At 41.8% G+C, this 129,240-nt stretch overlaps 3 protein-coding genes and 1 long non-coding RNA gene across 9 annotated transcripts; 3 read left to right on the forward strand and 1 right to left on the reverse strand.

The window, feature by feature from the left end:
• The first annotated feature begins 23,624 nt into the window (after positions 1 to 23,624).
• Positions 23,625 to 32,936, forward strand: wdr53 (WD repeat domain 53). 4 transcript variants are annotated; one of them, XM_052017418.1, is made up of 3 exons: positions 23,625 to 23,787; positions 24,720 to 25,198; positions 31,111 to 32,935. In XM_052017418.1, the coding sequence occupies exons 1-3, from the start codon at positions 23,745 to 23,747 to the stop codon at positions 31,729 to 31,731; spliced, it is 1,143 nt and encodes a 380-aa protein (XP_051873378.1). In that variant the 5' UTR covers positions 23,625 to 23,744; the 3' UTR covers positions 31,732 to 32,935. The 4 variants fall into 4 exon arrangements, with proteins under 4 accessions (XP_051873378.1, XP_051873379.1, XP_051873377.1 ...); XM_052017419.1 differs by having other exon boundaries at positions 23,626 to 23,649; positions 31,111 to 32,936; XM_052017417.1 differs by lacking the exon at positions 23,625 to 23,787 and adding an exon at positions 24,078 to 24,339 and having other exon boundaries at positions 31,111 to 32,936.
• On the reverse strand, positions 28,614 to 87,238 carry LOC127571230 (presenilins-associated rhomboid-like protein, mitochondrial). 3 transcript variants are annotated; one of them, XM_052017423.1, is made up of 10 exons: positions 87,109 to 87,238; positions 74,052 to 74,274; positions 71,499 to 71,639; positions 64,978 to 65,026; positions 58,897 to 58,992; positions 56,820 to 56,969; positions 55,766 to 55,836; positions 53,556 to 53,657; positions 52,695 to 52,792; positions 28,614 to 31,167 (listed from the first exon to the last, which is right to left on the reverse strand). In XM_052017423.1, the coding sequence occupies exons 1-10, from the start codon at positions 87,174 to 87,176 to the stop codon at positions 31,161 to 31,163; spliced, it is 1,005 nt and encodes a 334-aa protein (XP_051873383.1). In that variant the 5' UTR covers positions 87,177 to 87,238; the 3' UTR covers positions 28,614 to 31,160. The 3 variants fall into 3 exon arrangements, with proteins under 3 accessions (XP_051873383.1, XP_051873382.1, XP_051873381.1); XM_052017421.1 differs by lacking the exon at positions 28,614 to 31,167 and adding an exon at positions 48,741 to 50,520; XM_052017422.1 differs by lacking the exons at positions 52,695 to 52,792; positions 53,556 to 53,657; positions 55,766 to 55,836; ... (4 more) ...; positions 74,052 to 74,274; positions 87,109 to 87,238 and adding an exon at positions 43,027 to 43,078.
• On the forward strand, positions 45,081 to 48,600 carry LOC127571231 (uncharacterized). Its single transcript, XR_007956460.1, has 2 exons — positions 45,081 to 45,945; positions 48,292 to 48,600. It is a non-coding gene; the product is annotated as an uncharacterized LOC127571231 (long non-coding RNA).
• Positions 87,239 to 87,329: 91 nt separating the features above from the next.
• LOC127571841 (probable G-protein coupled receptor 148) lies at positions 87,330 to 91,082 on the forward strand. The gene is made up of 3 exons (XM_052018587.1): positions 87,330 to 87,353; positions 89,247 to 89,300; positions 90,186 to 91,082. Exons 1-3 carry the CDS (start codon positions 87,330 to 87,332, stop codon positions 91,080 to 91,082), a joined length of 975 nt encoding a protein of 324 aa, XP_051874547.1.
• The last annotated feature ends 38,158 nt before the right edge of the window (positions 91,083 to 129,240 follow it).

The following is a 129,240-nucleotide window of genomic DNA, read 5'->3' on the forward strand; positions in this document are numbered from 1 at the left end:
CTCTGATATTTTGTATTGTGATAGGAGAATGTTCTTGAAATATCCCACATAAAGAAGGTCTTTCTGTTCCTTATTGTTGGGATTAGATTCTTTCTATTATTCCATCCTCTTCAGTTGGTCTCGTGTAGCTCAAATTTACCTTTTTAGCATTTTTCTTTTAATCATCATCTTTTTCTTTCTCAGTTATTCTTTGACAGTCTGATTGATTCTGGTTATCTGTTTTTTTTATTATTTGTTGAAAAAGAATTCCATCACAGATATAATATCTTGATTTTCCTCACTCTCTTTAATTTGGTTCCTTCCTCATTTCCTTTTGTTGCCATCTCTTTGTTTCTCTGTTCTGTGCCAAACTCCTTGGCTTTCTCCTTTCTAAATGGTGGGGACACCTGGTCAGATTCAGGCATTATTCTACAGATGCTCATTAAGGATGAGGCTGGTCAGAGGGTGTTGCCATTTGATCACTGAGTATACTAAGGAACCTGATACTGCTTCTCCTCATACCTCTACAAACATACTCTTTCAACTGGGGGCACCAAAAATATTTAGAGTGTGTGAAAAATGTTATTCATTTTCCAAGATTGCAGGTTTAAAGGCCAACTGTGGGCCTTACTCTCCTACTTTTTCCCCTGACAATGAAGGGCTCAGGACTCAAGGTAATCCAACAGATATTTTAAGAAATTGACTGAATAGTGGAAAAAGTTTTTTGCTAGTCATGTCAGAATAGTGGAATGATGTACTGAGTGGAATAAGCCAACAATCACCACACGAACTCCAACCCACTGAAGAATCAAAGTTGTGTTCCTCTGAGCAAAATAACTTTCTTGGGAGGTTAAATAGTATGTTAGCTCCCCAGAGGCAGCTCTGCTTGATTCTTCTCCACCTTCTCCCTCATTAGGATTCCTAAAGAACGTCCTGATCATGAATCTGAATTTATGGAGCCTAATAGTTAATAAGTATGAATCAGAAGTGTTATTAGTCAAGGGATACAACAATAAAGTTTTGGTGTATTTATAATGGCACAGTTTTCATTTACTCATGAATCTTTAACCAACTACAGCCAGAAAGTTTATGCATCAGAAAGTAGAGTTTATATAAATAGCATTAACTAAGTAGAAAAATATAAATCTTTGTGTCCATCTCCAAGGAATTACGAAATTCCCATCTCTCACATGAAATCAGGCCAGTTTGATCTGGAAGCTTACTGCAGAACTTAAAAAAAAGAAAAAAAGAACTATTCCTTTGATTCACCTTTCACCATCATCAGAAACTAAAATAATGAAAATATGCCTTGTGAAAGAAAATTCTAAAGCTTTAATCAATGTACAGACAGGGTGAATCATGGTTTATGCTGATTATCAAATATTTACTGATGCATTGCAGCTTCCATGCTTTCTGGTTTTGCAATATTTGTTGAGAATATATTGACCTTGTGACAGCTGGAAAGTTGCAACAACCTGTGATAAAAGTTTCTGGATTCTCTTTCTGATTTTTGTAATTCTTTTGCAAGACTTGTCACAGTCATATTAACTATTTGTTTCCTCATTGTAGCAAGAACCTTTTAAATATTATTAATATTTTAAGATGTGTAACTGGAAGTATTAAATTTTAGATCTGAGGATTAACATCAGGTACTCACAGTTCACATACGTATGAACTAAACTCTGAACAAGCTCTATGCTGCTCTACAATAAGTACATTTATGTTAGTCATGCTACTGGTTAGATGCAGTCTAAATTGTCTCTCAAGTGCCACTAATTCAGGCAATCAGTTCTAGATCAGATACAGCAATATATGAAGTTCTTTTCAAACTCTGCCAAGAAGTACATGAAAATCAAAAAACTACAGATGCTGGAAATCTGAAATTTAAAAAGAAAATGCTAGAAACATTCAGCAGGCCAGGCAGCATCTGTGGAAAGAGAAACAGAGTTAATGTTTCAGGTTGAAGACCCTCCATCAGAACTGGGAAAGAGAGAAAACAAATTAGAAGAAAAACTGCTTTCTTTTTTTGGTTGTAATGAAGAGGCTTGACTTGAAATATTAACTTTGTTTCTCTTTCCACAAACGCTGCCTGGAAGTTAATTCCATTAATCATTCTTTTTACAAAGGACTTCCTGCCAGCTAACCCTAAAATTGCTTTTGACCATTCTGAACTTTTTTCTCCAATATTCTGATATCGTAATTTAATTTGTAGTTGTATTTCATATTAATTGTTTAATTCAATTACTATGCAGATTGAGCATTACTTCTTCTGTTGACATGGTTCCATACTAAACTTTTCTGTCCCTTCTCATGATTTAATAATACCTATAAATGCATGGGAATGAGATTTTCAAAAGACACAAGAGCTCTCCAATTTTATTGAATCATTGGCTGAATTCATTCATCTTATATTTTAGTTAGCAACACAACTGCTTCATAAATCACAAGGTTATCACTTTACTTAGCCCTTTGATTGAATTGTGGTAGATTTCTGATATGTTGAGAGCTTAAGAGGTGGCAGGCGAATAGCTGTTCAACTGATCTCTGGTACTCAATATATTACATATCTGTTTTCCTAGCACCTGCCACACTATTTTATGTTGTATTGGTCATGTAATTCAATAATCCTCATCACTGTATTAAAGACAGTTGCTTATGCCATGGGATCATCCACTGAGCACCTCATTAGTGACAACTTTTAAGATTCAGAGACAAGCAAAAGAATACTATTGCAATCAGTTTCGAAAAAGACAACTAAAATCCTCATTAAGCAGACCATTGAAATCCCAAAGAATGATTCAGGTAGCTGTCAAAAAGCAAAAAAAAACTACAAATGGTGCAAAGTCTAAAATAAAAACATAAATTGGTGGAAGTACTCAACCAGTCAGGCAGCATCTGAGAAGAGAGAAATAGAGTCAATCTTTCAGATTAATGACCTTTCATCAGAACTGAGAAGATTTAGAAAATCTCATTTGCAGAGAAATGGGTGGAAGGATAGTAAAGGGAATGTCTCTGATGGAGAAACAAAGGACTGCAGATGCTGGAATCTAAATGAAAAACACTATGATGCTGGAGGAACTCAGCAGGTCAGGTAGCATCTGTGGAGAGAAGCAGGCGGTCAATGTTTCGGGTCAGGACCCTTCTTCAGGACTGAAGATAGGGAAAGGGGAAGTCCAATATATAGGAAGGAAAAGCAGAGCAGTGAGAGGTGGACAAAAGAGGGGAGGTGGGGTGGGCACAAGGTGGTGATAGGTAGATGCAGGTAAGAGATAGTGATAGGCTGGTGCAGGAGAGGAGGGCAGAGCAGATCCACCAGGAAGGGTCAAAGGTAAGGAAAGAAAGGAAAAAAGAGAGAGGCTAGGAAAGGGAAGAAGAGAAGCATGGGGGAGGGGGTTGTGGGGAAGGGGGGGTGAGGATTAGTTAAGGTGGGAGAATTCAATGTCTCTGATGGGATGGAGACCAAAAGAAAATTAATGACAAGAGCAACAAACAATCTGCTGGAGGAACTCAGCAGGTCGAGCAGCATCTGTTTGGGCAGAGAAACTGTTAACATTTCGGGTCAAAACCCTGCATCAGCAACAACTCATCAATATTGTTCTGTACCCTCAATCACCACGGTCTCCCTCTTATGTAGGGTTTTGACCTGAAATGTCAGCAATTCCCTTTCCCCTCACAGCAGATTGGTTGTTGCTCCAGATTCCAGCATCTGCAATCTCTTGTCTCTCAATGAATGACAGAGATTGGCAATGGCTGAGAGAGAGTAATGGGGGTTTGTCAAAAGCAGAGAACATCTCTGGAGGAGGTATATGAGAGGGAGAAATAAAAAAAAAGAAATAAATAATCTTGAAATTGTGAAATATAGAATACAGCTGTTCCTGGAGATCTAAAGAAGAATGTTGGGAAAGCCGAGCAGATGAAACAACAGCATAGAGAGAGAACAAGCTGGGTATTAAAAAGTAAAAGATTGCAGATGTTGGAATTCTGAAACAAAAACAGAAAATACTGGAAGCATTCAGGATACTAGACAGCATCTGTAGAGAGAGAAACACACAAGGTTGAGAACCCCTCCCTCAGTGTGAAACACCATCCTCTCCTCCTCCCCATAGACACTGCCTAATCCGCTGAGTACCTCCAGTATTCTCAACCTGTACATGAGAGCTGGCTAGTTATGACATGAGCAGAGGATGCTGGGGTTGCTCAACAAGTTTCACAACATTTTATGAGAGACACTATTCTGTATAATTGATACGTGGTGTCTACCTTTTCTCTGCAATGAGGAGTACATATGATGGTCTTATAGAATCACAGGACAAAGGGATTCAGCAAGATGAAGAAGAGGACACATGACACAGAAGGTGGGAGGGGTCCATCAGTTACCTGCAGTCACAGATGTTTGGCTCCATAATTAGATGATTAACATGCATTAACAGGCATGTTCATCACTATCCCAATCCTTCAACCCTACAACAGCATCTGTAATTATTCCAACATGGATATCCATTAGCTAATTTTGTAAGGTCATCAACTGTCACAGAAAACATGCAGCATACTGATTTCAAATGGGATTGTAGTTGTAATAACATATAGAAAGGCATGTGCACTATTTACCACTCCAGTGCTCTTTTTATCCATTCTGTTCCTTCTAAAAGACCTTGTAACTGCAAAATATGATGCAGAAATTCCTGTAGCTCATCTAAAAACTCACAAGATGTTCATTGTCAGTGACCTTGACGTGCTCAGGCTCAAGAGGAGCCAGGTGCAGATCCTGACATCTGGTGAAGCAGTCAGTCACCAGAGCAGATACTGATTTAGATAGCATAAGTATACAAAAATACTGATAAAATAAAAATTAACATGACTTTCCATTCCTGTTGCATAACATTTTCTAGGTGTTGGGTGCAGAACAACATATTTACTGATACTCATACTTGGGAAAATAGACCATTGGAGCAAAAAAAAGTAGGTACCCTAAGTATTTCCTATAGCATACTTTGTTCCGTTAACTTCCAAGAATTTTAATAATCACCCGCAGCTGATGATCAGTTAATCCCTTCCTTCAAGTTAAACATAGACTGAAAATCTGCTTTCAGTCCACTGTCTTTTTTTATTGCTATTATTTGTCCTTCTTAAGCCTTAATATAATATCTGTGATTGAAGGACAACTTGCTTATTTATTTTGTATGTGAAACATTTCTTATTGATGATGCCATGTCTGACCGAATATCGAGTTAGCTATTGCACTTTGCTTGCTTTTCTTTTTCTAAAATTATCAATGCGCAATAATATCGATTCATTATTTGTTGGGTTAACAGTTATCTCTATGATTCTAACTGGTTTCAAGAACTTTGCTCCACCAAACACACACAATGTGCCACTGTGTTCAGACTATAAAATCACACATTCATTTTGTAATCAGAAAATAAATTCTATTACTTTATATGTTCATTTGTTCATCAATATTGATTGAATTTATTTGAAATGATTATTCCTTTAATTAAATCTATAACTTGAGCTTTCCATACAATAATAATGGCACTGAGGTGATTTTGACTTTGAACCAACACCAGCATATGTTTGACATTCGCAATGAAAACTCATTTCCAGCTCAGCATAGAAACAAATCAACACATTGACTGAAGATCCTTGGATAAAAATCTTGGTTCTTTTGAAAAGGTAACATCCTGAGTGATGAAAAACACCATGATGCTGGAGGAACTCAGCAGGCCGAGCAGCATCCATGGAGAAAAGCAGGTGGTCAACGTTTCGGGTCAAAACCCTTTTTCAGGACTGAAGATAGGAAAAGGGGAAGCCCAATATATAGGAGGGAAAAGTAGAGCAGTGATAGGTGGACAAAAGAGGGGAGGCGGGGTACGCACAAGGTGGTGATAGGTAGATGCATGTAAGAGATAGTAATAGGCAGGTGTGGGGGAGGAGGGGGAGAGCAGATCCACCGGGGAATGTGTCAAAGGTAAGGAGAGAAAGAAAGAAAGGGTAGAAACAAAGAAGCTAGGAGAGGGAAGAAGAGAAGAAGCATGGTGGGGGAGGGCAGGGGGAGGGGTTTGGATGAAATATGGACCCGACTTTGGGTTTTATCAACATTCCATTTACTCGAGGAAAGTTACAAAAGTGGTTGGTCGGCATAATGCAATTTGTTCTTTTCAAGGCTACTCAATTTTCTTGAGTGGCCACCCAAGGCTAGAGCCTCATGAAGGGGTTGCAAACACTGTTCACATCCATTTCAAATTTCCTGCCCACCCTGAATCTATAATATTGCTTCTTGGAACAATCTACAAGTAATGCATGGTTAAAAAAAGGTTCCAGCTTTTCCAAAATGTATTTAAATATTTCTCTAATTGTAGTAATTCTATCATTTCTGGATTGTGAAGCACCCTTTACTGTCTAAATTCACATTTAAGAACTTTACATCATAAGCATTTATGTAATGGGTGTCATTATACTTCAAATGGCTTTTAAAGAGAGGATAAGAAGAAGGTAACATGGCTTTAACGGAAAGACCAATAGATGAAAGTGGACCTGCTTACAGAGATTCTTCACAGCCAATCAAGTGTCAACTTAATAGAATATACCTGGAATTGCCTGATGAACGATCTACAAGAATGTTTTGCATTTTCAGAGATAGTAAATCAAGTCATGCCACATTCTGAAAGAATACATACAACTTCATCCAAAACAGCTCACCTGTGAAAGTTAAGCTCACTATGTCTTTCAACTTGTTTGAATTCAATTCCTTCCAAAGTGCCATAGAGATATTGGTTATGACAGCCAAGATGCTGTTTACACTGATAATAAACAAATGATCTATGCCTTGTTTGCTAGAGGTAATCATGATTTTCCCTTGGATATCCAGGAGCAAGAGTTTATGTCTCTGGAGTTCACTGAAATTATAAGATTTCCATTCAGTCAAGCAAGTTATTTTATATAATGCTGCTATAATACTGCCATCTCAAGGCATTAACAACAATCACAAAATGGTGTTAAGGCTCTTGTTTTAGGAAGTGAGTCACATGTCCATAGGATGCCCAGCTTCTGATCTGCTCTTGCAGTCACAGTATTTATTCAGCTGGTCCACTTGAACATCAGGTCAATGGTAAGCCCCAGGATGTTAATACTGGGTGTCTCAGCAATGTTAATTCCATTGAATGTTAAGGATAGGTGGTTAGACTTTGTTTTGCTGAAGATGGTCATTGCCTAGTACTCTTGTGGCAGGTATATTACATGCCACTTATCAGCCCATGCCAGAATATTGTTTTGGTCTTGCTGAATGCAGATATCAACTGCTTCATTTCCTAAGGAGCTGCAGATGGAACTGAACATTGTGCAATTATGAGCAAACATTTGTATTGACCTTATGATGGCAGGTTATTGATGAAGCAGCTAAAAATGGTTCAACCTAGGTCTCAATCCCAAGAAACTTTTAATAATTTTTAAACATCTCTGACAATCAGAAAGTTAAAATTTCAAGTTCAGAGACAAAAGCACAAAAATTTGGATTGATGCTCTAGTCCAATACTGAAAAAGTGATTTGCTACTGGAGGCAACTTCTTTTGAAAGTGATGTTAAATGGAAGCTGCAGCTGTTCTCTAAGATGGGCTTAGTCCCAGTATCATGGCCATGATATTATTATTTCCAATGTCTTGCAGAATGTCAAGTTGCTGAACTGATGTTCAACATTGTAAGGGCAAGAGAAGTACAAATAGTCTAATATTTACCTCCAAAATTTTCATCTGCACTCTGCCTGGCATAATAACCAACTTCTCTGACGGATGTACAAAAATGGAAGAGGGGGATGGCAGGTCGGTCCCAGACAATAACTCCACCACCACCACCACCACCACCACCACCCCCCCCCCCCCCCCCCCCCCCCGTAAGAAGAGGCCTAATTACCATTGGCAACATCCAATGACACCACCAAATACATAACCAGCAGCCAAATTATTCATACATTAGCCATATCAACACCATGGGTACAAAAGCAGGGCAGAGGCTGGGTACCCTGCAATGAAAGGCTCATCTCATGACTTTATCCACCATGTCCAAGAATCAAATCAGTATTTCCATATGTCTGGAATGTATGTATTAGTGTAGCCACTAATGGAGCTCAACATGTTCAGGGCCCAAATATTTTACTTGATTAACATCCTGGTCATTGATATCAATATCCTCCCCTTTCATCACCTGCATATTGTAGCTAGAGTACAGACTAACAAATAGGTACCACAAGTTCCTAGATAACATCTCCCAGCCCCACAATAACTAATCAAAAGGAGGAGCGGCATCATCAGTACTCCGTCTTCTGGCAAGTTCCCTGTAAATTACATACTACCTTGACATGTATCTCTGCTTCTTGATTGTTAATGAATCAAAATTTTGATGTATTTCAGGAAAAAGGCCCACCACAACATCCCTGCATAGATCAGGCTTGGATGTAAAATAAGACTTTCCCAGCATCACCTAAACATCAGGAACAAACAAAACTGCTGGTTTAAGTATCATTGAGTTATAGAGGAAAAATCAACATTTTCACTCCTGATCATAATTGCTAATTTCTCTGAGCAGCACAGAAAGAGGCTCTGCAAAATATCCACGGTAATTCTGCACTTACTTTACATGTTCCCCTACTACTACAAATGCTGAATGATTTCTGATTTGTTTCAGCTGCAGTTCAGTTGATCTGAAAGCTTTGAGAATTCCATTTATATGAATAGCAACAAAGAAAATTGATGACAACTGGTGTTGCTTTCTGCATTTTTCTTGGATTTGTCAAGCAGTTAAGATCATGCCGATTATTCCTCAATGGTCGCAATCCGCATTGTGACTCTGGGAGGTGATAGGTAATCTCCAATCACTGAGAGGATGCAGTTGAGAAGGATCCTTGCAATGACTTACCAAGGAGAACCCTTTGTAATTATTGCAAAGACCTTAGCCACGGGTGAGGTGCAGGAGGACTGGAGGATAGATAATGTTGTTCTGTTGTTCAAGAAAGGCTCTGAGAATAAGCGAGGAAATGATAGGCCAGTGAGCCCAATGTCAGTTGTGGGTAAATTATTGGAAGGTATTCTAAGGGACAGGATATATAGGCCCACCACAATATCCATATATTAGTATTTGCATAGATAGGACCTGATTAGGATAGTCAATGTGGCTTTTTATAGAGTTTTTCGAGGAGGTTACCAAGAAAGTCGAAGGAAAGGCAGTGAACGTTGTCTACATGGACTTTAGCAAGGCCTTTGACAAAGTCCCACATGGGAGGCTGGTCTGGAAGGTTAAGTCGCTTGGCATTCAGGATGAAGTAATCAATTGGACTCAACATTGGCTTAGCGGGAGAAGCCAGAGAATGGTAATAGATGATTGTCTCTCTGAATGCAGGCCTGTGTCTAGTGGTGCGCTGCAGGGATTGGTGCTGGATCCAATGTTATTTATCATCCATATTAATGATTTAGATGATAATGTGGTAAACTGGATCAGCAAATTTGCAGATGACACCAAGATTAGGGGCATAGTGGACAGCGAGGAAGGCTATCAAAGCTTGCAGTGTGATCTTGACCAGTTAAGTAAATGGGCTGAAAAATGGCAGATGGAATTTAATGCAGACAAGTGTGAGGTTTTGCACTTTGGGAGGACAAAGCAGGGTAAGACTTGCACAGTGAATGGTAGGGCTCTGAGGTGTGCGGTAGAACATAGGGACCTGGGAATACAGATCCATAGTTCCTTAAAAGTGGCGTCACAGGTAGATAGGGTCATAAAGAAAGCTTTGGGCACTTCGGTCATCATAAATCAGAGCATTGAGTACAGATGTTATGTTGAAATTGTACAAGACATTGGTGAGGCCAAACTTAAGAGTATTGTGTGCAGTTCTGGTCACCTACCTACAGGAAAGATATCAATAAGCTTGAATGAGTGCAGAGAAAATTTACAAGGATGTTGCCAGGACTTGAGGCCCTGAGTTATAGGGAAAGGTTGGATAGGTGAGGACTTTATTTCCTGGAGTGCAGGAGAATGAGGGGAGAAATTATGAGGGGTTTAGATAGGGTGAATGCATGTTGGCTTTTTCTCCTAAGGTTGGGTGAGACTAGAACTAGAGGACATAGATTTAGGGTGAAAGGTGAAATATTTAAGGGGAATCTGAGGGCAAACTTCTTCACTCAGAGGGTGGTGCCAGTGTGGAACAAGCTGCCAGAAGAAGTGGTAGATGCCGGTTCAATTGTAACATTTAAAAGAAGTTTGGATAGGTACACGGATGGGAGGGGTTTGGAGGGATGTGGTCCAGATGCAGGTAGATGGGACTAGGCAGAAGATCAGGTGGCATGGACTAGATGGGCTGAAGGGCCTGTTTCTGTACTGTACTACTCTATGACTCTATGACATCTCCTGTCTTGAAGATAGTCATCTTTATAGATTCTCTGAGGTCTCTGGCATGTACTCCTCTTCCCAGATGAAGTTATTAATTCACAATAGAGACATTGTTTACTGCTTCAGCTGGGATTTTGTCTGGTCCAGAGGCCTTGTTGACTTTTAGCTGCTATATAGAGTTTTCAATCTTTTGATGACTGGAGTAGTGCTGAGAATGTGGTGAATAACGTGTAGTGGAGGAGATTTTGAAGTGCTCTTTCCAGAGGGTGCTGATTGACTCTCTGTACCTAAGCTCTCTCCATTCTTAGCTCTTAGTGGATTATTTTGATATTTTTGAAAAAATTACAAATGGCATGGTTACCAGCTACCTTTTGGATATTCAAGCCCTTTCTTCCCACCATTTATTCTTTAGTTCACAGGTTACTGCTGGACAGCCTTCAGAGGCATGCTGATATGTCCTCTTTCCACTTGAGACATAGTCATGTTTCCAGTCCAAAAAAGCCAATGGGGTGTTTTTTTGTTTATTAGAAGAATTATGAGGATAGGGCAGAAGAATTGTCCTTGAGATTGAAGATCAGCCACGATCTTACTGAATGGCAGAGGAGACCTGAGGAGGCGAATAGCCTACTCCTCGTCCAATAACATAAAATTATAGAGTGAGGTTTGAAAAGATGAAAAAAAGATTATGTTTCCATCCAGGGAACCCAAACAGGTAATATGGTGCACATCACCAGCTTAAAAGTAGTGGGCATGAATGGACTTGGTTGTATTCAAACTTACAGTTAGGTAGCTGAATCCAATCAGGTACAGAGGAATATGTGCCTTGACGTGAGAGATGGCTGATAAATAAAAATTGAAATACAAAAGGGAGTAACAGAGACTATACTCTTATTTGACTAGAAATTAGATTCAACAATTTTTTTTAGTAACTCTTTCTAGATCATTTTATGTCAATTGTGAAATTTGACTCTGCACTTTAGGTCAGGATCCAAGCCAGCACATCTTACATGTTCGCAGAATTACACACTTAACAATGTAATTCATCATGCAACATCATTTTTCTGTACTGCTAAAATAAATTGAAGCTCCCAATTTTAGCAAGTGATTGTCATTTTGACAGCCACAGAAAATGCAGGTATCTGTGCTGCTCTGGCATGACGATTAAACTTTAATGGAATCCAAAGCAGCATGGATACCTGCATTAATAACAGTAAACTTAGGTCACCTTCAAACCTGCCCTCACGGCTCTGTCCTATTTTCTGTAAAGTCCTCAAAGTCATTTCCTAATATTACTTAGCTTTCTGTTTAAACTATAAAACAATTAATATTCACCAACGGTGCCTCAGAGGTCATACTACTGCAACATCTCTTGAGTGACAATCTAAAGCTAGTTGTTGCATAAAAGGTCAGGGATCCAGGTAGAACAGGCAAACAAACTCTCAAAGCTGACGACCATATCCCTCTATAGCAACAAAGACATGTGATCTTATCTTGATTTGTCAGAGGAACAATGGAGCATACCTGCTGGCACTCTCAAGATTTCCCTATCCATAGAGCTCAATGTCCCAGAAGAACGTTTTGGTCCTTAAGTGGATAGACTTCACTAACAGTATTCCAAGCAGCATTGTTTTGAGTTAGCACATCTGGACTAGTAGAATGATGGAATCCAGATCCAGAAACAAATTCAAATGTAGGCAAAACAGTGCATTACCTAATCTAGAAAATATTTTTTTCCTCTTCCCATCTAATTCTTAGATTAAACTTCCCTTCATAATCACACTTGCATTCTAATGTACCTCTGCAATAGCTGTTCTTTCACTTGGTCTTTCACCTGCAAGATCCCAACAAATAGATACAAACAAATTTTGCTCTAATTTGGTACAGAACCAACACAGCCCTTATCAAATATCCAGATCTGTACCAGTGACTTGCAAGCATGTGCAAAGTAGATGAGTATACCATATCCTTGGATATTACTGTTACGGACTCAGTGAAAGTCCCTTTAAGATAGAGTGTGTGTGTGTATGTGTGTGTGGGGTGTGCTTACGTCAATAGAAGATAAAGGACGTAATGACGTTGTTGAAGAGGTTAGAAGGAGAGAGAGAGAGAAAGGAGAGAGACACCAGCCTGCTTGTTTTCTCTATCGATGGATGAGAAACAATAACTGTGTTTGCCACTGAAATCCATGTATGGAAGTTGGAAGTAATCCGGTGGAGTTCACTTTGTTGCTGACCTGTAGAAGGAAACAGGTATTTGTGTGTGGACGACCACGGTTCGGATGCTTTTCGGGGTGAGGAAGTCACTACCGAGTAAACACTGGAGTGTCGTTTGGGTTCCATCGTGGAACATTTGGATTTCGTATGTACTCTCTCTATGTTTTTCTACATCTACATCTTATCTTCAGACAACAGTGGTTGTTGAAGAAGCCCTTGCTCATGTTTCACCTTATGGCTTGCGGAACTGAACTTTAAGAACCATTCCGGAACTGGGAGTTTTGGACTTTGTCACACACACACACGACGAGTTTAGTTTTGGGGTTAACATTCAAGGTTTAACATTTTTGAATTCTAACATACTAACATTTTTACTTTTATTTTATGTATTATCATAAGTAGTGATTAATAAAATAGTTTTTAACACTGAATCATGCTCAGTGTGTTTCTTTTGTTGCTGGTTTGTGACATTACTGACATAATCCTTATTTTGAGACGACCTAAACCTACATGGATGGTATGTTCATGAAAATGAAACAATACGGTAAGATTACCCCATTTAGCAAAATTAAACAATACCAATTTAACTATCGTGAAAACCAACTGGATTCTGAGAAGGTGTCCACAGTGAAAAGCACTAGTAACTTGGGCATTGACTAAATTTAGCCTTTTATCTTTAGAATATCCAACATTTATAGTAATATTTCAGCAAGTACCTTATTATTCTTTGAAGACTAGCTTTTTATAACTTGTGCACATTCCAGTTAACAGTCATTATTTACCATCTGTTTGACTGTACAGGCAGAAATGGAGCACGGATTCTGCACACACATGATGTATTTCCATTGCAGGTGAGTGAATAGTGACTTTTGATTTTCCCTCATCACTTGCTTGCCTGGAATCTGGATATTAATTGTAACTTACATTTGGTGCTTCTTCAGCAGAGATTAACACACACTGTACAAATATCTCAGGTCTTGATATACTTCAGCCCCAGATTGGACACCACAATGTAGTTTACGTCAGGTTCCCTAAACCTGTGATCATTGAGATGTGTGATATTCTATATGCAGACCCCCAGTGTGGAGATGAAGATCACACTCATTTTCCTGGCCTCAAGATCATTCCAAGTGCTGTTGCTGATTTGTGTCACAGTTCACAGCTCAATGTTCACCGTATCATCACAGGTTACAGATGCACTTTACGTGGGGAAGTGACTTTGTAGACTTTGACTTTAGTGTAGCGGATGTGGCATTGTATGCAAGTGGATTTGCCAGCATTGCAAGCTTCCTCAAATTGCAGGTTGCTACTGCCTTGCATTCATGTGGGCCTCCAGAAGCATCTGGAGCTCTACATGCATACAAAGGGCTTCCATTCACTTACCACCTAAGTGGTTGTTGATCACAAGAATTTTCTCATGGCCAATGCAATGTAATCCCGATGCTCATGACGGTTCAGGTGTCCACATTGGAAGACTTCTTTCATGGATGATGCTGCCCTGACAAGTGGATTTTAGGAACCGATAAACAGGCAATAATTCTATGGCTTCCAATACCCATAAGTACCCTTTATACTTCTGCTGAGGGTTATATAATGAAAGCCATGACACAACCAGAACACTACTGGAGAATATCATAGCCAAGAGGGCCTCACTCAAGTACCTAGTTAACAGAAGAGCACAGCTCATGCCTGATAATGCACAACCAGAAGATGAGGCACCACTACCAGATAAATATCAGCAGAAGCAAGAGGAGAATAAGACCAATGAAGAAAGCATTACAGCAGAAGAGAGTGGCACTATAAGGCAAGAACATGACCACATGGCTTTCCCCAGAAGGGAGACAATGTCTGGATATGTTATCAGGAACAACTTACGGGCTAGGTTTTCAGGAAGACTGTGCATCACTATTAGCGTAGCATCCTTAAAAGCTCTATCTATGACTATACTACACATGCAATTATTTATCAATGTCTACACAACAAAGGGATACAGGAGATGATAACTAATAAGTCATTCCTCATGTGATGATATGAATCAGGGAATGGCCAAGGAAATCTAATTACTCCACTGGTTCTGTACATGGAACATTACAGCACTGGACAGGCCATTCAGCCCACAATGTTGTGCTGATCTTGATGCCAATTTATACTAAATATCCTCCTCCTGTGTATTATCCATATCCATCCATTTCCTTCATATTCATGGGTGTATCTAAAAGCCTCTTAAGCTCCACCAAACTGCCTGCTTCCACTACTACCCCTGGTAACCCATTCCAGGCACCTACCACTGGTGTTTGACATTTCTACCCTGGGGAAAACATTATGACTATCTACCTTATCTATACCTTTCATAATTTTAAAAACCTCCATCAGGTCTCCCCTCAGTCTCCAACGCTCTAGGGAGAAAAACCCAAGTTTGTATAACCTTTCCCAATAGTTCATATCCTCTGATCCAGGCAGCATCCTGGTAAACCTCTTCTGCACCCTTTCCACAGCCTCCATATCCTTCCTATAATAGGGGTGACCAGAACTGCACACAATATTCCAAGTGTGCTCTGACTAAAGTTTTATACAGCTGCAGCATGACTTCCTTACTCTTACACTCAACACCTGTACCAATGAAGGCAAGCATGCCATAGGCCTTCTTGACCACCTCATCTACTTACATAGCCACTTTCAGTGAACTATGGACATGGACCCCAAGATCCCTCTTTACCTCAATGCTTTTAAGGGGCCTACCATTAATTGTATACTTTTTCCTTTCATTTGACCTCCCAAAGTGCAATACTTCACACTTGCTTGGATTAAACTTCATCTGCCACTTCTCTGCCCATTTCTGTAACTGATCTATGTCCCATATCCTTTGATAGTTCTTTACACTGTCCACAACTCCACCAATCTTGGTGTCATCTGCAAACTTGCTAATCCACCCATTTACATTTTCATCCATATCAGTGATAAATATCACAAACAACAGAGGTCCCAGCACCAATCCTTGTGGAACACCACTGGTCACGGACCTCCAGCCAGAATAACAGCCTTCCACTCCCACTCTCTGTCTTCTATGGGCAAGCCAGATCCAAATCCAAACTTACAATTTACCCTGGACCCCATGCATCTTTATCTTCTGAATCAACCTACCATGAGGGACCTCATCAAATGTCTTACTAAAGTTCATGTAAATAGCGTCCACTGCCTTACCCCATCAAGCACCTTTGTCCCCTCCTCAAAAAACTGAATAAAGTTTATAAGGCATGACCTGCTCCTCACAAAGCCATGCTGACTGTCCCTAAGCAGGCCATACCATCCAAATGTGCATAAATCCTATCCCTCAGTATCCTCTCCAATAGCTTCCCTACCACTGACATGAGGCTCACTGGCCTATAATTACCTGGATTATCCCTATTTCCCTTCTTGAACAAATACACAGCATTTGCTACTCTCCAGTCCTCCAGGACCTCGCCTGTTGCTAGTGAGAATGCAAAGATCTTTGTCAAAGCCCCAGCAATCTCCTCATTTGCTTCTTCTGATATTCTGGGATACTGCCCTGGGGACTTAATGCTTTCCAGAAGACCCAGCACTACCTTCTCCTTAATCTCAAAATGTCCCACCACATTAGCATGCCCCTTTCTGCCTTCATTATGCTCCAAATCCATCTCCTTGGTAAATACTGAGGCAAAGTACTCATTTAATACCTCAGCCACTTGCTCTGACTCCAAACACAAATTTGCACCTTTACCCTTGAGTGGACCTATCCTCTCCTTAGTTATTCTCTTTTTCTTTATGTAGGTACAAAATGCCTTGGGATTCTCCTTAATTCTGCTCACCAAGGGCATTTCATGATCCCTTTCGGCCTTTCTAATCATCTGCTTGAGCACTTTCCTGCATTAAGGACAACTATATACCACTCATTCAATGAGCAGGGCAGTGCACCAAAAGCCCTCTCAAAAATGCTCTCCCATGGTGAAATGGAATCTTTTAGGTCTATAAACATGACTCACCAGTTGAATGCCTTGACGAAAGATTGCCTAACAAGATCCATTATTGTTGACTTTCAGCAACTGTGACTAATGGGCATTTAAGCTATTGAGGCATAGACTCAAAAGGGTGTGCTGCTGTCAGTGGTAACTATTCATTACCATTAACAGACCTGCTCATTCATCAACGAGAGTTACCTCAGAGCACTATGACCAAGTTCACTTGTAATTATTGATACCAGCAAGAAACATAATGTTCGCTGAATGAGCCAGGTTCCATTCCTGTCTCAATTCTTATTTTCTTAACACCAATAAAATGGCTCTCCATGTACTGAGACATGGATCCTCTCAAAACATTGAAAACACATAAAGTTGATGGTTGTCATCTCCAAAAAGCACAATGACAGATTTCAAAAACTCCTTATGAAGCCTTGTAAACACCATTGTTTTTCAGAGAAAGGATTCATGGAGAAATAAGCATATCTGTGTTTTGAGAAATGATTAATTCAGCAAAAGAGATTTCAGTAGAATGACAAAATATTGATAAGGATTCACCTGCATGGATATGTTATCATTTATGTGCCTCATCTGTAAAGTATTACTTTCTTTATCAGGGGATATATTAACCTTTTAGTGATCAGTGAGCAACAGACCACAATCAGTAAAAATAGGCAGCAACACTCCGCCACATTCATTCTCAACACTGGTGTCCCACAAGGCTGAGTCCTCTGCCCCCTACTCTACTCCCTATACACTCATGACTGTGTGGCCAGATTCTGCTCTAACTCCATCTACAAGTTTGCAGGCAATACTACCGTAGTGGGTCGTATCTTGAATAGCAATGAGTCGGCGTACAGGAAGAAGAGAGGGAGCCTAGTGAGATGGTGTCATGACAACAACCTTTCCGTCAATGTCAGCGAAACAGAAGAGCTGGTCATTGACTTCAGGAAGTGGGGGCAGTGCACCTGCTCCTGTTTACAACAACGGTGCTGAAGTCAAGAGTTTTGAGAGATTCAAGTTCCTAGGAGTGAATATCACCAATAGCCTGTCCTGGTCCAAACGTGTTGATGCCAGGGCCAGGAAAGCTCACCAGTGCCTCTACTTCCTCAGGAGGCTAAAGAAATTTGGCATGTCCCCTTTGACCCTCACCAATTTTTATCAATGCATCATAGAAAGTATCCTTATCTGGTTGCATCATGGCTTGGTATGGCAACTGCTCTGCCCATCACTGCAAGAAACTGCAGAGGGTTGTGGATACAGCTCAGCACATCACGGAAACCAGCCTCCCCTCCTTGGACTCTGTTTACACTTCTCACTGTCTCAGTAAAGCAGCCAACAGAATCAAAGACCCCACCTACCCCTGACATTCTGTCTTCTCCCCCCCTCACTGGGCAGAAGACACAAAAGCCTGAAAGCACATACCACCAGGCTCAAGGACAGCTTCTATCCCGCTGTTATAAGACTATCGAACAGTTCCCTTGTACAATAAGATGGACTCTTGACCTCACAATCTACCTTGTTATGGCCTTGCACCTTATTGTCTGCCTGCACTGCACTTTCTCTGTAACACTTCATTCTGCATTCTGTTATTGTTTTTACCTTGTACTACCTCAATGCACTGTTGTAATGAATTGATCTGTATGGATGGTATGCAAGACAAGTTTTTCACCATACCTCAGTACATGTGACAATAATAAACCAATAGCAATTCAATTTCTGCACGGTAGTGTAGCAGTTAGCATAACGCTCTACAGCGCCAGTGACCTGGGTTCAAATCCAGCCACTGTCTGTAAGGAGTTTGTACATTCTCCCCGTGTCTGCGTGGGTTTCCTCCGCGTGCTCCAGTTTCCTCCCACATTCCAAAGACGTACAAGTTAGGAAGTTGTGGGCATGCTATGTTGACGCCAGAAGCGTGGTGACACTTGCGGGCTGCCCCCAGAACACTCTACGCAAAAAGATGTATTTCACTGTGTGTTTCGATGTACATGTGACTAATAAAGATATCTTATCACCCTTGCAGCTGCAGTCAAGCTGCCCATAGGCTGCTCCTTTTCACGGAGGATCTACAGATATCCGAGCAGGATCACGATGAGAAGCTTTTCCCATGATGGATCAGCTTTAGACTCATGCTCTTTGTTATGTGAAGCCTCAGTCTGGGATAGCTAGTGGTGTAGTAAATGTTAGCATGTTGCCTGACAGTCCCAGAGTTACAGTATAATAGCACAAAGGGATACCATACAGCCTATTGAGTTCCTTCTGGCTCTACCTTGGTTTAGTTCCCCTACTTTTCCTTCTTGTGGAATGTTACCTGGCCTGTGCCTGAAACATCTCCTTAAAGTTCTCCCACTGTTCTTTTAGTTTTTCCTCTCAATCTTAGTTCCATTTTATCCTGACTTAATCCCCTCTCATCACAATGAAGTTAACCTTCTGTTAGTTTATTGGTTCTAGATTGTTACTTGCTCTTCTCTATCACTAACCTAAACCTTTAATGATATAATGATCACTCATACCCAAGTATTCTCCAACAGACACCTCATCTTCCAGCACCAGATCCAGCAATGCATCCTTCCTAGCTGGACCGAGAACATACTAGTCAGGGAACTTCTAAACAAAGTTCGGAAATTCCTCCCCCTTCATTCCCTTTAACGTTGTTCCAATTGATATTTTAAGAAATTAAAATCCCCCATGATCACCAAAGAGGTAGTGGTGGGAAGAGAAGTGCTGACCTTCTGTAAAGAGTCTCAATGTGAGACTCCACCCAGCCAGTGGGCCTCTCTTATACTGAATAGACAATGGTGTTCCAATTTCTTATAACCCAAAGTGCACTCATATTATTTCATCCTTCAGATTAACACTATTCCTGTTTTATTCAGCTTTCCATGAAATTAGCTCTCAGCAATACTCTGCTCCTGATATGAAGTATCTGACCTTGTGGGGCACTCTCTATTTTTGGATAAAATACAATTTCATGAATGGATAATCCCTGTTCCTGCATAATCTGCTCAAGGTTGACAGCTCCCTGTAAATTGAAAACAACCCTTTCTCCAACCCTCCCACTGTATCCCTCCCCAACCCCATGGTCCAACCACCTGCCTGCCAAATCCCCTTCCTCTCTACACAATCCATGATCTGCACCTTCCTCCTGCCTTCTCAGCCTCCTCTTCTTCTCCATTCCTAATCCTCTCCCCCTCCTCTCTTCCCCAGCTGTCCTCTCTCTTTATTGCTCTCTTCCCCCACCCCTTCCCGTCCCCTTTCTTTTCCCTCTCTTCTACTATTTCCCCTCCTCTCCCACCATCCCCTCCTTCTGTCTCCCCTCCAATTCCCAATATCTCCCTCACCTCTATCCCCTCTTCTCTTCCTAGCCCTTCCCCCTAATCCTTTCACCCTCACCCCTCCCATCCTCTATCCCTCTTCCGCTTTCCCTCCAGCCTCCCTGACAGCCAGGGTGCATGTTACTGCTGCTAGTTGCTACAGAAGTAGATCTTAGGGATTGATGCCCTTCTATTACACTCAAATGCTGCCAACTTACTAAAATTCATAGTTATTGCAATTCTTACTGTATTTGGAAGTATTTGCTGAGTACAATGCACTGGTGCTGTGGCATACTCATTCCAATCTAAGATTGTGATTTCTCATGACAAAAGCTTGGACATAACAGTTAGTGTCAAGGAAAACATTGTAAAGATTGAACATACAATGTATTTGTTAAAGATAGTCAAACTAGTTGCTAAGATTTTTCTAAGCTGCAAAAATTGTACAGTACTGCTTAAGTATATAATAAGAAAATTTTTACTTTTGAAGAAATTTAGTTGAAACAATGCAAAAATACAATCATTACTATGTACAATCCTGAAAAGGATACACCAAATAAGAACCTGATCATTTCTACTCAATCTAACACATTAGCATTTAGTCAAAATGATCAAAGGTCATTTGAACTTGAAGTTACTTATTGTCACAAAATGATTCAAGTTCATGTTTAACTAGAGAAAGCAAATAAGTGATGAAAGTCTTTCTCTGTTTGTGACAGAACTAGTGAAATTGTCCAAAGAGTGTGGCTTTAATGGATTTCTCAACAACAGTAAAAGAGACTACTTTGTGTATGATTTGAGAAAGATATTAAAGCAGAGGAAAAACTTAACTCTGCTCTCCCAAAATTACTTTTGGGATGGAATTACAAGTCACCAACACCAACACCACTGAAGGAAATAAGAGGTATACAACCATGCTGAAGGTGTGGTAACAATAGTGATCTAAACCAATGTTTCTTTAAGCTTAAGTTCAGTAAACCCACACATTCAAACTAAAGGTTGAGCTGGAAATAGCTACTTGAAAGTAAATCAGTGTCAGAGTGATGGGAGGTATGTATAATAAAGGGGAAGATTCAGAACAAATACATTCCTATTAAGAAAGTAAGCACCCAGTTTTATTCACCCAAAAATGTTAGGGAATATACAGGGGGAGAATAAAGCAAAAAAAAAGATTGTTGTGTTAATCAGTCGGTGCTGCTGGATTGGAGCAAGGAGAAGAAAATGAATCCCCCAAGCCATATGGAGTAATTCTTTAATTCAGCAAGCAACCAGAGGAATTATCTATACCATAAAGTGATATGGAAGAAGACAGGATACAGGCAATAGAAAATATATGATGGTGTTGGCTGAAGGAGGTATATAAAACACAGCAACAAGAGATCTCCTGCTCTTACAAACACATGACAGTAAAGATCAGGAAAAAACAAGATGAGCCATCAAGCCAACCCCACCCCACACTCAACATGTCTGTTGTACCATGACCAATGTTTACAACCCACCAGCAGCAATCTGAAAGCAAAAATTAGGATAGGAGTATAATGTTAGTTAGGACCAAAAAAGTAGACATGAAATGGAGAAAACTCTCCAGATCCAGTGATATAAAGTCAATTTAACTCTAAATAATTTTCATTGTCATTGGCAACTATTTTCTAGGTCAACTCATGCCAGTCAGGAAATTCAATAAGCCATGTCTACATCCTTGCAACCCTAATGCAATCTTCAAGTTAGGGACAGACCAGATGTCACCATTATCAGGCTGTGACCTGTAAGGTACTGAAAGGATTGGTGATTTGGCCCCAATTATTTGCAATCCACATCAAAAAAGTGCCTGAGAGGACTAAATGTTGTCTTTCCAAGTTTGCTTATGATACAACACTTGGTGAGATTGTGAGCATAGAGGAAGATGTAAAGAAGCTTCAGGAGGATATAGACAAGCGAAATAAATGGGCCAGAACATGGCAGATGGAGTTTAATATGGAAAAATATGATATGCATAAGCAGTATTATTTTAAATAGTGACAACTTGAGGAATGTTGATGATTAAAGGGACCTAGGTACACATTTCAATGTAGGTTAAGATGCAGGAGCAACAAGCAATTAAAAAGGCAAAAAGTACGCTGGCCTTATCATGTGATGATTTGAGTATGGGATAAACAATCTTACTGCAATTATATAGGGCCTTGGTGATACCATGCCTGGAATACTGTGTACAGTTTTAGTATCCTTATCTAAAAATGGATATATTTGCCATAGAAGAGGTGAGATAAAGATTCATCAGACTGGTTCCTGGAATGGTGAGTTTCCTGTATAGGGAGAAATTGAGTCAACTTGGCCTATATTCTCCAGGTAAGTGAACATCAAAAGAACTGCAATGCTGGAAACCTGAAATAAAAACAGAAAATGCATTAAATACTCAGCAAGTCAGACTGCATCTGTGGGAAGAGGAACAGATCTAATGTTTTAGGTCGAGGACCCTTCCCACAGATGAAGCCTGACCTGCTGAGTATTTCCAACATTCTCTATTATTTTGGCATTCTCCAGAGTTTACACTAATCAGTAGGATCTCTGAAACCCATAAAATTCTTGATAATTTGATGCAGAGGGTCTTGTTTCCTTGTTGAGGAGCCAAGAACCAGGGATCACTGTCCTAGAAGAAGGTCATTAAGGCCTGAGATGCAGAGAAATTTCTTCATAGCATGGAGAATTTTTGGAGTTTTCTGCCCAGAGAACTGTGAAGGCTCAGTTATTGGGTTCACTCAAACATAGATCAATATATATCTGGATATTAAGGGAAGGATTACAGGGATAGTGCAGGAAATTGGAGCAGATTTAGAAAGCCAGCCAGACTTTTTATGAATGACAGAGCAGGTTCAAAGGGCCAGATAGCCTACTCCTGTTCCCAATTCTTTTGTTACCCATTTAGCCCTCCTTTTGAATCACATTATCCCTGGGTATACTTCACAGAGCGCACTCAGGAGAAAATGGTAACTTCACAGTACTGATGCGGAAGACCTTATTGGGTAAAATACTTAACTGAATTATCAGTCCCCCTCAGCAGTGAAAGAACTAATACAACATCCCCAATCTCCTGGAGACACAGAGACTGCAGATGCTGGAATCTGGAGCAACAAAGATGTCGTAAGAACTTAGCTGGTCAGGCAGCATCTGTGGAGGGAAATGGACAATCAACCTTTCAAGGTTGAGAGCCTTTATCTGGACCCTTCAACCCAAACCTCCCTGCACCACCAATACCATTTTACCCCACGCCCCCAACCTCATCCCATATATCCAATCCCATCCTGAAACTAAAATTCCCAAACCCCATTCTCCACCTTTTCCATTGCTCCAAGATATTAACAGGACCTAATAAAACCAATGTTATAATGCAAAGCCATGTTCTTTCCCCATATCCCTTTGTAATGTTTTCTTCAACGAATACTTATGCAGTTCCCAGTACTTTAAGACTGATCACTGATTCCAATACCAGGAAAGTGGAGGGTTCAACTGAAAACTTTGCACCTGGCCCAACATTCCTGACGGGAAATATTGATTAATGGTCAGTGACTTTCTGCATAATTCTCTTTTTTTTAAAGGTATAATTTCATAACGTTTACCACCGTCAACGAGAACAGCAGCGAGCCGAACTCCTACCACTGCGACCTAACAGCCCGGCCGTTGGTGAGGGGTCAGGCGGGCGCGTGCGCGAAGCCATCGGGACCGTGCACGCCGGCTGGCCGCGTGACGTATGCCGGGGGGCGGGGCCAGGGTAGGATGCGCTGGGGATGGAGATAGGCCGAGGTGAGGGAGGAGGCATTGCCCGGAGTAGGCCGTAGATCCCCACACCCGGCCTGGTCCAGCTGGCGTGGGCGCAGGGGGAACGTGGGACTGAATTGATGGGGAGAAGGAGTCAGGAACAATCGGAGCGGGTGGCTGCTGGTAGGCGGCTTGGGGCGGAAGAGGAGAGAGGGACAAGCCTGAGAGTGTGTAGGAGTGAAGGAGGTGGCAGCTGGAGGGGGAGGGAAGGAAGGAGGCGGCAGCTGGAGGGGGAGGGAAGGAAGGAGGCGGCAGCTGGAGGGGGAGGGAAGGAAGGAGGCGGCAGCTGGAGGGGGAGGGAAGGAAGGAGGCGGCAGCTGGAGGGTGGAGGAGGGAGGGAGGCGGCAGCTGGAGGGAAGGAAGGAGGTACTGGCTTGAGTGAAGGTTTGCAGGCAGCAATTTGGGAGTGATGTAAGGGTCGAAGCTGTGATTGAAGAGGGTGGTATTGATAGGAAGAAAAGGATCATGGAGGGAGGGGCAGCTGGAGGATATGGCTCTAGTGGAAGGTGAAGCAATTGTGAACGATGGGTTTGCGAGGCTGGGTGGAGGGTGAACAGTGGTGGGGGGCTTTGTTTTGGGGAGATGGAACTTTCAAAAGAGAATTGGTTGTGACTGGAGGGTGTCGAGTAGTGAGTGGATGCATTGAAGGGTGGCAAGAAGAGAAGGGCTGTGGAAGTAAGTTTTGACATTGGATTAGGAGAAGAAGGGCTGGGTTTGGTAGAGATGGAGGAATAGAAGGATTGAGTCAGGAAGGTAAAAACAAAGGAATGAGGAGGGACATTGGAGGAGGGAATGGGAATTGAGATAGAGAAAGAATGAAGAGGGGCTGTGAGTTGTAGGGATTTTGAAGAGGTGGTTGGAATGAAGGAATTGGGATTTGGTGTGAGCAGAGAAGACAGGGTGCTGGTCCTAATGAGCAAGAGGCATTGAGTGTCTTATTGTGAATTGACCGTGGCAGGTTGGCCTTTTCCTGCTATCACCCATTATCCTTGCTTTTATTGAACAGCTAGTGAGGGGAAACTTTGGTACTATGTTATTTTTCCCTTTTTTTTTAGATAATATGGCCACCAAGTGGACTGCAGGGGATTCTCCAGTCCTGTGCCTAGATGTCAGCCGTGGAGGTCTTGTGGCATCAGGAGCTGAGGAGGGAGCCCTTGCGGTCTGGAACATCCAGGGTTCCACCATTGGTCGTCTGAATCTAGAGGGTGATGATGTCACTTGTGTATCATTCTCACACAAGTGTGAAAGTATAGTCTATGCATCTCATGGTGAAGCAATAAGTGCACTAGATATTCGATCTCTTAAGGAGCCCATTGAGTGCTTCCATGTGAATGAAGATGAAATAAATTGCATCTCTATCAATGAAACAGACAGTCATCTTGCAGCTGCAGATGATTCTGGATCCATAAAGATCATAGACTTGGCTAGCAAGCAGGTCACCCGCTGTCTACAAAAACACTCAAATATTTGCTCCTGTGTAACTTTTCGACCTCAATGGCCACAGAGTCTGCTTTCCTGTGGATTAGATATGCAGGTATGTGTGGTATTGTTTTGTGTGTGGTAACAATCGGGTATCAAAGGGAATCGGGAAGGCATTGAAAATGGCTCTAATAGGTGGTGCTGCCATAATGAGAAGAAATCATTTGCTACAGGTTTTTTGCTGGCCCAACAAAGTTGAGAAAAATGGGTCCTGCATCCAAGGGCAATTTTACACAATTCCAGCTGATAATCAGACAATGTTTTTTTTATCAGTTTGGAAACACCATAGTTAACATTATACAGAGTCATGGTTTGTTCTGAAGGGAAAAATGTGGATTTATTTAAGGAGAGAGATTTTTCAGCTGAAATATTTAATACTTCCACTGCATCATTTATTGTTTATTGTATGGAGGAAAGAAAATTCCTATGAGTATCAGTCCCTTTGTTCATTGGTCCTCAGCTCAGGGGGCAGAACACACCATCAATGGATCAGACCTCTTCGTCCTGGTTTGATCCAGATTCAACGAATCAAATGAGAGGTTCTTGTTCATTTCTATTCAAGCAGGTTTCCAAAACTAAAATCTACCACAGACCCTTTACAAGATTCCAACTAAGTTTAACACTACTAATCTTATGAATTGCATTCCTCTAGAACTAGACCTCAGTTCTTATATATGTTATGGATCCCTTTATGGCTGTATTCCATTTAGACTTTCTTTTACAAGAAAAGCAGACATAGGAGGTGATCTTTGGAGGTTAGTCATCTCAGTTGGGAAACATCACCTCAAGAGGTCCTTGAGACTATGTCATGGAACCAACCAGCTTTTTTCTGCTTCTCCCAGGCCTTTTCGTCATTTGGTCAAAAATAGAGATGTTCCCTGATGATTGGAGAGTGTTCAATTCTATACCCAGCTCCTCATAATAAATGCTTGGCAATGGTTTTTGCAACACGAATATCTCCAACCATCTCCCCCATGACATTCATTAGCATTGATTTTGCTGAGACTCACATTTTCCAATATCCTGAGGGTCTCCATTAGTTAGAACTATAATTGGACCAACCCCGCAAATTGGCTGCAAGAGTAGGTTATAAGCTATGTGTTCTGCAGTGAATGAGTTGACTCTTGACTCCCCAAACTGCCTTTCCATCGTGTGCAAGTCACAAGCCAGATATGAAATACTGTACACATATAAATGATTGCAGTTCTTATAACATTCATTCAACACCAAGACAAAGCAACCTCTTTCTTGACACATTCACTACCATAAGCATATTTCCATCTACTAGTAGCATACATTGGTTGCAGTATGCATCAATATCCAAAATGCTCTGTAACATCTCCAAAGTTTCTGCAGCATCTCTCAAACCTGTAATCTCTGCCACCAAAAAAATACATGGGAACACCCCATTTTCAAGTCATCCTGACTTGCTGGGGAATATATTGTTCCTTCATCACCATTGTGTCTGGAACTCCCTGATTAATATCACTTAATATGGTACTTTGACCATGGGACAACTGGTTCAAAGAGGTGACTCATCACCATGATCGCAGGGGCAAATCAGTGCAGTTAATAATTGCAGATCTCGCAGGGACAGCCATAATTCAGAAAGCATTTTCTTCAAAAAAAACTAAAACAATCTGATAAATAGAACTTTTTCAAAAAGACCTATCTTAGTGCTAATTCTCCTGCTGTTGAGTCCATTCTTTATAGGCTAAAATCCTAATCTAGGACCTTGAGGATCTGGTCTGACTGGCCCTTAAATGTTATACTGACAGAATGCTTCATTTGACTTTGGTTCAGATTCTAAACTTAATTATAATGTAAAAAGTCTCGTAGTATAATGTGAAGAATGAGAAGTTAGGTTCAGTATACTGGTCAATATTTCAGCCCACATCACCCATTCATCCCTTTTTCCTCTTTCCAGTGATCCAGGACATGTATCACCTTTAAATAGAAGCTTTTGCCTTTGTTACTGAATGTCTGAATATTGATGAGCTATGTATGAAATTTAAGCCATGCATATACCTTGGTGTTAGGATGCATTTGTTCATCAATAAGACAACTTTTCCAATCATACCAAACATTGTTAAGGGGAGGTATAAAATTATTTCCTTAGCCTTTTTTTCTGTTGTATATCGGAAGGTAGTAGTGCTGGAAATCTCAAGGAAATTGATTTCTTTGCATTTCGAAGCCATGATTTGAACAAAACTTCAATATACATACCAAGTTTTAATAGTCATTGTGTATTGCATTGAAAATTCTTTCATCACCATAAGGGTTTCTTAAAGCTAATCTCAATTTTAAAAAAAATGAAATGAACCCTGGTTTGAACTTTTCCTGCACTTTTGTGTACACATTTCTTTAGTAAATAAACTTAGTTTTACCATTGCCAAAGTTGAAACTAGGAGCTTGGGTCAACAGCGTACATGTAAGATGGTGATATTTTTCATGCACTGCACATAAGGGGGCACTTCAGTGTTTAATACTGTAATAAAACTTGTGTAAAGGAGTATTTCAATCTGCGCTTTTTAAAATATTGTTACTTGTAAAATTTCCTTTTTAAAATTGTCATAAAATCAATAATGTTTTTGGTTATTAAGTATTGGGTGAAAGTAATCTTACTACACTGGCATGCACAATGTGCAACATTGTTCTCCTTATAAATTGTGGCCAGCCACATCAAGTAGAACTTTTGAAAATATTTAGCTTCAGACTCATATTTAATCTCTCCCATTGATGTTTCATGTCACCTGAATGTTCATTGTATTATTGTGCTGTGTTTCTAGTGTTGGCAAAGAAATAGAAGTAGATAGGGGAGATAATTTCAGTATTAAGATGTTCGTGGAGTTAGAAGTAAAGGAATGCTTGAAGGTTTTGGTAAATCAGAATGACATTTGGATACAAAACTATGATTGTCATTCAAAATAGGATGGCTATTACAGAAAGGGGAAAGGTGTTGGTGTTTTATTTCTACCATGTAGTGAATTTTTATCATATTACAATGGAACACAAATGGAGGCTATCCAGCCCATTGTTTTGCTCTGGAAATTTGAAAGATCTATCTAACTAGTCCCATGCCCTTGCCTTTTCCCATTAGCCCAACTAAAAACATATATCTAATCCCATTTTTGAAAGTTCTCATTGAATCTGGTTCCACTACCCTTGCAAGCAGTGCATTAAACACTCTCATGTAGTTTCTGATTCTTTTGTCAATTATCTTAAATATGTACGCTCTGGTTGCTATTTTTGTTACATTATAAACTGTTACTTCTGATTTACAATAATAAATATTGAGTGAAAAACATGATCAATAATCATAACTATTGGAAGTTTTATTAGAATTTCTTTCTGAACTAGAAGTGCATACCATGTACAAGATTTTTAAAAAATAATCACATGTAGTAAATATACTTAAGAGCAAACTTTCAACACCTATTCCATGTTGTTAGAATTTTAGTAAAGCTTAACTGAGAAATCTGTAATTTCAGGATGCCAATTTCATTACAGCATCCAGGTCAACTATTATCAACTATGTTACCGTAGTTGATATTTCAAAATTTGGGCAAACTTGAGCTCAGGTACATTAGAATTTTTTTTTATTATTCATTCAAAGGATGTGGACTTTGCTGGCTGAGCCAGCATTTAATTGCCCATCCCTAACTGCCCTTGAGAAGGTGGTGGTGAGCTGCTTTCTTGAACCACCGCAGTCCTTGATGTGGGCATACCCACAATGCTGTAAGGGAGAGAGTTCCAGGATTTTGACCCAGTGATAGTAAAGGAATGGTGATGTATTTCCAAATCAGGATGTTGTGCAGCTTGGAGAGCAACTTCCAGTTGGTGATGTTCCTGTACTTTTGCTTCCTTTGCCTTCTTAGCTGGTAAAGGTTGTGGAGTTGGAAGGTACTAAGGAATCTTGGTAAGTTGCTATAGTGGATCTCACAAGATCACAAGATAAGGGAGCAGAAGCAGGCCATTCGGCCCATCGAGTCTGCTCCAAGGAAAAGGGAAAAAGAAATGGGGTGGGAAAAAAGAGAGAGAGAAAAAAAAACTATTCTAATCCCATTTGCCAGCCTTATCCCCATATCCCTTGATACCCTGACTATTTAGATATCTGTCTATCTCCTCCTTGAATACCCCCACTGATCTGGCCTCCACTGCTGTGCGTGGCAAGGAGTTCCACAATTTCACCACCCTCTGGGTAAAGAAACTTCTCCTCATCTCTGTCTTGAAACTGTACCCTCTAATTCTAAGATTGTGCCCTCTGGTCCTGGACACGCCCACCAAGGGAAACAGCCTAGCCACATCTACTCTATCCTTACCTGTCAACATTTTAAATGTCGCTACGAGGTCCCCTCTCATCCTTCTGTACTCCAGCGAGTACAGTCCAAGAGCCGACAAACGCTCATCATACTTAAGCCCTTTCATTCCTGGAATCATTCTCGTAAATCTCCTCTGAACCCTCTCCAACGTCAGCACATCCTTCCTAAGATGCGGGGCCCAAAACTGCACACAGTATTCCAAATGAGGCCTCACTAGCGCCGCGTAGAGCCTCATCAACACGTCCTTACTTTTATACACTATACCTCTCGAGATGAATGCCAACATAGCATTCGCTTTCTTAACCACCGATCCAACCTGGTGGTTAACTTTTAAGGTATCTTGTACGAGTACCCCCAAGTCCCTTTGTACTACCGCACTATCAATCTTCTCTCCTTCTAGATAATAATCTACCCGCTTATTTCTACTTCCAAAGTGTACAACTGCACATTTCTCAACATTGAATCTCATCTGCCATTTCCTTGCCCATTCTCCTAAACTGTCTAGGTCCCTCTGCATTCTTTCTATTTCCTCTATGCTCCCTACTCCTCCACTTATCTTGGTGTCATCCGCAAACTTAGCCACACAACCATTTATTCCATCATCCAAATCATTGATGTACAAAGTAAAAAGGAGAGGCCCCAACACCGACCCTTGCGGCACACCACTAGTAACCGGTAACCAACCAGAACGAGATCCTTTTATTTCCACCCTTTGCTTCCTGCCAACCAGCCAATTCTCCACCCATTTTGCTACCCTGCCCATAATCTTGTAGATGGTACAAACTGCTGCTACTTTTGTGTCAGTGGTGGACTAAATGAATATTGGATGGGATGCCTATCAAATGGGCTGCAATGTTGTTGAAGCTGCGCTCATCCAGGCAAGGAGAGAGTATTCCATCACACTCCTGACTTGAGCCTTGCACATGAAGTAATATTGATGGTGTAAGCAGTTTAAATTAATCAGACAGGATGTATATTTCACAATCTTAAATTCTATTGGTTAACTACAATATTTCTTTACAGTAATGAACCTTAAACCTAGGAGACAGCACTCTAAGATTCCTTCACTTTATTACTAAACTGGTTTTGGACTCCTGTGCATTGGACATTGGAATCTTTTTAAATCCTGTTCTCTGCATTGAATTCCAGAGACACAAATACTCCCTTGGAACTGCTGTAAATGGCTGTGTGTGAGCCAAATGCTGCGAATGGAGCATTGAATCTAAGCAAATTTGGTTCTCACTTCACATATGAGCCTGTATTTATCAGGGGTTCCTAGATAAGGCAAAGATCTGGGAATCATGTCTGGCTTTTCCTACATCTCCTTATGGGGTCTTAGACAATTACAACATCCTAACTGCACCCAAGACTGGGAAAATCCAAATTGCAACAGAAAAAGCATTCACCCTGTAATCTATTAACTGTACTACTTTGATAACATCTGAAAAAAAATCCAGACATAAAAATTATTCCTAATACACGTACATCAGCCAACTAGAAGAGGAAAAAATGATCAATTTTCAGTATATGAGAGTAACGGGTAAATGTTAACCAAAGGATTGTGTTCAAAGTCCTTTCTGGGTTTATTTTTGCTTGCTAAGTTATGAAAATCATTTCTGAGTCGATTTTTGTTTTCTCTGGGAAGGTCATGCTGTGGAACTTGCAGAAAACTCGACCAGTTTGGACTGTGAACCTTCAGGATCTGGCAGAAGAGGAAGAAGACAATCAGCAGATAGCAGGGTGCCAACTTTTTAATCCACCATTGGCTCATTTCACATCAGTTGCCAGTTGTGGTAATGTATTTGCCTGTGGGGCTGAAGATGGCAAAATACGTTTATTCAGAGTAACAGGAGCAAGGTTTGAGTTGGAACGTGGATTCTGCGGTCACAGTTTGGGTGTTTCTCAAGTCCATTTTCTGAACTCTATATCCCATCCTTATTGGTTGATTTCTGGAGGGAATGATGCTAAAGTCCTGTTGTGGGACCTTGGTGAACAAATCTTAACAGGTGACAAACGACCCTCAAAATCATCTAGGCAAAAATCAAAAGTTGGCTGCACTACTAAGAAAGCAGTTAGGTCCAAAGGAGTTGCCCATGGTGCAAAAGGCAACAGAAAAAATCAAAGTTATCATGTTTTGCCAAAGCTCAGTATTGATCATGGAGAAAAGGTGAACTGGATTTCTGCTGTGGAGGTAAAGGGTTCTGAAAGAATATTCATTGCTGACCAGAGTTGTCAGATATCACTATACCCTCTCAGAGACCTATAGGTATGCAGTACATGAAACTATTTAGATGAAAGTGGCAATGGCTTAGTAAAGGAGAAGGGAAAAAGCAAATACGTAGAATTTCAACAAATTCTGAAATAAATGTGAGGGCTACCTGCATGTTTTGTATTTTGATAGGAGCACATAAAATTGTTAGAATAATTAGAATTGTTAGAATAAGATTGTTAGAATAATTAAATAACCAACAGCCTGCTTAACCATAAAACCCTTAAAATTTTGTAAAATTCTATACATGGAAAAATTGTACTTTGCACAGAGAATTTCACTGAGAATTCCTAAGAACTGGGAACACTTATAAAGAGGTTGACGCATTTTTAAGTGGTTGCTTTGAGTGCACTGGAAGGACGCTGCTTTGATTTGGGAATTCTGAAGAGGATTGATGTGAGATAATTAGTGTGGTTCTCTGGAGTAAAAGAATTGATGGCAGTCCTGAGAAAAATAAGCCTACTGGAAATGTGTACAGAATATTTACAACACTGAGAAATGCAACAAGTAAATTTGGAAGGGTGCTGGATTCCAGCAGGATTCATTAGGAAATTTATTTTGAACATTGCTGGTATTTGACAATATTTGTGTTTTCAAGATATTTTTTGTATCATTGATCCTGAAAAATGGTTTAGAAGATTTTTTTTTCCTAACTGCATTTACAACAGCTGCGTGACTGAAAAGTCATTTCTTGATGTAACTACACTTTTAAAATCCCTCAAAGAATGCATTTGATTATCAATGCTTTCAGTCTAAACAGGTTTATTAATAAAGGCTGATGTGGAAATAAAACACAGAGAATTCATAGTCTCTTTTTCTTTCAAAGGAGAAAAACTGTCATATGCCCAGAAGGAGATACACTGGCTTGGATTTATGGGGAAATACTAGCAAATCTGTCACGAGTTTGATGAAAATCCCCACATGAATGATAACAACTTATACTTTTCTGTATATACTAATGTGGAAATATTGGTAGCTAGTGTCAGTGGTTGACTGCCAGGCAACTGACTCTGCTCCAATACTGAACTCCTTATGGGGTTAAGGGTGACAGTGGGAACTTGAGCGGAGTGCTCTTTACGTGCAGGATTTTCTAAACAATTCTGCACGAGGTAAGAGGATGTATAGCTGAATTTTCCCCCTTGATGTTAAGTGAAAATTTTGTCATTAATGTAGAAAGACCTGTTGCAACTTCTTGGTGTAAAAGTTTTCCCTATTATTAACACTTTTTAAATATCTTTTATAGATTGTAAATGTAGAATGTTAAAAAGGCTTAAATTTATTTAAAGCATTTGTTTTCTGTTCTATTTAAGTCCTTTGTATTTGAATGTTCCTGTCTTAGAAATATCAAGTCTTCTGAGGATTTGTCCAGCTAAATCAGACTGCGATAGGTAGCCAGCTGTAACTTTTTTTTAGTGGCCAGAGGTTGTTTTGGCTGCCCCATATGATCAGCCCATTTGAAAAGTCCTAAAGTATGCTGTACTGAATATAATGAATAGAAAGACTTCCATTCTGTTCATTGTAATAAGTATAGCATATTCAGGACTTTATCAGAAAGTACAGTAATTTTAAAAAAATAGCCACTTACCCACCAGATCCATGTGGCCCTGTATGGCCACTTCCTTACTTCAAGCTCCCTATTGGCATTATCCTTCCAGTTCTTTTCAATAATGTGCATCTATGCTATTTGCTTCAACTACTTCAGAGAGTTTCACATTCTAACTGCCTGGATAAAGAAATTTTTCTTGAATTGTCTGTTGAAGTTATTAGCAGTCTTACACTTCATGGCTTTTTATTTTCATTAACACTGGATAAACTTTCTGTCTATCTGATCAATTTCCTTTCAAAATCTTAAACTTTTTAATCAGGGTTACCCCAAATCATCTACAGAAAAGTGTCCAGTCTATTTGCTTCCATCTGGGTATAACCCCAGTTCCAATATCATCCTTAAATCTTTTTGAACTGGTGGATTTTTGCAGCGCATCAATCTCACTGACACATAATTGCAGCTATCAAAGACCTGCACACTGCTTAAACTGAACATTCTTTTGGATCATTAATGATGTGGATTTGAAGGAAGAGAAGTTCATTCAGAGCAAATAACATCAACTCTTCTGGTGTTTACACCCTTTCTGTTCTAAATTCTGCAACCACAGGCCCAGCTAATTCACTTAGGCTATGATAATTATACCATCCTTTGGATAATTACAGCAGTCAAGATGTATCACATAATCTGAGCCTTTCTGTAAAAATATACTACTGGGACAGCTTTGATATCTCATCCTTTTCATACACCATTGGTAGCACTATTCAAATATTTCAGACTTAATGTATCAAAAATGTGACAGAAACCTTACTTTCTAATCAAACAATTTGAGTGGGCAGAGCATATCTTCCCAAGGTCAGGCATCACTGGGATACAATTATACTGCTGTATATCCTGGAAGACTTTAATTTTCAGTATTCATGAGCAGGGATTTGAAGTCCCTGGCTATTAGTACTACTTTCAAAGAGCAAATACTACTATAAAACTAGGCAAAATTTTATGGTTAATACCTCCACCCATATTCTAATGGGGATGTGGCACTGGCATCCTGAAACGTATTTAGCTTTCTGGACTTGTCAGCCCTGATGGCCTGAACAAAATAATCAACAATTGCTGTATTCTGTGTAGTTCATCCATTTAAAAACCAACCCATTCACCTGGAGTAGCAAGGAAATGACTCTAACCTTGGCAGAAGCACAGTAACTAATTTGAAATTCATAAAGACTGATGTATCGAACAGTGATTGTTAGCACATTTGAAAGACTCCTAGCCCCATAATAAGTCTTGGCCTGATTTCTCACTGTACAAGTTTATCAAATCAACCATAATTCTCCCTTTCATCAAGAGTCCAAAGAAGATGCAACCAGATCGTTATCACCATCAAGAATTGTCTCTAATTCACCCCCACCCCCAGGCATTGGCCTTTATGAATTCTGTACAATATGTGTTCTCTAATTTCCCTTATGTTCCTCTGAAGTGCTGTCTTTGGTTTTAATGAATAGGCTGTCATGCTGCTGATTTTTAATGGGTTAGGGTACCAGGCTAATATATTCTCCCACACTCGCTCAATCACCTCCGCCCTTGTAAGTATGGGGAGCTGCTGTTTTAACAGGTGAGCTATCACAGATTGGCAACAGCAATTTATATACTATTAATTACGTGCAGCTTTCGTTCAACAAGCACAGCCATTGTGTGTATTAGGAACATATACTTTGTGGGGGGGGGGGGGGGGGGGGGGAGAGGGGGAATCAGTTTCTACCCCTCAAGGCTCTAATTAATACCAATAAAATAAGCTAAGAACAACATAAAACTGGAAGAAAAAGCATTCAAAAATGCAGATTCTTGATCCTGGCAAAAGAAAGATAAAGAAAAAAAGATGCAAAATGTTATAAAAGGGGTTTATGAAATTAAACTTAATTAAAAATAAGGAAATAATAAATGTCAAAAAATTATTTTGTGACAGTATCTACCATAGAAGATGTGCCGAGGAAACTAATACTGAATCATTGAAAATAAGAACTGCAGATGCTGAAAATCTGAAACAAAAACAAAAACTGCTGGAAACAATCAGCAGGTCAGGCATCATCTGCAGAAAGAGAGAATGTTTTTAAGTCCAGGAGCCTTCATCCTGAATCATTGTTGGGTTCGTCATAATTTAACATGTAAACCTGTGTCATTTTGTCGAGTGTTGACTACAATAGCAAACAAAAATATCTTTGGAAGATACTGGTGTGTACTTCCAGAGTGTATTGAGCAAAGTTCCTCAGGGGATTTTTGTATGAAATTAAATCTGTTGAAATGAAAGAAAATAATTGATTTGAACAGGGAATTGGCTGAGATCCAAAAGGCAGGAAGGAGAATGGGCAGTTTCATAATTTTTGCAGGTTATGACTAGGGATATCCTACAATGACAAAGCTTGGGGCAGCAACTTTTAATGCTATTTATAAACAACTTGGACAAGTAGTTTTCAATCCCAACAGAAGAGTTTCCAAATGAGAGGAAGTTGGGTGGCATTGTAACCTGTGCAATGGAAGCAATAATAATTAAATAAATGGGCAGAACTGGAAAACGTGGGGTCATCCATTTTTACCTAGAAAGGATGGAGTACTTCACGACTGGCGAAAAGCCAAAAAATCAATGAGAGAATGTGACCCAATGGGATTTCAGAATAATGGATGCATTGTTCATCATTTTCCACAAATCTGAAAATGGTTCCTTAAGATTGGGGGGTGGGGGTGGTGGAAGGGGAAGGTGGCGTTAGCAAATGTCATTTAGGAAAGAAAGGGGACAAACAATGGAACTGCTGACCCATTGGCCTAACTTCAGTACTAGGGAAGATGCTGGAATTTATGATGAAGGATATAATTTTTTAAAAAATCTTAAAAATGTGATTGAGCAGAGTTGGAATGGATTAATGAAAGGGAAATAATGTTTGACTAATCTGCTGGAGTTATTTGAGGATGTGATGAGTAGAATAGATAAGGGGAAACGTGGATGTGATGTATTTAAATTTTCAGAGGCTTTTGCTAAGTTCCCACCAAGCAGACAAAAGAGACTACAGATGTTGGAATCTGGAACAACAAACAACGCAAGAAGAACGCAGCGTCTGTGGAGGTAAAAGGTACATTGATATTTTGGATTGAGACCCTGCATCAGGATTGAGAGGGAACAGAAAAGATTGCCATTGTAAGAGGGGTGGGATAGAGGCTGGTACAGGGCTCAACTGAAGAGCCTAGAATGAGGTGTCATAGTTTCAGAATAAGGGGTAGGTCATTTAGGACTGAGATGAGGAGAAATTATTTCATTCAGAGGATGGTGAATCTTTGGAATTCTCAACCTGAGAGAGCTGTGTCACTGAGTTCATTGAAAACAGAGATCGGTAGATTTCTGGATATTGAAGGAAAGGAATTGAGGGATATGGGATAATGAAGGTAAATGGCATCAAGGATGAGCTAAGAATGTGGTATCAAAGTTAGTATCAGGCTTTTCATGGGGTGAAGTTGCATCTGAATTAATTAGAAGCTTGACTTCTTCTGCAAATAGCAATTAATTAAGCCTTAATTTTAAATTTGAAATCGTCACATTTTTGTTAATCAAAGAGATGAATGGATATGGACAGAGGCAAGTCTCACTGAATGAAAGAACAGGCAAGGAGCCAAATTGCCTGCTGCTACCCCTATGAGAGAAACAAGTACTTCATATAGTATTACAAGTTTGGATTACAACATTAACAAACTGAATATCTCAGTTTTCTTATGAGCTTTTCCCCTTGAATACTTCCTTATATTGTTCCTTTTCCAAAAATGAACACCTTCACATTTCTGTACATTAATCTGCATCCATCATCACTGACATGCCAATATCATTCTATAGCCTATTGTGCTTTTGCTTACAGTTTCACCTGACTATAAATGGACTAGGAACAAACTAGAGATCAAGGGTTGTGATAAAATGCACTGTTCTGTTTGATTTGTAGAACTAGATAATAAACTACAAGTTAATTATTGTCTGTTTATATTTACATAGTCTGGCGATCACATAAATTGTTCACGAGATTTCTAGGCTCCAGGTTGGAAATTAACATTACTTGACATTTTAAGGTTTGTCAATAAATCAAAAGAACTTGTATGTATACTGGGTCTTTTCCAACCCTTTGATATTTCAAAGTACTCACACTAATGAAGTACATGAGGCAATGATGTAATTGCAATACATTGAAAAGAATAAAGAGGTAAACTTGATTTACGAAAGGAAAAATCAAGTCTGACTAATCTACTGGAGTTCTTTGATCTTGTAACTAGTAGAATAGGTGGAGTGAGGGGAACCAGTAGATATGGTGTATCAGAGTTTGGGAAAAAAAAATTTATTCGTACAGGAGGTTGGTGAACAAAGTTAGAGCGCGTAATATATTGGCATGGATTGAGAGTTGGTTACTGGACAAAAAGTAAAGAGTGGGAATGAACAGACCATTCTCAGGTTGGCAAGCCATGACTAGTGGGGTCACAATCTATATTAACAGTTTGACTGAGGGGACCTAGTGTCATATTTGCAGTTGCTGATGATACTAAACTGAGTACAGAGGAGGATGCACAGAGACTTCAACAGGATATGGACAAGCTGATGTGAACATGACTGATGGAATATAATGTGAAAAAAGTGGGGATTATCCACTTTGGTGTACAAAACAGAAAAGTGGAGTATTGTTAAATGGAGAGAGACTGAGTAGTGTTGGTACTCAAAGGGACCAAGGTGTGCCTGTATACAAGTCACCGAAGGCCCAATATGTAGGTTCAGCAAGTTATTAAGGAAGGCAAATGGTATTCTTACAATTATTACAACAGGATTTTAAGACAGTAGTAAGGAAGGCTTAATGAGATTATATAGGGTCTTGGTGAGACCATACCTGGAGTACTGTGTACAGTTTTGGTCTCCTTATCTGAGAAAAAATGTACTTGCCAGAGAGGTAATGCAGTGAAGATTTACTAAACTGGTTCCAGGGATATCATGCTGCTGTATGAGGAGAGATTGAGCAGACTGTATTCTCAGGAATTTAGAAAAATGAGAGGGAATCTCATCAAAATTCTTAAATAGCTGGACAGGGAAGAGTTTCCCCTAGCTCGGGAAACTAGGATCTGACGGCAGAGTTTTAGAATGGGCAGGCTATTTAGAACTAAGGAGAATTTCTTCACCCCGAAGTTGGAGAACATTTAGAATTCTCCAACCCATAAGACTATGGAGGCGGAGAAATTGTGCTGTTCAAAACAGAAATCAATTGATTTCTGAACATTAAGGAAATCAAGGGATATGGTGACAGTGCTTGTAAAAATTATGATCTTTATAAATGGCAGGACAGGCCTGAAAGGCCAGATCGCCTAGTCCTTACTTCTTATATTTTAGGGAGAAGCACTGTTGTAGAGAGATAAAACAGCCAATTTACATATGAAAGTATCACTAATGGTAATGATATAAACCACCAGAGATTTTGGACTTGGTGGTGCCCGGTCATGACTTATTTTGTGGTTGAAAGACAACTCCTTTGCTCTTCTTCAAAAAGTCCTATAGCATCTCCTACCTAAAAGCTATTGTCAGCAACTCAACATCAACAAGACCAAGGGATTGATTGTGGACTTCAGGAAGGGGAAGTTGGGTGAACACACACCAGTCCTCATTGAAGGGTCAGCAGTGGAAAGGGTGAGCAGCTTCAGGTTCCTGGGTGTCAACATCTCAGAGGGTCCACCCTGGGCCCAGCACGTTGATGCAATCGCAAAGGCCCGCCAGTGGCTCTACCTCGTTAGGAGTTTGAGGAGATTTGGTATCTCACCAAAGACTCCTGAAAATTTCTACATATGTATGGTGGAGAGCATTCTGACCAGTTGCATCACAGCCTGGTATGGAGGCTCCAATGCACAGGATCGCAAGAAGCTGCAGAGGGTTGTAGACTCAGCCAGCTCCATCACAGGCACAACCCTCCCCACCATCAAGGTCAAGAGACAGTGCCTCAAAAAGGCGGCATCCATCACTAAGGATCCTCACCATTGGCGACAAGCCCTCTTCTCGTTACTGCCATCAGGGAGGAGGTACAGGAGCCTGAAGACCCACACTCAGTAATTTAGGAACAGCTTCTTCCCCTCCACGATCATATTTCTGAACGGTCTGTGAACCCATGAACACTATCTCCCTATTCCTTTTTCTTTTGCACTATTCATTTACTTTATTTTGTAATTTATAGTAATGCTATGTCTTTACACTGTACCGCTGCCACAAAACAACAAATTTCACAACGTATAAGTCAGCGACAATAAACCTGATTCTGGTTGCAAACTGAATCACTCCCCCAGGAAATCTTCCCAAGACATTACAGCAGAGTTTGAACCTTGAATAACTAATCAAGGTAAGAGATCTAATACTAAGCCAAAGCCATTTGACACTAAAGTAAGATTTTTAGTCAAAAAAGGTTACATAATTACAATCATCAGATATCAAGGTTCAGACTTCGTCTGCCTTTTCAGACAGACATCAAAGATCTCTTCACACCGTTGAATGGAGGGTGGGAGTTTTCCAAGTGGCTTGACTGACGTTTCTTCAATTACAACATCAATGATGGGTTAAAAGAACTTTGTAGAATCTAGTGGAGTGCAAAATAGCTGCTACAATTTCTCAGATTATACCATAGATGCACAAGTTAGATGGTGTTGTGAAATTTTTTTTTACATTTAAAAATTTAAAACAAACAAATGAAACTTTTTTCAATTGAAACTTTGAAACTAATAAAACAAAATGGGCTGGCTGTGAACAATCAAACTGCAAAATAGTAATGTTAAATATGCACAGGAAGGAAAGGCTAACCTGTTGCTATGCTAACCAAAACAAAATTAAAGCCATTTATTCACTACTTTCAATAGTCTTTAAAAAAATTAGCCAAAACCAGTTTTCTTTTCATACTTGAACAGTAAACCCAAGTTGATTTAGTGCTTTAAATTTTTGCCTGAAGTAGCAGGAACGAAAATATAGTATCCACAAGTAGTTCAGGTGTAGATTAGCTGACTTGAAGCTGTCAGTTCTAGATATTTAGGCAGGAAATTATGGATATTTGTTAACAAATTCATTTATTGGCTAATCAAGGCAATAATAAAATTTGTCTGAAATTATTGAATACTGAAAAGGAGCAATTGCAATGTTTGCCAAAGTTATGGGAACAAGCCACCAGAAACTTGTTTGAAGTCTATTCGTGGCCAAACAATCCTTCTCAGACAATACATCTTGAATAGTGAAAAAGGGAATGATAATTTCCTGGTACTGATCATAATTCACTGTAAGTGAATTAAAGTAAAACTCATAAGTGCAAGTACTGCTTCTGAACATACTATAGTTGAGTTGAGGTCTACATGTACATGTCATGGTTTAACTGAAGAGCTTGTTTTCAATAATAGCCCTTGGTATCAATCTGTTCACAAACTTTATGAAACATGATGGTATCAAACATATGCTTCTTCCTACATATCACACTGCTTCAAATGGAGTAGCTGAGAGGTCAGTCTGAATAGATAAGGAAACTCTCAGGAATGAGTCATTCAGCCCTTAGAGCCATTTCCACCAATCAATACAATCGTGGCTGATCCTCTCTCTCTCCCTATTGCCTTGATGCCTTTTATGTTCAAATATCTATCCCCCTTAAATATATTCAGCAACTTGGCCTCCACCATCTTCTGCAGTAGGGAATCTCACAAGTTGTACACCCTCTGTGAAATTTCTTCACTCTCAGTCCTAAGTGTTTTACCCCATTTCCTGAGACCATGACCCTTGGTCCTAGATTCCTCCCTGCATCAACCTGATAAACCCCATTAGAATTTTTATATGTTTCAATGAGATCCTCACATTTTTCTAAACTACAATGAATACAGGCCTAGTTGACCTAACTTCTCCTTGGTGGTCCTATCACCCCAGTTGCACTTAAAAAGATGAAAACTGAAAAAGGTATGCCAGCTGTGGTCTCACCAACTTCTTCTAGAAAGACATGTTCGCTTCTGTACTCCAAACCCCCTTGCAAAGGCGGCCATATACTATTTCTTTACTGCCTGCTTTCATTTTCTGGTGTACACGATATACTCCCTTTGTATATCAATATTTCCCAATCTATTATTTAAATAACACCCTACTTTCTATTTTTCTTACCGAAGTGGATAACCTCTCATTTATCGGTGCTATATTGCATCCCCATGTATTTGTCCATTCTCTCAACTTGTATAAGTTGCCTTGAAGCCTCTTTGCATCTTCCTCACAACCATTTTGTATTATCAAATCATTTTCCCAACCCAGCTTCCACTTTCAATGAACTATGCAGATTTCTCTATTCTTGTATCCCTTTTAGAATTATTCCCTCCAGTTTATATTTGCTTCTTCTCATTCTTTATACCAAAATGTAAGACTTTGCATTTCTCAGCAATGTTTTGCACTACATGGGCCACTAGCAAAGGCAAAGAGAATAAAACCACTAGAAAGGAACGAAGGGACAAGGAGGGAAAAAATGGACAATAAAGCTGCAGTGATTGGACATGAAAGAGATTCTGAATGAGGTTGATGAGGAACAAGCATAGAATGGATGACAAAGAAAGAAAACAAGAAGGGCAAGTAGACAATGTGTGTCAGAGATTGCACACAAGAATGGATGGTAATAAAGGAGAAAGTGAAAGAGACAAAAGCTGGTAGTGGTGCTATGGAGAGGAAGAGAGGCAACACTGGAAGCAGACTTAAAGGGAAAAGGAGATTGGATGATATCATCAAGCTGGAATTAGTGGACAGGTTGAGTACCAACATCTGATCATTTGGGGTTTGAACTGTAGGAGAGTGGCAGTTTACAATGAAGGTAGAGATGAAAAGAGTACCAGTTAAAACTAGGAGAATGACTTGGGAAGGGTGAGGAGCTGGGTGGATTTCAGTGCTCTGTAATTGGGTATGGAAAGTGTTGAATGTCTGTGAACTGAGAGAGCAATGGAGGGTTCTGAGACAGAAACTACTTCAGTTTACACTGGACTATGTGATGATCCCATTGGTCTGCTGGAAATAAAAGCATACACTTGTATCCTGACCCATCCAGTGATGTTATAATTACCCACTACCCCTCCAATCCCTACATAGAAACCTCCCTTACCTTATTTTAGTGTTTTAAAAAGAATATCAATTGTAAAGTGTTTAAGTACTTAATCACTAAACATAATATATAATGTAAAGTAAAATGCAGTGATGCATCCCCTTGGATTTCTATGGAAATGCATTTCTAATTTTGTTCCCTTCAATGTTAAGATTTACTCTTCAAGCTTTTGTTTCCTTTTAGTCCCATAAAAATGACTGATTGTTCATTATACCTGCAGATTAAGTTTCAAAGCCCATATTGTTAGTTTCCTGTCTAACATTTAAAAAAATTCCATTCTTGAGTTGTCAGCTTTGTGGCAAAATGTCAGCTTTTCAAAGCTTCTGGTGAGCTGATTCGTAGCTTTAAGGGTAGTGTGACTGATGGCTGTTTGGTTCTTTCTCAATACCATAGCCCACTGTAAAGAAAGTCTTTAAAATTATTTAGTTACCTGATCTGACGTTCTGCAATTGTTAATTTTTCAGTGGCACCTTATTCTTGAGCAGCCTACTGGAAAGGCTCAGCTGGTTCAGTCATTTGTTATTTGTTCCAAGTACAGGATATTAAAATTGACCTCATATCTAAGTACAGGAAAGTCTCACCTTGGTATTCATTACTCACCTGAATGAATAGCTTCAGTCAGTGAGTTTTGGCTTTTAAGTAGAAGGGGCTTGCAGTTTACCTTAAAATGAGGAAATTAAACAATTCTACATTGCAGTTGAATTAAATCAGCATTACTCATAGCCATAGAAGAGATTCTTTACTAACACTGCACATTCAATATGTCATCTCATTAAACCACCTAGAGGAAGATTTGCTGTGTTTTTGTGTGCTGCGCAATCCAATTCAAAAGAAAAAGAAAATGGAATTAGACATTAGGACCTTCATGTAAGTTTAAGATCTAGCATCCCTGACATGCTAACGAATGAATGATCTTCACATGTGGCCCACATAACTTAAAGTGGAATTTTAAAAAATCTATTCATTCTTGGGATATGGAGTCACTTAGTTGAGATGCAGTTCCCTACCACTCCCCACTGGTCGCTAATCACAATCCCCTAGGACCACTCAACACCAGCCTCCAATGACCAAGGATACTGCAACGACCTCCAAACTAAATCTCCGAATGCCGATCTCATCCCCCAACTAATAACCTCAACCCAACTACTCCAAACCCACCTCCCGACCTCTGATCCTAAACCCTGATTAGTGATGTCATGCACCCCCAGACTACTAGTCCTAACCCATACAATCCCCTCCATTAAGTCTCACCCTGAATCCTCTACCCAACAGAGCAGACACTCCTCATGATACATGTGCCTCTTGCTCACACCCATGACCTCTGCTCTCCAATCAGTCATGAACAAGACTCCACACTCTAGTGACCTCCCTCATGAACTCAGTAATGGCGCAGTGTTATACGAAAGATATTGGGCCTTGAGCATGACTGAATTTAAAGTGACAGATTCATGTTCAAAATAATCATTTGCACAGTGGGAACTGTCAAGCAAATGACCATTTACTGAAAATCTCTAGCAAATAGGCATTCAGATGTTATTCAGTTCATTCCACCGTATGTGGGAACACCAGATATTCTCATGCCCATCACCTCATGAGAGGAACATTGTTCATCCGGACATGCATCAGCACACCTAACCTCCCGGATTGGGTGGGGGGGTGTGGAACACTAGCCACTCTAATATGCATCATTCCACCTAACTTTCTGAGAACACACCATGCTCTCTAATATCCATTATTCCACCTACACCTAACCTTCTGGAGAGACACTGTGCTCTCTAATAACCATCATTGTACCTCCTCAAGATATCGTGGTCTCTAATATCCATCATCCATCCCATCTTAACAACAAAAAGAACACACAATTACAGAAGCCTGAAAACTGATTAGATTTTGTTTCACTTGAAGTTGAGAGTCCTGGGGGAACACTGCCCTATGACACTATTTACCACTACACCAAAATGAAATGCACATTTGATGACACTTTCTGTTACAATTTAGGAGTAGAGATTCAGCAGTACAGGCTCCCTGAAAATGATTGCCTAATGACTCCATTTCCCTATAGTTTGGTCTTCTTTAGAATAATTAGAGCAGTCTTTTTTGATTTGTCCATAAATGTTACTGACAAGATCAGTATTTTTGATCCATTCCTTGAACCATGGCTTTCAAGCCCATTAGAAGTTAACCATATCCTGGATCTGAAGTCACTTCTCAGCTAGGTAAAGATTCCCTGAATTATATCAGTTTACCTACTGTATCTCTCTGCTTCATTCATGATCACTTTTACTGAAATCAAGTTTTAACCACTTTGCTACCATACCCATGGTTGTTTGCCCAGTGGCTATTTAATGACAGATGACTTTCAACAATTTCTCTGGTACCATTGTAGTTACTAGCACCACTTTGTGAAGACTATTAAGTGTCCCTGAGAAGAAGATTCTGCTAAGATTTCAGTCAATGGAGTTTTAATTCCAGGTTCACTGATTGACCAGAAGACAATTGCATATCCATGCAAGCAATTGCTTGTAGCGGTGTGAACAGCATATCCTGAGACAGGCAACCCCAGAGGATGAAGAAGATCGAAGTAGTTTGTGGATTGAAGGTAACAGTTGTGCATTAACCAGAGGACTATGATCTGTGAGCAAATTATGCAGGCAGCAGTATGCATTTTGCACTGGTTACATTGGATGTACAAACCTATCCCACAAAAAACTACATAGGCAAAGCAAAGGGTAATTTCCTCTACTTTCGTTGAAAAATTGCCTCATCTATCTGGACTGTGGCAGCTATTTGGAAAATATTAAAGCAATTTTCTTGCTTGGGGATACAAATACCTTAAGGTAAGGGATTAAGGAGTCAAAGCAATGAAACAAAAAGAAAACACAATCACAGGAGCCTGAAAACTGATTAGAGTTTGTTTAACTTGAAGTTAGTAATTAATCAATAGATAGCTTAAAGTGATCCTTACGGTGATAAGTGGAACATGTCATGAGTACAACTTAGCTACTAATCTTGTTTATGTATTTACAAATGGTCAAGCCAGGAATTTTCATTAAAAACTACGTTAAAAGGTTTTGCATTTAATTTGTATTGGAAGCTTCAAATAGCCTTAATCAGGTAAGTATTTGGATTGAGATAGGGTCAAACTATCAGAAAAATCAAATAAAGGAGTTATTTACAGGAAATTAACATTGGAACATGGTGGCACACCAATATAAACTGAAATCTTACGAAACTTTCATATGGTAACATGGTGCAATCACATGGCTCGTGCTATGAGGAAATATATTTGACCATTGCAGGGAGCACAATAAAACAAAGCAGCTTAATGGGAGCTTCGTGATTGAGAAAACACAGTTTTTCCCCTATTTAAGATGCTGCCAACCTCAGCCTTCATCTGGTGACAGATTTTATTCATGCAACCTGGTTCTCAGTACGTCCCAACTGCCAGCAAGTACCCTAACAACTGTTGCTGTTATGGTTGACATTTTGAAGATTCTACTTGCATGAAAACCCAGCATGGTAATTGTAATAAGTTTACTTATTAATGGGAATGGGGCAAGAAAGTGGAGTTAATGATAAATTCAGATAACCTGCTCCTGCACCCATTTCTAACTTTCTTCAATGCAATTGGCATTCAGGAGAACGTTCTTTATCGAGGATGTGGTACCTGTTACCACAGAGTAGTTGGCATAGAAACACAGATGCATTTAAGGAGAAGCTATGTGAGAGAAGGGAAAGGATCATGTGGTGTTGAAACACCTGCATTGTCCTGTTAGGCCCAATGGCCTTTTTTGGGATAGTGCTGTTGGAGTAGGCACAGTGGCTGCAGGTAGTGCTGCCTACTCACAGCTCCACCAACCCAGGTTCAATTCTGGTCTCCCCTGTGTGGAATTTACATGTTGCCCCTGTGAGTGTGTGACTTTCCTTCAACATCAAGGTGGCAGCACAAGTAAATAAGGTGGTGAAGAAGGCATTCAGGATGCTGGCGCCTTCATTAGCCAGGGCATAGAATATAAAAGCGTAGAAGTCATGGTACAACTTTATAAAACTTTGGTTACACCACAAGTTGGAGTATCATGTGCAGTTCCTGTCGCCACACTACAAGAAGGACTTGCTTACACTGGAGAGGTTGCAGAAGATATTTGCCAGGTTGTTGCCTGGGACGTTGTATTTCAATTATAAGAGAGGCGTTATAGGCCGAGTTTGTTTTCTTTGGAGCGGAGGAGGCTGAGAAAGGACCTGAGACAGGTATACAAAATAAGGTGCAAAGATAGGGTGGGTAGTGAAAAAGTTTTTCCCGTAATGGAGACATCTAAAACCAGAGGGCATAGTTTGAAGGTGAGGAGTAAGAGGGTCGTCAGGAAAGATCTAAGGAAAAACATTTTCACCCAGAGGCTGGTTGCAATCTGGAATGCTGTGCCCTAGAAGCAGACACTCTGACAATATTTAAAAATATTTAGACGAGTATTTGAATTGCTGAAGCACTGAAGGCTATGGACCAAGTGGCGATAAATGGGATCAGTGTAGATGGATACCTGATGGTTGGCATGGGCATGGAGGGCTGATGGGCCCATTTCTGTGCTCTATGACTCTATCCCAAAGATGCCTGCTGGTTGTTAGGTTAATTGGCTACTATAAACTACCCCTAGTGTAGGCAGTAGGTGGAAGAATCAGAAGAATGGTAATAGGTGAGAGGATAGGTTACAGGGAAATAAGTGGGAACAAGGGGAATGAGATTTCTTTGCGAGCCAGCATAGATCAATGGGCTGAACAGTCACCTTCTATGTCATAAGGAAGTATGTTAAAAATGAAAATTAGCAGTGACCCATTTTATATTTAGGTGGCTTGTCAACCCTGTACTGCATTAACCATAAACTAAATAAAAAATAATTTAGTCATACATTGGGAATGACATTTTAATCACATTTTAATTGAATTTGTTAGTCAAATATAATAGAATGTCTTCTGTTTCTCTCTGTATTTGTGATAGAAGCCTTGGTCTGAGTAGAACCTAGGTATTAATCTTGTTTAATATTTACAAATGATCAGGCTAAGAATTTTCATAAAAACTAAGTCTAAAGTTATTGCATTTAATCTGTACTGCAAACTTCAGCTGACCTTGATCAAGTAAGTGGTTGGACTGAGATGTGGTCAAATTATCAGGGTGATCAAATAAAGGAGTTACTTACAGGAAACTGGCATTGGAACATAGTACCATACCAAGACAAATTACGCAATATGACAATGCAGCACTTCACTGAAATCTTATGAAACCTCTTTCATACGGTAACACAGGGTGCAATCATAGGGCTTGTGCTATGAGGAAGCATATATTTGACCATTGCAGGGAGCACAATAAAACAAAGCAGCTCCATGCGATCTCTGTTACAGAGAAAACAGTTTTACCCTACTTAAGATGCTGCAAATCTCAGCCTTCAGCTGGTAATGGATTCTATTCACTACACTTGGTTCTTGGCATGTCCCAGCTGCAAGCAAGCACCTTAGCAACTGATCAGTTGTTTCTGGGTTCAAGTAGCACTGTATTCTTCTTCATATAATATACACCGAGACTTGAATCCAGAACCATTGGCTGTATAGTGATTCAGATGGACATTAAACTGAAAATCTGTCAGCCTATTCAGGTGGACATGAAATGTCTAACGGCACAATTTGAAGAGCTCCCCCAGTGCCTAGCACATTCCTCCCTCAGACCAAAATTTGTTCAATCATCTGTTTACTCTTTGCTGAACTCTTGTCATCTGCAAAGTAACCACTTTGAAAAAGTGATCTACTGCTAAAGTGAGTTGAGAGAGCCTGAGGTCATGATAAAGTGCTATCTAATTGTCAATTGTTTTTTGCCTCCAGTTATGCTTCACTGTGAGGAAGGTACAATAAGAAGAATTATTATCGGTGCCAGACTTCTCCAGCTGGAGCATAAACTGGAAGAAACACAATGTCAATGGGAATTACAAATTCCGGAACTCGAGTTCGAAATCCTGTCAATAACTCTGGCTTGCATCTCTTTCAAAAAATTAAAAATGAATACTTGCAGTTTTTATTTTAACTACTGTAGATTGAATGTATCTTTCACCATCAAAAAACCTATGTAAACATCCAGTACATACAATAACCTCAGATTCAATTACTTGAAATATATTAATTGTGCAAATTCAATGAAGTGACAAGAACTCATTGCTCACAAAGTAGTGACACAGGTGAATAGGATAGAGAAGGCATTTGAATAAGAGTTGGAACATCATGCTGCAGCCATACAAAACACTGGCTGGAGCACAGTATTGTGTACAGTTCTAGTTGCCACACTGCAGGAAGGATGTAGTAGCACTAATAGGAGTGAAAAAGAGATTCACCAGGATGTTGCCTGGAATGGAGGGCTGTAGTTATAAGGAAGGATCGGATAGGCTGCATTTATTCATGCTGGAACATAAGAGGCTGAGAGGTGATTTTATAGAGGTTTATAGAATTATGAAGGGCATAGATAGGGTAGATAGAATCTTTTTCTCAGAGCAGGGGAGTCTAGAACTAGTGAGAACAGGCTTAAGGTGAGAGGGGTGAAATTTAAAGGAGATCTGAGAGGTAAGTTTTTCCACACAGTGAGTGGTGGTAATCTGGAATGGGCTGTCAGAGGAGATGGTAGAGGAAGATACAATTACAAAGAGCATTTGAATGGGTACTTAGACAGGAAAGGCACAGAGTGATATAGGCCTTATGCTGACAAATGGGATTAGCATGGATAGACATCATGGTCAGCATGGGCGAGATGGGCCAAATGGCCCATTTATTTGCCGTATGATTCTATTAGTGCTTTAAAAGGTTCCAGACTTTCAACATCAACAGCACTTCTTATATGGAACATGATCTTTTAAACCTAAAATCCTGTTTTTTTTTGCTTTGCACATCACAAGAAGATATGCCAAATATCTTCATGACAGTAGAGATTCCAACTGATGCACACTTGTCGTTGATGTAATTTGAGTGATACAAATAATTCACCAAAGCTTTGAGACCCTAAAAACATAACGTAGTTGTTTTTGAGCTGTACTGTCTTGGATGTCTTGTAATACCATCATTTAGGCAGCGTGGCTGAGCTTTGGGACAGAGTAGCCCATTTACTGAGCAGTATAACTGGGGAGGTGAAACCTGACTGTAATGTGATGGCAAACTCTAAGCCATAATATTCATTTATTACCTTCTCAGCACTTCATTTAAGTGGAACATCTTGTTTGCATCACAAAGTTAAATTTAGAGATTATGAATTGAAGTTCAAAGTATGCCAGTGACTAATAACATTCCCATTTGGTTCCAGAGAACTGTGCCAGTCAATAGCCTATCAGTGAGAGAGAGCCTGGCCGGACAAGCAGTTCAGAGTGGCCATGACTCTGCTGGTAAACTGCATGGACTTAGCTGGTTAATCTCCACTGCACGCACTTTGAGCCTTGACATTTCCAGATTTGACTAACTCTGAAAATATGTGCTCTATACGAGGCAAACCATAACTCTGTGTACACTTTGAAGACTATACCACGATAATGGGTTTTAACACGACAGATATATTTGGCTGACACAATTTTGTTTTTGGTGATCTATCCTTTAGACAGGAGAAATAGGGTGAAAAGTGGACGTGTTTACACAACTTACTATTATGGTATAAATCTTAATAGGAACTAACTGCAATACAAATAATGATGAATTTGTTTCAAATAGTTGAAAATGTAGGTTTAAAATTTTGAGGTTGGTAAATGTCTGCCCAACACTACTACTTCTAAATACACGCATTTATTTCTCACCGTGCAGTTCTGTAAATAGTCCAATTATCAGTTAAAAATTTGCAGCAGTTTGCAGTTTTGTACGAGTTCGGGTCTTGGTGTAAGCTCTTCCTCTACTGAGCCCAGTTATAGCTTCTGTCCTGCGCTCTTCTCAATCCATTCATGAATCTTATTTAAAAAAATGCAGCTTCTTGCCTAGGAGGGGCCTTTTCCTCCACTCCCAGGACCCTTAGTCCTTAGGTCATGCCACACCTTCACCAGAGGCTCTCTGTTCTTCCATATCAGCTCGTGACCATGAAAGATATACCAACTGGAAGAAAAAGTTATTTTAATGAAGCAAATCCCTACTACCCAAATGGGAATGCCACTTCAAACAATTTACTTAATTCAAGCACTTTTACTAAATTGAAAAACATATATTCTGTATTGTTTTCATCTGTCTTCAAGAATTAAGATTTGTTCAGCTACCCAAAAATACGTTTGAGCTTTAAGTAAATTACATGATTTAATTTTAAATACACCCTTTAAGGCCAAGTATTTTAATTACATTCTTTTTTGGGCAGATCAATTTCATTTACCAATTTCTGAGGTGTCTCGGTATCTGTTTGAGGGGATGTGTAAAGAAATGTAATTAAACAATATTTGTTATATTGTTGTTGCTTATACCATAGTAATTTCAATCATAATAATCATTATTTGTATTATGATAATCTGAAAGCAGATTAACTATAACAGGAGTTAATGTTGTAACATCTTCCCACTGAGTGGCAAATTCAACATCACATCATGTAAATCACTTCTTAAGGTTTTCATAAAGTTCTCTGATTTTTACAAAATACATCAGAGCTGGTGTAGGGGATATGAGTGCTCTTCTCAGGTGGTGGGATGACTGAACTGTGCTACTGCAGTTACAAACAGCCAAGTTCAAATCCAGCCTGATGTAAAATTGATGAGCCCAGGACATCCATTTAGATCCTAGTTGCCTTACCACATTACAAAACCATTTCTGATTCAGCATTAAACTGACAGTTCCCCTCTTGCAATTGTGGGAAGTCGTAAAATTCCACATCAGTGCAGTTTTGAGAACTTTTCTGTGATTGGGCAAAGACACATCAACAAGACCCATAGAAGAAGAGTTGCATTACATTGATCCTACACTGTCTCTCTGCCAAATGTGTTCAAGGGTGCAGTTATCAACTGAGTGAATAATTGTTGTAGTTTCTTCAAGAGCAGTATATCCTTCAAAATGCAAAGGACACAAAACTAAGCACTGTATTTCACAACAACTGATTGATCTGTTCAACTGTGGTGGTACTTTTTCATTTTATATTCCATGAATATTATGATGAATCCAAACTCCAGTTGCAGCTGATTTTCTTTTTAAACATATAAAGTTGCAGAGAGGTACAACACAGAAGCAGGTCAGTATTGAACCTCGATTGCTGGAGCTGTGAGGCAGCAGCTCTACTTACTTTAATAACTTTACCCCCATAAGTATTAAAGTGAAAGTTCTCTTTGGTCTATTCCACAGTTACCCTTTTAAACTATATTCCCTTCTGCCAGCTCTCATATCCAAAATGCATTACTTCATGTGTTAATATTCATTACTGACTTAAGCCTTCTGAAAATTCACATGTATAACATGAACTGAACAGAATTTGATTAGGTTCGGTGGATACAACCTTTTTTTTAAAAAGGACATTGTTGTCTTTAATGCTCTCCCCAATGAGTTTATTCTTCAAAGTTCTCACTTGTTTTATCCATGATGATAAAATTCCTTCAATTTCTTTCAATTTTCCCAGCATAGTTATAATTATTGATTTTTAATTTCTTATCTTCAAAAAAGTTGCAATATTTTCTAACCACGTCTTTGCTACGATTTCTAATTCAATGAGCACTGTAAAAATCATGAGTATGATTTCCAATCTCTTTTTCTGTTTCCTGTAATAGAACTGCATGGTCCTGGGGACGTTTGTTACAACCCATCCAAATTTTTCTTAATTTACAATTTTCCTATGATCCCATAATCCAACAGTGCCAATTAAACAATTCCTTGATGCATAAATCCTTTGTAGGTTAAATCTATTTATTTTTAAATATTTCCCACTCTTTCCCTTGTTAACAATATGATAAAGCAATTCCACTCCCCCTCCCCCATGTGCTCTTTGTATACATTTTTTTGTTTTATTTCTATAATTCTCACAGTTCGTAGTCTTGCATTAATTCTTCATCCCTCCTTAGGTTAGCATCTTTTCTCTGACCACTAGTGGAATACAGTTGCAGCACCCCAAAAGTAATTTTTAATTGACTGAAGATTCACTAATTACCTTTACTAGATTAGTCCGTTATCCCACAGATTAACTAACCAATAAGTTTTTATAACCATTATTTTTTGAACCCACGATAAGATAGTATATTTTGACAGGGAGGAAGCTGCCAAGTGGATTTAAAACAAACTAAAGGAAAACTATTTGTGTAACTCACATTCCAAAAAGTGCACCACCTAAGTGAGCTGCATGGTCAAAAAACCTCCATCGCAGAATTAGGCCTGCTGTATCCATGGCAATAATTGCTTTCAGAGCCTGCAACAGGAAAAAAAAACAGCTGAAAACATTCCTGCAAATAGCTACTTATGGCTGTACTGCAGAAGAAAGATGGAATTTTGTTATTAAACAATAACAACCACAATCTTTCGATTTTCAAGGTCAGTGCTGAGTCAAGCTATCCCTTTTTGTGCATCTTATATTTGAGCCAAACATCACAAGAAGTGCAATGTCAGTGGCACGTCATGAGGAGCTGATTAAAGGGCAAGTATGACATCAAATGCCTGTTATTTTCAAATAGACAGGGAATTTTCTTTTGATTATGTAGAACAGTTTAGAGATTACATACTGCTGTGTGCAGCAATTGCACTGAAAGCAATTTTAATTTAAATAACTGCCGTGGTTATACTGCTACAATACATAAAGTTATGTTTACTACATAGATATGCTGCATTATGATAATAACCTCTGTCAAATAGTTATGGTTCTTGACCAACAGCTCAGAGCTCCTGACTTTGAATCCCATCCTGTCAAGTCATGATTATGAATCATTAAGATGGCAAGATTTGCCAGATTATTGTAGATATGCCACAGCTTCACTTATGTCCTTCAGAGAAGGAAAGCCATCACTCCTACCTGGTGTGACTCAGGCTACCAGGCCATGAATGCTCTTCGCAGTGTTATTCTCATCCCACGAGTCAGTTAGATAATTATCTTATACCTTAGTGTACAGAAAGCAAATAATATGTGGATAAATACCAGACAGAAAGTAAATTGCACCTAGAGAACAGCTAACACTTACACTGCTGGCTGTGAAGGTGAACATGGGCAGTAGGATGATGGCCAGCTTTGCTTCAGGCATTTTGGAGCAGACTGCAGCAAGTACGGCCATTATTGCACCAGACTGGAGAGAGGAGAAGACAAAAGAGCCGCTTAAAAAAAAAATTGATCCATGTTGTCAATAATTAGACAGCAAAATAACCAATTCTAGCAATGAAAATTATCCTGTTTCCACACAGCACCAAAAGAATGCAGATTGGGTGCATGCCCAAAGCCTTCCCATGGCCAAAAAGCTTTTGAAGTAGATACCAGCGTATTTTTACTCAGATGGATTCTCTTCCAGGAAGGGCTGTGGAGGCTCAGTGGTTGTGCTCATTCAAAACTGAGATTGACAAGTTTTTGGACATTATGGGATTGAAAGGACATTTCTGAAAATGTTGCTTGGTTAGGATATCAGCCATTATCTCAATGAATCGTGGATCAAGAATGAAAGGAAGATAGCTTACGTCTGCTATGAAATCTTATGCTCTCAAACAGAGATTGGGAATGACAGCGACCCAACTAACGTAAAGTACTCATTTAGCACCCTAGTCATATTCCCAGTCTCCTTGGGTAGTGTTTAGGGCAATTCATGATCTAACTATTCTTAATGCTTACCATATCTTCTGAGAATGATAGCTAACTTCTCATTGCAATTCAAATTAATGTGGCCATCCACTAGAGTGTGAATCTGCTGAACTACAGGTGATGGTGGGATAGATACAGTGGTACAGTTAAGGGTAATGGTGAGCGGTAGATACTGCATTTGATCTGACGCAGGCTCTTCATCCTGAAATATTAACTCTGTTTCTCTTCCCACATTTGTGGCTTGACCTGCTGAGTATTTACATCATTTTATGTTTTGTTTATATTTCCAGCATCGGCAGTTCTTTGATTTTGACAAATTTATTTGATCTGTTTGTTAGTAGCCTATTTGAAGGAGTTTTAAACTTGGGAGTGGAGGGAGGCAATCAACTCCTGAAAGCGTATGGATTTGACAAATGGTCTGAGAAAGTGCAAGTCCAAGACACTTTACTGTGAGATAATGCCAACCACACCATGCACAACTTGGATTGTTCCACTGCTGGACTGATCAAAACAAGTGGAGTCAGCCCACCAACTCAAGTCAAGGGTATGGGGTTTATTATTTCCCAAACTACACTCCACTGCTGATTTCCTCTCAAAGTCCAGTGTGTGAAACTCCATTTGTTTGTATGGAGAAGAATGGTTTAGAGACACCAAGATAATTTTAAGGTAATTTTTATTTTTCATTAACTAAGTTTACTTAAGTGATGTGCTTAATTTTTATTTTTCCAAACAAATTTTATTTTACTCAATATCAATTTAATTTTTTTTAATAATTTGATTCATTTTAATAGTCTCTGAATGTCAAAAACATCTAAAAACGTTCATGTTTTGTTTTAACATTTGACAGCTAAGCTAGGGAACATGGCTGAGCCACTGTCAAAAACATTTTCAGTATTTCTGTGGGCAGAATGCATCCAGCACCATCCAGTGGTGTGACTTATGCAGCACCCTTATAACAAGGACAAGGACAACCTGACATGAAAATGTTTGCTGGGAGATCTGCTCAAGACATGAATGGACTTAGCAGATAGATCAATCACTCTTGCTGCTGATTCACTCCTACTAGAAATTTTTACACCATTGTCTAAGAACAACAAAATATGATTGCACAAGAAAAATAGTCTGAATCATTGGATATTTTATGACACCAAGCAGACTGTTGGCCATAACTGTATCTGGAGTACAGCACACATTTGAAGTCTCACATGAAGCTGGAAGAGGTACAAACAAAATCAACAAGTTTAATAAGGGGACTGGCAAAAACATGCTACATCTTCATGGAACTGGAACATTAGAGACATTAAACCAAGGGGAGGGGGAGGATAACATAGTTAATGTAATCAGATTAATAAGTAAGGAATCAGTCAGGTCTAGTTAATTTGCCAGATAGATAAACAATGGGTGTGGCTAGAAAACAGTGGAAACAACTAAAGTAACTTGCAGGACATATGAAAGCTTTACTTCTATGACAGTTGTGTTTTTTTCTCAAATGAGTTCACCAAAGAAAGCTGCAGAGGCAGAAGGTTCAATTGTTCATAGTCAAACTGCACAAATATCTTGACAAGCAACAAATTGTTGAGTAATAGAAATTAACAAGACACTCACAGCTCCAAGTGATGCTCCCAATCGACCAGTGGCTGTTTTATATAAATAACTAGTAAATGTAGAAATAACCCCTAGAAAGGCAAACGGGACATAAAGCAATGAACATATTCACCAGCTAATATACAGAGAATGTCAGTTAAGTAAGAAAGGAAAAGGATATCGGAACAAACTGGACAAGGGAAAATATCAGGGCAGAAGCTGAGAGTGATAAAGATTTTACAACAGTAACTTAGCCCTTCTTCCAATTCAGTGAATAAATGATATGGAGATGAGTTACAAGACAAAAATCACAATTTCACTGCAGTACTTTGAATCCCAGGCAGGATAGTAACAGTGAAGCCAAAGCCTCTCATTAATCCCAATTGTTTGACTGCCATTGACTTAAACATCACTACTTTCCTTTCAAGGATCTGCCACTATGTAGTTCTAAATAACTTGCCAATACTGTATATGTTATCACATATTATCTTCTCATATTCCTCTATTATAGTTTATGACTTCTAATCCTGCCCCATTCCCAATGACTGGACCTTCTATCTCTCCCACATGCTTCATTTCACCTCTATTAGCTCCACCTCAAGACCTTCAGATCTATTGATATGCCCTCAAGCTCAAAGTCTTCCTGATCTGTGTCAAGAATTTGATTTAACTTTAGATCCAAACATTTTATACTCTTAATCCAAAGCATAGACCTAGCTCTCATTTCCTGGGAGGCTTTTCTAGTGTCTTACTTTCCTGAACAGGATGCAAGTAAAATCCAACAGGCAGCCTTGGTCTCTTTCAATATTATCTTTACTCTGCTAAATTTTTCTTAAGATCTAAATACGGTGTTGTACATATTCTCCCACCTTCCTGTCTAATCTGACAGAAGAGTCTTCAGGTGCTGGAATCTGGAGCAACAAAGTGACGGTATCTAATCTGACGGTGGAAATAAAAATGTATCTCCTAACCCAATACATTTTTTACACAAGGCCTAACAATGTTACTTATAAAATTATAAATTATACAGATGGAATATAATTTAAAAAATTTCCACTGTTTGGAAGTGTGCTACCTGCTGACAGGTAAACGGCCATGAACTGCTCCTGTCCAAGAAGTGATACGATGCTGGAGGAGAAACTCCATAACACGTACATGTTTGCTGCCATGTGAAAGAATGAGTAGTGGCTGAATGTTGACAAGACCATTGGTAGGCACAGGGTTTCTGAAAGCAAGAAATAAAACTCCACATGAGTTGCCATCCTGTGTAATGACAGTCCATCCACAAATCATCCAGAACACCATGGCCTCTGGAATTGAATATAAAAAGGACTGGGGTGATACCATTTCGTAGAAAGAATGAGAGATAGTAGATGTTAAGTGTTTTCATCATAAAAGTAGAGCAAGGGGAGGGGAATCTAGGGGTGTTTATGTACAAATATCTGAAGGTGGCAGTTCAAGTTAACCAGACAGTACATAGGGTATCTGGTCTGCATTGGGGGGGGGTGCACAGAATAAGTCAGGAAGTTCCATTGTATTATTATAAAACACAGTTCAAATCCAGCTAAACTATTCAGTTCAACTCTTGGCACTATACCTCACAAAGTACATGAAAGCTTTGGAGAAAAGTTTCATTAAATAGTTCCAGGAATGGAGAGATAAAGCTGTGGCTGTTTTTCTTGGAGCAGAAAACTCAAGAGGAAATTACAGATAGAACATTAGAAGAGATTTGTATAAAATCATAAACTATTTAGTTAAATAAATAAAGAGAAAGCAATTTTCCATTAGCTGAGGCATAATTAATCAAGGTCTGCAAATTTAAGATGATCAGCAAGAACTAGAGGAGAGATGGGTAAAACAAAATTGTGCAATCAGTGTTAGCATTTAGAAGGTACTAACTTTAGAAGGTGCAGTGAACTCAGATTCAATGGTGACCTTCTAAAGGTAACAGCATAAACATTTGGAGAAAACAAAATCAAAGGGAAATGCAGGAGGAGGAGGAGAGCAAGATTAAATTGATTACTCTTCAAAATAGCCAGCACAGACTCAATATGCCAAATAGCCTTCTATTGTGGACAATTCAGATACGCACTAAACAAAGTCAGGGCTTGCCTATTCAAATGTGTGAGATTTTAATAGTGTGTTGTCTTAATTATACCATAAAACTTCTTTGGCACTGAATTAACACAATTATTTTCCTAACTTTGAATTATTGCTAGGAATTGTAAAAATATAACTTTTAAAAATTGCTCATCTGTGATAGGCATCATTATTCTCTCTCTCCTTGGACACTGATATGAAAGTACACAATAAATCAAATTAGTTCCACCAAATGGAAAGAAAATCAATGAAACCAGGAGCTGATACCTGAACCTACTGTATAGTTGCTATAGAGGACATACAGCACCATGATTGAATTCTAGCATTTTAAATGTAAGTTTGTATATATTAATAGAACATCAAAGTCTAAGGACCTAGTACAAGCACTCAAGACTCCCAGGTTAGCTGCAGAAGAGAGAATAAAATGCTTGCACATCTACCCTTCAAGTACTTCTGATCAGACAGAATATTAAACTAATCTATTAACCTCCCTCAACCTACTCCCAATTCAGATAAAGGAAAGGTTAGACAATAAAGCTCCTTTTAATCTCCCCTCAAATACTCCCAGGACAGTTAAACGTGGGTTAGATACACAGTAAAGCCCTTTTACGCTGCCCTATTAAACACTTACAGGTCAGATCCAAAGTAAAGCTCCTGCAGATCTGATGGCATCAAATGCCACTAGATTAGGTATAGCAAAGGCACAATACGTATTTCTTCAAGTCAAAATGCCATAATTAACCATCTCTAATGAGTGGGAATTTGCTTAAAATTGCTTCAGATTTGTAATGTATGGCCAGGAGTAAGAGATAATAATCACTACAGTTAAAGCTGGATCTGTTTGTCTATCCCTTCATCCTATTAGAATTTTCAGCATTATATATTTAGGTACAATATAAAAGTATCTGACTGAAATGCATATTTTAAAGCTACAAAGAGAAGTTCAAAACCTGCAAGGGATCTGGGAAGGAAGCTTGGACAGCACACAGAAAATTCTGATTAACCCACATGAATATAAACTAAAAACCCTGAAGACAATTTGTCACACTTACTGGAAGCAGGATTTGAGGTGAAGTACCTGACCATAGTCCATTGCATTGAGGGAATTCTCCACAAACAGAACACTAATGCGTTGACTGCTATAATCCCTACAAAAGAACAGAATCACTTAATGCTCTGAAATTAATTAGTTGATGAGTGTAACAAATAGTAAACAGAATCTGAGGTTTGGTTCTAGTTTTAACATTTTCCACAAAATATGAGGTAGCTGGAAGGAAATGGGTACTTTTCAGGAACTTAGGACTCCATTCCCAAGCTTTTGCAACCTCCATTTGACATTTTATAAGAGTGCATCAGACAAGAAACAAACTAAAGTACAAACACAAAGGACTAAAATAATAATAATTATTAAATACAGAACCATCTGAAAGGAGTTAGGTTTTTCCTCTAGGTTAATGCTTGTTTCCATGCAAACAAAGGCAAAAAGTTTTCTCATTCAATGAATTCTAGGACTCATTTGGAAATTTTTGCTGTACTTCTGGCATCAGTTATACCAGGTCTACCTGTCCAAGTGCATGTAGCAGTACTGCAGCAAGGTACAACGGCATTGTGCACTGAATTTTGCATTATAGTTGTTTCTGTAGCACAAGTATCACATGCACATCCAAACTGAACAGGCATCCTATACTACAGGAAGCACTGCAAATGATGCCAGGGATGGTCAGTGATTAAATCTGCAACAGTCAGCTCAACTGATGGAAAGATATACGTGTATTGTTACATTCAGTAACAAAGCAATCAATTGGTGAAGCCAAAGCATGAGCTAAATTAGTGCCAGAGTGATAAAGTTACAAAAGACAGTAAAAACAATGGATGTCAGGGTGACTAAGCAGCATATTCACAACAGGAGGTGCATCACACAGTGACTGAACTGACATGCGGGACTGATAGAACCACAACAATGACAGGACCACAACACAATGAATGACAGGGACCTGGGGAGTGCTATAGAGAGACTTAGTACAAGTACATAGTTCCCTGAAAGTGTTGATTCAGTAGAAAGGGTAGTGAAGAAGGCATATTGACATGCTTGCCTTCATCAGACAGGAAACTGAATACAAGAGTTGGGACATCATGCACAAGATGTTGTTGAGACCATATCTGGAATATTGTGTGCAATTCTGGTCACCATACCATAAGAAGAATATGATTAAATTAGACTGGGTGTAGAAAAGATTCGCAGGGATGTTTCCAGGAATGGAGGACTTTAGTTATAAGGAGAGACTGGATAGGCAAGGACTGTTTTCCCTGGAGCGAAGAAGGCTGAGGTGGTGACCTTATAGAGGTTTATAAAATCATGAGGGGCACAGATAAGGTAGATGGTCACAATCTTTTTCTCAGGGTAGGGGAGTCTAAAGCATAGGTTTAAGGAGAGAGGGGAAAAATTTATAGGGACCCAAGGGGCAAGTTTTTCTCACAGAGGGTGGTGTGTATATGGAACGAGTGGCCAGGGGAAGTGGTAGAAGCCAGTACAATTAGAACATTTAAAAGATAATTGGACAGATTCATGGACGGAAAAGGTTTAGAGGGATACGGACCAAATGCAGGCAAATGGGACTAGCTCAGGAAGGCACCTTGGTTGGCATGAACAAGTTGGGTCAAAGAGCCTGTTTCTGTGCTATATAATTCTATGACTTAATGAATGAGTACATTTGACAAGTCACATCTGAAGGATTACCAGCATGCCTATGCTCTCTACAGTTGTTTAATGGCCCAGTTTGTGTGTTTCCAACATTTTAAGCTAGTCACTGCTCTGTAACCTGTTACATGTTTAGGGTGCTCAAGGAAAGCATTAAGACTCAGTTTAAATATGGTGTATACTCCATTGTGAATGCAAATGTGTCTGTATTGGATTACTTCCAGCCTTGTAAAGGAGAAAATACACACTATATTTAAATCTACTACCAATGGCATTTCTGGATGGAGACTTACTTAGTTAAAGCACAGAGAACAGGAAGACCTCAGGGCTCCTGTTCAATCAACATTAAATAAATTGGGGTCAGCAAGGCTCCATCACAAGGGTTCACCAATAAGCTGTTGCCAACTTGAAGACAGAGCAAAGAACCACAAGAACAAAGTTGCATTAGTTATCTGATGAATAGGAGAAATTAAACCAAACAGGAGTGAATCTCAGGAAAAACCAGTGTTAAACAAGATGGTGTCAGTGCCCCAACACTTTGCTCAATCATGTTGCACCTCACTTCCAATATATGTACTTGCTGTTGAACTGGAGCAAATATTCAGAACTAATGGGAAATTGTTCAAACGATGGCAACTAGGCTCCAGGACCAAGGACACCCAACCCTCAGTAATGATGCTGCACTACAAAGACAATGCTTATGTTTTCTACAAGCCCAGAGACCAAGCTCCAAGACATTTTTGACTCATTCGCCATAGCATGTGAAAGAAAAAGCCTCACACTCAATACCCACAACCCCTGCTGCACCACACTATACTTCAACAATAAAGATTCATGGCAAAACCCTGAAAGCGTGGACCATTTCTTATATCTCAGAAACCACCTCTCAGAAAGGCAGACATTGATGATTAAGTTTTACATCATCTTCAATGTGCAAACAAGCCTTTGGTAGATTGAGGAAAAAAATATATGAAGATCAAGATCTCAGACCTGGCACAAAGCTAATGGTCTTCTAGGAAGCAGTGATCCTGCCCTCCTACATGCTTCTGAGATCTACAGCAGACTTCTCAAGACGCTGGAAAAATATTACTGGAAGGATTAGCGTACTGTCAGCATCCTCTCCTTGACCAACATTCCCCCTCTATCCACATGGCCTGCCCACATAGTTTACATGCCACCACCAGACTGCTGAAACAGACATCCTATTTTAAGCTCCACCAAGGGAAAAGATTATTAAGTGGGGAAGAAGAAGACTTAAGGATATATACAAAACTTCCTTGAAGAAATGCAACATCCCCACTGGCTCCTGGAAACCCCTGGCCCACAACCACTCTAAGTGAGAAGATGCTTTCAGGATGAAATTGGAAACCTCAAAGCCATGCATCAGGAGCACACAAAGCCCTGCGTCAGTGGTGCAAGGACTGCCCCACTTCACAAACTATCAACCTATCTAGTTGAGTACCTCCTGTCCCCTGTTTGATAAGAGTCTGTGGTTCCCACATTGGCTTTATTAGCCACCTCAGAAGCTACAAAACCAGAGTGGAAAAAAGTGTAAGGAGTTTGTACGTTCTCCCCGTGTCTGTGGTTTCCTCCGGGTGTTCCGGTTTCCTCCCACGTTCCAAAGACATACAGGTTAGGAAGTTGTGGGCATGCTATGTTGGCGCCGGAAGCGTGGCAACACTTGCAGGCTGCCCCCAGAACACTACGCAAAAAAATGCATTTCACTGTGTGTTTCGATGTACATGTGACTAATAAAGATCTTATCTTATCATCCAGGATCTCAAGAGACTGCCTTTCACAGGTCAGGTAATGGATGAGGGTGGGGAAAGGAAAGAAAATGAATTTAGGGGAAAATATGTCCATAGTACGAAAAGAACAGGCTAACGCTCCACACTTTGTGGCTAGGCTGGAATTACAACTTACGAAGAAATGTCAGATTGAAAAAAAATTAAAAGGTTCTCTTTAAATTAATCTACAAGATTAGTGTTTTGACAAAGACCAACACAGGTTGCACAGTAGTTTCAATCACAACAGGTGAGCCTACAAAATCTGGACCCAAGGTTTCTCAGTTCACCTTCTCTCAACGTGGTAAAGTTCTCTGGGTTCTTGAAATACATCATCCACACCAATCTGCAGTGATGTGAATCATATCAGCAAAAACACCGACACCAAGAGGTATACTGCATAAGAAAGGGGCAGTGTGCACCCAGGAGAGGGTGAATAGCTGCCACTTCTAGGAAAATGAGGCAGATGTGCCAGAGGTGGAAGCAGATATAAGGCAGTGCCATAACGGTGAGTACAGTCAAGGCAGAGAGCTAAGAAAAGGGAGCATAACACTAAGTTTGGGAAGGATAAGACTTTACAGCATGGAAACTATGGGAATGCTCAAAATGAACAGAGAATTAAACTCAACTAGAGAGGACTCCTGCTGTTTCTGAGGTATTGCTGTTCAAATGTACAAAGAATACCAGAGAGCATCACAATACCCAAGCTCAACGGCAGGAATTTTGACTTAGGCCACTATGTCTGATGAGCTGATATTTCTTCCTTTTAAAATTAAGATTAGGGCAGGAAACGGAAGGGAAATAAGGAATGTTGATGAACAGAGACTTAGAAATCCAAGTCCATAGTTCCCTGAAAGTGGCAACACAGGTTGATAGGGTGTGAAGAAGGCATATGGCATGTTTGCCTTCATAGGTCAGGGTATAGAATACAACAGTTGGGATGTTGTGTTGCAACTGTACAAACCACCAGTTATGCTGCACTTGGAACATTGTTTGCAGTTCTGGCCACCACATTTTAGGAAGGATGTGATTGTGCTGGAGAGGGTGCAGGAGAGATTCAGGAGATTCACCAGGATGTTTTCTGGATTGGAAGACTTTAGTTATAAGGAGAGATTGAACAAGCTGGGCTTGTTTTCCCTGAGCAAAGGAAGCTGAAGGATGAACTGATAGAGGTAAATAAAATTATGAGACATAGATACAGTAGATATTTAGAATCTTTTTTCCCCATGGTTGGGGTATCAAGAACAAGAGGGCATAGGCTTAAGGTGAGAGGTAGGAGTTTTAAAGGGGACATTAGGAGTAATTTATTTTTTTTTTACACAGAGAGTGGTTGATATTTGGAATATCCTGCCAGAGGAAGTGGTGGAATCAGATACATTTACTATGTTTGAGAGGCATTTGGACAGACACCTAAATAGGCAAGGCATAAGGAAATAAGATTAGAGTAGTTGAGCAAAGAGGTTGGCATGGACGTGGTGGACCAAGGGGCCTGTACAACTCTATGAAAGATGTGCAAAAGGCAGCCAAATAGATACTGTCACCCAAATTAAAATCACCCCCAAACGTTTCTAATGGTGCAAATCTTGCTGGCTCTAACCCACCACCCAGAATCACTTGTTTCTCTGCACGCTCAAATCAAGCAACAAGGTATCAGCAGGAACAAGACCTCAGGTGGCACAATTCAAGAGGCATTAGCCCCAATTCCTGACAGGCTTTGACAGAAGGCAAAACTGGGGTGGGGTTTTGACTTCTGTCATTCATAAACATTTAAAAGACATTAAAGTTGAAGCAAACGATCTTTAAAAGAATAATTAAAACACTTAGAAATAATTAAAAACATTACACTAAAGTAAAATAGATTTTAAAAAATATACTTAACATCTCCTTTGCCTCCTAATCTTCATGCCCAGAATTCCCACTTAAATCAATAAAGCCTCCAATCCTACCTGGCATAAGATCTCAGTACAGACTCTCCAAAATAACGCCTGGGAATCCCAGCAAGATTTGCTATGCTGTTGGATTCCTGCTACCCCCAAAAGAACATAGAAATAGATGTCCATTATGTCTCATCAGCACATGCACAGAAGTCCAAAACTGGGACTTTAAAGGATAAAGTCAGGCCCATTATGATACATCTGTCCTATTAAATGAAACGGCTGGATGACAGTTTTGGATCATAGAGCACCACCTTGTGGTAGCAATAACACAGGATATGGTGATGTAATTTTCTATCATTCTCCAGATACCATGCTACAACAGCAACTAAATTTCATCATAATGCAATGAGAAGGCAGGACAACAGACATTAAGCTGAAAAGGGGGAAATCACCAATACTCTAAAACAAAACTGCCAGTTGACTTTTGTACTTAAGTTAGAAACATCTTTTTAGAGCAATCTTATTCTGTTCTTCCAAAATCCTTGACTTAAAGGGATACTATCATGCATGACTGGAATTCTAAAGAAACTGGAACAAAATTTCAAATGGTGCTGTTATAAGATGTATACAGAGGAAGGAAAACTCTTGAAGCATGTTTCGGTATCTTTGCTCAGATGGCTGAAGTGGACAGCTGTCCTGAGATAGAAAACTACCTCCTCAATATTCAACACTCTCTTGACCTTTCCATGTGCATCCAATGCATTTAACACAAACCTGTAACGGTCCGTTGCCCCTCAGTAAGACTGTTCCACCATAGGTTTACCTGAAACACATTAAGAATTGCTTCTGAAATAAATGCGAGCATACAAATTTCATTATTCCCATCCCTCTAACAGCACATCCTCCTGTAAAAGCTCATTTATCTAATACTCCAACTCATTCTTCAAATCCCTTTCCTCTCACTCAAAGCTCATTCTTGTAGCCCAACAGTCTCCAAGTACCTATTCATTCTGTAATATCCTAACCTGCTCAAAGTTCATTTCACTTGCACCTCAATTTTTCCAAAGCTCACCACCACTATTGCAACTTGTCTCAAAGGCCATTCTACTCACAAACTAACTCTCCAATCAAACCTCAACAGGACTTGTATCCTGGCTCTCCTAGTGGATCTCACTGTACTCTGACAATAAGTCTCTCATCGAACTTTATCCCGAGACCTAAATTTCTCAAAGCTCTTTACACCTGTAACCACTGCTCCTATCAAAGCTCACCCTTTCTCTCCTTTAACTCTCCCATTAAAACATACTGTACACACTGACATTCCTTTAATACTGAAAATATTCCAAGTTACTTTATACATAAATAAGTTAAACGTGGGCATAAATCCAAAGGAAATACAAGAAATTAAATTTAGAAAGATTTATTCCTCAATAATATTTTCTTTAATTCCCGTTTTTTTTTAAATCATATTAAATGTTACTTATTTTGTAAACAAATCCCTCTCTCCACTGTCACCCTCTTTCAACTGAAAGCATACAGAAAACAGCTGGTTTACATCTTGTACTGAAAAATAAAGTCTGCAGATACTGGAAATAAAAACAGAAAATGCTGGAAAAACTCAGCAAGTCAAGCAGCATCTGTAGAATGACCAACAGTTAACATTTCAGGTCGAAGTTCAGGTTCTGATGAAGGATCTTTGATCTGAAATGTTAACTGTTTCTCTTTCCATAGATGCTGTCTGAACTGCTGAGTTTTTCTAGCATTTTCTAATTTTATTTCATCTTATACTGGTATGCTGTAGCATCACAGTAATCAATTTCTATTTTAACTTCTAAATGTGACAACTCCAGTGAAATATTCCACTGAGATAATGACCCTAACAAGACTCACATTTTTCAGCATTGTCAGTTGTATATTTGATAGTGGTAACTCTCATTCTGAATTTACTTCAACTTGGAGCATAATTACTCCTGTTTTCCTTTTCAAAATATGTCACCTCATACCTACCTATATTGCATTCTACCTGCCATTGTTCAGCCCACAGCACCATTTTAGCCAGGTCCCTCTGTAATTCCCTTTCACATTAAGAGAATCAATTATATCTCCTATTTTGGTATTTGCAAATTTTTACACTGTCCCTGGTCGTTCCATATCCAAATAATTCATATGCGCAGTTTAGTGATAAGCAGACTACGTCAGGAAGAGAAAGCTTAAAGATATTGCTTCGGCAAAAAAAAAGTTCATCATGTAAAAATGGTAAAAAGCTATTTACCACAAGGCCATAAATGGTTAAGAGATTTTCTTCCCTCAGTGAGGAGGCATTCATAACCCAAAATAAAAGGGGTTCATAGTTGCAAGTGGGCTTGCCAAGGTTCAAAACATTTTGAAAAGGCAAACAAAATGTGTGGGGCGAGGGGGAGAGAGGTTTAAAATTAAAGGATGATAGAATGACAGTAGTCAGTTGTGATTTAAGTTCTGGGGTTCAGGAATCAGTTTGGGCAGATAACAGCAGTGGCTGTAGTTTACATCTTTAAACTGTTACTACATCAAAGGATATAGCATCGACCAAAAAATAACAAGCATAACGCAGTAATTGGAGGACATGCTTGCCTTCATCAAAGAGTATTAGCTAATGAGAGGTTGGGAAAAGCTTGGTTTATTTTCTCTGGAGCATTGGAAGCTGAGGAGTGACCTGATAGAAGTATATAAAATTACGAGAGGCATAGACAGGGTATACGTAGCAATACGTGGCAAGTTTTTGTTTTAAACATAGAATGTTAGGTGCTTGGAACGTGCTGCCATGGAAGTGGTGAAAGCAGATAAGAGGCATTTAGATATGCACACAAACAGGCTGGGAAATGAGGGATATAGACCAGACGCAGGCAGATGGGATTAGTTTAATTTAGCATCATGGTTGGCACAGACATCATGGTCCAAAGAGCCTGTTCCTGTGCTGTATTGTTCTACGTTCTGAGATTAATTTTCATAAAACTGAACAAATCATAACAGCAAGAATAATCTAGTAGATATTTATAGAATCCATTTAACAGCTTCCTTGAACAATATCTAGAATCACCAACTAGGGAATTGGCTATTTTAGACCTGTTCTTGGGTACTGATTAATATTCTAATTAGTATTCTCATAGTCAAGGAGTAATTTAAAAATAATGGATGACAAAAGTAGTGGTAAAAAGGAAAGAACTGAACCTGAAAATCAACAAGTTGAAAACTAAACCAGCAAGAAGTAAGCACAAAATGAAAGGTAAATGTGAATTCCTCTGTGACTGAAATAGAAAATAATGTGATGAAAATAAAAAAATTGCTGAGATATTAAACAAATCTTGCATCTCTCTTATAGCAGAGGGCAGAAAAGCATTCTATATGTAGCTGGGAATTAACAAGCTAATAAGACTAAGGAAATCAAAATAATTAACCAGTAATTCTTTACTGGTTAATTATTTTAAGTACCAGAAAAACTAGTAAGATTAGGAAAAAACTTGATTCTTCACCTCATGCCTGCATCTACACTTGCAAAGGTAGAGGCTTGAGAGGAAGTGGATGATTTGATTGGGATGTACCAAAATGTAGTACCATTAGATTCTACGAGCATTTACGAGAATGTTGCCAGGACACAAGGTTTTGAGTGATAGGGAGTGGTTGGGCAGGCTAGGACTTTATTCCTTGGAATGTAGGAACCTGAGGGTGACCTTATAGAGGTGTATAAAATCATGAGGGGCACAGATAGGGTGAATGCACAAAGTCTTTTTGCCAGGGAAAGGGAACCAAAAACTAGAGGGCATGGGTTTAAGGTGAGAGGTGAAAGATTTGAAAGGGACCCGAGGAGCAACTTCTTCATGCAGAGGCTAGTGCATACATAGAACAAGCTTCAGATAAAAGTAGTCGAGGCAATTAAAATAACAACATTAAAAGACATTTGGATAAGTACATGGATAGGAAACGTTTAGAAGGATATTGGCCAAACATAGGCAAATGGGAATGATTTAGCTGGGCACCTTGGTCAGCATGGACGAGTTGAACCGAAGGGCCTGTTTCCATGCTGTTAAATGAGATAAGAACTTGTTGGGTTAGGGGCAGTATTTTATCATGCGCTGATGACGAGACAGAAACAGTGTATAATAAATGGATCATTTTCAAATTAGCAGACTATAATTAGTGACATACTGCAAGGATCAGTGTTTGGACCTCAGTTATTTACAAACAATTTAAATGATGAGATTGAACATATAATATCAAAGTCTGTTGACTGTATAAAGCTGCGGCTAATTATTTGCCAGTGGACAAGAAGGTGCCAATGGAGTAGTAATATAGGTAGATGGGAAGTTACTCACTTTGGTACGAATTATAGAAAAATAAAGGATTTTTTAAGTGAAGAACAACTAATAATTGTTCACAAAACTTTACATTTAAAACACAAAGTTAGTATGCAAGTTCATTTCAAATTAGTATCTGCAGTCAATTAGAAAGGCACATGGCATGTTGATCTTTATTGTAAATTGATTATAATACAATAAAAAGATCAGAATCAAATTTATTATCACTGACATATGTGAAATTTGCAGCAATACAGTGCAAAGACAAAAATCTATAAATTACAAAATAAGTGGTGCAAGACAAAAGGAATAATGATGTAGTATTCATGGGTTCATGGATCATTCAGAAATCCGATGGCAGAGGGGACGAAGCTATTCCTAAATCATCAAGAGTGGGTCTTCAGACTCCTGTACCTTCTCCCTGATGGTAGTAATGAGAAGAGGGCATGTCCCGGATGGTAATGATGGATGGTGCCTTCTTGAGGGACTGTCTCTGAAGATGTCATCGATGGTGGGAAGGGTGCTAGAACTGTTATGTTGAAAGCATACCTGGAGCACAATTCTTCAGGCAGGATATATTTGCCTTTTCTAGATCCCTAGGAATAAGAGGGCTATGAAGACTGAGTAGAATGGGTCTATGCTCTCTGGAGTTCTAAAAGAGAGGAGTCTGAAGGACATGTTAACATGTTGCACCCTTTGGCTAAAGAGTCTGAAACTACAGTGCACAATCTCAGGAAAAGAGGTTGGACATTTATGACTAAGGTTACTTAGTGAGTTGTGCACCTTTAACTCACAAGATTGTGGATGTTTTATCATTGAGTTCATTCAAGGTTGAGCTTGATAAATTTTTGGAATCTGAGGAATCAAGATATATGTGTGTGTGTGTGTGTGTGTGTGTGTGTGTGTGTGTGTGTGTGTGTGTGTGTGTGTGTGTGTGTGTGTGTGTGTGTGTGTGTGTGTGTGTGTGTGTGTGTGTGTGTGTGTGTGTGTGTGTGTGTGTGTGTATAAATATATAGACAGACACACATACATACATACATACACAGTGGCATGCAAAAGTTTGGGCACCCCAGTCAAAATTTCTGTTACTGTGAATAGTTAAGTGAGTAGAAGATGAACTGATCTCTAAAAGTCATAAAGTTAAAGATGAAACATTCTTTTCAACAATTTAAGCAAGATTAGTGTATTACTTTTGTACAATTTTAGAGTGAAAAAAAGGAAAGGAGGACCATGCAAATATTTGGGCACCCCAAGAGATTTGAGCTCTCAAATAACTTTTACCAAAGTCTCAGACCTTCATTAGCTTGTTCACAGTCATTGTTAGGAAAGGCCAGGTGATGCAAATTTCAAAGCTTTATAAATACCCTGACTCCTCAAACTTTGTCCCAACAATCAGCAGCCATGGGCTCCTCTAAGCAGCTGCCTAGCACTATGAAAATTAAAAGAAATGATGCTCACAAAGCAGTAGAAGCCTATAAGAAGATAGCAAAGTATTTTCAGGTAGCCGTTTCCTCAGTTCGTAATTTAATAAAGAAATGGCAGTTAACAGGAACGGCGGAGGTCAAGTTGAGGTCTGGAAGACCAAGAAAACTTTCCGAGAGAACTGCTCGTAGGTTTGACTGCAAAAGACCTTCAGGAAGACTTAGACTCTGGAGTGGTGGTGCACTGTGCTACTATGCAGCAACACCTGCACAAGTAAGACCTTCATGGAAGAGTCATCAGAACAAAACCTTTCCTGCGTCCTCACCACAAAATTCAGCGTCAGAAGTTTGCAAAGGAACATCTAAACAAGCCTGATGCACTTTGGCAACAAGTCCTGTGGACTGATGAAGTTAAAATAGAACTTTTTGGCGCAATGAGCAAAGGTATGTTTGGAGAAAAAAGGGTGCATAATTTCATGAAAAGAACACCTCTCCAACTGTTAAGCATGGGGGTGGATCGATCATGCTTTGGGCTTGTGTTGCAGCCAGCGGCACGGGGAACATTTCACTGGTAGAGGGAAGAATGAATTCAATTAGGTACCAGCAAATTCTGGAAGCAAACATCACATCGTCTACATAAAAAAAAAGCTGAAGGTGAAAAAAGGATGGCTTCTATAACAGGATAACGATCCTAAAAACACCTCAAAATCCACAATGGACTACCTCAAGAGGCACGAGCTGAAGGTTTTGCCATGGCCCTCACTGTCCCCCAACCTAAACATCATCAAAAACCGGTGGCCAAATGGAAGAACAAACTTGGGGAGACACAAGGCTTTCTCCTGCTCTAATGTTCACTATGGAAGACTGTGCCGTCAGTACCAAGACCCCAACTTCTAGAATTCCTTCTCTAAACTTATCCATACCCCTTTCTTGGTCCAAGAAGTTTCTTAGATTTGACTTCAATCTGCCCTATAATCTCTTCATATGGCCCATCGCCAGAATTTGTTTGATAATTTTGCTATGAAGTGCCTTGCAACATTAGGTGCTACAAAAATATTTGTTGCTATTTTTGTTTAAATTAATTCATGGGACATGAGCATTGCTGACAGAGCCTACATTTACTGCTCATCTTGAACAATTCATAACTGAGTGGCTTTCTTAGCGGTTTTACAGTGCAGGTAAATGGCACCTATATTGATACAAATCTGAGGTTACATAATAGGCAGATTGCAGAAGAGTATTAGGTTTCCTTCCTTAAAGTAAATCAGCTGGATTTTTGCAACCAGGAAGCATTCTAGGACTAGCATTTGATTCCAGATTTAATTAATTAACAAACTCTCCCTCTTTCATATGATTATAATTTCCTATGCATATTTATTTAAATACATAGACTGAAAACATGAACAGAATTATGTGAAGCTCCCCAACTCTTTGAACATATCCAAGAAATAAAATATAAGTAAATATTGATTAATAGCTTATAATTTAAAAGAAGCTGAAAAAAATAAGACTGCATGCAGTGAACATTTCAAGAATCATTTACCTGCTTCCTGATGTCTCCTGCTTTAGGTGGTTGATGTTTTTCTAACCAATCCAATCGCAGGTCGTTGAAGTAACTTTGAACTCTGGATTTGAGGGTTTCATACTGCCAAATGGCTGCCACTCCAAATGTGGTACCTGTGAACTATATAAACTAGTGCTCAGTGTCCATCTGAAAACTGAGTTTTATATATAGCATTACTAATATTTAAGCAAGTCTCGTCTCCCATTTGGTGTAATGTTGATAATATCCATGAAATGATATTATCTACTGGGCAATTCACCATGCACATGAAACTAGGCAAGAGGGAAAATAATATAGACAAGCAAATTTCTACATAATCTACAGATACAGAGGAACTTTTGTGTGTGTGTGTGTGTGTGTGTGTGTGTGTGTGTGTGTGTGTGTGTGTGTGTGTGTGTGTGTTTGCGCGCACATAATCTTCGAAAGTGATAGTGCTTGTTGAGAGAGTGCTCAATACATCTGCAAATCAGTAAACTTAATCCTTCATACCCAAATCTAAGGCAATAATATATTTCAAAAAAAGCAGTGTTACCACCACTGGCCCCGGGGGAACAACAATGTATGAATTCTCAAACTACCTTAAACTGCTTCCTGCCTTTCAGCAAACCTTCTATCAACGCTGCTGCTGACCTTTATATACTACACGTCAAAGATCAGCAAGGTCTGCACTGACAACAATTCAAGGACCAGAAAAAAAATTTAAAATTTTGAGCAAAAGATGCAAGGGTACCTGACAGGAAACAAAAACTTCTATTTACAAGAGAGTAACTATAATTCGGAACTCATTGTCTGTAGGGCTAATAGAAACAGAATAAAACTGACTGGATTGATCTACCAGGAGACCATATAGACTCAAGGTCAAAAAATGTCTCCATGTTTGGCTGCCTACAGAAATTCATCTATTTTAGGTTTGCTCCACGATGTCATGCAAACTATGATACTAACTAATGGGTCTACAACAGAGCCAATCTCAGCTAAACCCAGTGTCAAATAAAGACATGTCATTGCCCTGATACTTTTTCCAACCTTTTTCCCACAACTCTGCATCTAACTTCTAACAAATTTCCCATGGGAGAGGAGCTAATCTTCAGAACGAATGGGGAAACCATCTAAGCATTTGCCGATTTGTTCACAAAAGCATTTGAGAGGGTGGGTCTTTACTCAACATTCACAATACACAGATCCCCCTACCAAAACCTGCCCCCATTGCACCACACTGCCCAACAATAAAGGTTCACAGCAAGCTCCAGAAAACATGGATCACTTCCCAAACATCAGTGAAGACAGATATCAATGATGAAACACACCAGCACCTTCAAGGTGCCAGAACATCCTTTGATCAAATGAGGAGAATGGTACTTGAAAATCCTATATGGACTCCTATATGCCTGTCAACAAAGCCCTAGTTACACAATGGGCTATCTTAGGCAAGTCACCACATTCACATGAATTCCAAAATAGACACTGTGTTCTGAACTCTGCCATGGGAAGAGATTACCAGGAGGACAAAGGAAAAGGTTCAAGGATGTACTCAAGGGCTCCCACTGATTCCTGGGAAACTCCAGCCAATGACTATGAAAAATGGAGGAGTGTATAGGGAAATAACAAAAATACTATCCAAAAACTGATAAATCCCAAGGACCCAATGATCTACATCCCAGAGTTTTGAAAGAAGTGACTGTGGTGATAGTGGATGCTTTGGTTATCATCTTCCAAAATTCTATGTATCTTGAATGGTTCCTGTGGATTGCAGGGTAGCAAATATGACTCTACTATTTAAGAAAAGAGCAGTTTAGACAAAAGAATTAAAGAGTAATGCTTATTTGCCTGTGAGGAGTTTGTACCTTCTCCAGGGTTCCCTCTGGTTTCCTCATACTTCCCAGACATACTGGTAGGCTAATTAGCTACTGTGAATTATCCTTTAATGTAGGTAAATGGCAAAAGAACCAAAGGGGAATTGATGGCCATGTGACAAAGCTGGGGGCGGGGTAGTAGTAGAAGGGAATGGGACTCCTTTCTGCTGGGAGTTAGCATGGATCTGAAAAAATAAATTATCTCCTTCTGTACCATAATACATAAATAAGTAACAACAAATCTATGAGAAAAAAATTCGTACCCAAAAGAATAATGAGAACATGGAATGCGTTATACCAGATTACGGAGGATAAAAGATGCAACAGAAATGTGTGAAAGAAAACCATGGAGAACTGAAATCAAGAACAGACTGCTGCCTTGGCAAACAAAATTTTAAAACAGGTTCAATGGGTTCAAGGCTGACCAACAATCCTAAAAAGATTAATCTCAACATCTAAGGCTTAAACCAATCAGAGTTCCTAATCCTGACTTCTGAGTCTACACAGGTACCGTTGGAAAGCCGGAATCTCCAGTCAACTTGTGGCCTGCTGATGTTAACTATCCAGGAACATGCACAAAACTACGAGGTAGTCATTCTCCATGAAACAGTACCTCAGCATATTTCAGCATGTTTGAGAGGGGTAGGAACAGATTCATCTTCATTCAATGTCAACTTACCCCTACAGTAAACACAAAGGGTTTGACAAGTCGCCTGAATGACAACGATGCTGACTTAGATAGTACAGGCTCTTCCAGCATTGGGGTCAGGCTGCTTTTGCTTGTCTGATTCACACTCAAAGGTAAATCTTTCTGAGCCATATTCTCTGTTTCCACTTTCCGAGGTTCATTTTTCTTTGGTGCTTTTCTAAACCCACGTCTAGATACGGTGTAAAAAATTAACCTAAAAGATAAAGATCAATTCCCTTTAAAAACACAGTACTTCATAAAGCTCACTGCACATCGTGTCAGGACTGCATTAATGGAGGCACAAAATACTGCAACGAAGGAAAATGCTGAAAGGATTAAATTGCCATACAGGGTACTAATGAGCAGGGCACAATCTCAGTTAATTACTTACATTAATTAATTAGTTAATGTAATTAATTAATATTACATTGGCATGTAATAGAACATGCCAATATCTACAAATGGAAACAGATTTAAAATCAGTGAGTCTCCAGATCATATAAAAACACAACTATTATACTCCACAAACAAAGTACAAATCCTTGAAAGACTAATGAAAATGCAGTATTATATGAACTGGATGGGCAGTGGGTGTGGATGGGAGATAAATCTTCAGCTATGCTCAGAGGGACCAGACAGTGAAAAGATAAACAGCAATGGCCAGGAACAGCAGTTAACTCAAGAAAACAGCAGTGGTGGACAATGAACCAGATGCAAAGAAGCACATTGCTAGTGGACCAGAAATCAGAGCCCATGAGTACAGCAGCTTATCGGAGACCAGAGGCCCAGATGCAAAGAGGCGGACAAGGGATCAGAGCTTTGATTGAGGTGTATAAAATTATGGACTTGTAAATAAGAGCAGAAGAGTTAAAATTAGGGCTCATAGATTTAAATTTTTTTAAATTTTCTTTACAGCGTGGCAACAGGCCCTTCTGGCCCAACGAGTCTGCGCCGCCCATTTTAAACCCAAATTAACCTACCCGTACGTCTTTGCAATGTGGGAGGAAACTGGAGCACCCAGAGGAAACCCACGCAGACACGGGAGAACGCACAAACTCCTTACAGACAGCGACGGGAATCAAACCTCGATCGCTGGCGCTGTAATAGTGTCACGCTAACCGCTATGCTACCTTTTAGAGGAGAGATGAGGGAGGAAAAGAGATCATTTAGAAGAAGGTAGAAGTCTGGAACACTGCCTGAAAGAGTGGTAGAAACAGAACCCTCCATGAATTTAAAAAGGATTCAGACGTGGACACAGAACCTGAAAGGTAGGATGAAGCTGAGTAGCTTTTTTAAACACTAAGGACATGACGGGCCCAATGGCTGCCTTTAGTATCATTAACTTTTAGTGATTCTATGATTCATTCTGTAAACTAGAGATTTAGTACCAAGATCCAGATTTGGACACAGTCCTATTCATCTCTCAAAGAATCATAATTGTTACAGCATTAAAAGGTGTTTATGGGTTCTAGTAACAATCCATTTGGACACACTCCCCTGTAAATTCCTTCCTTTGACATACTTATCCAACTCCCTTTTGAACACTTCAATTGATCTGCCTCCACTACAATCCCTGGCAGTGAATTCCAGACCCTGAACATTTGCTACATAAAAATATTTTTCCTCATGCTAGTTTTGGTTCTTCTGCCAGTCACCTTCATTCTGTGTCCCCTAGTTCTTGACCCTCTGCAATGGAAAAGGCTTTTTTCTACCTACATGTCTATGCTCTTCATGACTTTAAATACCTCTATCCAATCTCCTTGCAACTTCCTCCATGTGCACAGAGAACATCACCAGGATCTCCAGGCCATCCACTTGTCTGAAATCCTCAACACTGGGATCATTTCTCCAAGGCCTTCAAATCAGTCAAACTCAGTGGGAAGAGTAGATGGGGGCATGATAAGACATAAGTGCAGTTATTTTAATACAAGGAGCCTGATGCGGAACACTGATGAAGGACTGCATATAGAGATATGCTATTACTGCAATCACAGAAACATGCTTCCAAGAAGGGCAGGACTGGCAGCTCAACATTTCAGGAGGTGGTAGGGGAGGGGGTATCACAATATTGATTGCAGAAAACATCATTGCAGTAGTCAGGGAGCATGTCTTGGAAGGTTCTACCAATGAGACCATGAATTATGAAGCAGCTATCACTTTGGTGGGGTTATATTATAGGACCCCCCCCCCAACAGAGAGCGAGAGATAAAGCAGCAGATAAGCAGGCAAATCGTATAGGGGTGTAAGAGCAATAGGGTTATAGCTGTGGGGGATTTTAACTTCCCAATATTGACTGGGGGAGTCCCTTGGTGTGAGATGCTTAGATAAGGAGGAATTTGTAAATTACATCCAGGAGAGTTTTTTTGAATACATAAGGAGCCATACTGGAGAAGGCATTAATCTAGGGAAATTAAGCCTAGCAAGTGGTGGAAGTGTCAGTGGGTAAGCATTTTGGGAACAGTGATCATAATTCTGTAAGTTTCATGCTGTTATGGACAGGGATAAGTATGCTCCGCAAGTTCGAGTCCTTCATTGGGGGAAGGCAATTTCAATAACATAAGGTAAATTAGAAGCAGCTGCTTTTGAATAAAATAAAACATCCAATAAGTAGGAGTGTTTTAAAAGGTAGATGGTGAGAGTTCAGGGCTCACATGTTCCTGTGAAAGGTAAAGATGGCACAATTAGGGAACCCTGGATGACAAGGGGTACTGAGGAGCTAATGGTAAAGAAGAATCATGAGTGGTATAGGCAACTTAAAATGGCATGAGGAAGATAGGGAGTGTTGGAAAGTAAATTGGCAGGGCAAAAAGAGGTCATAAAATATCATTTGCAGACAAGATTAAGTAAATCCCAAGGTATTCTTACAAGAGTAACCAGGAAAAGACTTTGGGACTATAGGGGCAATCCATGTGTGAAGCCAGAGGATGTGGGCATGTCCCATATAACTACTTCTCTCTGCATTCAGTGAGAAGGACATGGTACAAGGAGAGTTCAGAGCAAAGGACAGTGATGTTCTGGAATATATTAGCATTAGAAGTGCTAGATGTGTTGGGACACATGAATGTGGACAAATCCCCAGGGCCTGATGAGATGTATCCCAGGCCGCTATGGGAGGTAAGGGAAGAGATTCTGGGGCCTTAACACACACTTTTGTGTCTTCATTAGCTGCAAAGTACTGGATGACTGGAAGTTAGCAAGCATTGTTCCTCTAATCAAAAAGAGAAACAGGGATGTCAGATAACTACAGGCTAGTGAGTCTTGTATCACTAGCAGAAAAACTACCAGAAAAAAATTCTAAGGTACAGAATTTATCTTCACTAGGAAAGACAGGGGTTGATTAGGGATAGTCAGGATGGCTTTGTTCATGGGAAATTCTGTCTCACAAATTTGTATTTTTTGAGAAGGTAACTAAGCATATTAATCCAAAGAGTATAATAGATGTTGTCTACATGGATTTTAGTGGGGCCTTTGACAAGGTCCTCTATGATAGGCTGATCCAGGAGGTTAAAGCCCATGGATGCAGGACAGGCTGGCAAATTAGATCCAAACTTGATTTGGTAATAGGATGCAGTGGGTGGTGATAGATGGTTGCTTTTCTGATAGGAGCTCTATGACCCGTGATGTTTGTGATATACACTAACTTGGATGTGAATGTATGAGACATTATAGGTAAGTTAGCAGATGATACAAAAATTGGTTGTGTTACAGATAGCAAGGAAGGGTGTTGAAGGCTACAGCATGATATAGATCAGCTGGAAACTTGGGCAGAGCAATGGCAAATGGAATTCAATACTGACACATGCGAAGTGATGTATTTTGAGAAGGCAAACTGGCTAGATGTACAGTAAATGATACAGTGCTATGGAGTGTTGAAGAGCAGAGGGATTTTGGGATACATCCATATATCATTGAAATTTACAGCACAGGTGGTAAGGTGGTGAAGAAGGCATATGGGACGCTTGCCTTCATTGGCCGTAGCACAGAATATAAGAGCTGGAACGTCATGCTACAGCTCTAATAAAAGGTGATTAGGCCACAATTGAAATATTATGTGCGGTTCTAGTCACCGCACTATAGGAAGGATGTGATTGTACTGGAAAGGGTGCAGAGCAGATTCACCAGGATATTGCTTGGATTGGAGCATTACAGTTAAAAGGAGAGAATGGAATGACTGCTTTTCCCTTGAATAAAGGAAACTGAATGCTGATCTGAAAGAGGTATTTAAAGTTTTGAAAGGGAGAAATAGGGTAAATGGATCCCATGGTGGGAGTGTCAGACAAGAGGTCAGAGGTTTAAAGTGATAACTTGGAGATTTAGGAGGATTCTGAGGGGGAAATTTTTCCATAGAGGATGGTTGGATTCTGGAATGCACTGCCTGAAGAGGTAGTGGAGGCAGATACCCTTATGACATTGAGAACTATCTAGACAAGTACCTGAATCATCAAAGCATAGAAGACTACTGACCTAACGTGGATAAATCAAAGACCCCACCCACCCGGGTCATTCTCTCTTCTCTCCTCTCCCATTAGACAGAAGATACAGGAGCCTGAGCACATACCACCAGGCTCAAGGACAGCTTCTATCCCAGTATTAAAAGACTATTGAACTGTTCCCTTACACAATGAGATGGACTCTTGACCTCACAATCTATCTGGTTATGTCCTTGCATTTTATTGTCTACCTGCACTGCATTGCCTCTGTAGCTGTGACATTTTACTCTGTACTCTGTTATTGTTTTTACCCTGTGTAATGAATTGATCTGCACAAACGGTATGCAAGACAAGTTTTTCATTGTACCTCAGAACAAGTGACAATAATAAACCAATACCAATAAATAGGATTAGTGTTGGTAGGTACAACAAGTAGTGTGCACATGGTGGGTTAAAAGGGCCTGTTTGTGCGCTGTATGAGCCTACCTTTCCAAATGAACAGCTCCCAGAACGGGACACAGTATTCCAGTTGTTATCAAACCACTGTTTTATAAGGCTTATAATGACTTCCCTGCTCCCGTACACTACACCTCTATTTAAAGCGCAAGATCTTGAATTTTTTAAACCACTTTCTTAATGGCACAAATAGAAGTAAATGGGCATGATCTAATCACAAAGAGATAGCGAAAGAGTGAGCAATGTTAATAGGAGTTATTTATAGGTTACCAAATGGTAGTTGTTATATTGGGCATGATATAAATCAGGTAATTCAAGTAACACAAAACAGTAGTAAAGTAACCAAGGAAACATCAATCTACATGAACTGGACAAGTCAAATTAGAGGTAATAAGATGGAGAATTTAATTCATGGATTATGTACAAGGTGGATTTCTGGATCAATATTGAGGGAAAAGCTATTTTAGACCTTGTTTTGTGCAATGAGAAATTGATAATCATCATAAAAGGGCCTTTAGGAAATGTGTTCATAATATGACGGAATTTTACATTGAGCTCGAGTAATTCAATCTAAATCTGAGCTAAGGTTTTGGGTGAATACGCTCTTGTTCACTTGGAAAATGTCATACATGATTTGCTGGAAAAATTTCTTCTAGGTGCAAAAAACCAAGAGGACAAGTGGTCCATCTGTGATTGACAGGAAAAATTAAAGACAGTATTAAATAAACAGAGCATAAGAGCTTCCATAGATATAAAATGGGAAAGACTAGCAAGGGCTAGTGTGGATCCCTTCCAGACAGAGAATTTATAATGGGGAATAAGGAAATGGCAGAGGAATTAAACAAATACTTTGCATCGACACAAAAAACCTGCCCAAAATACCAGAAAATCAAGGGTGTCACAAGAGTGAGTAACTAAGGAAATGTACATTAGTAAATAATACAAAAATTATTGAGTCTAAAAGCTGATAAATCCCAAGAACCGGATTATCTACATCCAAAGTTTGAAGGATGTGCTATAGAAGTCGTGAGTACATTGGCTATGACCTTCCAAAATTCTTTAGATTCTGGAACCATGTTTGTGAATTAAAGGATAGCAAATGTAGCCCTAATATTTAAGAAGGGAGGGAGAGAAAACACATGGAACTAATGCTATGTTAGCCTAACTTCAGTGATGGGGAAGGTGCTGCAGTCTGTAGAGGAGGCCATAACAGAACACCTTAAAGGATAATAATAGAGTCAGAATGGATTTATGAAAGGAAGATAATATTTAACAGTATTTAATTCACTTAGAGTTCTTCGAGGGTGTGACTCACAGAATAAGTACAAAGGAGAACCAATGGATGTGATCTATTTGGATTTTCAAAAGGCTTCTGATAAAGTCCCACATGGGATTTTGGTCAATGAGGTTAAACCATGCAGAATTGGGGATAATAGTCAACAACAAAATACTGGGCCCTTCAGTCCACTGAGTCCACACTGACAAGCAAGCACCCATTTATCCTAATCATACACTAAACCCATTTTATTCTCCCTATATTTCCATAATTTCCCCCAAATTCCCACATACACTAGGTGCAATTTACCTACCAATTAACCTACCAAACAACATGTCATTGGAACGTAGGAGGAAATCGATCACCTGGAAGAAAACCTATGCTGTCACAGAGAGAACTGCACACAGCGTTGGAGGCCAGGATTGAACCTGAGTCGCTTGTGCCTACAAACTGTGCCACTGTGCCATCCTGATGCTATAATATGCTAACATGGATTAAGAATTGGTCATCAGACAAAAGCAGAGTGTGAATAAACAAATCATTCTCGGGTTCACTGGCTGAGACTGATGGGGTACCACAAAGATCAGTGCTTGGGCCCCAACAATTCACAATCTATATCAATGATTTGACTGAGGGGACCAAATAAAATACTTCCAAGTTCACTGATGATACAAGATTAGATTGGAAGGTACGATGTAAATGAGCTACAAGAGGATATAAACAAGCTGAGTAAATGTGCAAGAAATGTCAAAGGTAACATGATATGGAAAAATCTGAAGTCATCTGCTTCGGTACACAAAACAGAAAAGTAGATCATTTAGACCTATGTATCACATTCTTGGAATTAAGGGCAGGCCATTTAGGAGGGACATGAAAGAGTGTTCTTCACACCGAGGGTGGTGAATCTTTGAAATTCTCTACCCTGGATGACTCTGGAGACTCGGTCATTCAGTTCATTCAAAACAGATAAATAGATTTCTGGATATTAAGGGAAATCGAAGGACTTGGAGAGGAAAATAAGATTGAGATAGGTCAGCCATAATCTAGATGAATGGCATTGCAAACTTGAAGGGTCAAATGGCCCACTCCTGCTCCTTTTAAATTTCTTAACCCAACCAACCAACTTCAATCAACACAGACATTCTTGTGTCCCTTTTGAAATTGTGCCCTCTGGTTATATTACCACCTCCATTCTTCATTCCAAAATGTTGTAGTGGGGGCAAGAAACAAGAGGCAGAATAGAAAGGGGGTGAAGCTAAGCAGGGCAAGAGACACTGGGAGGAGAAGGAAGAGGGGAAAGAGGCAGCCTAAATGGTAGAAGAGACAGGCAAAGGCTTTAGGGTTGGATGAGGTTGGTACTGGATAGCCAGGTAGGGACAACGATGGAGCTAGGTGTTGGGCGGACATGGGGAGGTGCAGCAGACAGGGTGGGCATCACTGACAGATGGGGAGGTGGTGCTGGGGTGGGAGGGAGGGAGATGAGGGGGGCCGCGGGAGGGAGGGAGATGAGGGGGGCCGCGGGAGGGAGGAGATGGGGGGCTTTGCAGGAGGGACGGAGATGGGGAGAGGGCGGGGGCGATGGGGTTGGGACAGGAAGGGGCAAAGGGAAGAAGAGCGCGTGGGGAGAAAAGGTGTGAGGGAGAAGTGGGCAGGGAAATATAGGGGGGCCACAGGAAGGGTGGGGAGGAGGGAAGATGGTGGAGGAAAGAGGGGAGGGGGAGGGGGTGCGGGGGAGGTGGAGGGGGGAGGGGGATGGGTGGGGGAGGGAAGAGGGGAGGGAGGGGGGGAGGGAAGAGGGGAGGGAGGGGGGGAGGGAGGGGGGGAGGGAGGGGGGGAGGGAGGGGGGGAGGGAAGGGGGGAGGGAGGGGGGGAGGGAAGAGGGGAGGGAGGGGGGGAGGGAAGAGGGGAGGGAGGGGGGGAGGGAAGAGGGGAGGGAGGGGGGGAGGGAAGAGGGGAGGGAGGGGGGGAGGGAAGAGGGGAGGGAGGGGGGGAGGGAAGAGGGGAGGGAGGGGGGGAGGGAAGAGGGGAGGGAGGGGGGGAGGGAAGAGGGGAGGGAGGGGGGGAGGGAAGAGGGGAGGGAGGGGGGGAGGGAAGAGGGGAGGGAGGGGGGGAGGGAAGAGGGGAGGGAGGGGGGGAGGGAAGAGGGGAGGGAGGGGGGGAGGGAAGAGGGGAGGGAGGGGGGGAGGGAAGAGGGGAGGGAGGGGGGGAGGGAAGAGGGGAGGGAGGGGGGGAGGGAAGAGGGGAGGGAGGGGGGGAGGGAAGAGGGGAGGGAGGGGGGGAGGGAAGAGGGGAGGGAGGGGGGGAGGGAGGGAGGGAGGGGGGGAGGGAGGGAGGGAGGGGGGAGGGAGGGAGGGAGGGGGGAGGGAGGGAGGGAGGGGGAGGGAGGGGGGAGGGAGGGAGGGAGGGGGGAGGGAGGGGGGGAGGGGGGGGGGGAGGGGGAGGGAAGAGGGGAGGGAGGGGGAGGGAAGAGGGGAGAGGGGAGGGAGGGGGGAGGGGGATGGAAGAGGGGAGGGAGGGGGGAGGGGGAGGGAGGGGGGAGGGAGGGGGAGGGAGGGGGAGGGAGGGGGAGGGAGGGGGAGGGAGGGGGGAGGGGGAGGGAGGCGGGAGGGGGAGGGAGGGGGGAGGGGGGGGGAGGGGAAGGGAGGGGGGAGGGGGAGGGAGGGGGGAGGGGGAGGGAGGGGGGAGGGGGAGGGAGGGGGGGGAGGGAGGGGGTGGGGGAGGGAGGGGGAGGGAGGGGGAGGGGGAGGGAAGAGGGGAGGGAGGGGGGGAGGGGGATGGAAGAGGGGAGGGAGGGGGGAGGGGGAGAGAGGGGAGGGAGGGGGGAGGGGGAGGGAGGGGGGAGGGAGGGGGGAGGGAGGGGGGAGGGAGGGGGGAGGGAGGGGGGAGGGGGAGGGAGGGGGAGGGAGGGGGGAGGGAAGAGGGGAGGGAAGAGGGGAGGGAAGAGGGGAGGGAGAGGGGAGGGAAGAGGGGAGGGAAGAGGGGGGAGGGAAGAGGGGGAGGGAAGAGGGGGGAGGGAAGAGGGGGGAGGGAAGAGGGGGGAGGGAAGAGGGGGGAGGGAAGAGGGGGGAGGGAAGAGGGGGGAGGGAAGAGGGGGAGGGAAGAGGGGGGAGGGAAGAGGGGGGAGGGAAGAGGGGGGAGGGAAGAGGGGGGAGGGAAGGGGGGAGGGAAGGGGGGAGGGGGAGGGAAGAGGGGAGGGGAGGGGGAGGGAAGAGGGGAGGAGAGGGGAGGAAGAGGGGAGGGAAGAGGGGAGGGAGGGGGGAGGGGGATGGAAGAGGGGAGGGAGGAGGGGAGGGGAGGGGGAGGGAGGGGGAGGGAGGGGGAGGGGGAGGGAGGGGGAGGGAGGGGGAGGGAGGGGGAGGGAGGGGGAGGGAGGGGGAGGGGGAGGGGGAGGGGGAGGGGAGGGGGAGGGGGAGGGGGAGGGGGGGGAGGGGAGGGGGAGGGGGAGGGGGAGGGGGAGGGGGAGGGGGAGGGGGGGGAGGGGGAGGGGGGTGGGGGAGGGTGGGGGAGGGTGGGGGAGGGGGGGGGGGGGGGGGGGAGGGAGGGGGGGGGGAGGGGGGGGGAGGGGGGGGAGGGGGGGGGAGGGGGGGGGGAGGGGGGGGGAGGGGGGGGGAGGGGGGGGAGGGGGGGGGAGGGAGGGGGAGGGAGGGGGAGGGAGGAGGGGGAGGGAGGGGGGGAGGGAGAGGGGAGGAAGAGGGGAGGGAGGGGGGAGGGGGGAGGGGGGAGGGGGGGGAGGGGGGAGGGGGGAGGGAGGGGGGAGGGAGGGGGGAGGGAGGGGGGAGGGAGGGGGGAGGGAGGGGGATGGGGGGGAGGGAGGGGGATGGGGGGGAGGGAGGGGGGATGGGGAGGGGGGAGGGGGAGGAGGGGAGGGGGATGGGAGGGGGGAGGGGGAGGGGGGAGGGGGAGGGGGGAGGGGGAGGGGGGGGGAGGGGGAGGGGGAGGGGGGGGAGGGGGGGGGAGGGAAGGGGGGAGGGAGGGGGGAGGGGGGGAGGGAAGGGGGGAGGGAGGGGGAGGGAGGGGGGAGGGAAGGGGGGAGGGAGGGGGGAGGGAGGGGGGAGGGAGGGGGAGGGAGGGGGGATGGGGGGGAGGGGGAGGGAGGGGGATGGGGGGGAGGGGGAGGGAGGGGGGATGGGGGGGAGGGGGAGGGAGGGGGGATGGGGGGAGGGGGAGGGAGGGGGGATGGGGGGAGGGGGAGGGGGGGGAGGGGGAGGGGGGGGAGGGGGAGGGGGGGAGGGGAGGGGGGAGGGGGAGGGGGGGAGGGGGGGGGAGGGGGAGGGGGGAGGAGGGGGGGGAGGGGGGGGGAGGGGGGGAGGGGGGGGAGGGGGAGGGGGGAGGAGGGGGAGGGAAGAGGGAGAGGGAGGGGAGGGAAGAGGGAGGGGAAGAGGGGGAGGGAAGAGGGAGGGGGAGGGAGGGGAGGGAAGAGGGAGGGGGAGGGAGGGGAGGGAAGAGGGGGAGGGAGGGGGGAGGGAAGAGGGGAGGGAGGGGGGAGGGAAGAGGGGAGGGAGGGGGGAGGGAAGAGGGGAGGGAAGAGGGGAGGGAGGGGGGAGGGAGGGGGGAGGAAGAGGGGAGGGAGGGGGGAGGGAGGGGGGAGGGAAGAGGGGAGGGAGGGGGGAGGGAAGAGGGGAGGGAGGGGGGAGGGAGGGGGGAGGGAGGGAGGGGGGAGGGAGGGGGGAGGGAGGGGGGAGGGAGGGGGGAGGGAAGAGGGGGGGAGGGAAGAGGGGGGGAGGGAAGAGGGGGGGAGGGAAGAGGGGGGGGAGGGAAGAGGGGGGGGAGGGAAGGGGGGGGAAGGGGGGGGGAGGGAAGGGGGGGGGAAGGGGGGAGGGAAGGGGGGAGGGAAGGGGGGAGGGGGAGGGAAGAGGGGAGGGAGGGGGGAGGGGGAGGGAAGAGGGGAGGGGAGGGGGAGGAAGAGGGGAGGGGAGGGGGAGGGAAGAGGGGAGGGAGGGGGGAGGGAAGAGGGGAGGGAGGGGGGAGGGAAGAGGGGAGGGAGGGGGGAGGGAAGAGGGGAGGGAGGGGGGAGGGGGAGGGAAGAGGGGAGGGAGGGGGGAGGGGGAGGGAGGGGGAGGGGGAGGGAGGGGAGGGAGGGGGAGGGAGGGGGGAGGGGGAGGGAGGGGGAGGGAGGGGGGAGGGGGAGGGAAGGGGAGGGAGGGAGGGAGGGGGAGGGAGGGGGGAGGGGGAGGAGGGGAGGGAGGGGGGAGGGGGAGGGAGGGGGGAGGGGGAGGGGGAGGGGGAGGGAGGGGGGAGGGGGAGGGGGAGGGGAGGGGGAGGGGGAGGGAGGGGGAGGGGGAGGGAGGGGGGGAGGGAGGGGGAGGGGGAGGGAGAGGGAGGGGGAGGGAGGGGGAGGGGGAGGGGAGGGGGAGGGAGGGGGAGGGGGAGGGGAGGGGAGGGGGAGGGAGGGGGGAGGGGGAGGGGGAGGGAGGGGGAGGGGGAGGGAGGGGGAGGGAGGGGGAGGGGGAGGGGAGGGGAGGGAGGGGGAGGGGGAGGGGGAGGGAGGGGGAGGGGGAGAGAGGGGGAGGGAGGGGGGAGGGGGAGGGGGTGGGAGGGGGGAGGAGGGGGGAAGGGGGGAGGGAGGGGGAGGAAGGGGGGAGGGAGGGGGGAGAAGGGGGAGGGAGGGGTGAGGGAGGGGGGAGGGAGGGGGAGAAGGGGGGGGGAGGGGGGGGAGGGGGGGGAGGGGGGAGGGGGGGAGGGGGGAGGGGGGAGAGGGGGGGGGAGGGGGGAGGGGGAGGGGGGGGGGGGGAGGGGGGGGAGGGAGGGGGAGGGGGGAGGGAGGGGGAGGGGGGAGGGAGGGAGGGGGGAGGGGGGGAGGGGGGGAGGGGGGGAGGGGAGGGGGGGAGGGGGAGGGGGGGAGGGGGGAGGGGGGAGGAGAGGAGGGGGAGGGGGGAGGGGGAGGGGGGAGGGGGAGGGGGGGAGGGGGAGGGGGGAGGGGGAGGGGGGAGGGGGAGGGGGGGGGGGAGGGGGGGGAGGGGAGGGGGAGGGAGGGGGAGGGGAGGGGGGGAGGGGAGGGGGGGGAGGGGGGGAGGGGGAGGGAGGGGGGAGGGGGAGGGGAGGGGGGGGAGGGGGAGGGAGGGGGGGAGGGGGAGGGAGGGGGGGAGGGGGAGGGAGGGGGGGGAGGGGGAGGGGGGGAGGGGGGAGGGGGGGGAGGGAGGGGGGATGGGGGGGAGGGGGGGAGGGACGGGGGAGGGAGGGGAGGGGGATGGGGGGAGGGGGACGGGGGGGAGGGGGGGGGAGGGGGGAGGGGGGGAGGGGGAGGGGGAGGGGGGGGAGGAGGGGGGAGGGGGGAGGGGGATGGGGGAGGAGGGGGGAGGGGGAGGGGGGAGGGGGATGGGGGAGGAGGGGGGAGGAGGGGGAGGGGGAGGGGGGAGGAGGTGGGAGGAGGGGGGAAGGGGGGATGGGGGGAGGGTGGGGTTAGGGGGGGAAGGGGGAAGGGAGGGGGAAGGGAGGGGAGAAGGGAGGGGGGAAGGGAGGGGATGGGAAGGGAGGGATGGGAAGGGAGGGGATGGGAAGGGAGGGGGGAAGGGAGGGGAGGCGCAGGGAGGGGGGGAAGGGAGGGGAGGCGCAGGGAGGGGGGGAAGGGAGGGTAGGGGGGGAGGGGGGGAAGGGAGGGTAGGGGGGAAGGGGGGGAAGGGAGGGTAGGGGGGAAGGGGGGGAAGGGAGGGTAGGGGGGAAGGGGGAAGGGAGGGTAGGGGGGGAAGGGAGGGGAGAGGGGGGCTGGGGGCGTGTGTAGCGGAGGGGGAATGGGGGAGAATGAGGGGGTGGGAGTTGGTTGGATGTCGGGTGGAGGTAAATTGGTCGCGGGAGTTTGGAGACCGCCGCGCGATGCAGCCTTGGAAACACCGGATCTCAGCCACCCGCACTCCAGTGGACGTGCGGCCTTCCCGCGCCGCTCTCCTACCTGCCGCCCCGGGCATTACCCGCCCACAGGAGCCGGGAAACAGCCGCCGCACGGCACACGGACGCCATGCCTGTCGGTACTCACTTCCGGCGAGTCGAGTGACTTCCGGTGAAAGAGTCGCTCGGGGCGCCATGTTGGTAAAGGCGGAGGAATGGTGGGGGTGTGGGGATCCGGGGTGTAGTTAGGGGTGAGGATAGGGGTGGGTGCGGACGGTGGGGGTTATGGGTGAGGATGGGAGGTTACGGGTAAGGATGTGGTGAGGGTTAGGTGTTATAGTTGAGGGTTAGGGGTGAGGATGGGGTTAGGGGTGATGATGGGGTGGGGGTTAGGGGTGAGGATGGGAACTGGGGCTTAGGGGTGAGGAAGGAGGGTGAGGATGGGGGCTGGGTGAAGACGGTGTACAATGAGCAACTACTTTGATCCTTGTTCTCTTCTAAACATCTGACACTGAACCACCTACAGCAGGCATCCTCAGGCACTGGAATGATATCATCAATGCTTTCTCAACAAAATTTTCTAGATTTACTGGAAAGAAAAGTGAATCAACCTTATTCCCCACTCCCAAGTTAACATCTGCAGCATTAAGGCCTTAGTTGCACTGAACCAGCCACATCATTAGCTTCTGTCAAGGGAAAAGATTGCTTGGCAGACAGAGGAAAATATTCAAGAATGTTCTCAAAGCCTTTCTGATTTTGAGGAATTTCTTGCCCACGATCAAAAGCCTGAAAGGACAAAACACCCAGGCACAAGGACAGCTTCTATTCCGCTGTTATAAGACTATTGAACAGTCCCCTTGTACAGTAAAATGGACTCTTGAGCTCTCAATCTACCTCATTATGGCCTTGCACCTTATTGTCCACCTGCACTGCACTTTCTCTGTAACTGTAACACTTTATTCTGCATGCTGTTATTGTTCTCCCTTGTACTGCCTCAATGTACTGATATGATGAAATGGTCTATATGGATGGCATACAAAACAAAGTTTTTCACTATACCTTGGTACATGTGACAATAATAAACCAATTTCAAGTGGGGAAAGAGCATTCAGGATAGTATTGAGAACCTCAAGACTATGCCTCATAAGCACATAGAAGCCTTGCATAAGTGGTGAATGGAATGCACCACCTCACAAACCACCCACCCCATCTGACACCACATGCCACATCTATGGAAGAGTCAGGGATTTCCACAATGGCCTCATTAGCCACCTCAGAACCCACAACACCAGAGTGGAAATAAGTCATCCTTGATCCCAAGGGACTGTGTAAGAATAAGTTATTGGCAATCAGAATCCGCTTTGTTATCACTGACTTATATGACATGAAATTTGTTGTTTTACAGCAGCAGTACATTGCAAAAACATAATTACCATAAATTTAAAAAATAAATAAATAATGGAAAAGGAAAAGGAATAATGAGGTGGTGTTCAAGGGTTCATGGACCGTTGATAAATCTGATGGCAGAGGGGAAGAAATTGTTTCCGAATCATTGAGTGTGGGTCTTCAGGCTCCTGTACCTCCTCCCTGATGGTAGTAACGAGAAGAGGGCATGTCCCAGATGGTGAGGGTCCTTAGTGATGGATGCTGCCTTTTTGAGATACCACTTCTCAAAGATGTCCTCGATGGTGGGGACGGTTGTGCCCGTGATGGAGCTGGCTGAGTCTACAACCCTCTGCAGCCTCCTGTGATCCTGTGCATTGGAGCCTCCAGACCAGGCTGTAATGCAACCAGTCAGAATGCTGTCCACCGCACATCAGTCGAAATTTGTAAGTCTTTGGTGACGAACCGAATCTCTTCAAACTCCTAGCGAAGTTGAGCCACTGGGGTGCCTTCTTCATGATTGCGTCGATGTGTTGGGCCCAAGATAGATCCTCTGAGATGTTGATGCCCAGGAACTGGAAGCTGCTCACCCTTTCCACTACTGACTCCTCAATGAGGACTGGTGTGTGTTCTCCCGACTTCCCCTTCCTGAAGCCCACAAGGCAAGTCGAACAGCTACAGGAACGGGATTTATTGATCAATAGTTGGACAATGTATCTGTAGATATGTCAAAGGTAGCACAAGAGAGAACCAGAAGGTGATCTACTTGGGTAAGTTAGTTCAGCTGGCAACAATACCAATTTCACATTATCCTAACAGGTTCTTGGACAAGACTTTTTATTTTACAAAATCAATAAAGTCATTGTTATAAAAACATGCTACAAATGATTGAATTTGTTTTTATAACAATATCTTTATTGCAATCATTTGTAGCATGAGAAGTGGCTTAGTGTTATTTTGAGAGATGTGTTTTGTAGCTGTTGTTCATTTAGAATTTGGTTTAATTCATCAAGACCTTCTGTTCACTGGCATTGGTCAGATAAAATATGTGTCCAATGAAGTGTCAAATCAAACAATGTGTCCAATGAGTGTCAAATCAGCAATCTGGCTCCTGGCAAAAGAAGTTGCAGTGTGTTCCTGCTCGACTGCAAACGACAGATTTGATGCTGTGCTGATTTTGAGGACACTAAACCAATTCCACGTGAAGATCATTTTTGATAGAGAATATTTTTTATAAGATGAAGATAACTCCACAAAATGCTAGTTAAGTGTGGATCTCGTTTTCAGTTTCTACAAGATTTATGCACACGTTCGTGAAAATAGGAAAGAACAATCCAGTATATTGACACTGGCTTTGAACTGTATCTAGAAACTGAGTGAAGAATGGTTCTTTTTTCATTTGAAGAGGAGGATTTTTCTTTTTTATGTTTCAAGAATATACAGGTACACCTAAGTGCAGCCATTATCTGCAGTAAACCTGAGGAGACTTCTGTCAAAATCAGCAGATCAAGTTGAAGGGCATTGCTGTACTGGATGAAAGCAAACACAGATTTGTGATCATGAGTTCATTTCAAGTGGTACGTAATGAATTTATCTAAATGCAAACGTTGTACCAACTACAATGAGATGTCTCTTCTAGGTGAAGAACTCGTTACTGTGCAGTTCTCTGCAAATGTCTCCCATTCTGTGGATCTTCATCTTCAACACAAAGTCGTCCAACCATGGGTGAATGCTATGGGAAACTCCAAAATAAATATTTTGATGGTTCCTTTGATAATTTGTCTTTTTGCTTCACTGCTGGCCACACCTGTGGTCTTGATTGCCATCTTTTCAAACAACAGCCTTCGTCAGGAGACCAGGTACCTGCTACTTGCCAACACTTTGGTTAATGATCTGATTTATTCAGTACTGAACACCTTCATCGACATCCTTAATGCTACAGGTGTAGGGATGCCTAAAGTTGTTTGCGAAACACTATTGTATGTGCTAACGGTGGCTTATTGTAATGGCATTCTGACAGTCACTGCTATGGTGGTGGACACTTATGTCGCTGTTAGTTGGCCCCTCCATTATCACTCACTTTTACCACAATCCAGGGCCCTGAAAATCATCATCTGTATATGGATTATTTCTGCCGCATCTCCATCCATCATTTATATAATGACACTAGGAACTCAACAGAATCCATTATCCATGTTATCAATTTGTATTTTACCTTTAATATTCATGTTCTCTTTCCTCCGATTACCTTTGTTAAAAATTTATTACAGTTTAACAGTAATTTACTTTATAATATGTTTCGTACTGATCTCGAGTAGCTATGTCATGTTATACTGTAAAACTAAAACATCAGGAATATGGACTGGCAATTCCAGGGCAAGGCAGACCTATCTTATTCATTCAATGCTGCTATTCTTTTATTTTGTTCCCTTGCTTGTGCTGGTGGCAGGGGGTGCACTCCAAGAACTGGACCTGATTTCCTATGTCACAGGACTCTGGATCAATATGTCAATGGCAAATATGCTTATGATGTTACCCAAAGCAGTTTCCCCATATGTTTATGCACTGAGGTACCGAGAAGTGACAAAGACAATCCAATCTTTATCGCTGCTGAGGCACATTAGGCGTGTAAATCCCACTGTTTCAGGCGTGTAAATCCCATGTTAGAATTGGCAAATCTACCGATGCTTGATTCGCTCAAACAAAGCTTTCTCTCAAATATTATAGAAACACCAGTTAGCGTAACGCTTTACAACGCTAGCGACCCGGGTTCACTTCCGGCCACTGTCTGTAAGGAATTTGTATGTTCTCCACATGTCTGCATGGGTTTCCTCCAGGTGCTCCGGTTTCCTCCCACATTCCAAAGGTGTACAGGTTAGGAAGTTATAAGCATGCTATGTTGGCGCCGGAAGCGTGGTGACACTTTTGGGCTGCTCACAGAACACCACGCAAAAGATGTATTTCACTGTGTGTTTCGATGTACATGTGACTAATAAAGATATTGTATCATATCATATGAAGTAAAACTGTCAAAGGGTTGTATTTGGGATTCTGACATCATTATCATTGCCTTGACTAAAGCGATGAACCTCTTAGTAAGTCATGAAAAATTCCCTATAATTTGTGTGTAAGCCCCTTCACCGCACACTGATGTCTTTACTTTCCTAGCTCGCACATTAGTTTCAGCAGTATTGAGTTATGAACTACTTTCCAGCAAAGTTACCTGTTTTATTTGCACCCTGGTTCCAAATGAATGCACTTTACACAGTGGTGGTAGCTGAGATGATTTCCCTCTTAGATTACTTGCAATTAAATGACTCTCATAGACTGTCCAAATGACTAGTTAAGCCACAAATTAGCTTCTAGCCTCTATCCTTAAAAGTGCTAGTAATTGTCCAACATGGAAATCCGTGTTTCACTACTGTCTTATTGTGGAAAATTGACACAAAAAGGGGTGAATCTGTCCAGCATGTGGGTTGCTCAAAAATAGTTCTACTTCCTGTTTTGCAGAAAGATTTCTTTATTTCATTTGATAAGTTTATTAGCAAATGTAACAAGGTACAGAGGTTAGAGGCTAATTTATGGCTTAATCAGTCAGTTAGACAGTCTGAGTGTCATTTCATTGCAAGTAATCTTAGAGGGAAACAGCTCAGATACCATCTCAGTGTAAAGGGAATTCATTGGAACCAGGATACCAATAAAGCAAGTAACTTTGCTGGAAAGAGGTTCATAACTCAACACTGCTACAACTTGAGTGCATGCCAGGAAGGTAAAGAAATTAATTGGAGGATGAGGTCTCCTAAACACTCAACATTGTTAATCTCGCTCTCTCACTCTCCCTCTCTCACATAACACACACACTCACTCTCGTACATTTGTGCACATCTCATTCACTTGCACATCTTTCCCCCTCACTCACACATGCACATTTCTTGTCCTCTCACTCATACATCTCTTTCTCTCACACATTGACATTGCTCTCATACATGCACATCTCTCTCTCACACAGGTATATCTCTCCCACTCGCACTTCTCCCCTACTTACACTTGCACCCCTATCTCACACACTTGCACATCTTGCTCTCTCACTCACAAGAACACAAGAAAATAGGAGCAGTAGTAGGCCACTCGGCCCCTCAAACCCTGCCCCATCATTCAGTATCATCATGGCTGATCTATGCTGGCCTCAACTCCTCTTCTGCGCCAGTTCCCCATAACCCTCAGTTCCTTGATTTTTCAAATATATATCTATCTCCACCTTGATTATATCTAATGACCTGACATCCACCATTCTCTGTGGCAGTGGATTCTGGGAATTCACTGCCCTCTGAGAGATAAAATTTCTACGCACCTCAATTTTAAATGACTGGCCCCTTATTTTGTCACTATGTCTCCTTGTTTGTGTCTGTCCCACTAGTGGAAACATCTCAACATCTACCCTGTCAAGCCCTCTTAGAATTTTGTATGTTTTAATAAGATCACCATTTCTTAAACTCCCAGGAATACAGACCTAAACTGTCTACTCTCTTGATAAGAACACCTTCTCATCCCACGAATTAGCCTGGTGAATCTCCTTTGGACTGCCTCCAATGCTACTATATCCTTTTTTAGGTAAGGGGACCAAAGCTGTGCACAGGATTCCAGGTGTAGCCTCACTAACACCCTGTACAACTCTAGTCTCTTTGCAATAAAGGCCAAAATGCCTTCTTAGCTATTTGTTGGACCTGCTAGCTAACTTTTTGTGATTCATGCACTGGAACACCAAGATCTCTCTGAACTTCATTCATTGGTAGTATCTTTCCAGTTAGATAATTGCCTTTTGTTTCCTCTTACTGAAGTGTAAGAGGAAAAGGAATCCTCTCACTCACACATGCACATCTCTTTCTTGTTTACACATACACATCTCTCTTTATCTCACTTATGGACATACACACACACACAGTTTTTAGCCTATCACTTAAAGAATTGTTATTAAATTGGTTTACGCAAACTATGAGCACATTCTTTGGTAATTACTGTGTGTTAACTCTCAACATCTGTTAATGCTGATTTACAGTGATGCTCCAAATTGCCTGTGTAATGTTTGCTACTCATTTTGTTAAGTAACAGTGTCTGCCAATGATCTGCAACTGAAATACTAAGTAATTCTCATTACATTCAATCATGCATTGTATTTGGTTTTGCACCAAAATACAAATGACCTATTTGTAACCAATAAATCATTTTCGTACATGACTAGTAACTGGCTTTTTCATTAATTATTTGGCAGAAAGAGTTATTTACCTCCTCAACAATTTGATAGCTGTATAAAGAAGCATTACTGAATTAAATCCATTGTAATTTAAATTATCAAATGCATTTCATTCATTAATTAAACATAATTTCTTTACCTTGCATAAGAGATCCTTGATGTTTAAGAGTGGTAACATGGTGCATTTTATTTATTTATTAATTACTGAAAATAAATTCATCACCGGTTACTTTTTTGTAAGATTGTGTATTCCACCATCTAGGTGTATCCTTAGTTTAAGCAATTGAAATATTTAAGCAACTGAAATATTTAAGCACAGTATTCCAATGAGCTTTGCTCTGCATATAGTGTGGATACAGGGAGGAGGAAGGACATCTTTGGTGGTATGTTAGCATATGTTTGGAAGAACAAAGAGATGAAATCACAAAGTTGCTGATGGATCACAGCCTGAAAATTTATCAATGCATTCCATAATTGAACTCAGTACTGCAGTATGAACTTGTGGCACCATGGGCCATGTTCGGGATGCTCTCAGCCGGCATGTTCAGCCTTTCTGATCTGATTCAGGTAAGTGCAGGGAAATGGGGAATGCAGGTGGCAAATCTAGGCAATGGGCTTCACTTGTCAAAGTCTATGCCTTAGAATGAGTTTAATGAGCAACCATTCAGGTTGTACAGAAGAGTCAGAGAATATGCTCTGTGCTGTAGGTGGTTTTATACCGATCTACTGGGTTCAACCTGAACCTATCCAGGTTAAGGAAAACCGGTCAAGCCTCACAGAGCACCACAACTCAGAGCTCTTTTGAAAAGTTTATTACAAACAATCAAATACTACATACAAAATAATATATACAAACACTACAAATAATAAGTCATGAGATATTCTTTGAAATTACAGAAGATAAGTAATAAAAAGCTATAAACTGTTGTACAATATTATGACCTCTATATTCTCTACCTTGCTTATATTTCACATCATTTATTATATCTATTCATATATCCTTCTCCCTGACATTGTATGCACAATCAACCATCTCTACATTTCATTTGCAAGTTGTTCCTTATCTTTCAATACTACTCTGTAGCTCTCGATGACTTTGGCTATAACTCACCCTGGCAATAACTTGGAATGAATTACAATTCTTTCTTCAATTTCATGCAAGTTACCAAAGTTTGTCCTGGATTCTTCTTGCTTAATAATATAAAAATCACACTTGTGACAGTTTGATTGATGCAACCTGCTTGCCTATGAACATGAACTGTTTAATAAAGGAATATTTGATGTCCAACCATTCACACAACAAAGAAGCCTTGATAGGGAAAAAAATTGAGCTTATCAGCATTTGAAAAATTGTGAATGGGTTTTATTGTGATTTTTCTACTTTCAAAAGTCCATTGGGGACAGGAGCAGAGACACTGGGGCCATTTTTATATTTATGCCATGACTTGTAACTGTGATGAAACTACCATCTAGCAGGGGTCCAGAAGAAGAGCTTATGTTTGCTCATCAGGACTTCCCCTCAGTTTACAGCCTGTTTGAAAAGTCCAGCACTTGACATTGGTTCCACATAGTGTGCCGGAATAGAGTTTCTGATCATTTTTTCAGTTGATTTTGGGCCATCATGTGTTTAGCATTCTTTGCTGAAACATTTGACCGGCAGGCTTTCCATGAGCATACAGGTGTTGTTTTGACCTGCAGCTTGATGAGCAGTGCAGAGAGTTCGGTCCCAGTGATTAAGGAACATGAAGCGAAGCCAGCACAGAAGGAGGGGCATTATTTAAACAGATAGAATTGGACTAAAATCTCAAGACTACAAGCGAAGCCCTAAAAAAATGTCAGGAGAGATTAGGAGATAATGGGGAGGTATTTTGTCCTTCTGGCTGCACAGTCCTGCCAGGACTCTATTCCAGCATCTGCACTCCCTTTTGTCTTCCTGTCAGGAGCCTACTTTGCAATAAATGAAAATCATACAGCTCCAGGTGGTGAAAATCTGGAATAAAAACAAAAACAGAAATTCGCAAGTCCCACCGGAGAACAGAGTAGAACTTCTTCAAGGCTGGCATTCGTGGGAGAGAAGTGGCAGCGAATTCAACAGTTCTATTGAAGAGTCCCAGACTTGAAATATTAACAGTTTCTTTTTCCACCGATGCTATCTAACCTGCTGAGGTTTCTTTCAGCATCTGTTTTTAAGTTTATTTTGCATGCTGCGCTTTATTGATATTATAGTACAATCAAAATCCCCCGCAGTTCAAACATTCTAAGTAAACATAATTTTGGGGATACAGAGCCTGGGTTAATGTTGTACACTTTATTCTTGTGGAGATATGCTCCATTCATCTCAGTAGGTATCTTCTGTGATTCCAATAGGTTTTCAGAGTCTGGTTTCTATGGATCACTGTCCATTTAGTACATACATAGTAGGAGTGCTGATTTGCATTTAACAATGATGTCACCTGCTTTGGACTGGCAAATTGGCTGCCAAGAGCAAGACCCCAGGAAAGGTGGCTTTAGTTTGGAAATGGGATAACAAATAAAACCCTTCAATTTTTAACTCTGCAAACCTTGTTTCTACTGGGCAGAGAGAGTTAACTTTTCATCTCTAAAGGAAAGTATACAGGACAATTCATCCACTGCACATTCAAGGTCTAGTTATAATACCAGCTAAACTCTCTCTGAAAAACACTCACCTTCCTCAATTTGAATGTCACCCCATGTAAAAAAAATCAAGGGCACTTATTCTCTACTCCGAATTCTAGGGCATTGGGTATCTGCCAGGCAGCCTCTGCCATGATCCAGGATGCACTCAAGTACTGTGTATTGCACAGTGCAGATTCTGAAATCTGATCAGGGTGATATAAAGAGGAAAAGGAGAAATCAACTGCCTCACAGTTACAAACCTTTCTCCTCACATTGCTTCACAGTGGCCTTACTTGAGTTATCGACTTCAGAGTGAAGAACGATCGGATTGTGTTTGCAATCTCTCGATACCTCAGCCCATAGACATATGGGCTCACTGCCTTTGGCAACATCAGTATATCATTTACGGACACAATGATCCAAGTTGCTGACTGGGTTTCAGTCGGGTGCATTCCATAAATCACTCCCCCTGCTACCAGCACAACCAGAGGTGAGAAATAAACAAATAACAGCACTGAATGGATGAGATAGGTCTGCTTTGCCCTTGAATTGTTAACCCATATCCCCGATGTCTTAGTTTTGCAGTATAACATGATACAGAAACTTGATATTAGTACTAAACATATTAGAAAATAGAGAACTACAATGCCAAAGGAACATTTTAACAAAAAAGTTCCAAATGGAGAAGACAAAAGCACCAAGGGTGCCACACACATCGTCAACAAGGAGAATGGATTCTTCTGTGTCCCCAGCATTATTATGACGAGAATAGAAGAAAGGCCCACAGAGATAACACATATGCAAGCAATGATCTTAATTGTTCTAGAGCGGGATAAAAGTAGAGGATAGTGAAGAGGCCAACCAATAGCCACGTAAGTGTCCACCACCATAGCAGTGATTGTCAGAATCCCATTCGAATAAGCCACAGTTAACATGAACAAGATCATTTCACAAACTACTTTGGGCATTCCGATTCCCACTGTGTTAAGGATAGCAACAAAGGTGTTCAGCACTGAATAAATCAAATCATTCACCATAGTGTTGGCAAGCAGAAGATACCTGGTCTCCTGACGAAGACTGCTGTTTGAAAAGATGGCCATCAGGACCAAAGGAGTGGCCAGCAGTGAGGCAAAAAGACAGATTACAAGAGGAATGACCAAGCCATCCATTCCCTGTTGGGACATAGTGAGAGATGATTTCTGCACCAGGTTACGTGAGACATGGAGTTCTGCAGTGTGAGAGACATTTGTGGAGAATTGCTCTGTAATCATTTCTTGCCCCAGAAGAGACATCACATTGTAAGAATCACAGTTTTCACATTTAGATATATTCATTTTGTGTGGCTTAAAGTAAGTTTACAGTTCTGAAGATTTGCGCTTGCTTGTATCCAGAATCACAATGGTTTTCAAATTCTTCCACTTATTTTAAAGTTCTGATTTTAGCCAAGTCTTCTTCTGAGTATTTTCTGCAGATATGCCAGGAGCCAGATGTAAGTCACACCTGTAGATTCATTGAACACTGAAAAAAGCAAGTATTTCCAAACAATTGCAGAAACCATTCAGGTTTTGCATTAGGCACCAACCCGACTTCGAAGCATTGCCCAGTTTAGTTTCCCGAACCACGTGCATAAAAATCAGTTCGTAGAAGATGAAGAAAGCAGAGATTCAGATTTATCGCAGTGCCACCTAGTCTCATTCCACCAGGATACAAAACACCACCATCCTCTTATGGATAACATTGACCACGATCATTACAGAGATGTGGGGCTTATTCTCATGGAGAGTACTGTACCAGAACTCACTCTCAAACGAGCTGAGATTTCAGCAGGGTCTCACTGCAACTTATTGCCTTTTTTTCCTGTCCATTATTACCTTTGACTAACTATTTGATTTGACGCTTCAGTTCACACACACTGTGCTGCATGACCAATTCAAGTGAATAATATGTTCTGTTTACCCAGACCAGCCTCTGAATGGACATTATTTGGTTCAGGACCTATTCATAATGGAAAGGATATGAACTTAAACAATCAATTTTCTGAGCTAGTTATGGTTTTGTAATTTCAGAAGCACCTTGTGCAAGTGCATCTCAACAGATGACCAATTAATGCCACAAGCTGCAACAACTACCTGGTGCAGAAAATTGGGTACAGGGAGCTCAAAGCACTCCATAACTGAAGGATACTGGAGGAAAGTATTCACTTGATGGATGATGAGACACATTTAACATTACAACTTATTTTAAATCAAAAATAGACTTTATTCATAATATACACAGCAACTACAATCAGGATATTTTCTCTCTACGTTCATTGTACCATCAGTTTAATACATTATCTTACAATGTGTCAATGTCTTTCCTGTTTCCTCCTTAAATAATGCACCTGTAGAACACTTGAGAGGCTCTTACACAGAGCCCAGTGTCCAGTGGTGGCAGGACCCTAGGCTGTGGACTTCCTCATAGAACCTCTGTAGTGGCTGCAGGGAACTTCTGTGCATCCCTCAGCATACACTCCAACAGCCTGGAATGTGCCAGTGGGTAGCTTTCACTTACAGACATCTCCTCACATTGGAAGATCAAAGTTTGTTTTTCATTGTGTTAATGACCTTCCAGGTTCAGTTGAGGTTTGTCTCAGCGTGCATCCCTGGGAATAGACCACAGATCACGAGTCCTGTGTTTTGCAGCTGTTTCCAGACCTTCTTTGTCAATGAACGGTCCATGAGGAGTTGGACAATTATTTTATTCACACCGTAGCCACCTCGAGGGCAGCATTTGGTAGGGTTGAGGACCCAGCTATGTCCAAAGGATCTCACACTGCCAGCCAAGCAAGGCCTGGGTACTCATTTGTGAGTTCTGGCAATGAGACATCTGTCAAATGACTGATAGTCTGCTTGGGAATCATCCCATAGGATCCACCATCTCCCTCTCCCACAGGGCCTGCAGGACATTCTATGCTGACTACCGATTGGTGGATTTGTGGTCAGAGGTGTTTTTCTATGAAGTACAGACGGTGCAATGAGGTCCAACTGAATGGAACATTGTGTGGCAACAAGGCATGCAGTAACACTTGGTGTCCATGTACTCAAGCTCAATGCACAGCTTGGTGTGGCTACGCTCAAAGGTAACTGTCAGGATGAAGGCTATGTTGAGTACATTTCTCCCACCTTTCTCTGGACACCTGTACGTCATGACCCAACAGACACAATTCATTCTGGATACCCAGATGGAATGGAAGATAGCTTGGGTGACCATTGTGGTACACAAGTTGGGTAGGGGCCACAACTGTACCACATACAACAACACAGAGAGCACCTTGCACCTGATGACCACGTTCTTGCCCACTAGCAAGAGGGAGTACCAATCCCACGTTCCCAGCTTCAGTTTCTTCTAGGCTTCCACTCCAGCCAATTCTTGCCACACACCTCAGCTTCTTCAAACCAGATTCCCAGCACCTTTAGGCAGTTGGACCTGACAGAGGATCATATGGACCATTTGCCAAAGAACATGGCCTCACCCTTGCTGCCATTGACTCTGGCCCCAAAGGCCAGTTCACACTGGTTGCAGATGGTGATCAATCTGTGGGCTGATTGTGGGTCCAAGCAGAGGATGGTGACATCATCCATGTTCAGGGAGGCTTTGATCTGAGTGTCCTGACTGCCTGGCATCGTCACCTCTCTTATGCCCATGTCCTTTCTGATGGATTCGGCATAAGGCTTGATACAACACACAAACAAGGCACAGGAGAGTGGGCAGCCATGCCTGACTCCAGACAATGAGGAAGCTCTCTGTTTCCCACCCACTAATTTGGACTGCACAACTGATGCCTGTGTTGACCAGTTGGATCTAAGTCTTAATTCCCTCCCCAAAGCCCTTTCTGATGATGAAGAGCATGTCCATCATCAATCTGTGCAATATTATGGATGGCAGGAAGGGAAGAGGTAATGCAGCTCCCATGGTTGCATGGGAAATTGATGTAAAATGGGCAGTGGTTGGTGGAGTTGGGATAGCAAATCAGAGAGCCATGATAAGTACAGCCCCTTTCCTGGAAAAGGAATACTCCACATTGATACCACATACCATCATCCTCTTGTGAACATCAATGGATTACATTAATCACGTACCTTACAGAGAAGTGTATCTTATCCTCATGGAGACCACTGCACTTCTTCCAATTTAGTGTAACCCAAACAGTTCTTCCAGTTTCAGTTGCACTTCTTCCAATCTAATGTTCTGAATTTGACGCTCACATAAGGGAAACCCAACACAGATGGATGACCACTTTGCAGAATGCCATTCAGTCCTCACGGGCAACCCTGAGCTACCCGTAGCCTATCACTTTAATCCTCTGTCGTATTCCCACTCTGGCCTCTCTAACTTTGACCTCCCACATTTCTCCAGCAATGCTCAACATAAGCTCAGAGAACAGTGCCTCACTTCTGTCTGGGTATGTTGAAGCTCTCAAGACTTAATACCAAATTTAGCAATTTCATGTAACCTCTCCTTTATTCTATTCTCCTTAGATGTAGCTTAATTTTCTGTTTCAATTTGTTACTTTTTTTCTTTTCTGTTTCCAGCTGCTAGTTTTTAAAGTAATTGCTACCTTGACTACTTATTCTGCACCCCACCAAAGACATTCTCTCTGCTCTCTCCATCCTCACCCTCTTTGCAACTTTTTATGCTTGTTTTCCAGAAATTATTTGTTCTATTTAGAAGGTAATGCAGGTGCATTAGTCAAAATCTTCCAAACCTTAATTTAGGAGTTGTTGCATTGGGTTTGAAAATTGCAAATGTTGCTCCATTATTTAAGAAAGAAGGGAATAAGAAATGAGGTCAGTGCAAACCAGTCATCTAATATCTATTCTGATGAAGGGTCTTTGACCTGAAACATCAGCTGGTTTCTCTTTCCACAGATGCTGCTTGACTGGCTGAGTTCTTCCAGCATTTATGTTTTTTTTGTTTCAGATTCCAGCACCTGCATTCTTATTTGTTTACCATCTAATATCCATTGCAAGGAAGTTACCGAAAGTTGTTATTATGTACTCAGTGACAGAGCACTTGAAAAAATGTGCGCTGATCAGAGAGAATCAGCAATGGATTTATAATGGATAGTTTATGACCTAACTGGTGTAGTTGAATTATTTGAAAAGACCACTAATTTGGTATTTATGGGAGTTTCTGGAGATGGACTTTAGGAAGGCTCTGCACATGTGGAAGATTCATGGAGTCATAGAGTTAGTTTGCACAGAAACAGGACCGTTGACCCAATTCATCCATGCCAACCATGATACCTACCTATACTAATCCTGTTTTCCTGCATTTGGCCCATATTGCTCCACTCCTTTTCTATCCAAGTACCTGTCAAAATGCCATTGAAGTGCTGTTATTGTATCTGCCTCTACCAATTCCTTTGGTGTCTTTTTCCGTATAACTACCACGCTCTGTGTGAAAAACTTGCCCCTCTGATCTCCTTTAAATTTCTCTCCTCTCACCTTAAATCTATGTCATCTAGTTTTAGACTACCCTGCCCTAGGAAAAAATCTACCCTATGGCCCCCATAATTTTATGAATTGCAGTGAGTTGTATATCCAAAAAATAGACTAGTTGGGAAGAAGAAGTAATAGAGACAGATTAACTGACTGGGCAGACTTGTGGAAAATTTGGGAGGGAATGAGGTCATCCTATTTTACCCAAGAGAAAAAGACAAGACTTAAATGGTGAGAAAAGAAAATGAAGTGCAAAGAGATCTTGTGGTCCATGCACACGGACATCACTGAAAGTTAGTCGATAGGTACAAATCGAAAGCTCACAGGTTAATGAGCTTTAATCTCCAGAGAGCTAAAATCAAAAGGCAGAAGGATTTACACTGATGTAGTATATGTTGGTTGGAACCCAGCTGGGGTCCTCCATTTATTCGCTGGGTATAGGGCATCTGGGAGGATATATTGGTGCCTGAGAGGTGGGGTGTTACCGTTGATACATTGAACAGTGTTAAATTACGAGGAAGAGTTGTACATTTCACTCAGCTTTGAAAAGTAAGATCCTGCTTTTTGATGCTCATCGACTGAGGAATCAGCTGCACAGATGGTGTGGTGGATGGCTTATCTCCATTACATGAACTGCAGGTGCCTAATGTAGGCATAACTTGTGTACCAGAGTACCTGTGTAAACAGCTCTAAGTGAGGAAATTCTTAATTGCAGGAAAATAAATGTGGGTTAGTGACAGAGAATAAGCTCCCACAAATTATTCACTGGCTATTGTTTCTTGACAAGGCACATGACCATGACAATGATGAAGCCTGAATTTAAACAATATCATTTTAATCTGTGAGGCACCATGGTATTTATCAATGCAGCTAATATTTATCATCAATTATTTTGATCCTAACACCAGCAGTCCAAAACGAAAGGAATCCAAATGCATTTCCCAAAGAATGTCATTTAATGATGTTGACCATTACATTCCAGGAATCTACTGCAGATTCCTATCCCTTTCTCAAACCGGTTATCTCTCCAATTCTGCCTAATTGATAGACTAATGCCCATGGCTGTAATCAAGGTCCCAACATGCAGCAGCTCTTTTCCCAATTAGATACCTGCAAAATCCACTGTTCATTCTGCACCAGCCACAGCCACAAATCATGAACGTAGGAAGATGCAAGGCAATGCAGAATTCCCACAGATGTCCAATCTCTCAGTTTTGCTATTTATTTTTAGAAGGCAAAATTCAAGGGCTTGCCACTGAATTGTAAATCAGTGGGACTGTCTTTGAAATTTAAGCCCAACCTTATCTATAAAACCTTTGCTATATAGACTCAGAGTTTTACCACGTATGAGAGATTGGCTTTATTTGATGAATTTAAAAGTGAAATCCTACTCCTCAAAATATAAGGGTACAGTTGCTTCAAGGATGGATACACCACATATGTAAGGTGTCGAGCAGAGATTTTGTTTGATTATAGACCCAAAATTTCCTTGCAGCTGCACCTACTCCATTACCATGACTGCCAGTACTGCACTGATATTGGGGTTTCTGTCAGACACACAGAGAAATTATATTGTCAGAGTGACAGGAATATAAGGAAATTTTGGGCCCATGTCACCAGTAACTTTGACATCATAAATTGAGCTGGTTGATTTTAATGGATAAATACTTGGGATAATTTGGATGGAAATTCAAGATCTGCTTATTTGACAGAGGATGATCTTAATGGTTAAATCTGCCAAATTCACCAGCTAAAGTTATCAACGGAGGAATGTCATGTAAAGATATTTAATATTTGAATACTAAACTGATAATAGTAACTGAAAATTTAAAAATACTTATGATGCTAGAAATCTGAAACAAACATTAAAAAATGCTGGAAACACTCGGTGGGTCAGGCAACTTCAATGGAAAGAGAGACAGAATCTCAAGAGTACTGGACCAGATATGTTAACTTTGTTTCTCCTTCTACAGACGCTGACTGACTCATTATAGTAGTAGTCTCTCAACCTTGGTTGCCTTTTGCAGTTAGGGTTAAATTTGGAAATGAAACCCAAGTCCTCCTTTGGTCAATTGGCTCAAATCTAGAACTGACAGTATGGGAAAGGAGGGCTACAAAGGATATTTTTAGTCATTCTCAGAAAAAGGATCAGATAAGCTAACAGGTAATAAATCATTGTTAACTAAACAGATAACTTGCTGTTGTCAGACTTCCCCTGTCATGACTTTATGTAGCCCATTAGGGAAAATGGAATGTGTGCATTAGCAGCAATCCAGTGATCTGACTTTGTTTGACTGCCCCATCTGTTCATCACCATGCACCTGAATGAAAAAGAATCAGTTGTGTTGATTTCAGGAGCTACACTTCCTCTGAAGTCTCAGAGAGAGGCAGAGACGAATAGTGCTCCAGAGCTAATTAGACTTGACGTAGGGTTGGGGGACCGACCTGTTGTATTGAGAGGTCACCGTGAGTGCTCAGGAAATGAGAGATCTGGATTTTGGGAGAGGAGAGGGGGTGCAGTGTTTTCTGTGCTTTTCCCCTGACTGTTAAAGAATTTGGATCTCAATTACTTGTTTCCAGTGGGTTAAGATCCATCTAGGAAGAATATTGGAACTGAATGAAATTCGGGAAGGAAAAGAAGAAATCGTAACTGTTTGGGATCACTTTCCCTTTTACTAGAGGATGATGAAGATAGATGATTTGTGAACCTTCACTAAATGCAGCAGAATGGCTTCACTTGGTGCCGAATGTGCTTTTATTTTCTACTCTAATGACTCATCAATAGAGATCCCAAACTCTACATTCGCCTCCACTACAATTGCTGAAATATACTTGCAATGGGTTCAGGCTTTGTTACGGGGTCGAAGCAGGCTTATCATCCTCCCTGGAGGAATCTGCTTCTTTGCATCTTTGCTAGCCAGCCCACTAATCTTGTTAGCCATTTTCACCAAAAGCAGCCTCCGCCAAGAATCCAGATACCTGCTGCTTAGCAACACTTTGATCAGCGACTTAATTTACTCGGTGATAAACTTCTGCATCCAGCTTTGTAATGCTTTCCATCTGAGCTCTCCCAAGGTGGTGTGTGAATTGCTGCTTTTTACTCTAACGACTACATGCTGCGGTGGGATTATGACAATCACAGCCATGGTGATAGACACCTACTTAGCTGTTAACTGGCCTCTGCATTATATCACACTGCTTCCTCCCTCCAGGACTATCCGACTGGTCATCTTTATTTGGATCTTGGTTACTTTACCACAGTTTATCATCACTGTCCTAGTGATTGCTTCACAACGGTCTCCATTTTGCAAGCTGAGAGTGTGTGAGGTGGACTATATTTTCCTAATTGTTCCGCATGGTGCTGTGCTTGCTCACTTGTTTTATGGGATGTTCATTGTCCTGTTGCTGTCATGCATATGTTTGCTGCTGGGCTGTTATTTCATGTTGTACTGGAAGACAAGGAATTCCGGGATATGGAGAGGCTTTAATTCCAGGGCAAGACTCACCTTTCTAATGCACTCTATTGTCTTCTTTTTTTACTTTGGTTCAATGTTACTGCTCATCATAGAAAGGATTTTATATTATTATGGCATGATTAAGTTTGAGACGGCAACTTTCATCACTTGGGCCATGTCTAATGTAATAATGATGGCACCAAAGGCCCTTGCTCCCTATTTGTATGCAATGAGGTACAGAGAATTAGCAAAGGTTATCAAATCTTTCATCTTTGTAAAAGATGTGAATAAGGTGGAACCCTCATGTTAATCCTGCAAGAAGACAAAATTCATTTAATCTCTGGGTTTGTCAGAATCTATTAGTGTTTAACTAAGATTATAACGTGTGCTGTATTGTTAAATATGTGTCCTCCTTGCCAATAAAGCACACCAGTAAAGCATTATCAAATATAAGCACTGCCTCATAAATTTTATCTGTGAAAATTGTTTGAATGTGTTTTTGGTGAGTTAGGATGAAAGAAAGAACTTGCTGCATTTAAGCAGCACCTTTCATAGTCTGAGATATTCCAAATTGCTTTACAGCCAATGATAGACACTAGGTCCTCATTCTTTGGGAGGGATGGGACTTCTAAAACACAGAAACCAGGAAATCTGCTGGTAATGACACAGATGCTAGTATAATAATGCTAATAATGGCATACCCAGAGAGGGATTAAACACTGCATGAAAACTTCTATGTCAATTTGAATCTGTGTGGCTCAGTTTATCAGAACATGCTGAAATACAATCACTCTGGACTGGATCTGGCGCACACACCCTGTCCACACTCCAAACTCCAGCTCCGGCCCACACACCCTGTCCACACTCTGGAATCCCAGCCCACACACCCTATCCACACTCTGGATTCCCGGCCCACACACCCTATCCACACTCTGGATTCCCGGCCCACACACCCTATCCACACTCTGGATTCCCGGCCCACACACCCTGTCCACACTCCAGACCCCGGCTCCAGCTGCACATTCATTCCATGTTCCTGATCCCAGTTGTTCCTGACAAACCAAGACCTCAGCCGCAGCCACAAATCTAGCACGTTCCTGACCCCAAGCTTAACCCCAACCCCAACCCTAACTCACCCTGACCTGACCTCAACCCTGACTCCAGTCACAGCTGGCCAAGACTCCATCCCCAAGCAGTTTATTTGTTGTCAGCACAAGACATCACATTCAATCTATCTCATGGCAAACAGGATTCACCAGATACCACAGGAGAGGGCTCCAGAGGACAATGCTGTATTGACCAACATTCCCAGTAATTCATGGCCAACCTAATGAGTACACAGATCCATAGACAGAAGGTGGATGAAGAAGATTTAATGTAGTTTTGAAGTTGGCCACAGTGCAACGTAGGGAAACATGACAATTTGTACACAGCAAGTTCCTGCAAACAGGAATAAATTAAATTACTAAATTAATTGTTAGAGATGTTCGATGAGGAATAAATATTGCCTGGATACTGAGAGAACTTTCCTGGTCATTAAATTGGTAAATTTAAAAAATTGGTAAATTGGTTTATTATTGTCACATGTACTGAAGTATAGTGAAAAACTTTGTTTTGCATGTCATCCATTCAGTTCATTTCATCACATCTGTGCATTGAGGTTGTACAAGGGAAAAGCAATATCAGAATGCAGAATAAAGTGTTACAGTTACAGAGAAAGTGCAGTGCAGGTAGACAATAAGATGCAAGGCCATGACGAAGTAGATTGTGAGGTCAAGAGTCCATCTTATCATACAAGGGGACCATTCAATGGTATAAGTTGTCCTTGAGCCTGGAGTACGTGCTTTTAGGCTTTTGTATCTTTTGCCCGATGGCAGGGGGAAGAAGGGAGAATGTCGTGGGTGGATGGGGTTTTTGATTATGTTGGCTGCTTTACCGAGGCAGTGAGAAGTATAGACATGGAGTCCATGTCAGGGAGTCCATGGAGTCCATGGAGGGGAGGGGAGGGGAGGGGAGGGGAGGGGAGGGGAGGGGAGGCAAAGTAGTTATTTTATATCCAACTGTTACGGTCAATGGGGTTTTGGTTTAACATTGCATCAAAAAGACAATGCAAAGTTCATTTGTTTTACTCTGGCACGGCAGATTGGGAAAGGGAAAGGGATGCATTGCTTTAGAACATAGAGCATAAAACAGTACAGCACAGGACCAGGCCCTTTGGCCCACATTATCTGTGCCGACCATGATGCCAATTTAAAATGGACATCTGCCTGAACGTGGTCTATGTCCTTATATTCCCTCCCTGTTGATGTGTCTGTGTAAATGCCTCTTAAATGTTGCTGTTGTAACTGCTTCCAGCACTTCCACTGGCAGCGATTACAATAGGGAAGGAGATGGTTTTGTAAAACAGCTCAAAAGAGCTCTGCAAACATGTATTTATTTATGGTAAGATAAGACCATTTATTTATATTTAGAAAAGTAACCAGCCCAGACTTAGATGAGGGAGATTTACTAACGAGGTGTCATCTTTCCCCCACCTTCTCCCCATTTGAAAACAAACTTGTTTTTCTCTCACTCCCAGTTCTGGTGAAGGGTCCAAGACCTGAGACATTAACTGTTTTTCTTTCCACAGATATTGCCTCACCTGCTGAGTGTTTCCAGCATTTTCCATTTTTAATTTGGATTTCCAGCATCGGCAGGTTTTTTGATTTTCATTTCCGACGAAGGTCCAGGTATGGAGGAGCAGGAACAGGGAGCAGGGACTGAGTCCCAAAATTAATATTTTATTCAGTAGTGAGTAACTTTTTGTTCAAATGTACCCAATGTGGAATGACAAAGAAATCCTATGTGCCAAATTCCATGATCAATACCAGGATAACTCCCAGCAGTGAGGCACTATAGGCCTAGTAGAAATGCTCAGCAGGTCAGGTTACATTTGTGGAGAGAGAATGGAGGTGTAGCCTTACTGTCAATGCTTCAAGGCTTTGAGCAGTTTTTAAAAGCACTCAGAGTTATTTAAAAACATTTAAGACTGAATTAATTACTTAATTATTCTTCAGCTTTGATGAAGGGTTCTAGATCTGAAATATTAACTCTGATTCTCTTTCCACAGATGCTGCCTGACCTGTTGAGTATCTCCACAGTTTTTGTTTCCATTTCAGGCTTTCAGCATCTGCAGCTTTTCTTTTTGACTGCAGACCTGGTGCCTGGGAAGACTGCTGACTTCCCTTGAAAGTTCAAGGTTAATGAAAGTCACAAATCCCATATGGCTTTACAGAAACTACCACAGCCATATACTTTCCACAGCTCCAACACACACATGCATCCTTGGCAGCCATTTCATTCACACTGGCTAGTAAAGGAGAGAGAGTATCAATGAGTGCTTTTTAGTCAAAGTTGCTTACAACAAGGAGTTGCAGCAGAAATTTCTGATTTCAGTGAATTTCCCATTTGAAGGCAAGGGTGCCAGTCATACTGGCATTGTTGGAGAACTGAAATCATTACAAGGAATGGTAGGCACGTATCAAATCAGAGACACAAGAGGGTGCAGCTGCTGGAATCTGGAGCAACAAGATGCTGGAGTAACTTGGTGGGTCAGGCTGCATCTGTGGAGGGAAATGGATAGTTGACGTTTTGAGTCAAGACCCTTCATCTGGACTGAAAGATAGATAGCCAGTATAAAAAAGGTGGAGGGAAGGGGTGGAGCAAGAGCTGGTATGTGATAGGTGGATGCAGATGAGGAGGGGTGATTGGCAGATGGAGGAAGGAAGAGTGGAAATAGCAACAGAAGCTGGGAGGTGACAGGTGGAGGTAACAAAGGACCGCAGGTGATGGAGTCTGATAGGAAAGGAAGGTGGAGATGGAACCAAATAAGGGAGGTCATATCAAATCAGCCTTCTCAAGCCCACTTCCCTCCTCCCACAATACCTGTCTGTGAATATCCAAACTTGTAAGTGTCCTGCTTACCTGCACCTTTCCACCCCACCCCACCCTATACCCCTCACCATGACCATGCATTTATGCTTTTCTCATTTCAGCATACCTCTCCATCTGCCCAACCCCCCTCCCCCAAACCAACCCGCCCACAATGTGAAGTACTGAAGGAAGGCGAGGATGAAGCAAATACAACTTCACTCTATTCAGACATCCCATCCACTGCCTGAAGCTCATGGAATGTAGGGGTTGAATTACAGGGAGGACCAGCCCATAATGAATCACCCGATACAAGTAGACTGCAGCCTGTCTGTTGGAAATGGTCACTCGTACAGTAATTTCCTGGAGGGTGAGGTACTACACCACTTCTACTCAGATAGGATATCATTAGGATAATGTAAGGATCGATGGTGAATGCCTGGCACTTTCTGAGCCTGCCACAAAATTCGGGAGGCCAAAGATGTGGGCACTAGGCACAGGATCTGAGACTCCATTGATTTCAATGCACAGAATTGTGCTGACTGCTTCAAAACCATGCAAGGTCCAGGTGAATAAGTCCCAAATATGCACATACTCATTGACAGATGCTGGCACTCCTGTCATTCTGGCCCTGTTGCTGGACTCCAAAAGTGGGGCCCAGTTATGCTCAGATTCCCCAAGATTCACCTGGGGAATTGGCTCAGACATCACAACATGAACAAGCTAGCATGAAAGAGCAGCCCCCGTCTATACCAATCCACAGCATGGAGGTTAAAAAGTAGTAGATGTTATTTACTTATTTTCTTCCATATTATGTTAATGTTTTTAATTTTTTCTTAGTGTTTTTGATTTTAGTTTTAAATTTTAAATGTATTTTTTGTTTTTTTAATTCAATTAATGTTTTTTTAGATACCTCTGATTATCAGAGACCTTTAAAAATTGTACAAAGCCCCAAATATTTCACAGGGGGTAAGGCTCTGCCCCTGGGGGCAGGGCCTTAGTAGGGCACTGCTTGAGGCCCCACTCGCCACTGAAGTCCCGCTCGCTGCTGAGGGCCCAGCCTTGGCTGCCTTGCCCTGTAGAATACCCAGTGTTTGCAGGCAGACAGGGAGCATGGGCAGAATGGAGACACAAGAGACTGCAGATACTGGAATCTGGAACAACACACAAAAAGCTGGAGGAACTCAGTGGGTCAGGCAGCATCTGTGGAGGGAAATGGACAGCTGACTTTTCCAGTTGAGACCCTTCATCTGGACTGGAAAGAAAGATGGGAGATAGCCAGGGTAAAAGGGAGGGAAGGGGTGGAGCAAAAGCTGGCAGGTAATAAGTGGATCCATGTGAGGGAGGGTGATAGGCAGATGTTGGGGCGTGGAACTATTGTCAGAAGTTGGGATGTGATAGGTGCAGGCAACAAAGGGCTGAAGATGATGGAATCTGATAGGATAGCGTGAGTAGTAGGCCAAACCAGGCTAAAGGTTAGAAGACAAAGAAGGCGGTAAGATTTTTATAATTACTTTGCTTCCTTTTAATACTTTTTATTATTTTTGTGTGTTTTATGTGGTTTAATTAACTTACTCTTCTTAAAATATTTAATTTAAAAAATATTTACTTCAATGTTATTAGTTTTTTAATATTACTGCATGCTGGAGACTTTTTAAAGATTATTAAGATGACACAGGCAAAGTCCCCATCCCCAACTCCCACCAAGCTTTTCCTTCTGTCAACACCTGTCAGGGTGTTCTCGGTTGTCTGCACTATTCTGCCCACAGTATGATTGCTGCTTGGATATCTCCACTGGACTTGAGGGGGCTAAAGGCCGGTGCCTTCTGCTTCAGCCCAGGCAAGTACAGGCATACAGGAACTGTTCGTCTAGTTGTTGGGGATGACCAATTGTAATATCATTGTCTCAAGAGGACTTGCTGTGACTTTCCCTTGATTCATAGAGTTATACAGCATGGAAACAGGCCCTTCGGTCCAACTCATCCATGTTGACTGCGTTGTCTACTTGAGCTAATCCCATTTGCCCACAGTTGGCCCATATCCCTCTAAACCTGTCCTATCCAGATACCTGTGGTAGAATTAACCTGTGTGCATTGAACAAAATGGTTTCTTTGGAGGATGAGATGCAAAGACTGGTGCAGAGACATCTAGTTAGGCTAATGCAAATACCTTGAGAAGACCTGGTGTTGCTAGGCAATGCAACTTGTACTTCAATGAAAGATTTCACATTTCTTCACATATAGAATTACTTCTCAACTTAGGTTCCTAAGTTGGCTTTGAGCACATGCTGTAGATGGTCCTTGCCAGACATTGAGTTGGATCCTCCTTGGAATTCTAAAACCACATGGTACAAGGTCTGGGTGTATTGGGAGAAGGAAGGCCTGAGTGTGGACCCTGTAGGATGAGGTTGCTATGTGAGTCTCTGAGATATGAGGTGAATCCTGATGGGATGTGCAGAAAAAGTACCCCTTTTAACTGTCCACCAACATCCTTCTCTTCTTCATCCCTCTCCCTTCTGCTCAGGCAAAACTTGTGCCTCCCCGAAGGCTAGATTGTGGAGGTAACAATAAAGCATATGATGCTCTCTGGAGGATAATGCAGGGCACTCACCTTATTTTTCAAAGCACCAGATTCCCACCTCTCACACACTAGTCCAGATTGGGGTGAAGAGACAAGGAAGGAGGAGAAGTCCTTTTCCTTCAAAAGCCATCTGGCTGAGATAAGGTGGACTTGAAGAATACCTGGGGATGAAAGAGTTGTGCAAGCTTCCAGTATGACAGCATTCACCATGAGGAATTTCTGGCCATGATCATCAAGCAGCTAAGGGTGAGATTAGCTCCTTGCAATTCTGAGGCACCCTAGATTCAGAAGAAAAATCCAGAGCACCATGACTGAAGTCAGTCAGTCCCTAGTCTCTGGACAGCCTGCACTCCTGGCAAGTCTCTGTGGCACAATGTCTACTGGTCTTTACTCTAGAGAAAGGAGATGATTGATAGACTATCCTTTTCAAAGTGCAGACACTGGGCCTATTGCTGCTGCTTAGATGTGCTTTCCTGCATGTTTCATCTAAGTCGCAATTCCCTGATGCAATTTCTCAGGATTACTTTAAATGGGGGCTGCACACTGCTTAATGTCACCCTTATGCGCACTATATCTTCCATGCTTTACATACATGGAACAGCTCAAAGAAACATTTTATGAAACACATTATTTAACCCAGTTTGTGATTAGAAAAAGACATTATGTAATGAATTAGTTACATAGTACTTAAAAATCAATTCCACTTGATAGAATTTCCAGCACAATATCTCCAGTCACATGGTGCCAATTTTTGTCTGATTACCGTCCAAGTCTCATGATGCCTTGACTCAGATGTCTATTGCTGTTCCATTATCTCCACTTGTCAAAACCCTCAAGCCCTCTACTTAATGGTGCGTGTCAATCCTCTTGTATCTCGACCTGCTGTGGTTCAAAAAGATGGTTCATTTTGACCTTCTTGAGGACGCTGCCGGTGAGAAATTATCACAAGTAAAATTTAAATTCAATTAAAATGATTTTTCTTATAATAGGTAAAATGTTGGAATATTTAATTTTGCAGAGCCTGGAAATGGATCAGCTGAAATTAGGAAATGTGAATTCATTCAGAATATTGTAGAAAATGAATGGAACCAGTTGGAAATAGCTAGCAGCAGGGGATTCTAAAGAATGGAAGGAAGTGGAGACTAGAGAATGAGATAATGGGAAATACAATAACTAGGCGTTGAGAAGCAATGATTTAGAAATGCCAGGAAAATGAAGTGAGTGCCCCAAGCAAAAGTCAATCTCCTCTGATGTTGTGCTTGGGACTCAAAGCCAAAATGCTGTTCATAGCCATGAGAGGAGTTTTCATAATTATGACTGCTGCCTGATGGTGTAATTCAACATCTATGTTAATGTTACCTCCTCTGCTATTTTTATTACAATGAAACTTTATAATGTTATTTATTGTTAAATAGTAAATCTCCCATCAATTTGAGAAGGAGAAATGGTTAAAATAGAGGCATCACTGTGGCATAAAAAAGCTGCTATGAGATTTAATGCTCCACTGGCAAGAAGATACAAACATGGAAACAGGCCGGTTCTGGAAATGGAGTAGTGTTATGTTAAACAAGTGGGACCTCTTGAAAGTGAATGTTGAGGACAGAGTGGATGCAAAAGTCTGTACAAGCTCTCTCTTTTCAGCTTCAGAAAACTGCTCTGATCTGTACTTCGTAGCTTTAACAGGCCGAGTTTGTTTGGTATTGGTTTATTATTTTCACTTGTACCGAGGTACAGTGAAAAACTTGTCTTGCATACCTATCGTACAGGTCAATTCATTACACAGTGCCGTTACATTGGGTTAGTACAGAGTTCATTAATGTAGTACTGGTAAAAACAATAACAGTACAGAGTAAAGTGTCACAGCTACAGAGAAAGTGCAGAGCAATAAGGTGCAAGGTCACAGCAAGGTAGATCATGAGGTCATAGTCCATCTCATCGTATAAGGGAACCGTTCAATAGTCTTATCACAGTTGGGTAGAAGCTGTCCTTAAGTCTGGTGGTATGTGCCCTCAGGCTCCTGTATCTTCTACCTGATGGAAGAGGAGGGAAGAGAGAATGACCCGGGTGGGTGGGGTCTTTGATTATGCTGGCTGCTTTGCCAAGGCAGTGAGAGGTAAAGACAGAGTCCTAGGAGGGGAGGCTGGTGTCAGTGATGCACTGGGCTGTGTCCACAACTCTCCCTGTTCTCTCTCTCTGATGGGCCTCAATAATCTATCAACCAGATCGCTCTCTAAACAGCAGAATCATCACCTTCCCCTCATTCCATTTGTCCTCTCCCTCCCTTCCCCACTCTCTCTGCAACTTGAAGCTCACTAATTCGTTTTCCTACTTTCCTAGTTCTGTTGAAGGGTCTTCAACCTGATATGTTAATTCTTTTTCACTTTCTGCAGATACTGCCTGACCTGCTGAGTGTTTCCAGCATTTTCTGTCTTCATTTTAAATGTCGTAGCTTCAATACAGGCAGGATAGTAAAATTGTAGATGTGAGATTATTAATATTTTATAATAGATTAGCAGTGGCTTTTCTTACGGGGTGTCCATGATGGCTACTCCATCTCCTAATAGCCATGCTCTGTGCTCAGCATGTCATTGGGATTCATTGACATGGGCAACTCTCATTCTAACATTACATTGTTACTTAAAAATTGGCATAAAACTATGGCCAACAGCCAGAGATAACAAGAAGTATACAGGAATATAGAACACCCCAATAACACAGAGACATTTTGTTTCAGTAGCTAATACAGAGTGCTATGTAAGATACTCAACTCAATAACCAGTTCTTAATTATTGGAAAAATTTTTGTTTTACCAATCAGTATTCTGAGCATCCTACTTTTATGATTGTTTAAATAGAAATAAAGGAGTTCGCTTGAACTGTGTAACCATCAACACAACAATAGTACTTCAATGCAATCTTTGGCAGATATTCATGCTGAGGACTGCACTTCCTCAATTTTCCTGAAGACAGACTAAGGAAACACTTGGCAATGTGAAGCCTAACATGATTTTATTAGGCTGTTAACTTGCATTGAGTGAACTTGCAGAACAGTCGTCATCTGATTCATTTACATCATTTGATACATCTTGACCCTGCACGACAATATAAAAATAGCGAATCATGATGCATCAGTAAATAGTTTTGCTTGACAAACTAACTTCAAATTACCCTTATATTTTTTCTTGGAATCATTACTTCTAAGTTTTATGTTTCAGAGATTTATGTTTCAGGATGTGTATCTAGATTTCATTTCATGCTGTAATTAACTGGAGAGGAGATCAAAAACTTTCTGATACAATGGATGTTTGTTTGATTGCCAGGGCATACTAATGGATCACTTATTTACAATTTACGTGCAAAATAATTAACATTAACTCATTAGGATCTTAGTATATTTAATTTCGGACTCTTTAACAGTAGCACAGGTAATGGAGCCGCCAGTGGAGTCAGAGACCTAGGTTCAATCTTGACCTTGGTTGCTGTCTGTGGGAGTTTGGGTTTCCTCCGGATGCTCCAGATTCCTTCCACATCCCAAAGACATGTGGGGTGGTAAGTTAACTGGCCTCTGTATATTGCCCCTAGCATGTGTAGCTGAGTAGTAGACTCATGGGGGGAGCTGATGGGAATGTGAGGAGAAGTTAAAAAATGGGATTAATATAAATGGGTGGTTGATGCTTGGCACAGACCCGTCAACAGAATTAAGAAAGTAGGAAAACAAATCAGTTAGCTTTAAGTTGCAGAGAGGAAGGGAAAGGAATGGAGAGAACAAAGGGAACAGGGGAAGGCTGGGATTGCCAAGGTGATTCTGGTATTTAGAGAGCCATCTGGTTGATAGATTATCGGTGGGGGGCGGGGGTGGGGGAGGGAGGGAGAGGGAGAGGGAGAGAGAGAGAGAGAGATTGCTGTTTCTGTGCTCTTATATGTTATGCTTTAAGAACATTACATTGCATATTGAGTTTTAAACTTTTCTGCAGAAAAATGGTCAAAGATCTTGAAACTTTACAATTATGTATTGTTGTTTTACTCAGTGTAGTATATATACTTGTGTTATATAATGGTTCTTGTTTCTTGTTTCATTACCTGATATGTATGGGCCTGTGTTTGTGTTGCATAATCCCTTCCAATTTGGTATACTGCATGTAGTGAATCTATTATGCAAGATATTCTGATGTGGTAACTGATACATATTGATGTTGTATTAAATTGCATATCCTGACTCAATACCCAACATGTTCTCTTCCTGAATTAATAACACGTTGAGTCAATAGCAAGCTTATCATTTCCAAGTAAACAACTACTCACTGTCATGGGGAAAGTTTACAGTAATTGTATCACCAAAGCCAATCACAATGCAACATTGATGTAACACACAGGGTGACCTCTTTTACCTGCCAGAACAGTCACGCCCAGAGAAATAAAACACAGAATTAAAACAATCTGTGTTACATAGAGAAAAGCCAACATCCTGGGGTGGGTTTGAGGTTATAATCAGATGAATTTCCTGTAGTTTATCTCTGACATTGTAAAATGATTCAACTGGTTGTTTTTGCGCACGCTTTTCTCCTTTGTGCATGGAATTTCAAATACAAAAGCAAAATTTGAAACCGTCCAAATCAAATGGCTGCCCAAAAAAGATAGTCAAATGAGACAGGAATATAAGTGATCCAGTGTCATAGAATCATAGGATGTTACAACACAGAAACTGGAATGACAGAGAGCAATCAAGCCTAATTGGAAGCATATTCTTTGAAAAGAGGTAGCAGATTATCAGAATGAGACTGGAAATGGAGTGATCTTGAAATGATGGAGTTTGGAGAGAGCCTGGCATGTGAGGATAGAATAGTTTGGAATATCTGAGTAAAATGAGCTTGGGATGATAGGGAATGGAAAATGTTTGGAACAATGGCAAATTGAAAAAGTTTTGCATTAGAGATACTAGGGTGAGTTCTACATGAAGAGTAGAGCCAAATAATGATAAAGGAAAGTGAATGAACCTAAAATAACAAAGCAGGTAAGAATCAAAATGAGTCAATCATAGCAGGAAGCATATTGAAAATGGAGTAACAGAGAAGCAAACTGAAGAATGAATTTGGAGTAACAGCAACCAGATAGCAACATAAGTTTGGATATCTGGAGAAACAGGAGGCCAAGTAAATAGAAACAGGGTAAGGCTGCAATAACAAAAAAAATGAAGTGAACTATAATTGTAGCATAGGGACTAAGTGCAACAAACTGAAGTGTATACTATATGCAAGACAATTGATACAGTTTCTCAAACTACCTTTATTAATAATTTGCCATATATTGGCTGGTGGTCAAACCTCACTGGTTTCACTGATAATTTGTTTTTAGTCAACAATAATGACCAAAAATGCTGGAAATACTCGGCAGGTCAGGTAACATCTGTGGAGAGAGAAATAAAGTGAATATTTCAAGTTGATAACTAAATGAAAGGTCATTGATCTAGAATGTTAATTGTGTTTTCCTCTCTATTGGTGCTGCTTCACCTGCTGAGTACCTCCAGCACATTTGTGACCTTCATTGTTCGTTTCTAAGGTGCAATATAAGTGGCCTGACAGGGACATGCAACTGCTGCTTATCAAATGTGGAATAATCTTCCTTTTGTTATGAAAATGAGCATTGGCAAAGGTGGTAAACTAAAATGGGGATACAAGTAAAGGCTGGGCATCTCCAATAACTTATTAGATGTTTTTAAAGTTTTGTGAAATTTCCCCACATGTTGTCATTTAATTTTCTAAATTTATCCAGTAAAGTAGAATTTAAAATTACTATGGCCACTTTAAGAGCAATTAACTGTTTCCAGATCAGAATCCTTAAACCAGAACAGCTTTAAGATGTGTCAGCCCTGTAGAACTCTCAAGTACGGAGACACAAGAGATTCTGCAGATGCTGGAATCTGGAGCAACACACATGAAAAAGAACTATCAAATAGTTATTCATTGCTTTTTACCAGTTGTTCCGAGCTTTACGTGATGCCACTATCTGAGAGGAGGATAAGGTATTGGGGCCAAGACAGAATCCAGAAGATTTTGTAACATAAAGACACACTATCCAAGGTCCATTAGTAAAACATATTTTGTTTGATATAGGGAATTGATCATCTCCAGCATCTCATGTGCTTCATTTATGGCTGATCTGTACTACTGCTATTGCCTGTGTTCTCACCTGGTCTTTCCTCCATTGTTAAACCAACAAGATAATGCTTCAATATTTTACCGGTGCTTCAGGCTGAGCACTGCAGATGCAGATTTGAGTAATTCGCTCTGGTTATTCACATTAACGTTCTCACTTGGATTGAGGGTGCTAGGGTGGGGACTTCACTTTGCTATGCTTGCACTGATAGGGGGACCAAAGCCATGACTTCCACTATTGAGTAGGACAAAGTAGTGGGTGCACAGGAATACTATCACCTCCTTGAGTAGGACAAGGTAGTGGGTGCATAGGAATACTATCACCTCCAAGATTACTATCTCAACCAGGATATGCATTGCCTTCACTGAGCATAATTCACTACAGCATAATAACCTTGGCAACATCATGAGAACCTGGCATAGATCAATAAGAGATGTGTCACTGAGCAACTGCAAATGATTACCAACAGCATATGATAGTCTAGGAAGAGCACAGTACCATCCATTAGCAGGGTCATCCAAAGAGCACATCCAAATCCTGCTTATGAGGAAAATTTGAATACTTAATATCAACAGTTGACCAAAAGGATATGTAGCTGAGGTCAGTATCAAAGTGCTTGGTTGTGTTGCCAGCTAGAAGGGAGAATCGTGTTTACAGATTTCAGTGTGCTCTGTGAGAGTACCAGTAATGAGTAACGCAATGATCTTGACAATGATGGTAAAGACACAACTGGGGTGCAAGTCCATGAAAGTAGCAACACAAGTAGCTAGGGTGATAAAGAAAGCATTGTGAATGCTTGCCTTCATCGGTCAAGTTGTTGAGTATAAAAGTCAGGAAGTCATATTGCAGCTATATAAAACTTTGGTTAGGCTACATTTGGAGTATTGTCTGCAGTTCTGGTCGCTGCATTATAGGTAAGATATGGAGGATTTAGCGAGGGTGCAGAAGAGGTTCACCAGGATGTTGCCTGGATTGGAGAGTATTAGCTATAAGGAGAGGTTGAACAAACTTTGATTATTTTCTTTGGAGTATCAGGCTGAGGAGAGACCTGATAGAACTATGTAAAATTATGAGAGGCACAGATAGGGTAGATAGTCAGAGTCTTTTTCCCAAGGGTGGAAAGGTCAAATACCAGAGGCATAGCTTTAAGATGAAAGCAAGATAGTTTAAAGGAGATGTGTGAGGCAAGCTTTTTTACAGGGTGGTAGTTGCCTGGAACGGGCTGCCACGGGGTGTGGTAGAATCAGATATGATAATGACATTTAAGAGGCAGGTAGAATGAACATGGAGGGATATAGATCATATGAAGGCTGATGGGATTAGTTTAATTTGGCAGAGTTAGCTGAAGAGTCTGTTCCTGTGCTGTACTGTTCTATGTTCTATGTTCTAACTGGAATAGAATAGAATTTGACCAATGCCTGCAACCTCACAAAGAAGCTTGGACGTGCACTGTTGTGTCACTTTGCTAAGTGGTAGGAAAATAAGGTGAGATGCTAGATTGTTAGACAGCAGTAGATACCTTGCCTCCTACTAAAACCTTTTTCTTAACAATGTAATCACTGGGAATAGCGAGTTGGCTGACAATGTATGTTCAGGGCATAGAGTAATGAATATGAGGAACAAGTCTAAATGCTGTAAGGGTTCCTTTAACTGAGTCACTGCAGTTCTCACTGTAACTTGCAGCATTGTCAAACCCAATGTTTGACAAGGCTACTCTAACACTGGAAACGTTGACCCCAACAAAAACCATTGCTTCCAGTGTTGGAGCAGCCTTGTCAAACATTGGGTTTGACACTGACACCCTTATGTTGATGCAATGAACTTCTGCACAATTTCCTATCATTGAATGTCAATGTAATTTCCTGTGGATTTGGACATTCACAAATTTCATCCAGTCATAACGATGAGTTAAACAGGCATCAAATTTTACTGTGAATTATTCTTTCTTCACTAATCAATATCCAGCTTTAATCTTGCTTCAGGTTGCTAGGCTTGAGTTCACAGCCAGATCTCTTCTCAAAGCAAACAAGAACTGTTAATTAGAATGGCAATGTACATCCCCTGTAGATATTTTATCCAATTCATATTTAAAAGGTGGGTTAAAGTATCTGTTGGCACTTAAAATGAGATTGATAGATTTTGTTTGGAAAGGTTGTCAAGAGATTTACAGTTGAAGTATAAAATGCCATTTTCTGATCGAATAATGGAATATGTTTGAGACACCACCAAGGTGGCACTTCTTGGAACAGTAGCATGGAATTTCTCCAAGAGTAAATCAAGATCAGGTTCAATGAATGACTTAACATGGATTGCCTGAATCTGTCACTTGTGAGTCACTGGGAACTTGGTGTTTGATGAAGGGGTGACATGTACATCCAAAAAGCATGGAGTTTTCACCTGAATGATACAAACCAGTTTTGTGGTGACACCAGTGGGAAGGTTGATACTTCTCTAACGTCATTTCACCATGATAGATATGCAATCCCCATCTCCAACCTTTGCAAGTGCAGGGAGCACACAGATGGAAAATGAACTGTAAGATCAAGTCAAGGGGCAATTCCCTATTAGGGTGCAAAAATTGAGGAAGTATTGAAAGCTCAATGACATGTCAAATCATGAGTAGCTTTTGGAAAGGCAGAAGAGGTGGGGACAAAGCAGTAAGAATGAAGGACTGAGCCGTTCAGAAGGAGCTGTTGTGCTCTCCCCATTCTTAGGTGTAATCTCAATTTCTACTTACTAAGTATTAACTAGTGTACTCTGCACAAATGTTAGGCTGATGGGACCACACATTCAAGTTTCCCCATCTCAATTTATATAGTGAGATTTCAAAGAAAAAAGAAAAACCCATTAGAAGGGTAATGTTTCCAGTCAGTGCAACCATGCATTAAAACTGTACATAAAATAAGATCAGATTTTCACTCACCTGACTGAGTTGAGCTGGCAGTAAAGTGCATTTGGAAATTTGAGTCACTGTAAACAAATCTCTCAAGGCCACTTGCCCTCCTGGATGGAAATGGAGCTGGTTCAGTAAAATCACTGTTGTTGACCGATTGAGAAATGGAATGATAAGACTATTGTTTATCAGCACTGAAAAGGCCATCTCTGCCTTAGTAACTGAGCAAATAATGAACACAATAGCATGCTGATGTCCATTGCAATATAAACCATGGATAAGCACTGTCAGAGGTGGAAAGGGCAGCTGCACTAAGGGTGGATTGCACACTTTAAAGGTGCAGATTTGACTGTCTAGATGTACATGCCCCTATGAATACCTGAATGTAGTCATGATAAAAACAAAATCTCCATGACAAGTATTGGACCTTCAAATAGACAGCTACAAGTACCATTTTATTCCTGATACTTTCCTCAGCGTAACCCTTGGCAGCATGCTTCCTGGCAATGATCTAAAGCATAGATAAGAGATTCTAAACATGTCTTTTTGATACCTCGACATCATGTAAAGTATATCCCTCGATATAGTCAGCTCTGAATACACCCATTGTGTTACATTCCTGCTTCTAATTTTAATTAGAAGAATCAATATAAAATTCTCTAATTAGTTTTTGATTTTCAAGTCCACAAAAAAGGAAATGAAGTCCTACATTTTTCTTTGCAATGCGTTATGATTTAATTTGAATAATGCATTTTAAGAAATGGACAAAAAATAAGTTAAAAAATGTTCAAAAATACTGGCACAAAATAAGGCAACTGGGCTTTCTGAATTATCACCTCAGACTGAAGTGGGGAAAGGGAGCCAAAGGTTATCATTGAGAATTCTCTGTAAATCTCCATCACCAGAACAGGAGCACAGGAGGGGTACCATCACATCTTCATCAATAGATACAGGAGTTCTGTAGAATACAAGCAGATCGTAATCAGCAGATAAGGTCATAAAGTCATTGAATCATTATAGCATGGAAACAGGACCTTTGGCCCAACTTGTCGATGCCGATTGAGAAACGACCTCCATTAAAGCTTTCGGGGATGCCAAGAGACAAGCCAGTCCAATATCAAGTCCCAGACCAGCCATCAGTTGTGGCAGGGTTTACATGCTATAAACAGGCTACAAAACGAAGTCAGGCAGCATCTCTGACAACAGCATACCCCCTCCCGATGAGTTAACACATTCTACGCATGTTTTGAACAGAAGGGTATGGGAATGTCACCACCCACCCCGACAGCCTCGATGCACCTGAACCCACAGTCACTGTTGTATGACTTAAGATCAGTCTTCTGGAGAGTTAACCCAAGGAAAGCATCTGGCCTGGAGGGTATTCCTGGCTGTGCCTTAGATCCTGCACAGATCAGCTGATAGGGGTTTTTTGCAGACATTTTAACCTCTCCCTGCTTCAATCTGAGGCTCCCACCTGCAATTAGGAAGATTGCTATCATTCCGGTACCTAAGAAAAACAAAGGTAACATGCCTTAATGACTACCGCCCGGTGACTCTGACATCCACATTACGAAGTGCTTCGAGAGGCTGTCATGGCACGCATTAACTCCAGGCATCCCACAAAACCTCAACCCACTGCAATTTCCCTACTGTCAAAACAGGTTACGGCAGGACACCATCTCCCTGGCCTACTTCTGTCTCTGGAGCATCTGGACAGTAAAGGCACCTACATTAGACAATTGATTTATGACTACAGCTCTGCCTTCAATACTATAATTCCAAGCAAATTCATCTCCAAACTTCTAGACCTGGGACTCAACAGCTCCCTTTGCAACTGGATCCTTGACTTCCTGACCAACAGACCGCAATCAGTAAGGATTGACAGCAACACCTCCTCCACGAATATTCTCAACATTGGTGCCCCACAAGGCCTCATCCTCAGCCCCCTCTCTACTCACTATACACTTACGACTGTATGGCCAGATTCTGCTCCAACTTCATCCTGCAAGTTTGCAGATGATATCACTGTAGTGGGCCATATCTCAAATAACAATGAGTTGCAGTACAGGAAGGAAATAGAGAGCCTAGCGACATGGTTTCATGACAACAACCTTTCCCTTAATGTCTGCAAAACAAAACAGCTGCCATTGACTTCAGGAAGGGTGGCGCAATGGTGCACATGCTCCTGGTCTTCATCAACAGTGCCTGAGGTTGAGAGAGTGGAGAGCTTCAAGTTCCTTGGAGTGAACATCACCAAAAGCCTGTCCTGGTCCAACCACATTGATGCCATGGCCAAGAAAGCTCGCCAATGCCTCTACTTCCTCAGGAGGCTAAAGAAATTTGGCATGTCCCCTTTGACACTCGTCAATTTTTATCAATGCACCATAGAGAGATCCAATCTGGATGCATCTCATCAGAGTTGTGGGCACAGCTCAGCATATCAACCTCTCCTCCATGGAAATCAGCCTCTCCTCTGTGGAGTCTACACTTCTCACTGCCTCAGTAAAGCAGCCAGCATAATCAAAGACCTCACCCACCCCGGTCATTCTCTCTTCTACCCCTCCCATTGGGCAGAAGATACAAAAGCCTGAAAGCACGTACCACCAGGCTCAAGGACAACTCTATCCCACCGTTATAAGACTATTGAATGGTTCCCCTAGTTCGTTAAAATGGATCTTCACCTCATAATATACCTCGTTTATGACCTGGCACCTTATTGTCTACGTGTACTGTGCTTTTCTCTGTAACTGTAACACTTATTCTGCATTCTGTTATTGTTTTACCTTGTATTACCTGAATGCACTGTTGTAATGAATTCATCTATATGAATGGTATGCAAGACAAGTTTTTCACGTTACCTTGGTACATGTGACAATAATAAAACCAATTACCAATTACCCATCTAAGCTAGTCCCATTTGCCTGCATTGGCCCATATCCCTCTAAACCTTTTCCTATCCATGTACTTGTCCAAATGTCCTTTAAATGTTGCTATTGTACATGCTTCAACCAGTTTCTCTGGGCTCATTCCATTTATGCACCACCCTCTGCATGAAGAAGGTCTCCTTCATGTCCCTTTTAAATCTTTCCCCTCTCACCTTAAACCTATGCCTTTAGTTTTTTGATTCCCTTTCCCTGGGAAAAATACTGTGTGCATTCACCTTATCTATCCTCTTCATGATTTTATACATCACCACATGGGCACCCCTCAGTCTGCTACGCTCCGATGAATAAAGTCCTAGCCTACCCAACCTCTCCCTATAATCAGGCTCTCGAGTCTAGGTGACATTCTTTGTAAATCTTCTTTGCACTCTTTCCAGTTTAATTAGGTTTTTCTTTTAACAGTATAACCAAAACTGTACACAACAGTTGAGGTGCGGTCTCATCACATCATCACATTCATATCATCACAATTCCAAAGCAGATATAGTAGGACAGGCAGAACAAATAGCATTTGTAAACTGTTCACACATATAATCCCATAATGATACACTAACAAAGGCATTTTTGCCTCATCCTATCCTAGGAGCGGTGCCTTTGGATGCTTCACTTCACCAGAGAAAGGGTAAACAAATTGAGTACTATATTGGAAGGTCAACATGAAGACCACTTTATCCATTGAATCTTTAGTGTCTGTGAAAGTCACAATTAATTCTTGAGTTCTTGAATCTTGACATTTCAGGTTATATCTCATGGCATCTGCAACTCAATCCAATCAGCTAAGTAAAAATGCATTAAACAAGCACCTTGCTTTTTCAGGAGCTTATCCATTTATTCACAACACCAGTAACACAGAGCAATTAAAGAAGGTCATTGGAATCCCAAGGTCCCGATTTAAGTGACAAGCCCAGACAGAGTGGATGCAGTGAAGACTGCCCTGGCTAAGGTCAAGAATACATGGCCATAGTCTGAGGACATGGGCAAGACTTTTTGGACTTGGATGAAGAGAATCATGGCATCAATTCAGCATCTTAACTTTTTCACAGGATTATTGCAGAGCACTTTTTTTAGTTACTAGAGCAAGAGTAAGGAGACTCAGAGCTCTTTGACAAGAGGTGAGAGCCACAGGGAGCAAGAGGAAGGCTGAGACAATAGCAAAGGAAGAAGAAGCCAAGCACATTGAGAGAGTTTGAGAGAGCAGATCAAGAGATGTCATTGCAGGATCCATCAAGAGAAGGCAAAGAGCAATGAACTGTCCTGGCTAAAATATCTTTGCATCAGTCTCATTTATGAAAGCATTTCCTACATTCAATTAACCCCAAAGGTTTATTACAAACATGCCATCCTCTCCTTGTATTACACACACCGCCTGCAAAATCCTTTGTTATATTTAGCAACATCTGCATACAAGGGAAAATGTAATTTGTATTTGTATATTATTTTCCTTCTTATGTACTCTTCCAGAGTGTTTCCCCTTGGAGGCTGCTCCTTCTATAGCCCCTTTAACCCCTAATGTACTATTTCTCCTGGCTAGAATGAAAGGAGGCAGCATTGATCTGTTTTGACTGATCTATTCACCTATTGGCTTCCTAGGTCTGTGGCAACCCTAATCTTTGTGTCCTAGATGGACCTACCATTGACTAAATCTCTTGCAGTGCTAAGAGTCCAGACTAGGTGTCTGAGGGGAGAGTAAGGAAAAAAACATGTGTAGAGCACAGAGAAATTGTGCATTGCCAAACCTGCCAACTCCCTAGTGCTGGGAGGTCAGACCCACATAGGCACAAAGATTAGGTCACTCCATATCCAGGATCATCAACTGTTTGGTTCCTGATGATGCAATGGGACATCAGACATTCTGAGAAATGCTTCTCTACCAGTTAGCTAAACCAATTGAGAAGCCCTACTCCTATCTGTGGAATCAGATCTTCACAGCACCTATCTGAGCCTCCATGTCTGAGGCTGCTTCCTCCTTGGGAGCCCATGTGATGGGGCATCCATACAATTGCAATACAGGGCTACAATACAAGCACGGTAGTGTAACGGTTTGCATAACGCTTTACAGCGCCAGCGACCTGGGTTCAATTCCGGCCGCTGGAGTTTGTACGTTCTCCCCGTGTCTGCGTGGGTTTCCTCTGGGTGCTCCGGTTTCCTCCCACTTTCTAAAGATGTACCAAAGAGTTAGGAAGTTGTGGGCATGCTATGTTGGCACTGGAATTGTGGCGACCCTTGTGGGCTGCCCCCAGAACACTACGTAAAAGATTCATTTCACTGTGTGTTTCAATGTACATGTGACTAATAAAGATACCTTATCAAAGCCCTTGCTAACTGAAGGTGATCTATCCCAAAGCCAACATGATCCATGGAGCAGGCTTTTGGGAAACGCAGAATTATAGAACCTTATGGCCCAGGAGGCTACCCATCGTAGAAGAATTAGCCAACTATTTCCACCCCATAGGCATAGATAGGCTAGATAGTCAAAAACTTTTTCCCATGGTTGAGGTATCAAGAACAAGAAGGCATAGGTTTAAGGTGAGAGGAAGGAGCTTTAAAGGGGATCTGAGGGGTAATTTTTTTTACACTAAGAGTGGTTGATATCTGGAATGTGCTGCCAGAGGAGGTGGGGGAATCAGATACGTAGTACATTAGAAAGGCATTTAGACACATAATTAGCAAGGCACAGGAATATACAGTCCTAATGTGGGCAAATGGGATTAGTGTAGATGAGCAAAAAGTTCAGTATGGATGTGGTGGACCAAAGGGTCTTTTTCTGTGCTGTATAGTCGTTCTCTTTTCCCATTGTTCTTTCTTTCACTTTTTAAATATGCAATTCCGTTCTGTGAGTTACTTTTTAATCTGTTTCCACCATTACTTTGTATGGCATTTCAGATCGTCATAACTCACTGAGGAAAAATATTCCACACTTACTTTGCCAGTTGAACTTTCCACCCAGCAAGTGGTGCTATTGGTTAATCTTATCCTTAAAGAGTGTTTTCTGTTTCCAACTTCTGTAAGTGCTACACACAGTACCAGCCACGCTGTCACTTGTCGGTGACTTTTCACCTTTGCATTTGGGGAAAGTACCCATGAAAAACAAATAGGATAATCTTTCACAATAGCAATCCATTCAATATCTCAATTCTTGAAGATGGACCTACTCTCCTTATCCAAATTTGAAGAGCAGGGGGCATTTCTCAAGTACAAGATATTCAGCAAGAGCAAATGTCTGCTATCAAAACCGTAGTGGAAAAGCCAAGAAGTTGACAAAGAGAGTGAAAGTCTTAGCACTTATCGTCAAACATGGCCCACAATCATTAAAACCAACAGGCTATTAAACTACACAGCCAGATCAGTAGAATGCAAGGAACTGCACTTATATAGTACTCAAAATGCAAAGGAAAGAACAGTAATCTGATATATCCAGCCATTTTTAAGTTTCAGGTCATTGACGATCCCAGGCGCAGAATGCAACAAGAGACATGGTTAGAATCTCTTTTATGTGACGGTCACTTCCTGGCACTTTTGATGTGAACGCTACTTGCTGTAGATCAGCCCAAGCCTGACTATTATCTGGGTCTTGTTGCATGGGGGCATGAACTGTTTCATTATCTTAGATTTTAAGAATGGAACTGAACATTCTGCAATGATCAGTAAACATTCAGTTCTGACCTTTGACAAATTGTTGATAGTATTGGGGTTATATGGAACAGTTTGACTAGACCATTACAAGTTATTATACAACAAGCACTACAGCCTTGATGTCAGGGCCCATTATCTTTGCTGTAGCCAGCAACCTCGGCTGTTCCTTAACATCACATGGAGTGCATCAGGTTGACTGAAAAAATGGGGACTTCATGAGGAGACTAAATGGATCTTCATAGAATCATAGAACAGTACAGCACAATTCAGCCCACAATGTTGTGCTGAACTTTAAACCTCGCCTAAGACTATCTAACCCCTTCCTCCCACATATCCCTCTATTTTAAATTCCTCCATATGCTTATCTAGCAATCTCTTGAATTTGACCAATGTACCTGCCTCCACCACCACCACAGGCAGTGCATTCCATGCCCCAACCACTCTCTGGGTAAAAAACCTTCCTCTGATATCTCCCTTGAACTTCCCACTCATTATTTTAAAGCCATGCCCTCTTGTATTGAGCATTGGTGCCCTGGGAAAGAGGCACTGGCCGTCCACTCTATCTATTCCTCTTAATATTTTGTACACCTCTATCATGTCTCCCCTCATCCTTCTTCTCTCCAAAGAGTAAAGCCCTAGTTCCCTTCGTCTCTCCTCATAATGCAGACTCTCCAAACCAGGCAGCATCCTAGTAAATCTCCTCTGCACCCTTTCCAACGCTTCCACATCCTTCCTATAATGAGGCGACCAGAACTGGACACAGTGCTCTAAGTTTGGTCTAACCACTCTGTATTTCTGAATGAAGATGAGGTAAGTTCTTCAACCTGTTGTGCTCATGTACTGAACTCCACCATCACTGAAGATAAGGATGCTCTTTAAATCTTCATTAGCTTTTTTGGTATTCTGCTACCATTCACAATTAGATGTGGCAGGACTGCAGAGCTTTGCTGTGATCTGTTGATTGTGGGATCACTTGGTTCTGACTATTTGCTGATTCCACTCTTTAGCACGTGTGTGCATTTGTGTCCTCAGAGTGAAATTGGCCACTCCACTCAACATTGTGCTGGATAGATGCTTTGGTGGCAGGTAAATTGGGGAGGATAAAGCCAGGTAGATTCTTCTTTTGTGTTGTGTTAGTTTGATCACCACCTGTAGCAGACCCAGTCTGGCAGCGATGACCTTTGGTACTCAACCAGCTCATCATCTCTGCTACTACCAAAACCATGTACATGTATCATTTTAGACTCTTCCAAGTGAACAGTACCAAATTCATTACGTGACACTATTGCTCCTGTGGAGACACAAGAGACTGCAGATGCTGTAACCATGAGCAAAAACCAAACTGCTGGAGGTACTCAGCTGGTAAGGCAGCCCTCTGTGGAGTCAGAGGGGTGTTAATGTTTTGGGTCGAGACTCTATATCAGCACTGCTTTAGGGTTCCTCCAACAATTTGTTTTTGCACCAGTGCTTCTGTATCAGTTGCAAGAGCCTTTAAAAGGAGAAATAACATTGTTCAGAAGTCAGCCCTAGTTTAGTGGTACCACTTTACCTGTGAATCTGAAAATCAAAGGTTCATGTTCCACTCCGTAAATATGAACATGATTCCAAGTATGGAGGGAATGTAACATTGTCAGCAGTGGCACCAGATGAGGTGTTAACCCAGGTATTGTAAACGATTTGGAGAGTTGAAGAATCGGGAGAGTTCTCCTGGTATCCTCGTCAATATTTATCATTCATCCAGCTGCATTAACATAGATCATCTGATCATTATCTTACCACTATTGGTGGAAACTGACAGGGTGACATATCCCTATATTACCATAGACTGCCCTTCCTTGGCTGTGAAGCATTGTTGGAGATCATGGAAGGCTCTGCAAG

Source organism: Pristis pectinata, chromosome 6 (genome assembly GCF_009764475.1).
Source record: "Pristis pectinata isolate sPriPec2 chromosome 6, sPriPec2.1.pri, whole genome shotgun sequence".
NCBI lineage: Eukaryota > Metazoa > Chordata > Chondrichthyes > Rhinopristiformes > Pristidae > Pristis > Pristis pectinata.

Bases quoted from the DNA above. Each gene is read 5' to 3' on its own strand.
- wdr53 (XM_052017417.1), top strand. From the start codon at position 24,189: ATGGGTTTGCGAGGCTGGGTGGAGGGTGAACAGTGGTGGGGGGCTTTG. The intron at 24,340-24,719 runs GTAAGTTTTGAC...CTTTTTTTTTAG, and splicing joins AGAAGAGAAGGGCTGTGGAA to ATAATATGGCCACCAAGTGG. The intron at 25,199-31,110 runs GTATGTGTGGTA...TTCTCTGGGAAG, and splicing joins CCTGTGGATTAGATATGCAG to GTCATGCTGTGGAACTTGCA.
- LOC127571230 (XM_052017421.1), bottom strand. From the start codon at position 87,176: ATGGCGTCCGTGTGCCGTGCGGCGGCTGTTTCCCGGCTCCTGTGGGCG. The intron at 56,970-58,896 runs GTAAGTGTGACA...TCTTGCTTTCAG, and splicing joins CACCTCAAATCCTGCTTCCA to AAACCCTGTGCCTACCAATG. The intron at 55,837-56,819 runs GTAGCACACTTC...TTGCCTTTCTAG, and splicing joins GGCCGTTTACCTGTCAGCAG to GGGTTATTTCTACATTTACT.
- LOC127571841 (XM_052018587.1), top strand. From the start codon at position 87,330: ATGGGTGAGGATGGGAGGTTACGG. The intron at 87,354-89,246 runs GTAAGGATGTGG...TTATCCTAACAG, and splicing joins GTGAGGATGGGAGGTTACGG to GTTCTTGGACAAGACTTTTT. The intron at 89,301-90,185 runs ACATGCTACAAA...AAAATAAATATT, and splicing joins ATAAAGTCATTGTTATAAAA to TTGATGGTTCCTTTGATAAT.